Source organism: Lepisma saccharinum, chromosome 2 (genome assembly GCF_977018435.1).
Source record: "Lepisma saccharinum chromosome 2, izLepSacc3.1, whole genome shotgun sequence".
Taxonomy (NCBI): Eukaryota; Metazoa; Arthropoda; class Insecta; order Zygentoma; family Lepismatidae; genus Lepisma; species Lepisma saccharinum.
This window is the reverse complement of record NC_139230.1, coordinates 23,965,570-24,109,748: the sequence shown is the minus strand read 5'-3', so window position 1 is coordinate 24,109,748 and position 144,179 is coordinate 23,965,570. Positions and strand designations below refer to the sequence as shown.

Below are 144,179 nucleotides of genomic sequence, written 5' to 3'. Positions count from 1 at the left end.
CTCTCCTGTCTATACTCGACCAATGGGTGCGTTCCGAAAGTCTTAACGAAACGAACGCATTAAACGAAAATAACTGGGCTCGTGAATCTGGTGAAACCAGTTATTTTACAGACTTATGGGACACTATTCGCGATTAAAATTACCACCTGAGCGCTAGTATCGCTTCCAATATGGCCGCTCTAAGTAGGATAAATCTTTGTTTACATTCATCAGTAGTACAAAGTAGCAGCGTGTTGTCATGACTGGTATGGTAGAAAACGTTTAAATTACGCATTAATTTTAATTATTGCGAATGTGATGTGAATTCCAGGTACTCTAACAAACGTGAAGCTGTACTGAGAACGAAGCATTTAATTATGATAGGCAAAAATAACACGGAAAATGCAGACGAAACTATGTATACGCACTGGTTGTCCAAAGCAGTGCTGTATCATCTGCACGTCATGTTGTAACTGGGGTTCTCGGAAATTATTTGAAAATAAAGGAATTGAAATTAGCCTGTACTTGAAAAGCTGGAACAGGAGAAAATTGCGAACATATCGTTGCAGTTCTTTCTCGAAAGAGAAAGACTGGTTTAATAATAATATTCACGATTTCATGAACAGTCTATACTCACTGAAAAAGGACATCGTACTGAATGAAATAGTAACATTAGCAGGTCCACTTTTCTTTCTGGTTAGGGCCTCCCCGATGGCGCAGTGGTAGCGTCATTGCCTTGTAATCAAGGGGTCCCGGGTTCGATACCCAGTGGAGGCACAAGTGGTTCGGATCCCACTTTAAACTGTAGGTCCAGTCCCGATTAGCCTTACTGTGCATAAAGTGGACTTAAAACACCAAACCAAATTTTCTTTCTGGTTACATTTGACATTAATTCATTCTCAAACTATTTTCATCTTCTCTCTTAATCGACTTGTACCTGTTCCAAATTTCGCACATACGTAATGCCGGTAATACATGGACGCATTGGGTAAGACGCTTCATGATTTTTCGAAACAAAAAGCTTTATTTATAAAGTACAATTTAAAACTTTACTTTCATTTTAATATATATTTATCTCTCGAAAAATAAAGTAAGCAGACTCGTGCATTCTTCGTAATTTCCTTGCTGGATTACAGTGTTATATCCCCCATACCAATCTTCTGTCAATTACGTTTTCGCTGATTTATTAACAAATTTCATTTTCTTGATTCCACGGGGTGGAAACACATGAAAACTTTTAATTTGTTCTGACCCATAAAACGATTTAGAGCAAAAAAAAACCTGAACAGTAGACCTTACTCTCTCGTATATTCCCCATGCTTTAAACGACTTCAACACAATGTATCCTACTTAGAGTACTTCCTGGAAATCCCACCAGATGGCATATCGGTTAATTTTAATCGCGAATAGGCGAAAGCGCAGGCGCAGCGTTTTGTTTAGAGAAAGTTTCCGCATGGCGTCATCGGAAGGAATATCCTTATGGTAAAAATAAGCTCTACTGTGGACACTGTTACTCATTTTAATCACATTCTAAGAACGGTCAAGGCATACTCGTTGCTTCATATCGGTCTCTGTTAAAATTATAATACATTTTCCGAACTAGTGCAGTTTGAATCCATCAGCACGCGCTTTATCTGCAAGGAGCAGACGATTCTCACGGAACAAACCAGCCTCCTGGCCCGTGCGTTTGGTGAATCTCGTTCTTGCACGAAACGCACGGAATGCGACTTTTGGGACAGCATAATGAAACTCACGAAACGCACGGAAGCACTTATGGGACAGCCAGTTACCATAACTCGTTTAACGCGTTAAACTCGTGCGACTTTTGTAAACCAGGCTTTACTTGCAGGTGGCCGTTGATATGAAAGCATAGGCGTAACTAGCGGGCGGTCGGGGACCACCTAACCTACACCCGATCTCCCGGGGGGAAGGCTCGGACCCCCCCCCCCCCGCCCACATTCAAAGGTGGTGTCCGACCAATGATAACAAGTAAAATTCGTCGCTACTTGGAAAGACGAATACAAAGAATTAGGAAGGGCCTCCCCGATGGAGCAGTGGTAGCGTCGTCGCCTTGTAATCAAGGGATCCCGGGTTCGATACCCGGTGGAGGCAAATAGTGGTTCGGATCCCACTTTAAACTGTAGGTCCAGTCCCGATTAGCCTTAATGGGCATAAAGTGGAACACTAACTCAAACATAGAAAGAACAAAGAATTGAATCAGCAGTTTGAAGAAAAGAACAAGCGCCAAAAATTCGAAATTCGTTTTTTTGCTCCAAACGTGTCTTAACATATACCCGCATCTAGGACGTTAGAAAAAGGGACCGAAAACCACACGCTTGATGGTGTAATTGGCCTTGAAAAATATTCGTACGTTTGAAGAAGGGAATGAATCCAGGTTTTGTTCCCTTCTTCAAATTGATTCATCCGTTTCCCACTAGTGGCGCTGAGATCGCACTTGCTAACAGCTGTTACAAGTTGCGATGGTATGCGAGACCTTGTTGAACCTTGTGTATATTATTGTATATTTCTGTTGTGATTACCAAGGTTAACCTGCAATTAGTATCTGAGTTACAATCTGTGATGGTCTAAACGAGTAATCTAAACGATTGTGAAGTGTTTGCAACTTATTGGAATGTCTGCTAGTTCATCTGACAGCAATGTTGTTCTTACGCCTAAAATGAAGAGGTGAAGAATATGTAAGTATTAGAACTGGAAAGACAGTGCCTGCAAAGTCAAATAGAGATGGGGATTGCTCTTGTAAGAAGAAATGTAGTACGAAATTCAGTGTAAATGACAAGGAACACTGTTTGAATACTTTGCGAGGGTTTCAAACGAAAAATGAGCAAGACACATTTTTAATGGGACTCATTGACCGTAAATCACCAGCACGTAGGCGTTCGAAAAGTGCAGTTCCACTTAAACGTGATATAATTTTTGTTTACCACGTAATGAAAGGCACTGAACGTCTACCTGTGTGTAAAAAGGCATTTTCAATTTTCTACGGTATCACAAATAAAGCACTATTTAGGTTAACTTCATTGATTACGTCAGGTAAACTGGCCGTAGATAATAGAGGGAAGCATGGTCACCGAGGAAATTCCATCCCTGATGATGTTCGTGCAATGATCGATGAAACGAAACACGAAACACACTACAGTAACAGAACAATAAAATATTTGAGTGCTGACCTAAATATTACAACCTTGTATGAGCTCTTCTGTAAAAAAAACACCCAACTCTGGCCAAGCTATAGTGACATACGATTTTTACAGAAAATATTATAATGAAAATCATGCTTACAGATTTGGACGTCCCCAAATAGATATGTGTAGCACTTGCGAAGAGCTAACTACAAAAATTAAAAGTCCGCATCTCAATGATAATGCAAAACGTTCATTATGTTCATCTTCGCAGAGCCAACAAGTTGTATAAGAAACAGCAAGAAGTCAAGAATCTATGTGCTAATGACCCTGAGGTTGGAGCGATTGTTTTTGACATTATGCAAAATCTTCCGTTACCGAAAATTAGTGTTGCCCACGGGACGAGACGGGACAGGCTTTTAAAAATTCGAGACGAGACGAGATTCACCATGTGTCATAAGACAAACGAATATTTTCGAGGCGAGACAGCATTTCCACGAAACTCCACGAGACGAGACAGGCCAAAGTCTCGTCTCGTGGGCAACACTACCGAAAATACCGGTACAACAAATGTTTTACCTCCGGAAACTTTGGTTACACGTGTTTTGCATTCATTTCCTGAAAACTAATGCTGCCGATTTCTATGTGTACCCAGAAGGTGAAGCTAAACGCGGTCCCGATGAAGATTGTAGTATGTTATGGTTAAAAATACAAAATATGAGCCCTGTAGTCAAAGAACTTCACGTTTGCAGTGATGCCTGCGGAGGCCAAAACCGTAATAATACATTAGTACGGTTTTTCCTGGCATTGGTTGCCACAGGACGATTTCGTTAGATCTATCAGTACTTCCCTGTGCGGGGTCATTCATTCTTGCAATGTGACAGTAACTTCGGGACTGCCAAGAGAAACATCAGAAAAATTAACAGAATTTATGCACCACAACAGTACATTGAGTTGATTAAAACATCTATGAAGTCAGGTTTTAACGTTACTCAGATATCTGCCGAAAGTGCCATTGACTTTAAGAGCTGGTGGCTGCAGTTCTACAAAAAAACAAAAAAAAACAGCAAAGTCCCTTGACAAGACCACATCATTTATGATATCTAAATACAGGCAAGTGGAATACTCCTTACCGAGAGGTTATTTGACCACATCTGAGTATATCGATGGCCTAGTGAAACACACTTTCCTGCTGCAAAATCCAAACTCAGCAGTACCCCAGATTCCAACTGATCTAGCGTATGATGGACACATCCCCATTAATCACAAGAAGATACAGGATGGAGCCAAGATAGTCACGTACATTCCCGATGAATACAAACCAGTTTATGAAGAGGTGTTGACAAGGCTAACGACTGCGACAATGGAGGATGATGGTCTGAGTGAAGAGGAGCAATAGTTTTTTGTGTACGTTTGGACACTGTATTCAATAGTTCAAGATACCTCAATGTTGAAATCACAACATAATGTATGCTACTTAACATTTCTATGATATTTTGTGACAAATATATTTTTTTTCAATCCAGCATTTATATGCATAACACCTAATGCGCATCTCATCAGTTTGAAGATACTTTTATAATCCTCATATTCCTTTTTATTAAAGTCAAATAAAAAAATACTACGCACTAGGATAGTAGGTATATGTAACGGGTTTCTTATACGATTTTGATTCAGCCATAATGAACAGTAACGACAATAGGCAGTTTTTTTTTAATTTCCCAACAATCAGCTTTTTGGATTTGTTCCCTTCTTCAAACTGCTGATTCAATTAGAAATCTGGATTTGACTTCTTACTTAAATATTTGTGTATGTGAAGTGCATCTGTTTCGTCTCGAAGTAATTCTCCGTTGCAGGACCAAGTATACATTCATTCTCGTTGAGCCAAGACATGAGTCCGCATGTCATCTGTGATATTTCGTGAAGAGAGCAGTTTCCGCTTTGCCAAACCCTACACAATTTATTTCGTCTTTGTGTACTAATCTCTCTTTAGAGACCCCTGGGCGCGAAATCATTGAAGACTGGTGGGGTGGGGGAGAAATATCTTAATCTACAAACCCCTCTCCACACAAACACATGTATAAATTATACGATAAACATATTTATAATGTTATTAAAATAAAAAAATACTAAATTAAAAATATATTATGATTATTAATTATAAATAAAGAAATCAATTGTTAGCTTTATATATATCAGATATCATAAACTGGCAAACTAATTCCTTTACTAACTGGTTAAGGATGTTAATAATTTATGAAATAGTTGAAGTGGTTTTATTATATGTACGTTTTTAATTAGTTTTTGCTTTATGTTAATGCAAATCAATTAGATTTAATAATTATTACTGTCTTGCATTCTTGTTTTACTTTTATTGTGCATATTGATATAGATATTGATTAGATCTCTTGAGAGAGAGAAGGATTGGACACTCACAACCACACTAATTTGTGTGTGTTTTTGATTTTATTCTTAGTAAAGTATATTTGAAATTAAAAGTAATTCCTGATTTTTTGTTGTAACAAGAACTCTCTCCCCCCGGAAATTATTGGTGGGGGGATTTTTGAGGCCAAGATTGTTGGTGGGGCCCCCCCCCCCCAGGATTTCGCACCCTGGAACCCTGTCTCTGCGGACAAAGGTACTGGCCATGTGAAAAGCTGCACGTAGGTCAGACCAAGTTCTTGGATTTTAAAGTGTCTCAGTTAATCTCCACTCCCCTTTGCAAATTTAGACTTGGTCAGGGGACACAATCATTGTCCAGAGTAGAACAAACGAAACCATACAATCGAGTAGGTGTGTTTCGGCAGCAGAAAATGCGAGACAACGTTTGCATATGCATTCATTTTTACTAGAAAACCTTTACCGAAAGTATCATATATATCGAAAGTGAAGTCACTCTGGAAGATCACGCTACTGAAGTCTGTCGCCCTGATTAAAGCCCGCATCACACGGAACTGGATTTCTAGTAGGTATGACCTAAAGTGGTTCCGGCCAAAGAATGGACTTGAAAATTCTATTTTTGTCTTTTCTGTCCAACGCCAGTGAGGGCCACATGAACCGCTGAACCAATCGGCATTTTCCAGTTGTTGTGGTGAGGGGAAATTCTCGTATTATTCTGCGTTGCCAGATTTTTCGTTTCGAATAGTTTTCGAAACAGGTGGCACCCTCAACAAGGTCAAGCACAAAATGGTTGCCGCAACGCAGCGAGCGAATGGGTCTCCGATTCCCTGCCTCTACCTGAAATGCGAGCGAAGGGGGCATGTTGACAGGAAGTAGTGTCGTGTCGTGTACGACTGGACCAAAATTAGACATGTAGCAACCAATAGCAACACCGCGCACCCCCCTGAACTGCAGGCGGACAGTCTGGGTTTCCTAAAGTCCATTCTTTGGCTGGGCGGACTTTAGTTGGCGCTGGACTGGCTACCCATTTGCTACTTTTCACCTCACACGATACTTATCACCGTACTTGACGATAGACTTTTGTTCCCATAAGACATTGCGCAGAGCAGACAATCTGTAAAGATGGATGAGCAATTTGAAGAATGTTGTAGGAGAATTGCTGCTTTGTGCTTTTATTAAAAATTAGGGATGGGTCGATATGAAATTTTGGCCGATACCGATAAAGTACCGATATAAAATTTACCGATACCGATAACCGATATTCTACCGATCCGATATAAAATTAGAAATGGTCCTTGAAGAACCTGAAAGGTTCACTAACCTCTTTATTAAATGTGTGTTTCAAGGTGACTGCAGTGCAAGATAAATTGCATATTTAGACATTTACTTTTTTAGAAAGCAGGGCATGGATATTATCCATAAAAATTACAACAAAATGGTAGAATTTTGCACTAAATTATCAGTTAATAATCGATATATCGGATCGGTAAAATAATCGGTAATTTTACCGATAAACCGATACACCGATATGCCTATATCGGGCGATACCGATAGAGTACCGATTAATCGGTCCCATCCCTATTAAAAATTAAAAAAGAAAAATATGGACTAGAAATTGGCTCGAGAAAAGTATGGTAATCACTGCGTACTCCGAACAAGCTTTTCGATGAACTCTGGTTTGCATATTCAGAAATGAGATTCGCAGGATTCATTCACAAAAAAAGTCAAACGTTTATTAATATTCTTTTATAAAGATTTTAATTTTCAGCTAATCAAGACATTCTTAGTCTCATGTAGCCAACAGTACCACGCGATTATTTGCACTTGAAATTTAGTTTCCTTACAACGGAAAAGGCACATGTAGAGTTCACAACAAATTTCGTGGGACCCCGAATCCGGCTCGCGTCCGTTCAGTACTCGAAATATAAATCTCTCCACAGGGACAAGTGTATTTTCCAAAGTCTTGTTGCGGTAGGTTATAATATTAAATTGCCTTGACAAATGCAATACCAGGGACTTAACTGCTGTGAAAATTACAGATAAAAAATGCAATTTTAAGGCAGTTGGCGGAACCAAATCATCGATGATTGTCTCTCTCGTATTTGCCCCTCTCGGCCCTCCTCAACTATATTTAAAACTCTTAATGTCCAAATATGCAGATCGTCGTGCAGAACGATGCGATTTCCCAACACTTTAGCTTTTGGCACTTACAACGTTTACCACTTTTAGTCCTCAAATGTCTGTGGTTGAAGTTATGCTGGACTTTTGTTTTCCATCGCGGGCACCAAGAACAAAGGGACAGACTGCTTTTGCAGTCCTGCACATGTACAGTGGGATCCATGAGTAATACCGTGCAAATTGTCCATGACTATTTACATTAATTTTCCACTTACATCCTATGTGTTTTTAAGCTATTGATTTTTATGTATGCTGGTGCAGAAGTTGTCAACAGCTTGTTTTGAGTTTCCTTTTAATTCTTGAAGCTCTTATTGGGCCAAATAAAGTGCTCGAACATGGTGATGGACAATTTGCACGGTAATACTCATGGATCCCACTGTACATTGTACGAGTCTTACGTATCCGTTCGTTCGCGACCCGACGAACGTTGAAAAGATTCGTTCAAAAGATTGGTTCGTTCACGAACGACTCATCCGATCCGATCATCGGTCTACCCATGTCTATGGGTCTACCTGACGGAAAGAAGAAAGATAGTGATGCTTGCGTCCCTTTTAACCATTCACTGCTCAATTTTTGTAGTAAGTTATTCCACTGCAGGGTGACTGTAGCAAGATGTGGAATAAGTTAGATAAATTTAGGTTTGAAATATAAGTAAGCTCTAAATATGGTGACATTTTTTCTTGGGTAATGTAAGACATGTGTATTCATTGTTCATCTCCCAAGAACAATCGTGCTGTGGTGCCATTGGGTACATCTATTGAACTGCAAATTTAGCATGAATTATGAATTTGGTACGTCAGGTAAAGCTTCGGTATATCGGAGACACATTAAAATCGGATATTTTGTGTTTCGCATGGTTACGTACCAATTGTGTATTGCGGAACATAGTTCAAGGTGCCATTATGCTTTTTACACGAAAACAAAGAGAATTTTTCACATACAAATTGATTTTTTTATTCCTTTCTTCCCTTCCCTAACACACGTTATGGCGGGCACATTTTGACTCAGGTTGTGGGTATGCAGTGTTTCCAACCTCCTTCACCGAAAAATACCTACTATCGTGTTCGTCACGTGTGAAAATTTTACATTATGCATGGGTAGTTGACTGATAGCCTGGGTAGCTGACAGATAGCCCCATGGACCATTATGCATGGTAGCTGACGGATAGCCCAACGAACCATTCACGGATAGCCCCACAAACCATTTTCCATAAGGTTAGGTTTGTTTCGGTTAGGCAAGCATAGTGAAAAAAAAGGGGTTTGAAACACTTGACAGGGGCTACGTCATCAAACGTATGCAGCATGCAGTTCACGTAGCGAAAGCAATGGCAATTGTGTGTCAGTGAGTTATTTCTCTTGAAAAATACATGATTTCCCGGTCAAATATATTCCACGATGAAAGAAAATACCTCGCCGAATGTTGGAAAGCTTGCACAAACTCATTTCCGTAAGTAGTTTCTTGTGTAAAAATGAAGAAATGTGTCTCCGATATACCGAACTTTTCCATTATTTCTACTCATATTCTAAACACCTAACTCCACACCCCCTATATGCTTTCATGGCGTGGTGCAAAGCACAGGGGAGCATATTCTAAATACTTTGAAACTGGGTCTCACTTTATCCTTATGTTGACTAAACAAAATTTTCTGAATGGAGACCTCCCGGCCCAAGTTCCGATTTTATAATTCCGAATATTCGCGGTACACAAGCATTTCTTATGTGGTTCGATTTATATTTATGCCTGTTAACACACATTTCAGAGTTTTAGTGATTACTTACCGATGCATTTTTTACATGGTTCACTTGCTATTTATATCTGTTACACATACCTCAAATGCTTGGTAATTATGTTTTCTCTAGAATGATTTTTCCTGTCCATGTACTTTTTGTTTACTAGCAGCCATTTGTTTACTGTGTTGGATGCAGACTGTTCCTTCTGCTATGTCACGTGACGTGATGTGAGATGCAGGGGGGTGTTAAATCCCTAAATGCTTGTTAGGTTAGGCAGGTCAGGTTTAGGATTCTCAGCATTAAAATTGTTCCTAAATGCTTCCAACACCTGATCACGTAAAAGTTGGTCTCGAGCACAAAACATCTTTCAAGCTGCAACTAATGTGCCCGTACTCCATGTCTCAGATGACTGTAAACCAAGAATGGCATTGTGTTGCAAAGTGCAGATATTGGTGTAAGCTTTTTTTTTTTTTTTTTTTTCAAATTAAAATTTCTTGATAAATGATATGTAGTGAAGTTTTTAACTGCGCTAATTAAGGTCTCAGAGCTCCACTAACATCGGTAACCTTAGTAGTTACACTACAATAACAAAAAGCTCACCGTGTGATCTGTTTTACCATGGACAACCATAAGTTCCGAGCTGACAAGCACATAAATTAGTCACAGTTCACATGTTGTACAGGGCAATGGGAAATACATTTCGGTAACACTTCTGTATAGTGGAGACACCTAGAAATAATTTATTTCGCACTTTTTTACATTGCTAACGTACAATTCTGCATTGCGGAACATTTCTTTAGGTGTAATAATGAATTTCTAACAGAAATAATGTCTATTTCTTACATTTACGAGTACTTGCTGTTCTTCCTTTTCTCGGTTCTCTAACACACAATATGGCAATAGCGTACTGGTTCATCGCAGGATGTGGCAGTGTTTTGTCGATTTGGAGTGTGAATGCAGTGTTTCAACCTTATTCACCGAAAAATACTTAATTTCGTGGCCAGATTGGAAATTATGCTAATACCTCATTAGCCCCACAAACCATTTCCTGTAAGGTTAGGTTAGGCAAACATACTTAAAAACTTCACGATGCATCCTAGACATGTCATCTTCTTTTTTCGAAAACATGGCGTGGTTTGCAACATTTATTGGGGGTTACGTCATCTAAAATACGTCAACATTGTGTTCAAGTGCAGAAAGCAGCAAATTGCAGCAACAGCAATTCCGGGTTGGAGAGATATATTCCCAGAAGAAAACATGAATTGGCGTTTAAAAGGATAAAAACTACATTCCCGAACCTCAACAATGCTACAGAAAATGATTTCAGTAAGTACTTTCTTCTGTAAAAAGTAAGAAATCCATCTCCACTATACAGAAGTGTTACCTACATTTCAACTACCAGATATGATCGTGGAAGAAAGTCGGACTAATTATGTCCAGAAAAGTAGGTTTTGCAAGTTTCCACACAAATCGTCACTAATCCCTTCTTTTGCATGAAAACATTGCATGTACATGAAGAAGATTGTGGAAATACTATGGTAATTAAAACTAACGATCCTAACCTACTCAATACATGTAAAAAATGGGGGCTGGTAACCGTCCATACACCCCCAAAAATTCCAACTTTTTCAGTCGGCACATTTCGATGTTTTAAGGTGCCTGTAAGTGATTTTAACATGTGAAAACCACAAATAAGCCTTGAAATGTGACCACAGCACATCCAATCCTTCTTATCCCAGACCACTTTCACCACTATTTGCAGAAATTTTCGTCATAAATGTGTAAATCATTGAAAATAACGTCTGATGCACTTCACACATTTCTTATTCTGGACCACTAAACCTTCCGCGTGCAACTCACGAATAAACACGGCAAGCTCGCTACTGAAGAAATCGTAAATTTGAAATATCGTAGAACAACGTCACAACATATTTGGTAGCACACTTTCCACTCACGATGTTCACCTCAAGCATATTTATGATAAGAGATCCAAACCTAGCAGGCCTAACCAAACAATGTAGGCATTCCTCATGCATTACATGATAAATTATACCACATAAAATTGCTAATTATTCACTTATAACACTTCTCTGCACGCTAAAAACCAGAGACATTCATGTGAATTACAATCTTCCCAACCCACTAAAAATTTTCAAGTTTTTGGCGGGTGTAGGGAAGGTCACCATCACGTAAAAAAATGACATAATCAATGGTGACGTGAAGTACAGAATGTTTGGTGTGTGTGATGTAAACTGTGGCTGCAGGCTCGATATAGTAGATTGTGTTCCAGGGAAGGCATTGATATACACATTTCCTTTGTTAACCCTCATCATTGCAGTTAATATGGCAGTATATATCTGCAGTTGTCTTTACTATTATTTTTAGGATATCTATATTTAGTAAAATGCATGTGAATTTTAGGACTAGAGGAATTTTGCCTCTGCCCATTGGAATTTGCAGAAACAGAGTACTTGGCACAGAAACAACATACTTTCACTTCCATGCATAGGCAAATGACAGAAAATGCTGGGAATATAATCTGCTTTGTGTTTACATTTGGTAAATTCTATTCACTACAGATTAAGCACAATGATCAAATATGGAATTGTAGAAATAAGTGATGGTTGCACAACATGGCCAACCAAGAAAAAATACTGCTGATCATAGGAGCATGGGTTATAATGCTGAGAGCACTGAACCTTACTTGCCTAACCTACTCATGTAAGCAAATAGGAGCAGCATTGAAATATCGCTCTGCACAGAAGATGCAGCAAGCAAGCAGGGAGTCTGTTCACTATGTGCTTGTAGGCATGTTGTAAATTCATGTGTATCGTTATGATATCAGAGTTATACAATGAGCAAAACTGAAAATAAATACAATGTAAATATATAAGCATCAGGAAAGTTATTGGCCACTAAATTATGCATCAGACTGGTAGCTACCTGGGCCCAAGTCCCTTTTGTTTTATTGCGATTTCATCATGCTACAAATGCAATTTTTACATGGTTCGATTTCGATTTACGTCTGTTAACACATACTGCAGAGTTTTAGCAATTGCTTAAGATTTTGTTCCCTGGAGAGGAAGAAGGGGTAGGGAGGATGCCTCGATGCCTCTTTTGCCGAGGGGGCTTAATCAATTGGGGTTTCACTGACAAAAGTATCCTCTGTCATTATTTTCCTTGAATCACCTTCTCAAACTGTCTCTTTAAAAATAGAAACCAAATGCAAGTACGGAACACCCCTAACATTAAGCTCTGAAGTCAGATTATGGATGTAGGCAATTGTTAAGGTGGTTAGCAACTCTACTCTCAGTGGAACTCTTGTATTGTCGTGCTGACGGCAGGCTTGTGCACAGCTGAAGGTCAGAGCTCAAGCTAAACCGAATGGCCTGTACTGGTTCTTCTTTCTCACCCTGGTGGGTTTGTGGTTGCACGAGTTGACATGAAGTTTTTTTTTTCCTTCACTTCCTTTGGTGTAGACATGGTAGTTCATTCTTTGGCCACAGATGGTAGCTTTGGGAGTATGCTGGTTTATGCCAGGCTATGTCTTCTCTTTTAATATGGTTTGCCCTTGTACCAATCTTGAGTGCTTCAATCACAATATTGCAACTGGATTTGAGTCCTGGTCTGGGCACAGGTATTCCTATCTGTCCATTTACCAGTTTCATCGGTAATGGTTCTAGATGTTTAATGATGTTTTGGAAGTTTTACACGAGTATTGGGAACTGCTTTAGAGTACTGGAAATGATTGTGGGAATACGTTTGAAGCTTGGAGAAACTAATTAGCACAGTTAGGAGCTTCACTAAGTATTAGTTACCGGATATATTATGATTTGAAGTGTATCTTGCGCAAGCATCCATTCTTGGTTCTGGTTGCCTCGGACAAGAGATTTTGCATTTTTTCCTGCGAGCCTCGAAGCAGATTTGTGCTCAAGAACAGATATTATGTGATCAGGTTTTCAAAGCATTTAAGGATGTTATATTAATGCTCAAAATCCTATACCTGACTCATCTTATCTAACAACAAAATGATTTAGGGGTATTTTATTAATGGTAAGAACTCTCAATCTAAACTGCCTAACCTAACAAGAAAAGCATTTAGCAACACGATACCCTTCAAACCCCATGCATGTAGCAGCAGTCCATATCCAAGACAGTAAATGAATGGCTGCTTGCAAACAAAGAATTAATTATATAAGAATATATGTAAGGGAAAAGTCATTCTTCAGATAACTTGCATTAAGTAATCGCTAAGACTCCGAAGTATGTATTAAGACATATTAGAAATCAAATCATGTATAAATGTCTGTGTACCATGATAAATTCAGAACTAAACAATCAGAACTTGGGCCATCTTATCTAAAATGAGTCTGATTTTTAAACACAGAATACATTACTTGACAAATTATTTTTTAAGTTTGATATCCATTACCATTAAATTCCATATGTTTCTAGAGTTATTTACTTATGTTTTGTCTTTCAGGTGTGTCAGTAGGATGAACAAATGCATCAAAAGGACGAAGGTTGGTGCATTATCTTATTGTGTTCTTTGAGTAGTATGAGTTAGTGCTGTAGTTCGTGCAAGATAGTCCCAAATGCAGATACATTCACCTGCTGACTAGTGTGTGCAGTATGACAGAAGCGCATAGTCTAGGTGTTTTATCTTTGCATCAAGTGACTGTATTAAAAAGGGTATACCTAAAGCCACCTCAAGGGTGACAAATTTTGCTTGTAATCAAGGAATCTTTTTGGACACATTTTTGTTGCTTTTGTGCTTTAAACTGATCATCAAGTCTAGATCAGTCTGTGAGATCATGAAATAGGCTTCAAACTAACTTCATGTTCTGAAACTTATTGTGTGGAGTATGCAAAATCAACGTAATTTAATTTTACAGTGAAATTTAGCAGAAAAATTTTTATGCCCCTCACCGTGGCAGTGCGGTCCAAGGAGTCATGCTTTGGGCTCTGGCTACGGAGTTTTGAGTGTTGGGGGGGGGGGGGGGGGAGGGGCTTAACAACTTTTCTCCTGAGATTTTGGCCTGTGTATGGGACTGGTGGCCACCCACCATCGTGAGGAACTTGGGGAGCTACGAATGAGTAGCATAACCCAGTCATGAAAACCTACAACAATGACTGGGGGTTTGTCATGCTGACCGCATGTCACCCCGTAACTGGTTGAATGATCTCCCACCTAGGGTGAGAGATGAGTAGCATCAGGTGGGAGTGAGAGACAGTCGGTAGGTAGGCCCAAAACCTCAATGGGATGTTACACCATTGGTTATTGTTATCAAATTTTGAAAGTGTTGAAAAGTTGTTTCTTATCAAAATTTAGATTAGTTTTGCAATAAAGCATTCTGTTATATTTTAATTTGCTGAAATTTGAAACTATCAAAACTGCTTTTAAAGTTATAAAAATGTATGTGTGACCAAACAGTTTGCAAAGATGCAATAGCTACAGTCACTATGTTGCATGTATGATATGAGTATGGTTACACATTTAGTTCAAACATGTATAGAGATTAAATGGGACATGTTTGAAACTTATATATTTTATCTTATTTCAGACATGTAATGTGTTTGGTTGAACATGTTTGAATTGTAATAGAACTGGTTTGCAAAAGGTCATGTTGAAAGACACCACAAACTGTGATACTTAATGACCAATATTTGTTTTCAATAGCTTGTCTTTGGAGATTAAATAGATTGGAATTTATTAAAAAAAAGAACTGCAGAAATGATGGAAAGAACATCATTGGAAAGCTCCCCCTTCATTTATTGAGAATTTCATAAAATAAAGTTTGCTACTTTTTTTTTGCAACCTTGGCTTGTATTTGTTACTCATGTAAACATGAGCCATATTACATTTTGGTCTTTATAAATATCTGTTTTTAGATTTGAGGGTGAAGTTCTATTTGTAACCATTTATTGTTGGCTTTGAAATTGCATATTAGGTTATTACAAATTTGGTATGCACTGATTGACAGCTTTTAACCTTTAGCAGATGGTAGCCTCCATGGGAGGTTTCCAGGTGCATGTTTTACAAATGTACAGTTATGTATGAAAAGAATTATAGCAAGAAGGGGAGACCAGTTTTGTGTTTCTTCCCAATGACAAGCCTTTCGAGGGAGGTGTAATTCTTAACTTCCTCCAATCGTGCAAATTCACTTTGAAAATCATTAATAACTTACAAGAGCCACCTCCCACAACTGCACCAAACAACCCAGAACCAATCCTCCAGCTCTGATCACCCAGTACCACCCCAACATTACGAAAATCAGACATACCCTCCACTCCCTCCTCCCCATCCTGCACAGTGATCCTGATACCAGGGACATCTTTCGGGATAAACCTAGGGTCATCTTCCATTGTCCCCCCCCCAACCTCAAGAAAATCTTGGTCCAAAACACTCATCCCCCCCAGCTCACAGGTGCAAAATCTGCCCCATACTCATCACTAGGGAACGGAACTTTATGTGCTAAAAAAACTCAGAAATATTTATTTTTTATGTCATAAATGTTGAAAATATGTGATAACAGGAAAATATGTGACAAAAATAAAAACATTTGGTAACAAAAACAAACTATAACATGCATTTTAAACACCTGAAATTAGTTTCTAAATGATTACCTCTTAGCGAGCTATTTTTTTGGAAGAGTTGCAGTGGATCACCATAGTTTTTTTCCAAATTCTCCATTGTAAATCTGTGACGATTATCTCTAAAAAGCATCTTATATTGTGAGAAAGATCGCTCCACGTCACAAGAAACAATTCTTGCATATTTGAAGCACGAAATGTCACTAACGCTGAAGTTTTCCAAAGCTTCCTCTTCCTCTACTTCACTTTCCAAAACACGTGCAATTTGGCACAAAGTTTGAAAACCTTGGTTTTTCCAAAAAAATTCTGTACATTTAGACATTTAGATCCAGTGAGTTCTTTCAGTTTCGTTTCTATACGGACTTCACCAATGGAAGCTGCCAAATTGTTCGCGGACGATTCAAGCTTTCATATAGAATTAAAGAGAATGGACAGGTTTGTTGAGATGTATGCCAATTCGACTTTTAAGGAGGGCTCCATCAACAGTTCTTGCAGAATTCTTCTTTGTCGAGATCATTTACAACAGATACAATTTTTTCAAAGTTCTGGGCATAACATCTGCATCCAACCTAGTGCCCCATCGCGTAACTACAGGCATAGGGGGAAGGGGAACCTCAGGACATTTTTGTTTAAAAATGTCTATTCTTCTAGGCAACTTGATAAAAACTTTCTTCCCATTTGAAACCAGTTTATCGACATTGAGATAAAGAGCTCTTATATTTTCACATATTCTATGTAACGCATGAGCCACACATGTAACGTGCACCATTTTGGGGTAGCTAACGGCAAGACCTACTTCATGTAAGCTGCAGCATCTGTCAAGAGAAGAACATTGTCAAATTTTATGCCTTCCGGCCACAATAGCTGCATTGCTTCATTAAAAAGCCTTGCTATCGTTACGTGTAGCCAGCCCCAGCTACTTACAGCTATTTTCTCTCAATAGGATCGTAGGCAAGGTGCCAGAAGTCTGCCAGCGAGGGTGTTCAAAGACAAAACAAACCTAGCGCTCTCGATATGAAAGAGGTGCGGAGAATAAACATTTTTCCTTTGAGGTAGATGAAGTGAATGAGCGATTTTAAAAAGTAAAGTGCTCCCCTGTGCATAGCACCACACCATGAAGGCATATAGGGGGTGTGGGGGTGATGTGATCAGCATCACGCCCCTGACCGCCATAAACCCCCCAGGGTTTCCACCAGGTACCCATGTTATTCGATGCTGGGTGGGCACCGGGGCCGCTTCCATCATTAGAAAAGTTCCCGGATTTGAACCGGCCGGGGATCAAACCTGGGACCTTTAGCATGGTAGTCAGATGCATTACCGACTGAGCCACCACGGCCGATTTTATGTATTTAAAATGAAAATTCGCAAAATATGTATTTACATACGGAAAACTGGAAAATGTGTGTTTTTATGTAAAATAAAATTTGCTGTGTTGACATATAAGGCTATGATCAGAATTTTGGCAAAAATGAGGGTCTCTTATCTTATCGCAGAAAAAAACATTTATTTACCTAAAGTTCCTTTCCCTACTCATCACCTCCCCACCCTCCTGATCCCCACAGCAGCAGGGGAGTTCACCCTTCACCCTAAGGGCACCTGCCACTCATCCAACCTGATTTACACCCTCATCTGCCAAATCTGCAGCAACTTCTACCTGGGCGAAGCATAACAACTTTTCTCCTGAGATTTCAACCAGTGTATAGGACCAGTGGCCACCACCTTCATGAGGAAATTGGTGAGCTACAAATGAGTAGCATAACCCGGTCATGGAAACCTACAACAATGACTGGGGGGTTCATCATGCTAACCACATGTCACCCCATAACTGATTGGAATTGTATTGTGTTATCCATATATGTTTGTGATTGTCCCTTCACGCATGTAGGAGTCACATCACCCATCATCGGGATTAGCCAAAATTGGCAGAACAGTAATATGCAATAACCTACAGCAAGCGGCGTGGAACCACCCACTCTGGTAGCAACGCGCTGTTGCCAGATTGACCTACTTCAGGATTTTCGTGAGCCCACAGAAACACATGTAGGATTAAACATCTGGTTAAACAGTCAACAACGGGACACTTCCATTGTTCTCATTCCGACTCTGTTCATATTTGAAGGAACAACATTAATTTCTGTGCGTGAGCGGGCGTTCGTGTGTGTGTTTGTAAGTAAGAGTTGTTTGGATAAATTGTACTTGCAGAAGAAGCGGGACATACGGTGGTTCATCTCCCGCCTTATCATTGTATGTACAATGCAATCGAAAGTATTTGGGCACAGGTCAAAGGGCTGGTAGCACAGACGAACACTTTGCCACCTTTTACACCATCTAAAATTTTGCAACTGACAGAACAGGCTATCGGGGATAGGAAGATTATTTCCGAAGCATGGGAAAAGGAGGGAGTTGAAGAGCAACAAATGGAGGATTTTGTAATTTCACTTGGGCGGGAAGACAGCAGTGACAGTAGTAGCTCAGATGAAGATGTTCCTTTGCCAACCAACAATGAAGATGATCTTGGGATAGCGCCACTGCAATGGTTCCTCAAATATATAATTTAAAAACGTTAACGAAACGAAGTTGTACGTAATTTGTTTATACGTAATTTGCCGTAATTTTCAAGAAATACATTTCATTTGTACGTTCTGAAGCTTCAACAATCGCGGCGTGACAAAGAAGGCAAAGAGAGGCGGCATGAAATCAAAGGAGAATGATTTGCCAGATTGTTGTTCATAACACAAGACGCATTTTCTTTTGTTGGTAATTGTGATACGATACAACATAAGTAAAAAGATGCCGGTAGCTGATGCTTGCAATGTACCATAATGAAAACACAACAAAGGTTCTTTCAGTGAAGGTTTTCGGTTGCTGTGTAGAGCAGGAAGATAAAATGTTTCATGCTTGCCAGAATGTAAAATTACACGGGAAGTTAATGTCAACCTACAAGAAACTTCAGATTCAAACTTCTAGATTCGTTAAATTATCACTTTATGACGGAAATAACATATATTAGCATACTGATACATACGTGCTTAATTTCGCGTGACGCTTTTTTCCCGAGCTTGCCAACAGCTGACTAGCCTGTCCCTGTGTTTGTGCGAACGTGGCAACGTAGAAACCCCCCAGCCACATGGCAGCCAACGAGGAGACAGAATTTGGTCACGTTCTGCCGTTTTGCGTTCTGATTGCACGCCGCTTCTCATCACGTCCGTACTTTAATTTAAAAACATGGCACATGATTGCCTACTACCATTGAAATAACTTCTGGAAATGGTGGAACTTTTCCTCTTTCATTCCACTTCATGAAATACACAGATCAGTGTTAATTTCCAAGCAGGGTTGAATGTTGGATAATATACTTAAAACAATTAAATGCTGACCAAGGCAAAATTTATTGTAGAAAAAGTTATACACTAAAACGTAACAATGAAAAGATTCTCCCGGGCTATTGACCAGGTGAGTTGTGGAAAACATTCCAAGCTTTTGAGAGCTAACATCACTCTCATCTTCAGGGTAGAAGTGCAGTTCTGAGCATCAACCCGGTGTATATACGTTCGTGGAGGGGGATCCCGGTGAAGATGGTGGACCAATCAGGTGGCATGTCTGCTGCATACGTGTTTCTGGTTAACTATCGCTAACCAAGCTGGGTCCAGTTCGAGCACCGTGTCGCAATTAAGATTATCTTTTTCTTTATGACTGGATAATCAAATTTAGAGGGTGGAAATGTTAAGTTTTAGTGTATACTTTTTTCTACAATAAATTTTGCCTTGGTCAGCATTTGATTGTTTTATTAACATGGAAACAAGGCTCTACAGTATTACAATAATATACTTCTGAAAAAAAAATTCTGCCTCGAAGGAGAATAGAACTTATGACCAGCCTAGTCAGAAACAAGCAAGCTGCTCCAAGTAGCTCATATTAAAATTAGCTGCCGGTTTGAAAGACCCACAAGAACCATCTAGTTCGCTGCACTTTTTGACACTGTGCAGTGCAGGTATACCCCAATGTCAGGCTGGTGCCAGGAAATGACGTTCGACCAAGTAGACTAATATCAGTGTTCAAGTTCAGAAGATTCAACAAATGCCTGTCTGCTGCTTTAAACATTAATTTGATTAGTTAGCATACACCACATGCTACACCGCTCCAGTACATAGTGCAAATGGTGCAGACACCAAATCGATGAACTAAACGAGTCTGTGTTGCACCGCATAACCAACTAGACACTTCAGGTCAAAGAGAGTCAAAAAGTGCAGCAAACTAGATGGTGCTATAATGTCATGTCTATAATTTCCTGCTGGCATTTTTTAAGTGTATAGGTACAAATCAAGAAACACTAAGAGGGCAGGATCATGAACATTTCTATTGATGTTTTGTCACATTTTGTAAATGGTGTAAATGGAGTGTTTTAGACAAGCATTTGTTTACTTTCAAACTTTTTTCTAGTTCAAAGTGGGATCTTTAAAGCATCAAGAGGCAGTTGAACCAGGATATTCAACTTCTGAAATATAAAATCTGTATGGAATTAAATTAAAACCAGGAAAAGCTACAAAGTATGAAAATTATTTCATTGAAGAAATATTTCAAGTCATTGCCAAAATGCAAACCTCATTTTCACATAGAAGTGGGTGGATGTGGGATGGTACTATCCCATCACCTATGAAAATTTTTGTAAGGACCTCCTCAACTCATTCCATTGTCGTCATGTTGATCAATACATGCATCCCATCAACTTTGCCCAATGCTTGAACCTAACAATTTCCAGTTCAATGGCCAACACTAATAGACATGTAGAATTTCGCTGGATGGTCAAAGGTTTAAGAACTGCTTCTTGACAATTTTTTTGGCAGGCAAACTGTATTGAACGAAATGCATAGCTACACTCTTACATGCATGCATGCACTTTCCGTTAATCTATGCATTTCTGAAGTTGGGACAAGCTAAGAGTTCCAGAAGACATTTGAATTGCAGTAGACAGATGCCACGTGGGTACTTTCAGATATTGATTGAGCAGAAAATTTGTGGTCATAATTTTTTATTAATATTTTACTTACATTTTTTAAAATCTCAAATGTTTGGTTTTAACTTTTCTTTCCATCCAAGAAATTATTCTATAAATGATTGAGTCTTGAGGTGCAGCCAAGGACAAGATGTCAATCGCATTAAAACATTCTCATGGACTGAATTTTTACTGCAAATTCCACATAAATGTAATATTTGTTGATATTTTAATGCCTGGTTTGTCCATTCTTAAAAGGACTGGGAAATAGCAATATGAGGAAAAAACCAGGACAATTTATTGTGAGATGTGTGTGTTGTACTAGACATTCTACTAGAATAGCAAACTAATTCTGCTATTCAATTTGTTCAGAATCAAGAACTTTACTGAATCCACCAAAAAAAAAGAACATTTCTTTTCCACATGTATTAAGCTGTAGCTTTTCTTTTCTGCTTCATTAATATCTTGAACAAACTTGCTTTAGTTTTACCTAATTTTTTCCTCTTCCCTTTGGTTGCATGTGTATGGAAGAAGTGTGGTTCTCATTAATTTCTCAATTAAATTGCGGACATTGATTGGTTACATCATTGAGGTTAAGCTCCAAATTTTTTTGTTGTATTACAAGGTATCAAGGCTCAAAAATTATTTGCCTTATCATGATGTGAATTGACTGTCATGTTATTTTGATGATAAAAACAAGAACAAATGACAATTTTTTTTCAGATCAACCAGTTGAGGTCTGGGAAGTTTTCTGAGCTTTCTCAAATACCACCATCACACTCCTCTCCAGCAATTGAAATACATTCGAGAAAGTGGATCAATCCAGTGTATGTGTATTCAGGGGAGGGGTTGCTGCATAAAACTTTTAAGAATTTACCTACTGAAGATGATCTTTACATCATCTTGAATTCTTAGGGAGATTTCACACTAAAGTGACGTGTGACACATTGAGTATTTCATCAATCAAATGCAGTCTTGTGTGGCCTGTCATACCTCTATGGTGTGAAATGTTGCTGTTTGCTCATTCCCAAGTTACATGTGTTGCATGTTACTTCCATCTGAAAACTTCCTCAAAGCTTCAACCTTTGTATAGGGTGTTTTTTTTAGAGTGATAGAACTTTGAATTGAAATAAAACACACAAAAAAATAAGTTTGAAGCCAATTGTGTTTTCATTTGAAAGATAACTTTCTGACATTTACTTTTTGAAAATAATTTCCGGCATATGTCCACCACGACTAGCTGTGATGATCCGGATTCGATCAGTCCAATTTTGAACCACTTTTTCAAGTAATTGGGGATGTATGTCGTTAATAACACGAGTTATGTTGGCTTCCAAAGAGTCAATTGTTGCTGGTTTATCAGTATAAACCAGAGACTTTAGATATCCAAAAGAAAATAATCCAGTGGCCTTAGGTCCCATGATCTTGTGAGGCCAATTCACTGACAGCACCAATATATCCGAAGTGCTCTATACGTTTGGCGAACAGAACATTGATTTGGGAAATATATTTCCACAATTTGTAAATGTTGTTGCGGCGTCAGTCTTTCCATGATCATTTGCCAATGCTCACTGATCCCTATCGAAAGTTCTATCACTCTTAAAAAAACACCCTTTACATTGTTTGATTCTTCAAAGGCAAATCCCTAATTATTTCTGTGTTTATATGATAGATGGAATACATTAGAAATTCATTAGTTTATATTATATTATATTTATGGTTGTAACATCAAAGAAAAAATAACTGATTTGAATGGATTGAAAAATTATTCTTATTACTTGAGATAATGTATTTTCATTAATTATTATTATGATTTGAAAGAATCTGATTTTTACCCTTATTTGTATTGACCTGCATATTAAATGGTATCATCATGGGCAGCAGGTGTAAAAATTGGCCTGGCATGAAAAGCAGAACATGCAGTCCTGTGTACAAAGCCATATTTTAACAATTAAAAACTTAATTATTTTTTCAACATTATTTTCAATGACAAGGTTTATAAATACGGAGAAACTAGTACTCACTTTATCCACGAAACTGCTTTTTCTTCTTCATTCTATTAATTTCAGTGGCCACTGCCACCATCCTCGTTGAAACTTGCTGTACTGTTGCTTGTAGTTCTCCGGCTACCACTAGGTGCGCTGTTGTTAACTGTACTGCTACATCCGTGTTGTCTGCTATTTCCCGACGTTACCTGTTGTAGTAGGGGAATTTCCCAATTATGAAGTCAAGGTTTAGTTGTGCCAGAGACCGAAAATGTTTCTAGTGTATTGCAGGATTGTAATTGGAAAGATGTACAATGCATCATAAATGGTAACTATGTTAAAACATTTTGTATAACAAGTGTACTACATTATTATAATAAATAATTTTCATTCTATTTCAGCACAAATGCAACCATGTACTAAAATGATGCTTAGACTGTTGTGCTCGCTCAACAAGAATGCAAGTTCTCACAAGTTCCGAAACGCAACAGTGCCAGAGTAAGAATATGTGCTTTTGCAGATGTCAATTCAACAGCATTGGTCCAGATGATTATACTGATGCCATAATACACATTGCTACGTAATATGTTAGAAGACTGCATTTTGTTTTACAATTTCTTACTTAATGGTGCTAGACGTATGCTTGCCAAATATAATTTAGCCACGATAACCACAAAAGAAATAACAATAAAATGTGCTGTGTTGTTATTTACAATGTTTCTGTTGAGTTACTGTGTACATCCAGGCCGCTTTGCATCTCATTATTCATACATCATGCCAGATGATATAATTTATGAACTTGAACCTTCACCAGATGTTACAGAAAGACAAATAAATGGAAATAAAAAATTATGTTCCATCATGCCTCAAGACTTAGATGACTCCATGCAAAATATAAATACATCAGTATCTTCCGAAGACTTGCTGCTAATGTCTAAGCAATGGAATCTTCAAGAAGGTGGAGCGTGGGAACCACAGGAATGCATTTCCCAGCATCAGGTAGCAATAATCATTCCATTTAGAGATCGTAGTTTACACTTGCAAATTTTCCTGGCATACATGCATCCTTTTTTGCAGAAGCAGCTATTAAACTATAGGATTGTTGTGATCGAACAAATGCCAAAATTACCCTTTAACCGTGCAAAACTTTTCAACATTGGTTTTGCTGAGGCATCAAAAATTTTTCCATTTCATTGCTTTATCTTCCATGATGTGGATTTAATTCCACAAAAGTTGACAAACATGTATGCTTGTACCCATCAACCACGTCACATGTCTTCCAGTGTAAATACATTCCGTTACAACTTGCCGTACAGTGATTTATTTGGAGGAGCTGTTGCTGTATTGGGTGAGCAATTCAAAAATGTTAATGGATTTTCAAATGTGTTTTTTGGTTGGGGTGGTGAAGATGATGATTTCTATAATCGCATACAAGAAAAGGACTACAAAATATGTCGTTTTGCTCCAAATGTTGCAAGGTATTTCATGTTATCTCATGCTAAAGAATTGCCTAGTGAAAATCGCTTTGTCAATTTGAAATCTGGGAAAGAGCGTTTTGAGACAGATGGTTTAACTGATTTACAGTATACGGTAAAGAAAATTGAATTTTTACCTCTGTATACATGGATTGTCGTAGATGTGTAAGAAGTTATTCCCACGTGTTATGTTGGGTAGTTTGTGCAAGTTCATGACTATTCTTTTACTGTATGTTTTAATATTATTTTTATTACCGTAATGACTTGACCATGATTATACTTTTATTGACATGCATTTGCAATACTTTTCCATTATTTATTACAATTGTTGATTTTGAAAGTATTGTCAATTCAAAAATGTTAATGGATTTTCAAATGTGTTTTTTGGTTGGAGTGGTGAAGATGATGATTTCTATAATCGCATACAAGAAAAGGACTACAAAATATGTCGTTTTGCTCCAAATGTTGCAAGGTATTTCATGTTATCTCATGCTAAAGAATTGCCTAGTGAAAATCGCTTTGTCAATTTGAAATCTGGGAAAGAGCGTTTTGAGACAGATGGTTTAACTGATTTACAGTATACGGTAAAGAAAATTGAATTTTTACCTCTGTATACATGGATTGTCGTAGATGTGTAAGAAGTTATTCCCACGTGTTATGTTGGGTAGTTTGTGCAAGTTCATGACTATTCTTTTACTGTATGTTTTAATATTATTTTTATTACCGTAATGACTTGACCATGATTATACTTTTATTGACATGCATTTGCAATACTTTTCCATTATTTATTACAATTGTTGATTTTGAAAGTATTGTCAATTCAAAAATGTTAATGGATTTTCAAATGTGTTTTTTGGTTGGGGTGGTGAAGATGATGATTTCTATAATCGCATACAAGAAAAGGACTACAAAATATGTCGTTTTGCTCCAAATGTTGCAAGGTATTTCATGTTATCTCATGCTAAAGAATTGCCTAGTGAAAATCGCTTTGTCAATTTGAAATCTGGGAAAGAGCGTTTTGAGACAGATGGTTTAACTGATTTACAGTATACGGTAAAGAAAATTGAATTTTTACCTCTGTATACATGGATTGTCGTAGATGTGTAAGAAGTTATTCCCACGTGTTATGTTGGGTAGTTTGTGCAAGTTCATGACTATTCTTTTACTGTATGTTTTAATATTATTTTTATTACCGTAATGACTTGACCATGATTATACTTTTATTGACATGCATTTGCAATACTTTTCCATTATTTATTACAATTGTTGATTTTGAAAGTATTGTCAGAATGTATTAAACTAGTTTATCAATGTATGCGGAGACATTTTACTTAATGTTGTTACAAAAAAGGCTGTTTGGTCACAGTATCAGCTCTGAATGTGATCATTCAGTTTGAAGTTGATAAATAATAGTTTTTAATTCTGTCAGATTGTTGGTTATGTGAATACTCAGATTGTTGGTTGTGTGAGTATGAATAATTCTAGATGGATATAATTGACATGAGTGAGACATGTACTGCCCCTTTAAATGTTGTTAATAGTTCTCCTGAAATGACAACATTGTCGTAATTGTTATATCAGACCGAATGGTCATAAATTGACAGAAGACTGTGCAGTGAAAACAAGAAAATGTCATTGAAACTAAATCCTATAAATTGTACCAAGAGTTAGTATAACAATTTGTGCGAGTTTGTGTTAAATTTTATGTTTGTATTGAAAGTTGAAATTAGTTTTGTCCCCCCATTCATTGAATTGGTTTTTGCCATGAGCAAAAGGACTTCTTATTGTCCACTTACAGCAATGGATCATTATGGGTAGCCAAAAATTCTATTGACATTTGTATATCTACTAATGACAATCATATCAATATATATTTAATTTTTGTCAAACTTTTAAGCATAACACCCATGATAATTATATCACTCACTCTGCATATATGTACTTGAATTGTCAAAATTCCCACTAACATGTAAGTACACCATTGCACAATATAAAGATACCATTACCTGGTAAACACATTTTATTCTTATGACATAGAAAGTTCATGTTGATATTCATAGTCTTTCCATTGAAATGTAATGTTATTTTAGTACCATTTTAACGCACACTGAATCAAACACTTCATTCAAAACTCAACACTTCATAACCTCATGTGCATTGTTATTAACTTTTCTAAACAAATCTTACTCAATGTATATAAATGACTGCATAAATTTTCCCCCCAGGTTGTGTTGAGATACCCCTAGTACTATTTTTTTAAAAGAAATAAAATGCTCATTAGGGAAAAAAAATTAAATCACATTCAACGTGTTCAACTAAAGATCACATTAACAATTAATATTAACTTAATGTGATCCTTCTATCTTCAATATCTTTCATTATAGAAAAGGATTTGTTGTAGAAGCAGATCTTCAGTCCAAAACACACACACTTGAATCAAGACAATTTATTATGTACACCATATGTAATGCCAACTAACAAATAATAGACTTGTTCATGCAATATATGTGCTTCAATACAATTTTTGTAAATGACAAGTTTCTTCAGATTAAATAGTTATTTCATTGTTTTGATATAATAATGCTCCATACTAAAATAAAATATAAAGAGCAATGCCAACTATCGCTTTTGCAAATAAAATTGTCACATCCGTAGAGCCAATCCATTTCAGTACTGTAAAGGTATAAGAGTAGTTTGTATGTGCATCCTTTGTCACATATTAAATTATTTCGCTATTTTCTGGTCATTTATGAATTCAGCACATTAGGTTCCATCCTTTCTCTACGTGACCTATATCTACATTGTATTTCAATGTCTATCTTTGGGATATGTTTCAAAGTTTCTCATGGAGCACCAATTTACAGTGCAGCAGCACACAGTTTGATCTGTTCCATTCACTAGCATCAATCTGCTTGATCCATTAAAGAAACAGTGTGCTGCTAAAGCCATATTTGGCTTAACCCCCATGAAAATACAAAGCACAATATAAATACACTGTACTCATGATGTTCACTGCCCTACAGAAACAGTAATATGCATGTGCCATACATATCTCCATCCAAATTTACTGCATCCTTCGCTGAAACCAAGCATATAATAATATTATCTGGAACATTCTGCACAACTTACATTAGCTCTATTTGTATTTTACTCCTAACGTGTGCACTTTATATTTATTGCCATTCTGTTTTTACCATGTTGTATGTTATGAGTTAGTCTGGTATTGTGTATACATAAGTACAGGTATTGTTGACTCGGATGGGTAAATACAATTATATGTGGTAATCTAGTATTTCTTCCAAAGTTCATTAAATGTTGTTTGTTACTAAATAATTTTTTACATGCAGTGTGAATAATCATTAGTTAACTTGAATCACTGAGGAAATGTTCATCAGATGAAACCTTGAAGGAGAACATTTACCATGTCAGCTTTATTTACATATTAGTATATGTAGCCTGCTTCTTGCTTTATAACGTACAATGTATTTTTACCCTTAAATGCCAGTGTAACACACTGTATGAGGCAAATTTGGAAACATACTACTGCTCAGGTAATGCTTCGAAGATTCATGTTTGCGTTGTTACATTAGCTTAAAGATGTTATGACAAATTTGATGGCTGCTGTGGTGATATGATGTAATATGAGTAGGGCTGAGCTGATGTTGATACCAGTGAAATTCAAACCAGGTGTTGTTTGTTGTTTTACGGAAATTAACCCTCAAATTTAGAACTGGGCCTCCCCGATGGTGCAGTGGTAGCGTCTTCACCTTGTAATCAAGGGGTCTAAACACCAAATCAATCAATCGAATTTAGAACTGAAATTAAGGTTGCAGTGTTCATATTGCTCATGACCACTAAAGATGGCAGTTCCCTTTCTTTTGTGCTGTTACCTAACATAATCAACTGAATCCATTCTCTGAAATTCCTTTTTGTGCAATTTAGCAAAGTTTGGTGGAATGTGACTTTCAATCTTTTTTAAATTCACATTACCCAGCTTTCTCCGAGAGTACTCAGAGTACTCTTACTGATTGATGGCTTTATTTGGTGGAACGTCTTAGCAAAGGCTTACAATTTCCTTTGATTTCAATGGTGTTACAGTGTCATCATTCTCCTTTCAAGTATCTGGTGATGTACTCATATATTTTGTGCTTCAGTTATATCTTCTCCCTGTTCAGACTTTCATCTTGTTTCCGTTTTGTCTCTGTAGGACATAGACTTTGTATGGCTGGCAATACCAGTTCTTCGAGAGCAGCTGATTTTGGGCACAGTGCTTTGCATCAATTAAACAGGTTTTATGGACAAGCATCTCTCAATTTATTGTTTGTATTACTGATTTGGCTGGTATTTGTGTATTCTGCACTGGTAGGTATACTCTTGGCACTGTACACAATACATTTATTGAACTGGTCTCTGGTGATCAACTGTTTTGCTGTTTCGGTGGGGTGGGTGTGGCCAAGAATCCATTTAAAGAATTACCTTGACTTGCTGAAACTTTCACGCCTGCTTTGGTTGGGTTCTCCCGGAACCATATTAGCTCTGGGTGTTTCTTCTACACTCATGTCTGGAGGTTGTGTTTGTAACCAGAGTAGAATGAAGTTGCTGAAGCCTGCACAGGATTTATGTCAATCCTTTACTGGTTCTTGACCTCTCAGTTGCTGTATTCCAAGCACTTCAGCCAATCTCAATGCATCAACTTCCTTCTCTGGGGTGTCATTATGGGGACAAGTGCCCAATCCAGATTCATTCCATGCGGCTTGTGTTCCTTTGGCACTGGTCGGGAATTTCTCATTTTACACAATTCATTTCTTGATTGGCACTTTCTGTGGTGACAGGCATTGTGGAAATTCAGGATTTGATTGGTAATGTGGCTTAGTTACTTGCATGTTTGTTGACAGAGAGTATTATAAAATGGTTTATGCTTGGTGGCAGCTTTGAACGTCCACGGCCATATCATTTGTTCTGTGAATGTGTGGTGAATAATTGCACTCTGGTTCTGATACACTAAGTTAGGCTGCAACATTGACTGATGATGTGTGTCTGCTTGAGGTTTCTGATTTAGCTGTTGTGTTGCAGGATAAGAGGGCAACTGATGGTTTTCATTTGAATACGTGTTGTACAGTAGGGGTGGATAAGGTTCTTGATTGGCCAAGAATCCATTTTCAAAATTACCTTGTTGGTTTGTAGTGTTGCCAACTGACTGACTCTTGTTAAAACTTTCCTACCTGCCCAGCTACTTGCCTTGGTTAGGTTCTGCCTGAAAAACATTAAGTCTGGTAGTTTTTCTCCCACAATTATATCTGGAGGTGGCATTTGATTGTAACCAGAGTAGGAAACAGTTGCTGGATCGTATGTGTACTTGCTGAAGTCTGCCCAGAATTTACTTCAATGCTTTGCACTAAGACATTCCTCATGTTGCATAAAGTACTGACGGATTTTCCACCTCTATCTGGTTCTATTCCAAGCACTTCAACCAATCTGTGTGCCCCAACTTCCTTCTCTGATGTGTCATTGTGGGGATGAATGCACACTTCAATTTTTTTTTCATGTGGCTCATGGCTTCTTGGTTGGATTAAAACAAAAGATTGCTCCATTTAGAGACATATTTATTGTGAATGCAGTAGTTCGTAGGCACAAGATATATATATATATATATATGCGCACACACACAATTTCTGCATGGAAATGTTTGTTAGCAGAACAAAGATTTGGCATCTTGAAGTTTTGTTCCCATTGCACACATCTCTATCATTTAACTTGAACACCACACAATTTCGCTACAATGAATTTACCATGTTGGGGCGAACTGTACATTGTGGGTGCAAACAGTATCATTATTAATTTATTTGAACTGCAAAAATGTCATGACTTTTTGTGCAGGTGAGGGCAAAGTTTATTTATTTTCAAAGAAAAATTATTTTAAAATTTTATTCTATTTGTAATTATTAAAACACATGTGCCCTTGGGCATGATTTGCCATTCTAGTAGTACAAATTTCAAATTGCATTTGGAAAATGCCCTGGCATTAAGGCAAACTCAACTGAAATACCTCTGACATTTAAGGGTTAATGAAAAATAAGGCTTATGCAACATGTACAGTACAAGAAGCAGGTTACTTCATTGTTGAATAAAAGCTATTGCATTTAATTTTGAGAAATGTTTGCTTTAAGTTATTTATTTCTGTGATATTTGTAAATATTTGTTGTAGATATTTCTGCAAGTCTAGTCCAAGTAGCTATGTTAATATTGTTAATTGCTAGCTGTGAAAAGGAAGTCTAAAGTACTGAAGTTCTTCCATTATGTTCTTTCAGTAGTACAAAAAGGGAAAGTATTTTTTAATGTTTACTATTTATTAGCTACCCTCCAAAATGCTTCCACTTTGAAATTTAGTGTCAGATATGCAGTTACTAATTTTATGTTGACCATTAGAGTACTATCACCTTCTCTGTTGAAAGTTGATTATAAACTATAGATTTTTGTCGACATAGACGATGTGTCAAACATGTATCTTGTAAAATTTGTGTAGGGTATAAGATTTAGAAAGTAATATTGTGTTCAAATAGCCTATTGCAGAAATTTAACATTTCCTTTGTTGCAATATTTTGTACTTAATTGCATTTAAGTTTAAAACTGTTTTAATTCTATTATGACGATAATGTTCGGCTTCCAGCATTATTTACATGCCAGTGTACTGTATTGACCTATGTATATTATAGTATTTACTCAAAATCCCCAATTTTAACATGAAAAATAAGAAAGTATTTACATGTGCTTCCCTAAAAAAATGTGTGTAAACAATATTTTCTGTATGCCTGTTATAGGTTTGAGGGATAGGGACAACTCCAGATTATTCTTGAGAGTAAGGGAGAGATAAATAGGTAATATATCCAGGACTGTTTATTATAAAATGAGTGTCAGTTGTCTGAGTTATGATTTGTATCATCAATGATTTATATGCTCTGATCTACTTTGCCTACTGAATTTTTTTAAGTGGATCATCATGCATTATGGCAGATGCCTGAAAAACATGATTAGGATGTATTGTTATAGATAAACACCTTCTTTCAGCAATTAGCATTTTTAGTAGTAATGGTAGGCAGCCACGCCCATTCCTATTGTTAACCATATTTTCTTACGCTTATTGAACAGTCAGCTGTACTTATGGTGTACATAGGTACTCAATTTTTAAATGAAAATATTTCTGGGGTATTGAGTAAATATGGTAATAGCCCATTTTATTTTAGTTAAGTGTCTCAACTTTTTTTTTAATGTTTTTGAACTTACTTAAAGAAAAGTATTATAGTATTAATAGTTTTAGTAAAATGAGAAAACTCCTAATGCTTTAATTTAGATTGTGTCAGTGAAATGCTTTTGCACTTTATCATGCTGATAAAAATTAAATATTATTAAAGTAAAAATACCAAGGAAAAGCAGTCCTACTTTCCATTCAGCATGAAGGCATCTTTTTATTCAATGACAACATTGGCACAATTCAGCTGCTATTCACTCAAATTGATTGTGTGAGATTATTATTCTCAGTGGTGTAACAATTTTGGCATAAATACATAAATTGACATTTGTATGAAATATCTTTGTTATAGATGGTTAATTCACATATCTTTTGTTTATGCAAAAGTCTGACTTGTATTATTGTTTGGTTTGTTTTGTCACTGTGTGGCTTTTATGGCTTGTGTGTATGGTTCAGAACACTAAGCAATAGATTTGGAATCTTTTTGAGTCCAAAAAATCTTGATCAAAGTCAGCCATTGTGTATGTTCTTCCATTTAACCATATTCATCCTCATTTTCTAAAATGGCCAGCAAAGGTAGAAAATTGAAGTTAAATAACAAAAATACAAGTTACTATTTGAGGAACAAGGTCTGGTTGTTACTCTCCAAATGTGAATAACATTTGAGAATAGTCAATACCAGTATGTTGTGTTAGGAATTTCTCAAAATTGTTAGGTAAGACTGTTGTATATGTGAATGGCAGCATTGTAACAAAACTGTTTTTGTTGAGAAAAAAAATGCTATTCTGCTACTTGGCATGTAAGTGTATTGTTTTGCTTGATTTTGTTTTCATTCCAAATAATTACAAAAGTAATTTATACCAGTGTTCCTGAATTAATACAAACTGTTGTATTTTTTCCATCAAAATATGCATATGAAGACTTGTAGGTTTTAATACTGTTTGTTTCCTTGAAATATGAATATTTTGGTAGCTTATGTTTCCTTTTCTTACAAAATAATATTAAAAAATTGTTAGGTAACTATGTTACCATGTCACTGCTTTATAAGCTGGTTGTGAACTGTATTAGACAAATTAGACAATACAATTTTAACATATTCCAACTATAATTTATTATAGAGAGCTTGTAGTGAGAACGCAATGTGACTTAATATACATCAAATGTTCCAATTAATTGTATGTAATGTGATACTTCTTTTTCTTCGATGCAATGTTTAGATGCTCAATTGAATAAATGCAAGGAATGATGCAGAGAGAGAGTTTTTTCCTTCGAATATATTTATAATATAGTTCTCTAATGAAAAAGTTGGATGCTCATAATTTATTTTCAATTAAATAATGTATCATGTAACCCGATGAGTGGTGTGGTGTATCTAGTAATGTATTTTACAAAAAACAAGGCTTGTGAAATATGCCCTTATATTTGTAAGAATAATGAACTGGCAGAATTGTGCACTCAATTATAGATTGTTTATGGATGGATTGGATCGGTAACAATTTTACAGAAATGTCATTGTCAGGGTCAGCTGGTGCCAATATAGTACCTGTTAACTAACTAGTACCTAACCGTTGTGAGAAATCCCAATTTATGCAACAGCAAAATGTTGTTAATGGGCAGATTAATCAGTACTCCTTGGTTTATCAGTAAAATTACCAACCTGATTATATATATAATATATATAATATATTTATTAGGGCTGAGCCAATACCACTTTGAACTAATACCAATGCTTGAAAATATTAATTTATTTGAGTGAGTAATTAAATTCCGATTATAGGAATCAATTTATCATTTTTTTTTACTTTAAAATATTAAAAAAAAATCAGAATATAAAAAAGACCTGTTATGCAATAGCAAATGATTTTTTTTCACATAATATTGGTAAGAATACAATGGAAACTTCAAATTTTGCATAACTTCATGATAACTAGACCCTGTGAAAGTAGTATGTTGGCATTGGTATCAGAAAGTACAAGTTGCATTTCATTTACCGATATTGGCTGATAGAAAATTAACTTACGGGATACGTTTCAAGGGTAGGGATCCCTAAAATTTCAAACACACATTTCTCTGTTACTAATGAAGACAAAGAAGTGATTTTACACTCAATGGAATCAGGTCGACACTCTCTTTCCATTTATACTGATCCTTACACTGGAAGTTAATTTTCCAATGTTTCGACAATTGAAATAGATATAATAGATCTCCAAAGTCTACAACCCTGCACAAATATATATTCAATTTTTGATTGTTAGGATGGTTTCCGTGGTTGTTATTTTTCCGGTGTTGTGGTCTGCAAAAATGCCACGTGCCACTTACAGTGTCTAGTTAAACTAGTCTAGTAAAACTTATAAATTGATGCCCATAATTGGAAAAATGTCTGTATGGTTCCTATTTGGGTGCATACACATTTATTAATATTAATCTATTTTGAGTGATTTGAAAATTGTAACAACAGAATAACTAATATTTACAATTTGCAGTAAATTAAACTATTAAGTATCTTCTCTAAAGTACAGTGCACAGTAGTTGTGTAAGCATTGCATAAAATATCATGTACATTCTAGCTTTGACCTGTTTATATTGGAGTGTGGAGTCACTATTCATTTGTTGAGGACCACCATCTTTGGCTGTCAGATGACAATTGCACATCAGGTAAACAACCGGGTGTCTCCATAAAAAGTTTTTCTTTACTTATATGTGCTTCTAGTGTTCCACAGCTCTTCAGTCTTACAAGACCAAGGACTATAAGTATCTAACATTTATTCTCCTTGGCTGGATTCTGGACCATTTGAGCTAACAACCCTGTCCCTGTATTGCTGAACCAGAATTTTAAACCTAAAAATTTAATAACAAACTCCCTTTTCAACACCCGTAAAGAACACCATGCCCTGCTCAGGACTCGAGCCCACCACACTTTGCTACGGAGCATTGTCCATTCCCTCATGTTGGCTTAATTTAATGTGCGAGTTACAGGTACTTGAAGCATTTTCACATGTTTCAAAGGAGGATTGACAAAGTGAATTAACCTAGAAAATATGCAGAATCATATCAAGTGTAAGAGTTCCATCCAAATGTGTCTTTATTGTTTGTCATACTCTTACAAAAAAGTACAGATGCTGTTCTTCTTCTTTCGATAATCCTTTCTCTGGTTCTTCCACTTCAGGAATATCTCTGGGTGGTTGGGAACGAAAGACAAGCTTCTTTCCCATCTGGAAAAAAGAATTTCATTGTATTTCATGTAAACATTTGTAAGGACAAAGGATATCATCGATCATATTCTATTGACATTAATATAGTGACAAATGACAGTCCCTAATAAAATAAAAGGTCACACTCATTCTCTTATGAAACATTTTTCTTGGTGATAAACTTTACTAATAATATTGAGAAAAAATGTCCTGACTAAATAATGACATCTGGTAGGCTTACTTTAAGTAGTTTGTGTACCAGAGTTCAGGAGCAATTTATTGAAATTACAAAGTCTTGTTCAATGTAATACATTATTATACAGAATGAGCAACATGATACAGATATTTACCATTTTCTTGGGCTTTGCCAAAGCACTTTCTTTATGTTTCTCAAGTCTTTCTTTCCTTCTGGCTTCTTTAGTGTTCTTGATTTCTTGCTGCATTGTGAACCTCTTCACTGCTTGAAGGTCCTAAAGTGAAGAAACAGAAGAGCTTTAAAATTCGATAGTGTGTGCCATGAAGGCATACTTATGGCCCCACACAGACTCGACCTTGGCCATTTTGGAGGTGATGTGATAAGCACCACACTCTGGCCACCTTTACCCACCAGGTACCCATTGATTTGAGGCTGGGTGAGCCCAAGAGCCACTTTATGCAGGGACCTTAGATCATCCTGCCCGGTTGGAGGAGGAAAGAATTGATTGATTTGGTTTATTTTACTTTGCTTTTCTGCCACTTTTGGCTAATCATGAAGATGAGGATGAGGATCAGTGATATGATTAAGTTGATGAAGGGACACTCTCAAAGAAATGCCATGCCCAGGCTGGGATTTGAACCTAGGATCCCTGGAGTTGCACATAAAAATTATGAGAAACAGTATCTATGAAAATATCTGTTGTGCAATGAAAAATATGGCAGTCCTAGTAGAAACAATAAAATCAGGGTTCCACTGTATTTTCATGTCATTGTTTACACTATTAATACAATCATAAATGCAAGACAAGGTACAGCAAAACCTTTTGGCATTTCAAAGTCTAGAATGCAGTTTTCAGTTAAGTGTAATGTAGTGATATTATTTAAATTGTAGTTGGTCATGGTGGAAAGTAAAAGTGGTCAGATATACAAGATTGTTGGAATTCAGCATATAATACAGTTGTCACCTTATAAATTCAATTTTTAAACTTGAACTTTGTATCAAAATTAATTTTGCAGTACACCTGAAGTTTGCCAAGAAAACAATGAAAAGAGAGATTGAGTGTTGTTTGAAAATGTAGTAAGAGCCAAAAATTGTGAATTTAAACAAAAGTAGTGTTGAGAGAGATGTACATAGTGTATAGGTACACAAAAATTGGGTGCTTAGTATTGTAGCATGAGTACACACTGAGGTGTGATTTCCCAGAAGAAGGTGGTGCACATCCCCTTTTTTTCCAGATTTGCCTTCAGGAACTATAGTTCGAGTCATTGTTGCATACCATAAAAAACAACTAACTTTTTTCAAGCTATGAAACATTCCAATTCGATGTTATTGTTTTGAAACAATGGTATTTCAGGCAACATTTTTTAAAAAAAAATTACTTCAGAGCCTGCTTAATTGTAAAGCTAGGAAAATATTATTGTATGTTGTTCTCTCTAATTAAAAGTCTTCACTATCTGGGAATTTTACATACAGTACATACTGCATGTTGCTTGGCCTATCATTGTTAGGTATATTTGGTTCAGTAGAACGTTTTTCATTTGGGGGGTAAAATCCAGCCCCTCCCCCCACTCACTCTCTCTCTCTCTCTCTCTCTCTCTCTCTCTCTCTCTCTCTCTCTCTCTCTCTCTCTCTCTCTCTCTCTCTCTCTCGCTCGCCCACACACACTCACACACTCGCTCACTCACTCTGGAAATATTCCATTTTAGAACACTACACACGAATTTCCTGTTTTTTAATGCAAAATTTGCATAAATAATTTTTATTTCTTTGCTTAGAATTTATGGTTACTTAAAAACAGATTTTAAGACCAGATAACAATTCCAACTCTGGACCTCATTCTGCACTCATTTTGAATTTAACAGAACGGAAAATCAGGAGTTCGAAATGTGAAAATTGCAAACAAAGATATATATATATTCATTTTAAAGCAGTGTGAGATTAAAGGGGGGATTGAGGATTCAAAGTCGAATAAACCAAAATAAATCAATCAAACATTCCCACCTCACTCAAAGACCTTGTGAATCCAATCCAGCTGAATGTGAAAGCACGTTCAACGCCATAAACCTCACCTTAACTGATTTAAGAAATCCTTTAAAACTTTTAAACCTACTTTTCCTTTCCGTAGACCCCCAGTGCATTGCTTTCATGCAGAAAAATTTGCAAGAAATTGGACAGTGCACTTGACAAGCTAACCGGCAAATCATTATGGCTGTTCGTAAACTCCAGCCAACTCAGACCAGGTCTTACGAGTGGATTACACAGACGTCACACGAAACATCATGTCGACGTCACTAGCGAAGCTGTCCCATGCTGCAGTTTACGAACAGTGTGGATTATGGCATGGTGGATCGTCTGCTTGACTCTTGAGCATGTTTAAAAGCAGTTGACTTTCTTTGGAAGTAGTATTATGTGTAAATGGCATTAAATCTCACCTCTATATAAAGCTCGGCTACATTAATATAAATTCATAGAATATTTTGACAAGTTTTAGAAATTGGCACAAAAACTAACCGCAAAAAACGAATCAACTGTATGCCTACACACCAAAAATAATTATTTTGTAGTATTTTATTGGGTGGTAAATTTAGTTTAGTGCACCAACTAATAACGTTGAATTATAGTAAATGAAATGGCTTTAAAAATATTTATTTCATTACAGTTCAGATCAAAAACTACTTTTTCCATTGTTTTATACTTTTTTCTCTTCAGATACCAGTTTTTGTATAATTTCCCCATATATACATCTACGGAAAGAATTATAAGATAATATTAACTACACCTTTTCCTTCAGGTGTCTTCCTGACTTACGAAGGCATCAAATAAATGATTGCCAGCCATTGAAAGCTGCGACGTCGTGCTTTCTGCTAGTTTTCATTGCAGTCAGTCAAATCTTATGAGCCAAGTAAGCCAGATACGTCACCGTGACGTTGCTCAGCCAGAAGTGGGTTGAACTAGCCGTACTTGGACTGAGTTTATGAACAGATGTAGCCGGCTTCATCTGACTTGGCTGGAGTTTACGAACAGCTGTATAGAACCTGCAGTGAGTCTCATTTATCTCGTACATTCATCATGACTAATGTAATTTTTTTAGAGTTTGATTTTAGAGTTCAACTTAAAATGGTGTGTGTTACATTCGATATCAAAACTAGATTTTAAGCAATTAAAGTCCAATTCTAAGTATACCTAATACAAGGTAAAAATAAGTTCTTCCCCTCTGATAATATCACAAATTGCACCCTGTTTTAATGTCTAGGAAACATTTCATTTCACCTAGGAAGATATCGCAATGAGACAAGTCGAGAATTGTCACAGCCTCATCTCGTCTCCTGTATTGCGAGGTCCTTCTTGTTCTTGTTTGTGCTTATTTTTGTTTCGGTTTCCACTCTGAAGTTGTTAAAATTTATTCTAGATTCACTTTATGCTCAGATAGACTAATCGTGACTGGATCTAAAGTTTAAAGAAAACCATTATGCATGGAATCCCTTGATTACAAGGCAAAATATTTAGTATAAGCAACACATACATTGTGTCACCACTCAAATTTTCACAACGTACAATATGTCATGAAAACAAAAACCTTTATTATTAACGTTTTTCTGCTTTACATGTTGTTTCGATGCTGCGAACCGTCGAAATACTGAATTTCATCCAGAATTGATGAAACCAGGCATCACAGGCTCCTAATTGTCACTAATGGATTAACTTTGCAATTACAGTAAACAAAATATAAGACCTATTTGAAAAAATCAATAAAATATACTCTTGGTATGTCTGGATAAGATGCATAGTAATTTAAATTTATTTTTAGCAATTTCTTCAAATACGATACCAGAGTTTTGAACGAGATTGTCTCGGACATCAAGTATTGTCTCACTTGGATTTTGCAGAGTTATTTCAGTCTCGTCTCGAAATTTTAGAGGAAACAGATACTTTTTCTTGTCTCAGTACCATCTCTATTTTCAAAAAATCTCTTAATATATAGGTTTAAGAATAGTTTTCCAAACATCCTCTTACAAAGTTATGAAAATTATGGGTAGGTGAGTTACAGACATACATTGTACCCTCCAAGTTGGTCTATCGTGTCTCGTCTAGTTTGTGTAAGTATTTAGTTTCGAAAAATTCTATTCCATACTCTTCTGATGAAGATTGGTATCTTATCTTCGAATAGACGCGACCACTTCTTTAACCCCTTTACGCAAAAGAGCATTCATCTGGAGCATGATTTTCTGAGAGTAAACGTTACCTGATTCCATCGTTCCACACATTTTAAACATTTTTCATCTCCTTAAAAAGGTTTCCAAGGGGACAGTTCAATGAACTAACTAGTAGTAAGCACAATGCAGTAAAATAAGTTTACAATGGTTTGAATTTCTGTGGTACGAATGATAATGCTTTAAGTTCTAAACAATATAAATATTTTAATTGAAAATAGGTTCTTTTAACAGTAGCACCTTGCGTCTGTCAAATTATCTAAGGGGGGTACAATTGAATTTACGGATTTAGGGGGTACAGTACCCCCTTCAAAAATTTGGGCTTACCCATTCCTGTGCCACTGATCACCAGTCATATTTTATGCATAGCGTATCTTGCAATAATGTTGCAGGTGAAATTACAGTACAATCCTGAAGTATGATTCAACTGAGTTCCTTTTATTTTCTCAACGTAGTTTTCAACAAGAATAAACATGAAACAATCAAGGTATCCATGTAGTTGTTGATTCTGATAAATAATTTAAATGACTCTCAAAGTTTGTACATTTAACAGCAATATTGTTCATTTAACGAGTGCCTTCATAATTTATTAACTGTGTACACTTTTGGATATTCGTGTTTCTCAATCACAACAATTAATAATGTCAACATTAAACAACCCAGTTAATTTTAGTTACCCAACTCTCAAAACTAGATGCTCCATTACAATTTTATTATAGTTATCTCAATTTTGCATTTAGTCAAAAAGTGGAGAAAATGGGAGGCAGCAATTACTTTCAATAGGAGTTTGCCTTTTGTCTCATTAATTTTGTGCAAAACGCATCTTTCAATACAGATCCAGTGTTGCCACATGAAGGGAAATTCGAACCAAATTTTGAACGAAATGGGATGAAAAATACCAAAATTCCATGGAAATTTTAAGACACCAAACTCAAAAATAGTACAGATTATGTATTATTTATTACTATTATTTTTAAAGTGAAGGAAAAACTGAGTGCACAAAGGGAAATTTTGCCCCTTGGAAAGGGAAATTATGCCCTCAGATTGTGGCAACACTGTACAGATCGTGGATCACCATGACAAGTTATTTAGATTTGTCAAGCACATTAAATATTGTAATTTGAGCTTCAAAGGTTCATTACATAAGTTATGAAGTTTTATACACATCACTACACGCACATTTGAAAATCTAATTTTCATTTAAGAACGTTCCAAGAAAATAATGAATGTTCGAACCTGTGGACTTTAATTACCATTCCAGGGAAACAATACAAAAGTTCCCTGTAGTCTTACGCTAAACAAAGGATTAATATCTTGGGCAACCTTCTACAACACTTGTAGAAACTGTGGAAAGTTCTCTTTCATAGCTTCTCCATTTGTACGAGGTAGGAAGACTTGGGCACAAAACATCTCTCTTGGCTTCATGCAGAAAAATCTATCAGTGGTTTCGGCGTAACTACAAATCTTGTCCATGTTCTCACTCACTTGGTCATTCATGTGTAGTATGCAGTAGACGATTCGAAACTATGCCATCATTCGTTGGGCACTCCACGGGGGGGAGGGCGATGCAAGGCTTCAGCCACGAAGCTGCGAGACACTCTTGGGTGCAAGCCATTGGCTCTAACACAATACACTGGGTAGGTGGTGCTGCCATCTGGAGTTTGCTTAGTTAAACTTTCTAACCAACACTTGAAGGTGTATATAAATGTAGCGAACTCGAACAGGGGTGGAACGTCCTGAATTGGGGGATTTGAATGGCAAAATACAAATATAATGTTTTCGACAGGGAAAATTGCCACAATATGCAGGCATGCAAGTAAAACAAAACCAGAAGCCCAACAACTTCAAATCTTCTGGTAATGTCCATATTTTTCATAATCCCTTTTTACCTAAAACTGGACCTAGATTTCCCTACACCAACGGAAATTTCCCTTCATGTAGCAACATTGCTCTACCAAGCACAGCACAGAAAGCAGGAAAGAGCAAGCTGTTTTCTCCTGGTAACACTGTTTGCAGTGGTGGAACTGACCCTGCTGAGCCACATGTTCCTAATAGCCACCTGTCCACTTTTTCTTCAGCTCCCTTGTCCTCCCTGCATATTGTACAACTGGGGAGGAAACTGGGTCATCAGAAGGGTGTTTGACAATGGTTGGTGGCATACATAAACCAGTCTTTTAAGTTCTTTTAATAGTGTTTAAATTCTGGTTTAAAAGCTTGTATAATATATAATAAGCAATTGCCAAAGGAGTGTGAGTACTGTAATCATGGGAGTGTAAATATGGTAATTTATTTAAACCAACTGAATAAAAACTTGCACTGATTTATAATCTTAAGATATGTACTCACATTTTTAGCTTCTTGAATTTTATCTGCAGAGTAAAACTCAATATTCTTCGCCAACTCTAGAAATTTCAATTCAATAGCACTTAACATTTGAATGATATTTTTTCCAGATTTATCTTGAGGTATAAGAGTTTCATAAATTTCTTGAATTCTCTTCTTAGCTTTTCTGTACAAACTATCTTCTTGCAATTTGTCATCTGCTGTGTATATATATAACCTGCAAAATAATACTTAATGAATTCAGTTCTAGTATTACTTCAATCTGTAGTAAATATCCACCCTAAAAGTTTTTTTTTAAATCTCAATCTCTTTATTAACCCATGGTCCAACAGCCCTTGAGGGCCAAAGCCTACCTCCCAACTGCCAGGCTCTCTCCCACATGCCTCAGCAGAGGTGGGCGATCATCCAACTAGTTATGAGGTGATGTGTGGTCAGCATGACAAACCCCCAGTCATTGTTGTAGGTTTTGTTCATTCTTCATTTCATTTCATTCAATTTCCTCACAATGGTGGGTTGCCACCAGTCCCACACACTGGCTGAAATCTCAGGAGAAATGAAGTTACGGACATTTTGTGGACATAGCCAAAATATATTTTGGCATTCAGACAGGTGCATTCTTTGAAAACGGAATCATCAAGGAACTATGCTGCTGCTTTATCAGCTGAGCAGGTTGATTATTTGATGCACAAGCTTATGGTTTCAATTTCATACCAGAACATAGCTATGCATGAATGACTTGACAGAAGTATGGCAAAATCTGTGTATAAGCAAAGAAAGTGGAACCTGTTTTACACTTTAGCATATGTCTACACATGCCAAATAAATTAAAAATATGTTTTTAACTTTTCATAAAATTTACAGAATTTTTCAAGTCCCTATATCATATTCAAACTTTGTCAACTTCCTTCCACACTACAAATTTTCCCCAAGAATGCACAATTGCTAAAACTTGCTCAGTTAATCAGAAATACGTACTATAACAAACATAAGGAGTTGTTGGAACCCTGAATTATTGAACCTGTGTATTAGTAAAATATAAAGTTAATAGTATACACATAGTGTTGCCATACAACAAGAAATTTTCACTGCATGTTTTGATGCTACAAGGCCTAAAAAAAGGGGATTTTTATCCTATATACAGCTCATGGTTACTAATGCCATTTATTACTTTAACCCCCTACAGATAGCACACGTAGTATTTTGATTTAGAGGAAAAATAAATGTGTGTAGATCTCTGAAAAAATTACTGCTGAAAACATAACTACTATTACATTTATAAGTTATCCATTTTTGCAATATACCATACTAAATTATTCCATTGCAGTAATACTGACCTAAATAACTCCTCAAGTTCTTTTGCTCTCAGCTCACTCCAGGCAATTTGATTTTCAACATTCATTATGTCATGCTTTAAGTCCTGCATATCTTCCTCTATGTTGGCCTGAAAGTACATGGGAAGACAATTACATCCATGTTCCTATCTAAATAAAAACAAGAAAATAGCTGGAGATACATATTTACTTACAACCTTTCAAAGACTCAGCCTGAGAAATCAGCAAATTTCAAGGCATCTTGTTTGCCAGGAGGCAGATTTTTGTGAAAAAGTGGTTAATGGTAGTGAAAAGGCATTTTGTGTCCTTGAATTTTGTAAATCGAAGTCCGTTACATCGGCTCGTGCAAAGTATCATGAGGAAGCACCTTCAGACAACTCTACACGATGATGTTATACTCATTATCAGAATCTCCTACCCTGGCCTCCTCGCTCCCCTGACTCTTCACCCTGTGATTTTTACCTGTTGCATAAAGGATGCTGTTTATGTTCCATCCCTACCTCAGTCCATTACAAAACTGCAGGTTCAAATTAAAGAAACCATCCACCACTGGCTACCATTTTGCAAAAACTGCCTCCTGGGGGGCATTAATGCAGCTATACATTAAGAATAAGAGACATGCAAAAACTTGGCCAGTTTCTGACTAGACTGCAGTAGCAACGTTAGCTTTTTTAATAACACAGTATCCAGTAATATTTTCATCAAATCCAGACAATGATTTTGGAAAGCCACAAAGCCGCATATTTGTTGTAAAATTTCATTCTTTCTGAAACACCTTTTCCAACATGTTGTGCATTAACAGTTAACTTTTATTTTTCTATTCTTTGCAAGGCAAGATGAACAAAGAGATATGCAAATTACATTTACTTAAGCATATGACAGATGTTAACTATAACTTTAAATTAATATTAGTGCAAAAAAATTAAGAAAATAAATGACAGTCACATAATTTTATTTCTAAAGGAAAATATGTAAAAAATTTAACTTAGTCTTTATTAAATAATGCTGGCAGTCAAAAGAAACTAACACAGTAACAACAACAACACTTCAGAAAATGTCACTTAATATGAAGTATCCAGATAATTTTTTTGTGGGGGGTAATGAGTGTAATGACTAAAAACATGCTGAAATTGTCAAATATACTACTTCCATAATTCTACTGCTAATGTCTCTTATCTACTTTAGGTTAGTTGTAAAACTTAGCTTATAATAGATGTCCAATGAATAAGTTGATTATGAAACTGTATTAAATAAGCGCAGCATTGCTATATTCTTTCTTTCTCTATTTTGGTTATTTTATGTTGCTTTTGAGTTAGTGATGATGAAGATGAATGATGAACTAATGACCTCTCCCTCCCTTTGACCATACGCCACTGTGGAGGCAGTAAAAATATCGAATAACTTGCTTGAAAATAAATGCAGAGATTCGGAACTTGTTTTACCATGATGGGCACATGGTGCTCTACCAAATTATGCCCAGTTCGCCATAGGTCATCTGGGAATGGTAACGCTCGCCCCTCCAACCATATGCCACTGTGGAGGCAGTAAAAATATTGATAATGAAATGGATGATGGGACAAAGATAATTATATCCATGCCTTACCCAGGGTTCAAACCTGACATCTCTGGCTTCATAGCATATTATGTTGACCACTCTGCCATGAAGGCTTGTGACACTGCTGTATTATATTCTGTTAGCATTCAAAATGGAAGTATTCAAAGAAAGATACAATGGAATAACAATTTATTAAAAAATAAGTGAAAATTAAAATTTTACCTGAAGAATTGTTGTGCATTTTTCCACCTTACTTAACATTATCTCAGATTCCTTGACATGGGCATGCAAAGAAACATTCCACATGTCTACATGGCTAAATATCTGCAATAATTGAATTGGTTCCGTAAAATATAACTCTGGAAAAGAAAAATGCATAAAGAATATTCTTACAGATGTGGCACAGAAAAAATGAAATGTGTGTAATTGCATTAACACAATATATATGGAGCTTGCTATGAACAGAAGAGCTTCACATATATACTCTATGTGATCAGAAGTATCCGGACACCCACCTGAAAATAAAGTACAAGTTTGGGCAACCCTCCATCGGGAACACTGGCAGTCAATACAGTGTTGGCCCACCCATAGCCTTGATGACAGCGTTCACTCTCACAGGCATACTTTCAATCAGGTGCCGGAAGGTTTCGTGAGGAATGGCAGCCCATTCCTCGCAGAGCACCAAAATGAGAAGAAGTATTGATGTGGATCGGTGTGGTTTAGCACGAAGTCGGCATTCCAATACATCCAAGAGATGTTCCATGGGATTCAAATCAGGACTCTGTGCAAGCCAGTCCATTAGTGGATGTTGTTGTCGTCAAACCACTCCCCCACAAGCCCTGCAGTATGGACGGGTGCTCGGTCGTGTTGAAAGACACAATGGTCATCCCCGAACTGGTCTTCGACGGTAGGCAACATGAAAGCTGTTCAAATGTCAACGTAAGCTTGTGCCGTGACATTGCCATGTAAAGCAACAAGGGGGTCAAGCCCCCTCCAGGAGAAACATGACCACACTGTAACCCCGCCACCTCCGAATTTCACTGTCGGCACTGTACAGGCTGTTAAATGTCGTTCACCAGGCCACACCCACACCCTACCATCAGATCGCCACATTGTGTACTGTGATTCATCACACCACACAAAGGTTTTCCACTGTTCTATGGTCCAGTTTCGATGCTCCTTGCACCACACGAGGGGGCATTTGGCATTTTTCTGTGTGATGTTCGACTTATGGGCAGCTTATCGGCCATGGAAACCAAGTTGCCGCACTTTGCGCCAAACAGTAATGAGGCTTGGAGTAGATCCTGATGCAGTTCGAAATTCATGTGTGATGGTGGCGATGGATGATTGACGATAATGCTCTACGACCCACTTCAACACTCGATGGTCTCTGGAGGTCAACATGGGAGGTTGGCCTGCATGCTTTTGGGTTGTACACATCCCTTCACTATAACATCGGAAACAGTGGACAGAGGGATGTTTAGGAGGGTGGAAATCTCACACAGACTTCCTACACAAGTGGCACCCAACCAACTGATCACGTTGAAAGTCATTGAGTTCCTCAGACCATCCCATACTGCTGTCTCACACTGTCTGCAGACTACTGAGTTTGCTGACTATGCATTCCATCCGGTAGATGGCAGCACTGTGTCGCCCTTTATGATAAACACACGTATTGCAGTGTGTCCGGATACTTTTGATCACATAGATTTGATTGATTGATTGATTTGTTGTTTTAAGTCCACTTTATGCACAGTAAGGCTAATCGGGACTGGACCTACAGTTTAAAGTGGGATCCGAACCACTTGTGCCTCCACCGGGCACATATAAATGCATATAAAGTATTTTTTGCCTTGTCTTGCAGGCTGCTGTAAAAGAGAAGAAACTTTGTTGTTAAACAACAATATGTACAGGGAAACTGACATCACTGAACACTCCAAGTCACAGTAGTGTAATGACATGATATAGTGCTGAACTTGGATATGTTTCTTATACCATCAATATTGAACACACAGTAAATGCAGTGACGTGCACTGAGGAGTAGCTAGTCTAGCAGAGATAGATCAATCAATCTCAAATCTCTTAATTATTTTCAAATCACAATATATATTGTTTTCTTGAAGCCACAGTTCATATGCAACACTTTTTTTCACGCGCTTCTTGTCCCTTGGTGCATTCAGCGGCCTAGCTCGCTCTTTCTCCGCCTCACAGTTCCAGGTAGAAACGGGTTTTCGAAGGGAAAGGGAAGATTTCTGCCTCTACCTCTCTTGCCCCTTTGCTCCCGCTCCAATGGTTGAAAGCCCGTGCTTTCAGGTCCTCCAGTCTATCTCCTAAAGGACAGATAGGGGATCGGATTCCCTTCGCTTCCTTTGTAAATCCTCTAAAGAACTAATGATACATTTTTCTGCAGTACTTATGATCTCTGTATTTACACTACATACAATATGTATGTATAATATGGGATGTACTTTTATTATTTATGCAATTGGAAAGTCTTATGTGCAGATAAAAATTTTATGTTTTTTTTTAAATATGGAATATATAATGATTAAATAACAAATATTTGCTCACGCTCTCTCTTGCTCTCATTTTAGTAGTGTTTTATTTAAATATACTCATCTCTTGGCCTCCAATAAAAAAATGGATAAGCTAAACAATCATAAATACGGATGTATTTATTTGGGCAAGTGAACGTGCGTTCTAATTCTTGTTGTTGGTTTGGTTTATTTTACTTCGCTTTTCTGCCACATTTGGTTATCGCGAAAATGAGGATGAGTGATGATATGATGAACGGACCTCACAATCACAAAGAATAATTCAGGCCGGAATTCGTGACGAGCCAGCATTCTTGTCCTTATGTGTTGTACTCTGCCTGCAGTGAATAATGAAAAAATGAGAAATGAAAAATGTATCCCAGAACTCAAAAAGCCAAATGAATATCATTGAAGAAAGTAGAAAAAAGGTTTGTTTAAAGGTGTGTTTTGTTACCCATCGCTTTTTCTAGCTGTATAGATTTAATCGGAATAAGTATCTAAGAGCTTGGAAAGTCGTGAGGGACAATCATAAACAGAGAATTCTAGGCTCCTGATTTCACAGTGCCCTGCAGATGCACTGGGAGGAAATTATTTGTATTTTCTTCTCTATTCCATCGCTTTACCTAATTTCTATCATGACAATGAACATTGAATAAATTAAACGGGTGAAGAGTGGTTGCAAAGAAACACTCACGCAAAGGCCAGGGCTCGAGTCCGGATCCTTCAGTAACGAGATCGTGAGATAGGGAAATTAGGGAAATCAAGCAATGCAAAATTTTTGAAAAAACGTTAATCATATATAAAGATGATATTTCAAAAATTCAATTGAAAATTACTACTCAGGAAAAATGCAGTTTGCTTTACCGATACCCACGTATCCGAATGGTTAGCTCCTTCCTCACATGTTTGTTGTCGGCCGACCTCCGTGGGGGAGTGCAAGTGGTCCCGGATCTGTACCCGATGGAGGCATATAGTGGTTCGGATCCCACATTAAACTGTAGGTCTAGTTCCGATTAGCCTTTCTGTGTATAAAATGGACTTAAAACGTCAAATCAACCAACCGTGGGGGAGTGGTTACCGCAGCACGCTACAACACCAGAAGTTCCGGGTTCGAACCCTTACCTGGACATGGGTGTTCTTTGTGTTTGTCCCTTCATTAATTTTGTCGTATCATCTTTGCGATTAACCAAATGTATCAAAAAAGCGAATCAAATCAAATCATTCATTGATTGATTGTTTGATTTGGTTTATTTTACTTCGCTTTCCACCATATTTGGCTAATCGCGAAGACGATACGATAAAATTGATAAAGGGGCACACACACAAAGATCACCCATTGCCAAGCCGAGATTCAAACCCGGCATCTCTGGCTCAGTAGTCAAATCAAATCGTTTTTGATTTTCGAAAGTGGGTGGAAGTTATGTGTACAATTTTTTGTAGTCATTCCTAACCTTGCAATTTTTCCTGTATTTGACGTTCTTCTTTTAGGAATACTGGGCCCTAAAAGAAGGGGGGATTATGATCCGTTGGGCACGCCACTCATTGCTACCCAAGTGTCGACGTCACTGCACGTCACTGAGTAAATGTGATGTTTTTATGTTCTGGAGAGCTGTAGGTCATACACGACTGGAAGTTAATGTCTAATATATTTCATGAGTAATGCTTTTGTCAGCATCAATAGGCTCAAAGAAGTGTGTTTCTGGCCTCCATGGCAGTGTGATTAGCAGGGAACGGATTTATATGTAGTAAAAATGTGCTAAATATGTAAATACATATTTAGTTACTTTTACCGAAGTATTGAGTTACATATGGACATAAAATTGTAAGAAAATAAAAAAAGTACCTTTTTAATAATACAAGACACTACAGGAGCTACATAAAATACTGTCTTTGCATTGTAACTATTACTGCGGCTGTCTTGAAGAGAAACCAGAAGCGAATTCCATATGTGTGCCACCAAAATTGTTGCTGCTCCTATCAGGTATGCAACTATTAGCAAGGGTGGGGTTAGAAATGGGCTGTTCGACTTGAAACTCTCTTCGAACGTTGACAAAATAACGTTTGTAACAACCAGGAGCCAATACTTGAGCACTCATTCTCTATTGTTGACAACAATTGTAAATAAACAGGAATTTCAAACGTTTTAGAATAGCAAAAGCAAACAGTTGGGAGGTGTACAATTGCGGAGAGAGGGGGGGGGGCATTATTGTTTCAGATGACAGAAAACTTGTAATTAACGCAATTGCAGGGAATTGAAAAGGTTGTAAACTTCTGTTTGTTTAATGTTGCTTCACATTTTGTCAGTTACAGTGGCGTATGCTGGTTTTAATGAGTGGGTAATCTCCGACCCTTGATTCATCCACCCACTCCTGTAGTCTCCCTGCAAATTTACCTCAGCATCCACACAGGATTTATGAATATATGTGTGGAACATTTTACCTTATTGTTGCAACCACTATCGATTAATTGTTGTGATTGCAGTTAATCTACGTTTAGAATTTCAAATAATAAAACAAGAAAGTATAAAAGTATATAAAAAACAACCTGTAACATAGAATATGAAAGGAATGTGCTAGTGAAATAATTCATGCTGTTTGATTGATTGAGTTAGGTTATTTTATGTCGCTTTTTTGCCACTTTTGGCTAATTGCAATGAGTGATGATATGATGAAGTTGATGAAGGGACATTTACAAAGAACACCCATGCCCAGGCAGGTATTCGAACCCTGGACCTCTGACATCATAAGGAGCTGTGCTAAGCACTTTGCCAAGGAAGTTGGTGTAATTTCTTGAATTTTTATTGTAAATTTTAATTTATTTAATTATCTTCATCTTCAATATTTAAGCTTTTTTCCTTTAACTAATTCTGTTCACATAGCAGAGATGAGGAAAACAGAAGCAAATGTAAAATGATAATTAACATGGAATTGGTTTACAAATGTTATTCAGATTTCCCTGTTTCTCGTGCACTTTCAGATGTATTTTCCCTACTTCCCTTTTCAGTACGTAATTTGTGAACCTAGAATTCTCGTTCCTGAGAAATTTCCCTGTCGTAAACACAGCTCCTACAATACAAAGCCATCTGAGAAGAATGGCAGAAGAGGGTGCCAGCTGGGGGAATGACAAAGGCTCTCGGGTGGAGAGTATGATTGGTGGACTCTCTCCAGAAGGAGGTTACCCTGGCCATGGAATCACTGTGTGTGGGAAGCAGTGTTTCCTTCTCCTCTCCCCTCCCTCCCTGCCAAGGGATTTAAAGGGAGTCAGTAGAATCTCACCTTGCCAAGATTCCACCAGCTAGAGAAAGCCTCTCAGACATTCAGTGGCATGGTTGAAAACATTTGCGCACTGGAAGCAAAGAAATGTATGAATCAAAGATTGGTTCAGAAGAATATTGTGAAGAAATAAAAAAATATATATATTTTTTAAAATTATGGCCGGATCATCTCTGATTACCTAGATGACCCAGACTATACACCAGTGGTCAGTTATTCACAAGAAATTCACCCAACTCTTTCGGTCACACGGAGACATGTATTAATGCACGAATATGGAGTATATGTTGAGAAACGTTCTGAAATACAGAAATTATATGTAAAAATAACTAAAATATGTAAAATATGAGCCAAAACCTAATACATGTACAAATATGGAAAATATGAACTGAATATTTCCAGTCTGCATGCCATGATGTGCAAAGATAATACAAAATATAACTGATTTCAGCTTCATACATAAATATGTATTTACATATAAATCCATCCCCTTGTGATTAGCAAAGCATGCTACGGCACCAGCAGTCCTGCATACAACACTCAACCTGGCCATGGGTGTTCTTTGTGAAAGTCCTTTTATCAATTTCATCATATCATCATTTATCCTCATGTTTGTAAATTAGCCAAAAGTGGCATAAAACCAAAGTAAAATAAACCAAATTAATCAAAGTGTGCAACCTTTTCTCCTTCAATAGCTCTAAGAGAGCTAAGCACCAAATCAACATACTATTGTCATCTACTTTCTTAATATCAGTGGTAAGGCAGAGAAATGAATGTTTATGTAACTGTTATTCTTTTGGGAGAAAAGTAGTGCCCTGTCACTAGCTGGAGGTCATTAACATTGTCATTCATACTTCCATCAGCAGCAGCCACCTACATAGTGTGGACTGCATATTTACTAGGTACCAGTGGCAGCTCATGCTACTTATTGTTAGGAGGGCTGCATTGATAAATAAAAAATAATAATAAAAAAATCCAAAACTATTTGAAGATGAAATCCATGTGGCAAACTTTCAGTGAATTATTCATTTTTACTTGTATGATCTACCATTCAGAACACCAGATTATATAACTTACTGCCAGAAAACAAATAACTCTTTGAATCGATTCGAAAACTTAAACAATCACGCACTTACTGACAAGTGAAACGGACTTGTTACATGGCCGGCCACTGTTTCTCTCAGTAATCAAATGTTTATGTGCAGTGTCTGCCATCATAGTGTGAGAGGTTTCAATTTCTACCACTTCGCAGTGCCAATGTACATTGGACTGCACCCACTTTTTAGCATTACAAGGGCATAGCAAGGAGGGAAGTGGAAGCAGTGCTTACATTAGTGTTAACATGAAGATGTACTGGCAGTCCCCGAGGGGGAAGCGGCTTTATATATCAGTTTGCCTCTTGTCGCACGCCAAGTGAATTTGAAACCTCTACACAGTGCAACGGGATTCAGTAAGATAGAGGAAGTATAAATATTTAATTTTTGCACTAATGACAACATCGGCTGCCACTGCTAGGTACATATCACATATACTTGACGGAGAAAGCTCTCTACAGTCTTGTAGAATTCATGGAAGATGACAATGCAACTTAGAAACATGCAGAATAGTTTTGTTTATGTTTAAGTACTCAAAGAGGCAGATAGCAATGTACTAAACAATGTGTTTTTTTTATTTTTGTTTTTGTTTTTATGAGGTAATAATGATATACTAACTATTTTGTATATTCATGTTTTCTATGTCCTGTAATGAAGGTTGTAAAAAAAATCAGTAAATAAACAAATTTTCAATCATCTAAATGCATTTCCTCTTGTGTGTTACAGTATTTAAATTCATAAAATATACTTTGAAATTATTTTTAGCCACTTAGCATTCATGCAAAAATTTTAGACCATGTGTTACAGAATTATCAAACTATGTGTTAAAGATTTGAAAACAAACGGCACAACAATAAAATATAAAAATGAAAACAACATTTCATCAATATCACACCCAAATCTTCAGGTGAGGTGAGATAAAATGAAAGCATATCTTGTCTGCAGTTTTACCTTTAACTTTTACATCCTCTTGCCTCAAACTACGTACATGCATTCTCACCTGAAAATGTCAATACAATGTTCATAAAACATTTTTTCTTGCAGTTTTATTGTAGTTCTATGCATATTTCTTTTCTTTTTTATCTCTGTAAATTTTAACAAATAGGAAAATTATACATTTTAGTGTAACTATTTTATAAATTAAATTTTATATATACGGATAGAAATTTTGGAAAGAAATGTGCTGTACTAACAGCAGGAAGACAATCTTTCATTACTCCGATATTAAGTATGGAAATATAATTTCTTGCACAATAAGATCTTGTATTATAATCACATACCAGGTTGTGGTGTGTCATTTTCATACTTCTTCAGAAAGTCTAAATTGTCCAGCACATCCTTTCGTTGCTCCTCCTCCTGAAGATATGGATCAATAACTGAGGTGTACTCATGATGGATATATCCTGTATCTGTTGCATCTCTATTAATATAGTCATAATTTTTTCTCCATTCCATTGGACTAATCAGAAATAGAAACTTCTGATACAATTTCAGAGTTCTAAACGTGGTCTCAGCTTTGTCTATGGTGTATACCAGGGCTTTAATTGTCCAATTCAATTTCTCAATAGTTTTGCTTTTTTGTGCTGTGATGCATTTTTCATTTTCTGCACTGAAATAAAAAAAAAATTAATACTTGTGCCAAAATATGATATTTATGAATAGTGTTTAATGTACTTATAAATGTGCTCATGTACAAGGTGATTCTAAACAAACAAAAAACAACAGTAATGGTCACTTCTGGCCCAAAACTCCACTTTCATCTAGCTTTCGCCACATCATGTGGCTTCATCAGTAGGCTGGACAAGATTTCAATTTCAAAGGACAAAAAATCAGGTTAAGTTAAAAGTGGGGAAGATTTTTCCCTGTCATGATGTGGTGAAACCTATCGAAAAGTAGAGGCATGTTCCAAAAAATGACCATTAAGAGAGTGAAAATATTGGTATGTTGTGTCAGGTACACTCTGTCAAAACTAGAAACTTTCAGAGTATGTGGAAGACATTGACATTTTTTCACATAGTATCTATTGAGGAGATATGTACAGATGGCACTTAATATTCTGCCACCACAACAATAGTGCATGGAATTTAACCATATCATTACCTTGATGTTCCCTCGATACTGTCACCAGCCACATTCAAATATGTAAGCCATTTCAATCACAATCAGTGTGAGCAATACAATACTTGTTGTGGAAACTCGATGGTATGAATAGAAAAGGCCTACAATTCTATCACTGTTACAGTTTAGTTTTTTGCTTTAAATCCACTTTATGCATGGACAGGCTAATCGGGACTGGATCTACAATTCAAAGTGGGTCCAAACTGCTATTGTATCACTATTGGTCCACTGTGTATCAAACCCAGAATACCTTGATTACAAGGTGAGGACGTTATCATCTGGGAGGCCCTATCATTGTGATAGAAATTGCCACTTGAGTTCAGATTTGATATTACCTATGTATCATTAATAACCCAGGAAGCACAGCTTACAATTATGAATGCAGCCCCCTCCCAGTGGTGCAGGAATGGGGGGTACAGGGGTACATTGTACCCCTCAAATTTTTGAAGGGGAGTACTGTACCCCCTAAATCTGAAAATCCCTTTGTACCCCCTGTACCCCCCTTAGATAATTTAACAGATGCAAGGTGCTACTGTTAAATGAACATATTTTCAATTCGCTCAATAAAAAAGGTTTAGGTATAGTGTTTATAACTTACAAGCATTATCTAATTTATCTTACTTAGCTACCACAGAAATTCAAACCATTGTAAACTTATTCTGCTACATTGTGCTTGCTACTATGTAGTTAGTTCATTGACCTGTGTTCTTGGAAACCTCTTTAAGGGGATGAAAATTGTGTAAAATTTCTGTGAAATGATGGAATCAGATAAAGTTTACTCTCAGAAAATCACGCTCCAGATGAATGCTCCTTTGTGTAAGGGGGGGGGGGGATACACTTTTCTAAATAAGTGGTCGCGTCGATTCATAGATAATATATAAATCTTTATCAGAAGAGTATTTGACTGACCTTTTCTTTTGAATTTTTCAAATGGAATTTTCCGAAACGAAATACTTACACAAATGAGACGAGACACTGGGGGATACAATGTACTCCTGTACTTCATAACTTTGTTAGAAGGAAAACTATACTTAAACCTATATATTAAGAGATTTTTGAACATAGAGATGATACTGAGACAAGAAAAGTCTGTGTTTCCTCTCAAATTTTGAAACGAGACTGAAATAAATCTCTGCAAAATCAAAGCGAGGCGATACTTGATGTCCGAAATGATCTTGTTCGAAACTCTGGTATCATATTTGAAGAAATTGGTAAAAATAAATTTAAATTACTGTGTGTCTTATCAGACATACCAAGCGTTTAAATGTATTGACTTCTTTTTTTCAAAATGTCGTGTATTTTGTTTACTGTAATTGCAAAGTTAATGCATTAGTAATAATTGCAAGCCTGTGCTGCCCGGTTTAATCTATTTATAATATAATTCCGTATTTCGACGGTTCACAGCATCGAAACAAGATATAAAAACAGAAAAACGTTATTAAGAAAAGTTTTGCTTTAATGACATATACATTGTAAAACTTTGAGTGGTGACACAATGTACGTGTTGCTTATACGAAACATTTCGTGGGTCAGGACGAGATATCTTGCCTTGTAATTGAAGGGTCCAATATGCACTGAGCTTTGGATTCCACTTTAAACTGCAGATTCAGTTCCGATTAGCCCATGAAGTGGATATAAAGTACATAGAATAAGTTTTAACAACTTCTGAGTGGACACCGAAACAAAAGAAAAGCACAAACAAGAACGAGAAGGACTTCAGCACACCGGAGGGCCTCCCCGATGGCGCAGTGGTAGCGTCGTCGCCTTGTAATCAAGGGGTCCCAGGTTCGATACCCGGTGGAGGCACGTGGCACAGTGGTTCGGATCCCGATTAGCCTAACTGTGCATAAAGTGGACTTAATACATTAACTCAAACAAACTCAATCTCACCACACAGGAGAGGAGATGAGGCTGTGACAATTCTCGACTCATCTCATCTCGATGTCATTCCTAGGTCCAATGAAAGGTTCCCCTTTCCTAGACATTAGAACAGGGTGCAATTTGTGATTTTATCAGAGGAGGAGAACTTACTTTTACCTAAGTATTAGATATAGTACCTAGAATTGGACATTAATCGCTTAAAATCTAATTTTGATATCGAATGCAACACAAACACAACGCCATTTGAAGTTAAACACTAAAGTCAAAATGGAAGAAAATTTCATTAGTCAAATGAATGCATGGAATAAATGAGGCTCACTGCAGGTCCTGTGGTTTGCCAGTTGGCTTGTCAAGGCCACTGTGTTATCTAGACTAGACTTCATTCAATTTCTTGTAAATTTTTCTGCATGAAAGCAATGCCCTGGGGGTATAAGGAAAGTAAAAGTATGTTTAAAACTTCTAAATTATTTTTCTAATCAGTTGAGGTTAGGTTTATGACATTTCACATTCGGTTGGTAGATATTGGTAGATTTTTGATTGAATTCACAAAGTCTTTGAGTAAGATGGGAATGTTTGATTGAGTGATTTGGTTTATTTTATTTCAAATTTCAGCCACTTCTGGCTAATCGCGAAGATGAGGATGAGTGATGGTATGATTAAATTGATGAAGGGACACTCACAAATAACACCCATGCCCAGGCTGGGATTCGAACCAGGGACCTCTGGCATCGTAGAACGCTATGTTAATCACTCCGCGACGGTGCCTGGTGAGGTGGGAATGTGTTTTGGACTTTCTTTGTAGATGAGAAAATATTTAACTGTGACGCGCACATGCTTTTGCTTACATTCAAGTTCACCTTTTCACGTAAATGAGGAATTGACAAGTCACCTTAAAACAAGCATGTATATGCATTTAATACTACTAAATACGAAAAGAAACCTTGGCCAGCTTTTCATATTATCCACTGAAGATTGAAAAGAGAAATAAAACAACTTTCGAGCGTTTGGCATTTCTTTGCTTGCTCTGAGATCTGAAGGATTTCAGTTTTGTATATATAATGATAGTATTTTCAGTGCTTGAAGAACGTCATTAGGTACAAATAATTATGTTACAAATAAATGCTTTGTCAAATGTTTTACAAACATTCCAAACTTAGACCCCTTACGAGTTGATTGGGAACCATCTAAACTCAATATTTCTTTTAAAAAATACAACACCCTATAGATGTCTGAGGAAATACCGAATACATGGCTTCTAAAAGGCATTGGATGTGGTAGACATCTGCCATAAATTGTTTAAAGATATTTTTATGCTTAGCTATGGGACTTTAAAATTAAAATGAACTGAACTGATGTGGCCTCTGTAAGTATGATATCTTCAATAATGTGGTTTCTATATCCAGTTGGTGAGAGACAATTATTCCTGGTTGGGATAGCTGAAGATAGAGGAGAAAGGGGAATCCTAATCACCCCCTCTAATCTCACCCTGCATTAAAAATCAATAGCTGTATCTTTGTTCGCAATTTTCACATTTCGAACTCCTGATATTCCGTTTCGTTAAATTCAAAATGAGCCCATGAACAAGGTCCACAGCTTTATATTTTTCGGAATTGTTATCTGGTTAAAATCTGTTTTTAAAATGACCATAAATACTAAGGAAAACAAAGAAATAAAAATTATTTATGCCAATTTTTAATAAAAAAACACGAAATTCGTGTGCTGTTCTAAAATGGAATATTTCCGATGCCTTCACATACCTATAGGTACTACTTTTGAAGTAGTATATGTGTAGTGTATATATGTACGTCTCTGTGTGTATATATATATGGGAGGCTGAATTTTGTACCCCCCCAAATGAAAAACGTTCCTGCACCAATGCCCCCCCCCTCAAGTTATCAACTATGCCTCCATCAATATTCTTCAGCATTTTACATTTACAGTCACTTACACACACACTCATGCTTGCTCGCTCACACACTGGTGGGGGGTGTAAGGGGTACCTTCCACGTAGGGGCCCAAAACTCAACCTCACTTCTACATAGTACACCCTGGACTGTAGACTAACAAGGCTCTGGCGACTGGCACTATGGCCAGTATAATTTTGTGTGTGTTGTCCTGTGCTGAGTGCCCGTTTAGAGCCTCAGCTTTTAACAGAAGTCACAAGATTTTAAGATTTTTAGTTATGCAACGTTAGAGTTGTCATTTGTAATGATAAGGGGCTGGCCCCTGTATAATGTGACGGGTGCAAAATAGCCTAAGTGCTGACGCACCCACAATTTTAAATTCAAATTCAAAATTCACACACTGGTGGAGCACATGCTCACTTTTACAACCAGTAGTCCTACATTTTGTTTTCATGTGAATAGTTTTCTAAATGAAGATTTGAAAGAATCCATTAGGTAACTAACAAACAAATGTAAAATATGAAAATAATCTGTTATTATTTATTCTATTTAAAATGACTTCCAACTGTTAAAACTCTTACTTACATGTACACACACATACATAAAGTGAGAGAAAAACAAAGATTACCAAAATAAAATGTGGAAATTTCAAATATTATACCTTTTCAGAGCCTCTGTTGCTAATCTGCTATTTTCCTGGACATGATCGTCAAAAGTTTTCTCATAATGATGAAATTTATCTTCCACGGCTTTGAAATGAGTATATTTCTGGAGAAGGATGGAATCAACCTTTGCTAATTCCCTTTTCTTAAGTTGAACAATGAGCTGAAATGTAAAGTTTCTTCCTGAGAAAGTGCACATTTGTAGGAATCACTTAGTTAACATGCAAATCATTTTTTTAAAAAAAGTGTTTTAAAGTGAACTTCTATATTAAAACCTTCTCTTAGGTACAAGTATTTATAACAAAATAAAAGTAATTCTTTATTTTTTGATTTACCAAACAGCCTTAACTGCAACATGAAAGTTACAAAACAAATATAAAAGAGTAACGATGCTTGGCCAATCCTATGTTTTCATACACCTAAACTTTACAAGGAAGAATCGTTTCTAGTGCATTTACATATTTTTAGTTAATATGCATTGATTGGTTTAAAAAAATAAATTTTTAGGCTACTCTAAGAAGGGCTCTATTTCAAATGAATTTGTCCCACAAATAAAACTCAAATTCTCCCAGGTTTTAAGCATAAAAATTGGATGTGTGTAAAAAATTGGTGAGTTGATAATAATGCAGTACTGCCTGCGTTCAAGAAGCCATTTAATAGATTATTATGAAATAAGCAGGATGGGAAAATGGGTATTCTTTCCTACAGTGACGTGCGGTGATGTCAACACTTGGGGTAGCCATCAAAGGCGGAAAAGATTGCAAATTGAGAAATGACTACTAAAAAAGGTACATGAAACTCCTATTTCAAAAATAAAAAAAAGATTTGATTTGACTACTACGCCAGAAATCCTGGGTTCGAATCCCAGCCTGTCCATGGGTGTTCTTTATGTGTGTCCCTTCATCAATTTTATCATATCATCTTAGTGTTTAGCCAAAAGTGGCAGAAAAGCGAAGTAAAATAAACCCAATCAATCAAGGATTTGATTTGATTTTTGTTACTTAGCATTGCTTTTGCCACATTTGATTAATTACGATGATGATACAATAAAATTGATGAAGGGACACACACAAAGAACACCCATGCCCAGTTTGGGGTTCAAACCTGGAACCCGTACTGTTGTAGCATGCCGTGATAACCACTCCCCCACAGACATCTGCCGACAACAAAGACAATTTGATTTGATTTGATTTATTTTACTTTGCTTTTTGTGCTACTTCTGGCTAATTTGCGAAAATGAGGATGAGTGATGATATGATGAAATTGATGAATAGGCATCACAAGCATCCATGCCCAAGCCAGGATTCGAACCCGGGACTCCTGGCATCACAGCGTGATGTGCTAACAACTCCGCTATGGGGGCCGGTAACAACAAAGACAAGAGAAAAGCACTAACCATTCGGATACGTGGGTATCAGTAAAGCAAACTGCATTTTTCCTCAGTGGTATTTTTCAATTGGATTTTTGAAACACCATCTTTGTATATGATTAATGTTCTTTGAAAAAAAGAAATTGCATTGCTTGATATCCCTAATTCCTCCATCTCACGATGTCATTACTGAAGGATCCAGGTTCGAGCTCTGGACTGTGCATGATTGTTTCTCTTGTATCCACCCTTCACCCGTTTAGTTGAATCGACGTTCATAGTCATGGTAGAAATTAGGTAAAGTGATGGAAGAGCAACGTTAAAAAAAATACAAATAATTTCTTCCCAGGGCACTGCAAAATCAGGAGTCCAGAGTTCTCTGTTCATGATTGTCCCTCATGACTTCCATAAGCTCATTAGTTACTTATCGTGATTAAATCTATACAGCTAGAAAAAAGTGATGGGAGATGGCAAAAATTCAATATATTAAAAGGGGATAAACTGGTAATGAAATACACTTTTTTGTAGTTTCTTCAATAATATTTATTTTGTTTCTTAAGTTCTGGGATACATTTTTCATTCCAAATTATTTCATTATTCACTGCAGAGTACAACACACAGGAATAAGAATTCACGCTTGTCATGGTTTCGAAGCCTGGCCTGGACATGGATGTTCTTTGTGAGGTCCCTTCATCAATTTCATCATATCATCACTCATCCACATCTCCGCGATAACCAAATGTGACAGAAAAGCAAAGTAAAATAAACCAAACCAACAACAATAAGAACGTGCATTCTCTTGCGCAAATAAATACATCTGTATTTATGACTGTTTAGCTAACTCGTTTTCTTTTTATTGGAGGCCAAGAGATTAGTATATTTAAATAAAACACTAATAAGACAAGAGCAAGAGAGAGTGTGAGCAAATATTTGTTATATATTCCATATTTGGAAAAAAAAAAAAAGCATAACATTTCCAAGTATTTTTTTTGGTCTGCATTCCATAAACAATAAAACTATATTTTTACATCCCACATTATACATACATATTATAAAAAGTGTATAAATTTGTGGTGTAAATACAGAGAACATACACTATGTTGCTATTCGTCACCAGACACCCCTCAAAAAAGAGGGATGATAATTGGAGCCCACAGATTTAGGCATTCGACCCACGAGATTTCCAACACATTTCAGATACCCCGGTCAACAGTGAGTGATGTTATCATGAAGTGGAAGCGAGAGAGGGTCATGACATGCCAACCCAGACACAGTAAACCGAAAATATTAACAGATCGTGACCGTCGATGCTTGAAACATGTGGTGAAGTCAAACTGGAAGGTATCGTTACAGATGGTGGAACAGGAGTTTGATCGGCTTCCAGTAGTGCTGCAAGTGATCGTACTGTCCGCTGGGAGATCGTGACACTTGGTTTTGATGGTCGCGCAGCAGTCCACAAGCTGCATATCACAGCCCACAATGTGACCCGTCGGTTACAGTGGTGCAAGGAACACCGCCATTGGACCCTCGAACAATGGAAATCCGTCCTATGGAGTGATGAATCGCGCTACCAGATGTGACGGTCCAATGGACATGTGTGGGTGTGGTGTATGGCCAGTGAATGCTGTTTACAGGACTGTATCGTACCCACAGTGAAATTCGGTGGAGGTGGCATCATGGTGTGGTCCTGCTTTTTGTTTTCGTGGTATGGTCTTGGTCCTCTTGTTTTAGTTCAGAGAAACATGAATGCCGATGCGTACCAAAAAGTTCTGGACAATTCTGCGCTACAGACATTGTGGGATCAATTCGGTATTGGCCCATACCGGTTTCAGCACGACAATGCTCCATGTCATATATCAGACATTATCAACACGTGGTTCGAGGACATATGTGTGCAAAAACTTGATTGGCCAGCCCAAAGTCCAGATATCAACCCCATTGAACACCTTTGGGACAAGTTGGAGTGCCGCTTGAGAGCCAGGCCATACTGCCCAAAAAACATCCCTGAACTGTTTGCCGCTTTGCAGGAGGAATGGGGCAAGATTCCCGTCAACACGCATCGCAAATTGGTGGAAAGTCTTCCTCGAAGGGTTGCGGATGGGTCATTCCACAGAATTTCATCACAAAAAAATAAAAATGGTTGCTCGACCATTTTTGATTTTCTTCATATTTGGTATGTTGAACCCCTTGGAAAAGAGAAGTCAAAAACAGGTTTCAAATTTTTTTATCTGCTATGGTTTTTAAGTTTCAGGGTGTCGAAAATCGCAAAATTGCGCAATTTCATGAAAAATCAGCTTTTGCAAAATATTTAATATCTTCATAATGAATGAAGATATTTTAAAAATTCAAAGTTTATTGGAATCTGCATATCTTGCAGTACTAAAAAAGTTACATGGTTAAGTTTTGTAATAAAAAGCAACCTATGATCAGTGTATCGGAAATATCAGAACAAATTGTGTAAAATTGCTGAGTTTTGGGTTTTTTTATTATGAAAGGGGGACAGATAACATGTTAATTTTATTTTTATGTTGTAGTAGTATGTTAGTTAATTTACCCTAAAAATAAGCAAGTTGTTAACTGCTCCCCTTTCTGAGATACAAGAGCTTAAATATCGGAAAATTAGCAAAAACCAGCTTTCTGACCCCCCTGTAACTCAAAAGGGGGAGCACGTAGGATTACCAAATTTTGAAGTTGCTTCATATGAATGAGCATGTTCAAAATCTCAAAATTTGGTGTTGTTATTCAAACTACTTATGGAGATACAGGCATTTTCCTTTATTACATTTCAACATCAATTCATCATATGCCTCCTGGTATAAGAAACAGGAAAAATTCTAAAAATAATGTTCACACCTTAGAGGATGGATTTTTAAGAAATAATATCACACATTGACTCACATTAACTGCAGCAATAACAAGATAATGCAGTATTGAGAATGAAGACTGTATGCTTCGTGGTTGTCCTAATTGTCCAGGGACTGAGTTGTTCCACCAGTACCTGCGTGAAGCCATAGATGTTGACAATGAACTCCTTGATTCACCTGTTAACTACAAACAGTGGACCACAACTGAACGTTGTGAGCTACTGTCTATGTCGGATAAACAAGTTATGAAACTTAGAATGCATCATTATATTGCTAAGAGGCAGTCACAGTACATAAAAGACAGAAAAAGTAATCTCAAACCACATCAATGCATAGTACAAGGAGACTTCGCTGAGAACTTCACCTTCATCCTTCAGGATGAGATTCAATCTTACCATTGGGTAAATGCTCAGGCTACAGTTCATCCATTTGTTCTGTATTTTAAAAAGGAAAATGATGCCGATATCACAAACGCAAGCTTCTGCAACACCAAAATAAATGTTTACTTTCTGCAGAGATAATATACCAGGGGTAAAATATTCATATGTTACTAAAGAAAAGGTTGAAGAAACAGCTGAATTCCTAGCTGAAAGATTTCATTCATCTATTACAATAAAGCATACTCGAGGTTTCCACAGTTTTGTCCCTGTTAATAAGACCACTATCAGAGTCCGTCAGACATAATTTTCTGCAAACTTCGAAGATATGAGAATTTCTATTGAGGAAGACTGTGGTTGCAATGTATTATTTGAGTCTGTTAAGATAAGCAGCCATGTGGCATGTATTTATGATGGAAAGTGGTGGCTGGGAGTCGTCAAAGATATATGTGAACATGAACAGGACTTCCATGTACACTTTTTTCATCCTTGTGGTCCAAGTACAAGTTTCAAATTATCCAAGGATGACTATGTGTGGGTAAAATCAAAAAACATTTTGAAGGATTTATCACCATTAGAGGTAACAGCACCTACAGGAAGAGTACATAACATCCAACCAGAGATGAGTGAAGCAATTGAGAGTTGCTTAAATGCAAGACCATGAAATAATAGCCCCCTACTTTGTTAATGAGGAAATATACATTGTTTTTACCATTAGTTATGGCTTATCACAATTTTGTACATTTGCACAACTAATCCTACCTACTCATCAATAAAAAAAACACTTATTATACATTTTCTTGTTTGTTTAACAAAATGGTTATTTTATTAAATTGAGATAAGTCCCCAAGTTGTAGAGTATGAGCACTTATTGAACTGGCTGATTAAAAAAACACCTAAAATATTAATGAAATCTGTATTATATGTTTTCTTTGTGTCAGAGCAGAATAAAAAATAAAAATATTTGTACTTCAACAAATTGTTTTCAGTTTTATTTCTCTAGCAATGTAACGAATTGACGTTGAAATGTCATAAAGGAAAATGCCTGTATATCCATAAGTAGTTTGAATAACAACACCAAATTTTGAGATTTTGAACATGCTCACTCATATGAAGCATCTTCAAAATTTGGTAATCCTACCTGCTCCCCCTTTTGAGTTACGGGGGTGTCAAAAAGCTGTTTTTTGCTAATTTACCGATATTTAAGCTCTTGTATCTCAGAAAGGGGAGCAGTTAACAACTTGCTTATTTTTGGGGTAAATTAACTAACATACTACTACAACATAAAAATAAAATTAACATGTTATCTGTCCCCCTTTCATAATAAAAAAAAACTCAGCGATTTTACACAATTTGTTCTGATATTTCCGATACACTGATAATAGGTTGCTTTTTATTACAAAACTGAACCATGTAACTTTTTTAGTACTGCAAGATATGCAGATTCCAATAAACTTTGAATTTTTAAAATATCTTCATTCGTTATGAGTATATTAAATATTTTGCAAAAGCTGATTTTTCTTGAAATTGCGCAATTTTGCGATTTTCGACACCCTGTAACTTAAAAACCACAACAGATAAAAAAAATTAAAAGCTGTTTTTGACTTCTCTTTTCTAAGGGGTTCAACATACCAAATATGAAGAAAATCAAAAATGGTCGAGCAACCACCTTGTGATGACATTCTGTGGAATGACCCGGATGTCATTGTGGCGAAAGGTGGTCCTACACGATAGTGATGTGGTGCTGTGACCGGATTAACGTACTGGTATGGGGTGTCTGGTGACGAATGGCAACATACAAGGTGTGGCTAGAAAAAAACTTGATTGATGATGCTGTCGACAAATGGCAAGCGCGTCAAGGATAAGAGGTGCATGGGTGTATAACGTGATATCTTGCCTACCGGCTGTGTGATTGCCCAGGGTGCATGGCACTCAGTTCTTCTGTAGTTTATGGATGAAGTGAACTGTACATCTGTGCTCCGTCAGAAAAGAAAATAAGTGTGAAAGTGGAACAGCGTATCAATCTGAAATTTCTTATCAAACTTGGAAAATCCATCACAGATACTTATGATTTGTTGAAGTAAGTGTACGGAGATGTGTGTTTATCATGCACTCAAGTATTTAAGTGGTTTCAAAGGTTTAGACAGAGACGAGAAGTGATTGCGAATTACAAGCATCCTGGATGGTCTTGCACATCAAAAACGAAATCAACATTGCAAATGTCGGTGAATTGATTCGAATTGTGTACCCAAAGGTCAAACTGTCAACCAACAATATTTCATTACGATGCTGACGACCCTTCGGGGGTGAGTAAGATGACGACCTGATTTGTGGAAAAGCAAGTCATGGATTCTTCATCAGGACAATGTTTCTGCCCACACGGCATTGTCAGTCAAGGCTTTATTGGCCAAGTATGGGATCCCAGTCTTAGAACATCCACCCTATTTGCCGGATCTTGCTCTGCGTGACTTTTTTTTTATTCCCAAAGGTCAAATCAGCACTGAAAGGAACCAGATTTAAGACCATAGAATGTGTGAAAACAAAAGCGACGGAGGTCATGAACATGGTTTCGGAAAATGATTTCCAACACTGTCTCCAACAATGGAAAATTCGTATGGAGCGGTGTATCGATAGTGCAGGGGAGTACTTTGAAGGGGACAATGTTCATATTGTACAAAATAACCAATAAAAGAATTTGTAGCAACAGTCCTGTTTTTTTCTAGCCACACCTCGTAGTGTAAGTACTGCAGATTTTTTTCTCCTGAGTTCTTCAGAGGATTTATAAAGGAATTGAAGGGAAACCAATCCCCTATCTGTTCCTATAGGAGATAGACCGGGGTACCATAAACCACGACCTTTCAACCATTGCAGCAGGGGGTGAGGAGCCAAGCGAGGTAGAGGCAGAAATCTTCCCTTTCCCTTCTGGTGTCTGTTTCTACCTGGAACTGGTGAGGCAGAGGAAAAGGCAGCTAGAGTATAAAAAAATAGCTTCTTCCAGCCGATCGCACCGAGGGACAAGAAGCGCATGAAAAGAAAAGTGTTGTATGTGAACTGTGGCTTCAACAAGACAATAAATATTGTGATTTGAAAATAATTAGAGATGGGAGATTGATTGATCTATCTCTGCTAGACTAGCTACTCATCAGTGCACGTCACTGCTTTCCTAACATGTATGAAGAGTAAGCTTATTCAAGGTTCAAGACACAAGAAAGGTGATGCACAAAATATGTATCTTATCTTGATTGCTCCAGTATCAAAGTCTGTATGTAAGCTTTAGTACAAAAGCATCATCATCATCATTCTTCACAGTTTTCTGCTTCTGGCTGGGTCGGCATAGAAGTCAAGCCTCTCCATTTTTCTGGTCTTCCACCACTCCTCTCTTTCCATGGTGTTTGAATCTTGTCCTCTTCTCCTAACACTCTCCACTATCTGCTCTTTCCACTGCCATCTTGGTCTCCCCCTTGGCCTTATTCCCACTACTTGTGTATTGTAAGCTCTTACTGGTAGTCTTTCTGCATATCCTCTTCATGTGTTCAAACCATCTCATCTGTGCCTGATCTATTCTGACCTGGAGCTTCACCACCCTCACTGTCTGTCAGATCTCCTCATTCCTTATTCTATCCCTTCTAGTCTTCCCCAATATACTCCTTAAAAATCATCTCCACTGCCTGCATCTTTCTTTTGTCTCTCTCTGTCATTGTCCAAGTCTGTGCTCCATACATAATTATTGGTACATAGTATGTATTATATATTACCTTCTTGCATTTCATAGGTACATCCCTGTTCCATATTAATCTTCGAAGGCTTTGATATAGTCCACCACCCATTTGTCCTCTTCTGTTTACCTCCTCGTCTATTCTTCCACTTCTCTCAATTATGCTTCCTAGATATTTGAAGCTTTCCACTACCCTCAACTCTTCCGTATCCATCTTTATTCTTGGTTGACTTCTGGCTTTGTTTCTTGTTGTTATTAGCACCTCGCTCATTTCTGCACTGAATTTCATTCCTGCTCTTCTGATTTCCTCATTCCAACCATCAAGCTGTCTCTGTACTTCTTCTTCCCTGTTTCTCCATATTACTAAGTCATCAGCGAACAACAGGGCCTTCATTTCTTCCTCTCCTACCTTCTTTCCCACCTCTTCGTTAATTGCATCCATTGTAATTATGAAGAGCAGTGGGGAAAGAGCACTTTCCTGTTTTAGTCCATTACTTATACTGTACCACTCTGTTCTTCCCACTGGTGCCTTCACACAGCTCTGGTTGGCCTTGTATGTGCTCTGCACTTTACACACAAAAACAATTAGTTTGTAAATTTTCAATTTCCTATCCAATGTGGAAGTTGGCTAAGAAATTGATAATGGTACTCTCTTCTATCCTTCAATTGTGAGATTTTGGGAGAGGGAAATCATTATAAAAAGTAAAGATTAATTTATACAATATGCTCGCATTCTATGTGAAAAAAAAAAACCACTACAATTAAGCAAGAAAATTAGGAATATTATTTGTGTTTTGCATTTTTATTATTTAATATCACTTTTCTGCCACTTTTGGCTAATTACAATAATGAGGGCAGTGTTTGGAAAGCTACTTTTAAAGAGGTAACTAGTTACAGTTACTTGCTTAAAAAAGTAACAGTTACAGTTACTTGTTTTAAAAATTAACTCAGTTACAGTTACATGTACTTCAAAAGTAACTGTAAGTTACTTTTACAGTTACTTTCTGCTGAAAATTTTTTTGCAACCAAATTACACAAATCGATCATTAATTGCAATAAAATATTTTGTGAAGACTAACATGTCTTTTACTTATGTTACTGGTACATAATATAAGTCTTTGTATATTTATTACAAAATAAAGTGCTCTCCTGTGCTTTGCGGAATGCCATGATGGCACATAGGGGGTGTGGAGTTAGAGTCTCACACTTCTTTGATCATGGTCGAAGGTGGGGTTGATGTGATCAGCACCACGTCCCTGGCATCCTTACCCCCTCCAGAATTTCCTCAAGATACCCATTTTATACGAAGCTGGATCCGCTTCAACAGGTGGAAAGAAATCTCTATTTTCCCCAACCAAGGATCGACCCCAGGGTCTCTCGCATGGTAGTCAGTCACGTAAACAACTTCTTTCTTCTCTCTCTCTCTATTTTTTTTTTTTGATGCCCTATGCGGTAGTGTCCCCCGTTATTCACATCTCTCAATTTTTATGTATGTCAATTTTCTGTTTTCAGTATTCTCATTGAAACAAACACAAACATCCATGTCCGAAACGAAGTAGAATCCGGGACCCCTGACATATAGTGTGTTGTGCTAACCACTCCACCATGGAGGTTGACCTGAGCTACCGCGACTTAAACATTTGCATTTATTATCATTGTTGTTCTTAAGGAACGTCCATTGAAGTGAGAGGGGGATTCTACAAACTGCATAGAAAGATATATATATCACTAACGTAGAATATATTCTAAGAAGGGAGGTCGGTTTCGCATAAAGGGCGTGTCAGAGAGAAATAAATTTGTTGTATAGTTTCAAGTGTTTATGAACCAGAAAATGATAAAAATTATAATGTAGTAGCCTATAATTGTGCGTTATCAATGAAGGTGAAAATGGCATATTAAACTTACCCCTTCAGTTCTCTCTGAGAGGATTACATAAACAAGCAAGAATGATGGCTAGGGTCTTCCTGATTCGTTAGTTTGCCACTTGAGTGTTGTAATCCACTGTTTTATCATTAGTGAATGGTGAGATCCCTCGTATCTCTTATTTCAAGACAATGGGTTCTCATTTAAATCTTAAATGAATAGCACTTACCAAAACATATTACTTTTTTCAAAATGTCCAGAAATTCTGAATAATCTTAAATGAATTTTAACTGGAAATATTTTCACTTTCATTTTTAAATTATCAGGAACTGAGTTGAATGAAATTACATGGAAACAATTACATTGTTTTCCATTCATGTGCGCAATTGCTAGCTCTCGTCTTCTTCAGTTTCATTCATACTACCAGTATTGTTGAATCCTTTCATGAAAACACTGAAATATTGCAGTATGTCCCTTTTCAGCTTAATCCGATATTATAGCAAAGGAAGAAACTATTGGATGCTGCTTACAGAAGGGGGAAGTTATAAGGTCACTGAGGAACAAACTACAGAAACAAAAGACACTTCACATCACACAACTGACAATGGAAAATTGTGAGCAATAGGAAGGAATTCTCCTCCTAGAGGCTTATCTTCCCGCTTCTGGGAAATCCACCTCTCTTCTGAGGTGTGTATATCGCTTTGGAATTCAGGTCTACCAAATGAAAGATGAAACATCCGATAAAGTTTGAAAACCCTGGCACCTGGCTGGAGCCTACCGACTGACCACCGCCAGGAGACAAATTTAGTACAACAACTTTCTCTTTTCCTCTTCATCTATTGTTTGCAAGAATTAATGTATCAAAGATGGGCTTTTATATGACAGCAGAAACTAAATTCCAGCTCACTTTGAGTACTAAATCATCAATAATTTATGAATAGCAATTTAAGTGTTGCAAAGTAATTGTAAAAGTAACTGTTAAAACGTTACTTCTATCGTAAAAAGTAACTCAGTTACAGTTACAGTTACTCACTTTTAAAAGTAACTACTTACAGTTAAATTTTCTCAAAAAAGTAACTGTTACTTGTAACTAGTTACTTCCAAACACTGAATGAGGGTGAACCTTTATTAGAAGGGGCTTGAACCTGGAACTTTTGGTGAGGAGTCTGTAATATTTCGGCCACTGAGTCGGCTATTACGTGGTATGTCAGTAGATATACAACTAGAATAAAACCACCAGAAAACTTGGTATTCCTTAAGTAAACATACCCTTGTTTTCATAGTCTCTCTAGCCTGATTGATATATTTATCAACCAAGAATTTCTTCCTGTGTGGTCTTCCTTCAACAATTCTGAAGTATGTAGGATTAATATCCAATACAGTTTCAGGTAGTTTCTCATTTAAATCCATTTTTTATATTGACAGTAAAACATTCTGCTTCTGGTCTGTAAGAAAAAGGAAATATCAGGTACTGAAAAATTATGCTTATTTGTATATATATATATAATATATATGCTTAAGATTATGTTTTATGTTCATTTATGTTCCCGTGGAACATTCACAGTTTTATATTGGATCAGTAAGTACCCATAAGCCTTTTCAAATATATATATATATATATATACACATTTGTAATAGTCACACACACCTGTACATGGTTCCTAGACAGTGGCGAAGCATGCTGTCTCTGGAAGAGTAGGCACAGGATGGAGTAGATGTGTATGTTAAAATATAGCCCCTAGAAAATAAACGATAACATATTGCCTGAATCTTGTCTACTGCTGTTCGAAAAAGTCGGGATAGTGGTTGTAAAGGATAATGTAGTGATTGACGCTCTCGCCTTATAATCAAGAAGTAGAAGGTTCGATTCCCCCTGAAGGCATTGGTTCAGATTCTACTTTAATCTAGTCTCGATTAGATATCCGAGAATAAAGGCGCTTCTGTCTGGAAGGTCAGAAAACAGTGACAATGGGACTCGATGTTCTGACCACACGTCACCCAATGAAAAAGCGGTTCTGTCAGGCCCTAGCCCTCTTACATTTCTTATATTAAAGCTGCTCGTAAAAATTATTTTCTACTTCAATAACAGTATTGTAAATGTTTCTTGCATTAAAGAAATGGATCACTTGATCATCACTTAGCGGTTATTTCTTTTTAATGCTGACCTCTGCGGCGGATTGGTTATAACAGCTTGCTATGACAAGGGCCTCAGGTTCGAATCCCCACCTGGGCATAGGTGTTCTTTGTGAGTGTCCCTTCGCCAATGTCATCATATTATCGCTCATTCTCATCTTCCCAATTAGCCAAAAATGGCAGAAAGCCAAGTAAAATAAACTAAATCTATCAATCAATTATTTCTTTTTAACTCTTTTATGCATATAATTCTTCTTCAACACGCGACTTTTTTTAAAAATGATAATATGATTTAGAAAATGATGAAATGCTAAATGGGAACACGGACACCTTTCTGTGTAACACACCTACCAGAAAATTTCAGTAACATGGATTTTATTTATACGTTTGCATTGTATTAATACTTTGCCCCATTTTAAAAGTAGCGCGTTTTCAGTTATGTCACTAATCATGAAAGGAAATTTCGCCTCAATATTTCTTTCCTCAAAGAAATAAAATACTTTCCCTCTCTGAATCGAGATTGGTGTGGGGCACATCCAGCAGCTAACACTTCGCGAAAAGCGGTTCCTCAAAAGAGCTGAAAGCACCAAACTTAACACTGGTAACCAACTTGCATGCATTATTTGCAGTTAGAATTCTAATAATGCCTACTTTGATAGGTTAGGAGGCCAGGCTTAGAGGTGTTAGCAACACATTTTCGCTGCATGTTAGCAGCTGCGTCCACTGCCTGCTTCGTCACGCGCTCGTAAACGATCGGCACTCTTCGGAAGTCAAGGAGAGAGTGTGAGAGAGAGAAAAGAGGCTGGCCTCTCAGTTTACGTTACAGGCGAACGTGCCCCTGAAATTATGTTTTCCCGCACGAATCACATAGGTTGTTATGGGACCAGCTGAGGCACTCTCAAGCGGGCCTCGCTGAATGCGCAGATACGATTCCAGGCAGGGTTGCAAACTTGCGGTAATTATTGGAAGACCTAGAATTTCAGTTTTCTTGTATTAAGGCATCGTTTAATGAAATTATAAGTCATAAAATAATCCTAATAGACAAATATATTAGGGTAGACCCGGCCTCCGGGCCTCTTAGGATGCTTCACCACTGTTCCTAGATCATTATAACCTGCATGTCTCTCATCTCTGACCTAACTAGATATTAATAGTTTTATTTATCCTCTTTATTTATGCCTCCCATATCTCATTAGTTCTTGACCATATTTTATCCTTATTTATATATAGGGGTGCCAGACATCTTGTACTTTACAATGTTTCTATGTCCTGTGAAAGTTTTAATTATATATTATGTTAATAAGATATAATGTGTTTTTTCCTAGCATATATAAAATATATCACTGTTATGTGTTATTTTATTTTATTATTTCTTTATTTGCAATCCCATTCTCCATATGTCCTGTATTGGCAAAAAGAAATATGGAAACCCCATTCATATCTATAATTTTCTAATCTGCAAAAGTGAAAGTAAAGTGTTCCCCTGTGCATAGCACCACCCCATGAAGGCGTATAGGGGGTGTGGGGGTAACGCCCCACTAATCAGCCTTACTGTATATTCACGAAAAACCAAACCAGCTTGGACAAGTGCCAGGTGTCTGGCAGGTTTCACCACATCATTGAATAACTTATCTAGTCTCTTCCCTTTTCCTGCCAGTTCAGTCTTGACTGTCAAGGACTACAAGCTGTATTGTGAACTGTGTTAACCATGCTGTATTAGATTCAACAAAGAGTTGCAATATCAAAGGCCTTTGTTCGAGCAGGTACATTTAAAGAAAAAGACAGATTGCAGTTGGCTGAGGAAAAAACTATTGTCCAAGATACAGTTTACACTTTTACAGAAGACAGATCTTACAAAAGATAAGTTTATACAAAAAGAAACATAAATAGAACCAATACAATTAGCATACATAAAAACATACATAGACCAATAGTACAAGTAATCAGTTATAATCACAAATAATAAACTTAAACAATTGGGATCTTTCACTTATCTTTTACCATACAAGTACAAATTAGTTGTGTAATAATTACATGTATTGAATATATTCATACATAATTGTACAATAAACTAGATGTAAAACAGTTCTACTGAAATGATTACATGTATTCGATATTATACTTCTGATTCAATCAATGTTTTGTAAAGTTTGAAAGGCAATGAGAAATCTAAGTTCTGGTTATTAATCGAAACCTTATTGTACAAATCAGACATTCTACTTAATGGACTGCTCTCATACGAGGCACATGTAAAAAAAAAAGGACCGATAATTTTTTACTTGGGACTGGCAACACTGACGAAGCTGCACATGCATGGAAACATGCTTTAGTATTCTGTGCCTGCAACAGAGGTATATTTCTCAGTGTGGAGGTGCGTTCGTGAGAGTAGCAGGAAGTTGAAATGGCTGCTGTAATAGAAAATCCCGCCAAATACGAGGTAAAGTTGGTGATTAGATTTCTCAATGCAAAAGGACTGACTTGTGAGTGCAGCTGACATTCATTGGGAATTGTGTGCCATTTACGGACCAACATTAATGAGTGAAGGAAAGGTAAGATAAGTGCCTTTCAGGAAGGACATTCAAATGTTCATGATGACGAGTGGAGCAGCAGGCCTAGTGTTCAGACGGACGGACTTGTGCAACGTGTTGATGAGAAAGTACAAACCCATCGCCATTTCACCATTACTGATCTAGGTAAGGAGTTTCCTGAAGTGTCTGATAAAATATTGCACCGAATTGTAACTGACAATCTGGGTTATTGCAAACTGTGTGCAAGGTGGGGGCCAAAAATGTTGATAAACACTCACGAAAATTAAAGAATGAAAACAGCACGTGATTTTTTGGCTCGCTGGGAGAAAGATGGGGATGACTTGTTTTCTCACATAGTGACTGGAGACGAAACCTGGATATCGTATGTCACTGGTGTGTCGAAGCAGCAATCCATGCAATGGTGTCACTCCGGTTCACCAAAACCGAAGAATTTAAGCAAACACCATCACATCGCAAAATCATGGCAACCGTGTTTTGGGACCAAAAAGGTGTAATGCTCGTGGAATTCCTGGAACCGGGACAAACCATCACAGCAGATATGTATTGTCAAACACTGTCTAATCTGCAACGTCCCATCCAAAACTGGTGAAGAGGAATGTTACGGTCTGGAATTCTGCTTATTCATGACAACGCCCGCCCACACACAGCTGACCGTACTGGGCCGGACCCTGTGGCTGAGTGGTTAGCACATCATGGCTGTGCTAAGTCCCATCCTTCAAAAAGCAGATTACAGAGTTTGGTGTAGAAATGGCAAACAACAGGATCAGTGCAGGCAAAATCAGACACGTGTTTGGACACCAGTCATGCTACAAGTTAACTTGTACTGAAATTCCTTCACATGAAGCTATACTGAATAACATTAGTGCATTGTAGATGCCATTTGAACCCACTGCAGTCTCATATTGTGTCAGATGAAAAGGCATGTTAATGCTAGGAACACATGATAATGGTACACAAAATATCCACATTTGCTGCAACAGCAGTCACTTCATGATTCCCAAATCAGCACTGAATTACAGTTATGGGTATGTGGATTGTGCATCCTATATAGACTGGGACAATTTTCGAAAATTCTGACTGTAGGAAGCAATTTTGAGGAAAAGCAGGCAAACAACATTTTCTGAATGTATTTGATGTGCTGATTACGAATATTTTGTTTGCCACTCTCGATTTTGGTGTTATATGCTTCAAATCGCTAAAGAAACAAAATGGCGGCCATACGAAATGGGTTCCTATTAACTTTTGAAGGAGCAGAAACAAAATAGTGATCTTGGTGTCAAACATTATGTTTTTGGGTATGCTGAATCCAAATATTATGTTTTCTAATCTGAAATTTTAAGCTATGTGCTCCAAATCGCTAAAAAACAAAATGGCGGCCATACGAAATGAGTTTCTATTAACGTTTGAAGGAGCAAAAAGAAAGTAGTGATCTTGGTGTCAAACATTATGTTTTTGGGTATGCTGAATCCAAATATTATGTTTTCTAATCTGAAATTTTAAGCTATGTGCTCCAAATCGCTAAAAAACAAAATGGCGGCCATACGAAATGAGTTTCTATTAACGTTTGAAGGAGCAAAAAGAAAATAGTGATCTTGGTGTCAAACATTATGTTTTTGGGTATGCTGAATCCAAATATTATGTTTCTAATCTGAAATTTTAAGCTATTTGTTCCAAATCGCTAAAAAACAAAATGGCGGCTATGTGCATCCATGCAATGTTTCGTATCCATACTTTTGAACTAGGAATAAAACAGTGTAACAGTAGGTTTTTAATACAGAAAAAAGTATAGAACATTGCTAAAGTAAAGATGCAAAATAATAATATTATTCAAAGCATAAAGACCATATTGATATATTAAGAGTACCAGTGTATGATAAATCTGCACGTTATCCTTATTCAACCTTATTTTGCCTACAAAAATAGTATAACATTTTTCTAGTCACGGATATTCATGCACTCCTTAGTGCCAGTATCTGCACATTTGCAAGCTGCAGTACATACAAGCTGGCCTTTCCTGCAGGAACATGTAGCGGATATACAACCACCCAAACATCCAGATGTGACAATGTCGTAGCAGGGTTGTGGAATTGGTGGCAGCTATTGAACTTTTGGAACAAGCTGTCCATCAATCATTTTCCATCCCAAGATAGTAGGTGGTGGTAACACAGGTTTTGGTATGACCGACTGCCTCCACACCATGGCTTGATAGTGGGCCCGTTGTACATGTAACCGTAGAGCATCAGTAGTGTGAGGGGGGGGGGGGGGGCAGTGCTTGTGGTGTTTTTCCTTTGCTGAACAGCTTTACTCTGGCTTCATCACAGCTGCTTGCCTCCGGTACACCATACAACTTGCATATGAACTTCTCTGCCTTGTGTGCTGTTTCTTGTTTCAATTCGTCAACACCAAGATTTAGTAGATCATTATTATTAGTGTTAAATATTTTCCATGCTGTCTTCTTACTGATCCCAGCAATGTAGGATACTGTGTATCATCCTGTTATCGCGTGGAATGGGATGAGAGTTTCAAAGACAGGATCCGTAAATGAAAGTTTCTGCCTGACTTCATGTACTGGAATGTATTTTCTTTTTTTTCTATGTTCCTGCTCGCAACCACAATTTCATACATCTAATCTTGTGAAATAACGCTACCAATTGCACTAATACATTTGCATCACGTACTGAGACAACAATGTTATCAGCACCAGAATGAAGACAGTGAAGTACAATGCGCGTGTCCACCTCTTCGTGGTTTGCCTGCAATCCTTCAATAGACAAATCACGATTGTTTGTTCGTACGTCATCCTCCTTGTGAGATCCACAGGAAACCACAAATATTTTGTCTTCAGGAGCATTGTTGATCAAATGATTAGAAAGAAAACAGGCCAAATCTTTTTTATTCTCAGTTAGCAAGAAAGTCGCTGAATTTGTTGGGGATTGGCATGGATCCATTTTCTATTACTCTCCTTACTAAATGAGCATGTTTCAAGCACCTATCCCTTGTTCCAGCCTTGATTGAAGTTGCGTTATACCAATGAAAGGTGACATCAATCCTCTTAAAGCTTCTTCCCATAGAAACAACAAGGTTAAGAAATGCATCTGCCAGTTGACCAAAGTTGAAAAACTCCTGCAGGCTTTCAAAGTGCAACAACTAATGCTTGACCATCTATTATAAGGCATGACACAGACGGGATTGATATATCAGGTGGACAAATTACATCCTTGGTCATCGCATCAGCTACAATGGCTTTGTTTCCTGTTCTCAGACTTCCGTTTGTGTTGGCAAGGGAGATTGGAATTGGCATTAGTTCATGACACAAAATGTGATTTAGATCCACATTACGACCTGCCTGATAGGCAGTTACGAGATGATGGAGAATATTCCTGTCAGTTTTCAAAATGGTTTCCTTGCCACTTACTACCAATTTAACTTCATAGAGGGACTTAAAGGTCTTTGCATTTGACTTATGTAGAGGATCACTTAACTTGACTTGTGTGTGACTTTTACCAGGGGCCATCATCCTTTCCTTCAGGAAGGTGTCTAGCTTTACCTGGCCCTGTGTTTCAGCTTTGAGGAGAGTATCTTGAATATCTGAAGTAGCTTAATCCTTTGTTTGTGGCAATGTTCTGGAGGAACTGATAAGAAACATCTTAAGATGATGGCTCACAGGTGCAGGTCTTTTCAAATTTATAAGTGGATCCATGGTTCTATGTTTATATTATTCTGAAATAAAGTAAAAAAAGAAAAAAAAATATTATAGGTTTAGTTATTTTTGTGGTTCTTTTGTTTAAAAAAGTGGATAAAACTACAACAATTTTCAAAAATGTCAGATTAGAAAACATAATATTTGGATTCAGCATGCCCAAAAACATAATGTTTGACACCAAGATTAATATTTTGTTTCTGCTCCTTCAAAAGTTATTAGGACCTCATTTTGTATTGCCGTCATTTTGTTTTTTAGCGATTTGGAGCAAATAGCTTAAAATTTCAGATCACAAAACATAATATTTGAATTCAGCATACCCAAAAACATAATGTTTGACACCAAGATCACTATTTTGTTTCTGCTCCTTCAAAAGTTATTTGGAGCTCATTTCGTATGGCCGCCATTTTGTTTTTTAGCGATTTGAAGCACATAACATCAAAATCGAGAGTGACAAACAAAATATTCGGAATCAGCACATCAATTACATTCAGGAAATGTTGTTTGTCCGCTTTTCCTCAAAAATGCTTCCAACACTTTTTACAGCCACATTTCTGAGAAATTTGCACCAGGCTAATACTCTTTGAGTAGTTAACTGATCACAAGTGAGAATACTGTTTCTCTCAGCAGGCAACTTGCTATAGATCATAATCATCACCTCTTTGCTGAGTTCATGAGAAATTGGCAGAAAAATGTAGAGCGAGCAGAGGGAATATGGCTTTGGCAGTCACCAATCATTACATAGTGTGATTTTATCTGTAGTTCCCTCAATTCAGGCCCCTAACCAGGATTTCTTGAGGAGGGGGAGCAGACCTAAAAATGTGTAATGGAGAAAGATCTTCATATATGGATGCAAAATTATTTTCATGAAATACGTATGTATCAATTATTAAATAATATCATTAAATAGGCCAACCGCCAACCGCCAGCTGGCTGACCCCTCCACCTACAAACCCACCACAGTTGACCTATCCGCCGAACACCTCAACAAAATCCAGGACTTCATCCACACCCGCGGCCCCCCTGAAGGCCTTACAGCTCGTACCACCGCCATGTTAATACCCGACAATCCCCGCACCCCCACCTTCTATCTTTTGCCCAAAATCCACAAACCTGGCAACCCCGGTAGACCCATTGTGTCCAGCTATAACTCACCCACAGAAAGAATCTCAGCCTTTGTTGACTCCCATCTCCAGCCTCTTGTGAAAGCTCTGCCCTCCTACCTCCGTGACACCAACCACTTCCTCCAGAAAATCAGCACCCTTTCACCATTGCCCCCAGATACCATCCTTGCCACCATCGATGTTACTTCCCTCTACACCAACATACCTCACTCCCATGGCCTCCGCTCCATAGCCTCAATAGCAGACCCAAACCTCACAACCCCAGCACCAACTTCCTGACCCACCTAGCCCACCTTGTCCTCACTTGTAACAACTTCACCTTTGAAAACCAAAATTTCCTACAGATCCGAGGTACAGCCATGGGTACCAGAATGGCCCCATCCTATGCAAACCTCTTCATGGGCAAACTTGAGCAAGAGTTTTTGGCTACCCAACCCCTCCAACCCCTCCTATGGCTCCGCTTCATCGACGACATCTTCATGCTCTGGACACATGGAGAACCATCCTTGTCAGCTTTCCTGGACGAAATTAACCACTTCCGTTCCCTAAAATTCACCTGGACGCACTCCCCCAACCAGATCACCTTCCTGGATGTGGACGTGCACATCGAGGGAGGACACCTGACTACCTCCATTCACATAAAACCCACCAACCACATGCAGTACCTACACTTCTCCAGCTCCCACCCGTTCCACACCAAAAAAGCCATTCCATTCTCTCTGGCCCTCAGGGGACAGCGCCTGAACACTTCACCCACCTCCCGCCAGAATTATAACCTCCGCCTACACCAGGCCCTGGTTAACCGTGGATATCCCTCCATCCTTGTCACCAAGCAAATATCCCGAGCTGCCTCACACACCACTACCACCAAGAAACCTGCTGCCACCAACCCACCTGCACTCATCACCCAATACCATCCCCACCTCAACAAAATCAGGCACACACTGCACTCTCTTCTCCCAATTCTCCACAGTGATCCTGAAACCAAAAGCATATTTCCCGACAAACCCAGGGTGGTTTTCAAACGCCCCTCCAACCTCCAAAACATCCTGGTCCACAACACTCCTTCACCACACATCCAACACCCCCCTGCCCATAAATGCAACCGCCCCAGGTGCAAGACCTGCCCCATCCTCATCACTTCTCACACCCTCCAGGTGCACACGGCCACTGGCAAATTTACCCTCCATCCCAAAGGGACCTGCCATGCCTCAAACCTTATCTACATCCTCACCTGCAACATCTGTGGTGATTTTTACCTGGGGGAAACATCAACGGCCCTCAACCTCCGCATCAATAACCACCGCTCCTCCACCCACAACCTGGACTTCACTGTCGCCGTCCACACCAATCACCACAACATCAGTTTCAACGACTGCTTCCGGGTAGCGATCATCCATCTCCTACCCAAACCAGCCAACACCTCTGTTCGCAAAAGATGGGAAAGGGCCTATATATCAGCCATGAATGCAACCACTCCACCTGGCCTGAACAAGGCCACCCAGTAATACCCATCCCTCACCCACCTTCCCCCCCAAACCATCCCGTCCCTCCCGCCCTCCCAACTCTTCCTACACACTCACAGTTTACGACGAGCCTGGTGACGAAACAGTGTTTTTTTCGTTCTACGCACCGCTTCTTCTTCGATGGGGACCTGGCAACTCTGCAGTGCCCCAACTTCCGGTTCCGTCTATTTCTTCTCACACCGATGATGCTATAAATTAGCGAAAATTTTGAATCTTTCTACTGTCCGGTGAGTGTTTCCTTTTACCTTCTTTGATTTTACTAAGCCCTTTTGGCCCTCCTTGCTTTTATCCATATATATATATATATATATATATATATATATATATATATATAAGGAATTCATTTACTACACTTATAAACTAGCAAATTTATTCCTTTACCAACTGTTTCAAAATGTCAACAAATTACAAAATTGTTTATTTTTTTATTAAGTGCTAATTTTATAGAATTATTGCTTTCTGTTAACAATGATCAATAAAATGTTCTATTTATATTAGTCTTGCATTCTTATTTTACCTTTATTGTGCATATGTTGCTATTGGTGTAGATCTGCTAATAGTCTCTCAAAAGAAATTACGGGTATTTCCTTATCAGAGCTGCAGCTAGAAATTCCAGCACCCAGAACAACAATAGATATTTGCACCCCCTGCACACAATTTGCACCTCCCCTGCTGCATATATGTAGCTGGCATATTTAAGTATTAAATAAATATTATGTACCTACGTACTTTTTTCCATTGAATCCGACGAAGAGAGAACTTTGCATTCAAGAAATATGGCTAATAAAAGAACAGTTGGTTGTACAGGCCACCTCATCTTCATTCAAGCATGTGTGGTATTGTTCACATCTGCAAATTTGATTCCAAATTGAAGATCTAATATATGTATATTAATGCTGAGAACAATTATGAAAGTAGGTGGGGAGCAAAAAATAAGAGACATTAAGAATATAAATATTTGTATACTTTGTGGTAACCGACCAAAGAAGACGAGAAATGAAGGAGAAATAACATGTCAAGTTAATTCTGCGTTCAAGGAGTTCAGTTTCCTTAAAGATTGGGCACTTTGCTTCAGCGCCTGGGGTGACCACCCTCCCCCTCCCCCCTCCTGCAGCTACAGCTCTGTTCCTTACTAGTCCAATTTGATCATCATCATCCTTCACTGTTTCTTGCCTCTGGCTGGTTCGGCATACTTCAATTTGATAAATTTTAAAATCTATGACTAGTGCTATATTTTTACTCCATGCTGTAGAGAGCATATGATTGGAACAGTGATGGATGGCAGCATTCACATAGAGACAAATATTATTCTTTGTTCTTCGTTCTTTGTGTGTTTTCAATATTGTTCTTAGTCAAGTACATTTGAAGTAAGAAACTCTTCCCATGATAAAATTTTAGAACAAGATCATTGGTGGGAGGAAAATAACCCCACTTCCTTCTGTGATTTTGCAGCCTGGATATGTCCACCAATGGACACATTGTCCCATTGTCAACAATTTTTACCATTACTTTGGACCATAATATTGCAACTTTGCAAGTGCAAACAAATCACCGACAGACCCCTCCCCTGCCCACCTGTCCCAAAAATCAGCAATTCAGTTGCTTACCGACAAATGCTGTCACATGGCATTCACCTTGGTGGTTATTGTTTACATTCAGTTTCCAGAAGTTTTCGAAGAGTACTGAATTCTGCAAATTAACAATCTTTTCAAATTTGACTTAAAAATTATTTTACATAAACAACTCAATGAACAAATGTTTGCGAAAGCTGGGCAATTACTTTTCATTACTAAAAATTTTAAGCGTTAAATTAGTTTTAAAAAAATAATAACTTAGGTTAAAAGCTATTTTTTAATATTGCTAACAAAAAGTAATTCTGTTAAGTTGAAACTGTTTTGTAAGTAAAGTAACACACGTTGATAATAACAAGTAATTTATTTTTTAAACGATGGGTACCTATATGATTACATTATTTTTTCAAAAAATAATTCCTTTTGACTACATTCACCGTATAGGACTTTCTCTTTATCTTACAGACGCAAGATGTCAGAGCCAGAGGAGAAGAAGACGTCAGATCCAGATGAGAAAAATATGTCAGAGCAAGAGGAAAAGAAGAAGGCAGAGCCAGAGGAGAAGACGTCAGAGCCAGATGAGAAAAATATGTCAGAGCAAGCGGAAAAGAAGAAGGAGGCAGAGCCAGAGGAGAAGAAAATATCAGAGCAAGAGGAAAAGAAGAAGAAAAGGTATCAGAGTGGTTCAGAAAAACGTAAAAAACGGCGGGAAAGAGACAGACAGCTGGAGCAGACAATAAAAAGGAACCAAAGTCTATTTCAACTTGGTTTTACATGGAAATCTACTATTAACAAAACTACATCCAAGAATAATGCAAATCAGGATATTGAAATTGAAATGGACGAAGTAACCCCCGGACCTGAAGAACCACCCAACAATATTTCTACTCCGGTTCAAGAAGAATTTGTAACAGAACCAGAATTTCAGTTGTGTGCACAGACATCAATCTTAGATTAGAAATGGGAAGGCAAACTAAAGGGTGAGAGGTCCCAGAGGGGGCCCATTGCTTATCTTGCTTCAGGGCCCCAAAGGTTGTTAATCCGGCACTGGTGCAGTGCGAAAATCCATTCTCGTCCTAGATGCTGAAATCTCTAGCTACAGCTCTGATAAGGAAATATGTCATTTCGAGAGATCATTAACAGATTTACACAAATAGCAACATGGATTAGGCTAATCAAAGTAAACACGAATGCAAGAACTAAATAATATCTAATACTTAATAAAAACAATTTAACTATTTTTAATTTCTTGACATTTTGAACCTGTTGGTAAAGGAACTAATTTGATAGTTTATAAATATATATATAATGTATTTTTATATGTGTGTGTGTGTGTGTTTGAGTTTGTTTTTAAGTCCATTTAATGCACCAAGACTAGACTTACAATTTAAAGTGGGGTCCGAGCCACTACGTGCTTCCATGGAGTATCGAACCCGGGACTTCTTACTTACAAGACGACGACTTTACCACTATGCCACCAGAGACAGAACACATTTTCGGATCTGCCCCCCCCTAAAAAAATCCTGGGTACAGGCGTGTTTGAGGACAATAGTAATAATATTGTGTTACGAAGCTAGTTATTTCTAAAAATTATACACAATAGAATATAAGTGAGACGAGTGTTGCATTACCTAGGATTGGGTGATAAGCATAAAAATTTAGATCGATGACTTCTGTCAAAAAAAAAAATAATAATAATAACTACACTTCCTTTACATCCTTTTTGTTCTGTAACTAGTTATTTCAACGGATTGTCTTCTACTATCATCTTTCTCACAGACACACTACTCCAACGCGTGTTAACGAATTGTGGTGTTGTTGTTGTTTCTAATTCCATTGCCATGGCAACGCCGAAATATACGCAAAGCCAAATTGTCCATTATTTTCAACGAGTTAGAATATATGAATAGAATAGGAGACGGCTGCTCCCGGCTAATGAGAAAAATAATCTTCCGATGTGATTTGAGCTTCATAAAAGGGACAATATGTGCAGGGCGGAACCGTTTTTGGTCAAGCTCAAGACGGAATTGTTTAAAAACTCTCCGTTCAGAACGGGAATAACTACAGTGCTGTAGGAATAACTCACCTTTTCCAATTACTCGGAAAAATGTCCACGGGAATAAACTTTGAAGTATGCTGGTGCAGAGGCTGTCAGCAGCTTGTTTGGCGTTTTGTTTCAGTTTTAAACCAACATAAAGTTCATGAACATGGTAATATTACGGTAGTACTTATGCACCCCACCGTACCTCGGTATCACAGATTATATCTCTAAAAGTAAATAATCTGTGGTTGCAACGCCACGAAAACAACACAGGTTGAAAATCCGCCTGCTGTTTACAAATTGCACTTGTATATTTTTTCGTAACCATAACATGGCAACGGCTAATTTTGATCTCATAAATCAATGTAATTTTTTTCTCAAGAAGAAAAAGCGCTACTGTCGAATGTCCGTTAAGAAAGGTCAGAAGTACTGTGGAGAACACATGTTTTTCCAGGAAGAGGACTCCGAAACCGAGAAAGTATGTCGCGTACTAAGCGCTTTATTTATTTCGTAGTGTTGCTTGAACTCCCTTGCAACTCAAATGACCACTTTTTTTTTTGTGAAGTTACTATCCCTGTTGTATTTAGCCATGAGTAAAAATAAATAATCCAAAAGAGGTAGTTCTTGTGCATGTTGAATTTAGTTTTTATAATGTCTTCCCACTGAAAACAAATTGGATAACTTCACGATAATAATAAGATACTTATATATAAATTTACTAACAAAAAATTGTCGTAAATTACTTCCGTACTATTATAGTATGGGTGAGACACCTATAAATAATATATTTCGCACTTTTTTACATTGCTAACGTACTGTTTTGGAATGCGGAACATTTCCTAAGGTGAAATAATGCTTTTCTAACTAAGATGATGTCTATTCCTTACATTTACGAGTACTTACTGTTACTTGTTATTTCGATTCTGTAACACATTATGGTGGGCGATAGCGTACTGGTTCAGTGCGCGTTGTGCGAGTGTTTTGTCGATGTATGCAGGGTAAATGTCTGTTATATCGGAGACACTTTTCTTCAAATTTACAGGAGAAACTACTTACGGAAATGAGTTTCTGTTGCATTTATCAAACTTCGTGGAGGTATTTTGTCACTATGGAATGCTGCACAACAGAAAATAAGCACTTTTGATGTAATAAAATAGCCTTTTGTGCGAAGCGACAACATTATGCCGTTGTTTCCATTATTAACCTGCAGATGGCGCGAGTGTCGAAAGTCACGCGGTCTCGCGAGAGGAAGAAGTGTTTCCAAACGTGCCTTTTCTTTACCAGAATTTTTTTTTTATTTTTTTAACTATGCTTACCTAACCTAACCCAACCTAACCTTGCCGGAAATGGTTTTTGGGGCTATCGTGAATGGTTTTTGGGGCTAGCGTGAATGGTTTTCGGGGCTATCCGTCAATGGTTTTTGGGGCTATCGGGAATGGTTTTTGGAGCTATCCGTCAATGGTTTGTGATGACATAATGAACACGAAAGTAGGTATTTTTTGGTTAAGAAGGTTGCAACACTGCATGCCCACTCCAAATCGACAAAACACAAGCACGACGCATGATGATCCTCAGCTGTGCGCGAAATATTCTATGTTCCGCAACGGAAGAAAGGGCCCAAAAGAGTTACTCGTAATGTGAAAAATCGAAGTTATTTTCATGTAAAAAGCATAATGGCACCTTCAACTATGTTCCGCAATACACAATTGGTAAGTACGAACCACTTAAAACTGAAAATATTCGATAGAAATGTGTCTCCGATATAACAGACAATTACCGTATGCAGTGTTGCAACCTCGTTCACCGGAAAATACCTACTTTTATGCCCGGATTTGAAATTATGCTAATACCTCGCCAACCATTGACTTTAGCCTCACAAACCATTGACATTACCCCACAAACCATTGACGTTAGCCCCAAAAACCATTGACGTTAGCCCCAAAACCATTCACGTTAACCCCAAAAACCATTTTCCGTAAGGTTAGGTTAGGTGGTAAGAATTTACAATATAGAGAAAGTCTCCAATTTTGTTAATTTTCGGTATACTAACTAATTTTGGCCTCCTAATCATGAATCTGTTGTAAAAAACCAGGGGTCACATCTGGAAATTGTACATTTTGATGAAAAATTGTTTGTTAGCGCCAAAAATCATCCACGGGTAGCCCCACGAACCATTCACATGAGGTTAGGTTAGGCCTCTTAGGTTAGGTTTCATTAGCACTCATTTCACCCCTAAATTCATCGAAAAAATAGGGATCGTACTAGAATTGAACATCATAAATCATTTTCTTGTAAAACAACGGTGTGGTTGGATACAATGACAGGAGATTACATTTTTTTTCGTAAAACTACGCATATACACCTATATATAAAAAAAATTCAATCAGCTTTTTTTTTTCACACGTGACCCCCGTTTTTTATTAACAGATTCGTGATTAGGAGGTCAAAATTAGTTAGTATACCGAAAATGTACAAAATTGGAGACTTTCTCTATATTGGAAATTCGCTCCAGTAAGGTTAGGCAAGCATAGTTAAAAAAATAAAAAATACTCGAAACGTCATGTTCTAGTGAAAACACGCAGAGTTTGAAACACTGACTATGGGGTTACGTCATCTTAACATACGGAACATTGTGCTCTCATGCAGAAAGCAAATGGCGGCAGCAGAAACAGTGTCGGGTACAGATTTTCGCAGAAAACAACATGTATTTGCATTAAAATGGATCAAAACTACATTCACGAAGTTCCACAACGCTACAGAAAATGATTTCCGTAAGTACTTTCTCCTGTAAATTTGAAGAAATCCGTCACCCCTATACTATAATGTTACCCGTACTTTTACTTGTTATTTCAAATTTGTAACACATTATGTCGGGTGAAAGTGTACTGGTTCAGGGCACGTTGTGCGAGTGTTTTGTCGATTTATGCAGTGTTGCAACCTCGTTCACCGGAAAATAACTACTTTCATGCCCGGATTTGAAATTATGCTAATACCTCGCAAAACATTGACGTTAGCCCCAAAAAACATTTTCCCTAAGGTTAGGTTAGGCAAGCATAGTTAAAAAAAAAAATACTTGACACGTCATGTTCTAGTGAAAACACGGCGAGTTTGAAACACTGACTATGGGGTTATGTCATCTTAACACACAGAGCATTGTGCTCTCGTGCAGAAAGCAAATAGCAGCAGCAGAAACAACATGTATTCACATTAAAATGGATCAAAACTACATTCACGAACTTTCACAGCGCTACAGAAAATGATTTCCGTAAGTACTTTCTGCTGTAAATTTGAAGAAATCCGTCTCACCTATACTATAATGTTACCATTACTTCATAAAAACAATCTTTTTTTCAACTTAATTCAGTGATAATAGTGATTCTGTACACCTGCGACAAAGTGGAAAGTTTTGAATTTTTTATGAAGATTGTGCTTAATATAAATATATATTTTTAAAAGCTCTTGGAGATGTATAGTGAAGTAATGGGTGGTATGTGGTACCATTTATCACTTCATGGCATCGTTGTTGGTAGTAATTTTGGGGCTGTTAATCCACTGTAAGATAAAGATCCCCGAGCATATACAATCGTGCCATGAAGACACATTTTTTAAGTGATGTAGGGTAGAGCCCCACATATTCTCTATCTCTGCTATTTGGGAGGTGATGTGATCAGCACCATGCTCCAGCTGCCTTTAGCCCTCAGGTACCCATTGATTTGAGGCTGGGTGAGCCCTGGAGGTGCTTTATTCAGAGGCCAGGTCAGAATAGTTCCGACCTAAAATTACCCACCCTGAGAATTCATCCTGGGATTCCTGTGTGGCAGTCAGACACCCTACCGACTAAACCACCATGGCTCCCCTAACCCACTGTGCCCCCTTGATAATTATGTTAATTTTTTTATTTTTAATCGACAGATTTCGATGTTTTACGTAATAAAATTGATTAAAGCACTTGGAAACCCCAGATAACAAAGATATACTTACCCTGGCCTGAAAATTGCTATAGAGGAAAGAACCTTTTACCAAAATCCTTCGCATACCTTCCCCTTCATCAGTTCAACTCGAGCCATAAGAAAGCATGCTCCACTCAGCTCCTCCCCTCCATGCAGGAAGATGATGCACAGGAGTTGCAGGTATGTGCAAGCTCTTTTGCCTGTGCTTCCTCTGTATCAGCATCAAACCTAACAGTCCTAACCTAATGACATAAAATTCACTTTTTATCAGGGTTGGCATTTTGGTTAAACTTCGATAGCGCCAAACACCTCTCACTCGTTTATTTCGTCATTTTTAACATTTGTACTTACCTATTCTGCATTGCGAAATATTCTTCAAGGTGCTATTTTGCTTTTTTCATGAAAAAAAGTTCAATTTTTGACATAAAGAGTAATTATTAAACCATTGACGTTAGTCCAACAAACCATTGACATTAGCCCAAGAAATTCACAATAGCCCCACGAACCATCACAGGGACGAGGTATGCCTACGTGGTTAGGTTAGGTTCCATTAGCACTCATTTCATTCAATTTAGCATACACGGACAACATCGGTTTTTCTCGATGAAAGAAAATACCAACAAGAACTTCTGAATGCTACAGAAACTCATTTCGGTAAGTAGTTTCTTGTGTAAAAATGAAGAAATCCATTGGGACGCTATGGAAGTTTTACCATATTTTTAACCCTGAACATTCAATTTATATTGTTTTAGTTCACTGAATCAAAAACTATTTAATTTTTTCTGTTAACATAGTTAAGAATTGACTAGGGGTGTGCGGGATCCCGAAAAGTCAGGACCGGGATCGGGAAAAAATTTCCTGTCCTGATCCTGACTTCAGGAAATGACTTCCTGACTTTTTGTGATCCCGAGCAGTTGGGAAGTACCGAATGGTCATTTTAAAAAGTTGTTAATTCTCGACGTTTTCTGCATTTTCAAGTCTCTGGAATGTATCGGAAATTGTTTGTTTTTATTCCAGAAATTCAAAAACAATGACTAAAGTTGAAAATGACGTGTAGAATTCGAGATTTTCAGAGCTTCGGGAAATTTCGAACATTTCCCATCCTGAAAATTTCCCGACTTTTCCAGACCCGAATGTCGGGATTAAAAAAAATTCCCATCCCAACCAAAAAAATTCTGTCCCACACACACACCCCTAGAATTGACAATCAAGGTCTCACACCTTTTAAATGATTAAATTAAAAACATACATAACCCGTACCACAACAAATCATTTAGGACCCAGGCCAACCTACTGACTGCCAATCGCACTCCTACATGATCCTACTCTGAGGTGGGAGATAATCCAACCAGTTACGGGGTGACATGTGGTCAGCACGACAAACCCCCAGTCATAGGATTCCATGACCGGGCTACTCTACTCATTCATAGCTCCCCAATTTAATCATGATGGTGAGTGTTCACCAGTCTCATACACAGGGCCGTAGCTAGAATTGATCTTCAGGGGGGGCTTTGTAAACAAAGTTCATTTTTCAAAAGTTTAACGGTGTTAAATGATTTTACGTTTTTGTTAGGGTTGCATGACTTTTGGAACACACTGTACTTTTCCTACAAATGTGTGTTTACATGGAGTGGCCATTTGTCAACCATGTTGTCGTGACAACTCCATTGTCTTGTAATCAAGGGGTCTCGGGTTCGATATCCAATGGAGGTGCATAGCGGTTTGGATCCCACTTTAAACTGAAGGTCCAGTCTTGATCAGCCTCCTTGTGCATAAAGTGGCACTTTGGAACAAAGTTATTTATTTTGAAATGGGTCATGTATTAATTGTTGAGATATTTCAAATCTACATTTGAAAGTACAACTTGGCACTAGGAACTTGCATCAATGTTGTGCATAGTTTAGAAGTTATACATGTCTAAATGTTGTCACCAACAACAATATAGTGATTGCAGGTTTGTGTAGAACACTGTGATGCTCAAAATATGATACTGCTTACTATGCCACAAAAGCCTATTTCAAGTAAAAATTGTAATTGATACAATTGATAAACATTGCTCCATCCTTCATCCAGCATGCAAATAATGAAAAAGAAAAAAAAAAGAGTCATTTGTGTGGAGCCGTCTTACCCATTGTACCCCCTTGAGAATTAACATTGATTTTTTTTAATCGACAGATTTCGATGTTTTACTTAATATAAAAGTGGTTCCAGCATGCGGAGAACACAAATAACGGAGATATATGAACCCAAAGTATGGCTCGCATAAGTAAAAACCTGACATCTCTTGAGTAATTTCACTGCTTTTATTTAAAACCAGTTGTATTGGGTGGCCACAATCAAAGTTGTCCTATTCAGAGACCTCTTGAGCCTGTTTGAAGCATCGGATTGCAGTGAAACTAGGTAGAGAGGCTATGCTAGCCAAGCAAATGCTGCCGGAAAAACAATAGTTAAAATTTTGATCACCAGGTTGAAATGTGGTGCTGAAAGCTGTGAACAGTAAACAACATTCTGGTAAAAGCTTTGTGAGACCATTGGTAACGCTGACTTACACTCCCAAAGCTTCATTCATGTTGACGGAATGCATACTGAATGCTGCTGTACTGACTTAAACTCAAATTACTGGTTGTTGTTACTGCAGCACCTCAGTGCCACCTTGTGGTGAAAATTTGAACCTTTTTTTTTCATCGGCATTTGCTTCCCCATTGCCTACATAGGCTCTCTACCAAGTTTCACTGCAATCCAATGTTTAAAGCAGGCTCCAGATGGCTCTGAATAGGGCAACTTTAATTGTCGCCACCCAGTATGCACACTCAAAAAACTAAAGGACATGTCCTAAAGATACACCATCAAACTTAGCACTCCTAACTTAACAAAGATTTTGAAAATTGGTATCACCACCAAACCTAACAGTCCTAACCCAACGAGGCCTCCCGATGGTGCAGTGGTTCATTGTCGCCTTGTAATCAAGAGGTCCCAGGTTAGATACCTGGTGGAGGCACATAGTGGTTCGGATCCCACTTTAAACTGTAGGTCCAGCCCAATTAGCCTTACTGTGCATAAAGTGGACTTAAAACACAGACTCAATCAATCATATAGAAAAGCATGTTACCACATATCAGAATAACGTAATCAGAACTTGGGCTCTCCTGCATATCTTGAGAAAATTATCCAGATTTTTTAACACAATATTGTATTTATTTAGATCTAATACATTCATAACCTATTCCCAGGAATTTCATAGATAGGATAGCCTTTTTGAGAAAAGTAATCATTTGTGACTCGAGATTGGCTATCTTCACAAATTGTAGATAAACAGCACATCAAAGTCTGTGTGCTATATAAACTTTTTCATTGTTACAGAATGATTTTGCTGAATCACCACTAAAACGGGTTCCTTGTCCATTTGACAGCACTCAGTAAGTAAACAATGCTTCTTGTTTATTAACATTTAAGAAACAAGTGATAATCCAGGATCTTAATTTTACCAAATAGGAAATTTGAGTGAAATAATTTATATACTTTTCCTCCTCATTAACAAAGTTTTCAATGTTCATGTATTGCACATGCTGATAATGGCATGATATGTTAATAGTTTATAAATTCAGAATGAGGTAGAGTAATGTGTGTTTATATATTTTCAGGAAAATCTCACGAGAAACGAAAGGGTCTGTATTATATAGGAAATAATTTAAATTCTTTGACAGTCTGATTTTATAATGAAAGAAGTCTTAGAAAAATTGTTGCAGGAAATGCATTTATCACAAGGTGAACTTTGTATAGAAATTGTTAGGCAATGTTTTAGAGATTTATCCATTTTATCTGTAAATTTAGCTTTCTCTATTTAGATTACATTATCATCATAGAGATTACGAATGTGGATTGAATTAGTGTGTAAATTATTTTAAATTTATGGGGAAACTATATTTCATTATTTGATTAATACATTGTGTGAATAAAAAAAATATAATGGCATCCATGAAAATAATTAAATTTACAAATCTGATGATAGAATTGTATAGGTTTAGAAAAACTGTAAATATTGCAAATATTGATCTTTTCTCCCTATTTTTTAGCACATGCTATGCAAGATACTTGCACAAGCATGTCAAGAAATGTAACTCAAGGCCCAAAGAGAAACCTTCATTTTATACCTTGGACATTAATCGTGGTGGTGCTGAAGAAGGATCTCAAAAACAAAGATTGGCTGATATAAGTGATGATGAGCTTCTAGGCATAATCAATAAGGTGGAGCAGGTATATCAAGGTATCATTTCTTATATTTTGTATATTTTTTATTGGTTGTTAGTACTGATGCGTACGAATGTGCATGAGGATGATGTGATTAATAATTATGAAGATTATAAATAATAAATTATCTGGTTATGAAGGAAACACTTGTTGACTGACTGGATCATACAGTTGTTAGTATGCAAGCAGTGGAATTGTTCCGAGATTAAAAAGAAAATTAAAAATGTGTAGGTGGCTCAAGTTGCTTCCTGGTCCCTAATGTCCACAGAGAAAAATTACAGGATTTTAATTAAATTTTTCAGCGAGTCTCATCCAGATTAAAGTTTCCTAACAAATGTTGAAAATTGAACTCATTTGTATTATCATAATAGCACTGTAAGATTGTTCCATCTTGTCACAAATTGCTTCAAAATAGGAAAATTTACATACAGAAAGAGGGGTTGGCTATGGGCAACCTGATTTCCGGAATTGTGTCTAACATATTTTTACATTATATAGAGAAAACAGCCATTGAACAAGTGAAAGGGGAAATTAAATATTTTGGGAGATACGTTGATGATGTGCTAGTAATTGGGGAGAAAACAGGGTCATTTGGAGGGCAAGAAGATCGAATGAAGTTCACCAGGGAAGAAATGGATGAAAATTAAATTCATTTCTTAGACCTTAAAATTATAAAGACAAAAGAAGGTCTTAGAACAGGAGTTTTCCACAAGGCCTTGGCAGGAGACCTGTGTATAAATAAAGAATCAGAGCACGCAAAAAGAACAAAAAGTAATGTCTTCCTAAACTTTTACATTAGAGCAAAAAGACTTTGTAATCATAAAGAAAAGTTAACAAAGGAGGAAAAATGGGTTATGAGAATAGGAAAAGGAAACGGGTATGGAGAAAACAAAATGAAGAAGATGCAAAAAAGAGCGTATAAAATTTGTGATAAAGAGGAAAGAAAATAAAAAGGAGGAGGAAAAGAAATAGAGAATGATAAGACTGGGGAAGAAGAAAGGAAATATATGTACGTGGGGATTCCGTATTACAAAGGAGTCTCTGAAAAGATTGAGGAGTATGGCATCAAATGTGGGATGAGAGCCCCCTGAAGTATTGAGAAACATTTCACCGAGTATAACCGGGAAGGTATGAAAAAGAAAAGAGAGGAAGAATTGAAAGGCATTTATAGAATAAAATGTAGTTGCAACAAAGAATACATCGGCCAAACCAGAAGGAATATGGGGATTAGGTGGAAGGAACATGACAAGGATATAAATGAGGGTGTCCCCAGAACAGCTCTTTCAGAACATATATTAGAAAAATCCCATAAAATAAGGAAAAGAGAGGTTATCCCGGAGGGAAAACAAACCAATAAATAGGACTGTTTATTAGGCTGGCTACATTTGTAAGGAAAGACACAAGAAATTCAACAGGGATGATGGGAATGTAGACGAAATCTGGGTTAGAATGTTTAAAAGATTTGATGTACATAAAAGAAAAAACAGAATTGGTTTCCATGTTACGCCCAAGGTTATCCAGGCAGCTCAGGAAACACTGGACGTTGTGGTGGATGTGACGTAAGCTTTGGCAGGGAGGAGGAGGGGAGGTAAGCGGAAGGGAAATATGTCGGCAACTTCCTGCATTCCAAGAAGAACCAGATACCATCATGGGCGACTGTGTGCAGGACATTTTTAACAGTTTTAGGTTTTGATTTTTTAATGTCTTCAGGGATTCTTAACGGGGAGTAATACTGGTTTTGAGAAGCTTTTTACCAAGGCTTGGCATGTTTTTTAAAATATTTCAATTTTCCAAATTTACCTTTTAACCCAATCCTTGTTTTTAAATAAGTGCTAAATAGTTAAATAAAGTAGTGCCAAGTGAAGGCTGAAGAAGGGGGCTGTAGGAACTCCGAAACGTTGCTCAAACAACAAAATACTTGCCAATATGTAGATGTTTTTTAAAAGATTTTTTTAAGGATTTTTTTTAGAAAGCATTATTCAGTTTGTCATTTGTATTACAGCCGGTAAAAGTAACTAAACCCATGAAGAACAATTGTAAATCTGATTTGTAATATTTATTGCACCTCCCAAATAGCACAGTGGCTAACATGGTTAACTTGTAATCAAGGGCTCCTGGGTTCAATTCCAGTGGAGGTACATGTTACCCATGTGTGTGTGATTGTCCTTTCATCAATTCATCTTATCACCATCCTCATCATCGCAATTATCCAAAAGTGGCAGAAAAGTAATAACAATATTTTATCTGATTTGCTTGACATTCTACAGTTGTTTTGCATGAGGCACTATGTTGTTAACTGGTTTATTTAACTAGAAATGAAGTTCAGTTTGTGTAAATAGGCAGCTACCTTTCACCTTTTTTATTATCATTATTAATCTGAAAATTTAAATGTACACTTTTTTTATGACAGATGCTAAACCCAATATAAAAGAGGATATACTGAATCATCCAGCATTATCAGAAGAACTAGCAAATCCTGAATATGGTGTCAAAACATTAAAACATTTAAAGCAGAATTCCTCCCTACTTGGCCACATGTCAAAAGCAGGATGGTTGTTAGATGAAACTTGTTTTATTGAGTTTGGAGCTGGAAGAGGTAAGTACACATTTTATTTAATGTAACCGTGTAATATTTGGAAATTTACAAACTGCTGCGTATATATATATCAACTGATATTTTCTTAAATTTTATTGTAATGTTACAACTTTCCTTCAGTGAATAGAAAGCAAATACAAGCAAATGGAGTCGACATCATTTACATTAGTTTTTGTTTCCGACAATATTTGTTTATACTTCTGCCTGTTTTCTCATTTCTTCAATTGAGCCCTGCAGATATTCTTGAATTTGAGTTTGTTATTTTCATCTTGGCAGTTCCATTCACTCTTGGTGGTGGTAAGAAGTTTAGGGAATTTACACACACACAGCCCTACAATTCAGTGTAATCACATGAAAGGAACATTTAAGTGTAATGAGATGAAGAGAAAAATAAAGGAATTTGTGAAAAATGTCAAAATTGCAGAAAATTTCAAAAAAATCATGGGTCAACAGAAATAATAATGAACATAATTATTGTTTTGTGATTGATGATTTCAATTTTTAAGATAAAGAATAAAATTGAACACATCACTTCAAAAGTCTCAAAATGTGAACTAGGAAGAGTCCTTTCCCTTCCTCCCTATGATGCATTTCTTTTTGTAAAAAATTAACACTACAGTATGGTGAGATAGCCCTGGTCTTCAGCCCAGCATGCACCACTGATGACAATTTACTACATATGTTCTCCACATTTCACTTCATATAATCAGTTTAATTTGTGAAAAGTCAGAACAAATGTAGCCTTCTAATATTTTTTTCCTTTATGTAGGTCAGTTGACATACTGGTTGATTCAGGCTATTGAAAATCCACATACTTGCAAATTCGTTCTTGTAGACCGAGCTAGTCATCGTCATAAATATGAAAACAAATTAAAGATGATGGATTCTGTAGTGAGAATTAGGATGGATATTGCTGATTTGAATTTAAGTGCAATAGAGGAAATTAGAAACTTCCAGCGAGTTGTGGCAATGGGCAAACATTTATGTGGTGTAGCAACAGGTGAGACATTTATGTAGTTTGTTCTTTTTTGTACAACATAAGCATTTATTATTAACTTTTAGTTATATATGTATGTATTTTTTACTTCTGTTATAATTTGGACTGAGCCAGTAATAAACATAGCTTTAATTTTTAATGCAATAAAAGGCAGAATTGTCACAACAGCATTTTCAAAACAGAAAGCTTCATCGTCAATTATATCTAGGAGAGATTCAATCTCAGGGACCATAGGATCTTTCATATAATACAAAGGCTGTTGCAGAGAAGGTGAGACAGATTTTTTCCTGGCTTGGCAACACTACCTATGGTTTCGGCACTAATCGCGCCATATAGGATGACTCATTCTGTTTACGTAGCAAGTTGTCACATGTTGCGAAACCACATTAGTGAGCAGCTGTGTTGATTTACGTGAAACGTGTTTCGTTTACCCCTCCAGGTTTTTGTATATAACATTGCTTTTTGCGATGAGTATTCAAGATGAACAGCGACATGCCATAAAATTTTGTTTGGCGTTTAGGGAAAAGTGTTGCAGAAACATATGCAATGTTTGAACAGGCATATGCCGATGAAGACAGACTGAGTACAGCCACAGTGTATCGATGGCACAAGTTGTTCGAAGATGGGTGCGAATCAGGCGAATCATATTGCACCATGATAACGCACGCCCGCATACCGCGCGGGCTTTTCAGGATTACGCGACGAAGAGAAAAATAGAAATTTTCCTGCATCCAGCATACAGCCTGGACCTTGCACTCTGCAACTTTTGGTTTGGCTATTCCCACTTTTAAAGGCCGCTTTACGTGATCGTCATTTCATGACGAACAAAGAAGTGATCACCCCAGCGCAAATTGTCTTCAGTTCGCTACCTGACTACGAATTTTCAAAGACATTCACAAAGTGGCAGGAGCATATGGATGCTTGCTTAGCTGTCAATGGTGCTTATTTTGAAAAAGATGTACATCTACTCAATATGGCTGATTCTGAATAAAAATGTTGTGGCTTGTAATTTTTTTGATTCATTTTAATGATTCTTGGAGGGGTCCATGTACATGGTTGTCTTTTAACTGCTACGCAGTCACGGCTTTTTGACCTATTGAGCTCATTTTGATCTCAATCGGCAGCTAATGAACCAAATTTTCACCCTAGTACATTTGCTAGCCAATGGAGGTCGCTGTTTTCCTACACAGAAATTAGTCTCACCTTCTCTGCGACAGCCTTTGTACATGTTTTTCCTAGATCTTAGAAAGAATAAAAATAAAATGATTGAGAGAAATATGACCAATTCATGTTATATGTATAGAGGTGTAAGCAAATACCGTGCGTTCATTTCGATCTGCAGCCAAGAGATCGGGAGAAGCGTGGCGGGCGGCGCTGATGGAGAAGCCGACATTTGCGGCCTGTAATGCCCCCTTATTTTTATAGACATATGCAGACATTTATCAGGGTGGCTACAAACAAGCAGAAATGAAATTCCCTGACTTTTCCAGGTTTTCCAGGACAAAATTTACATTTTTCCCTGACAATTACAAACTAAACTAAATCGATGTTTTTGCAAATGAAAATAAAAAACTCATACAGATCCACGTATGGTTGTGTTAAGTACCAATATCATCTTCTATGAAATTGACTTAATTTCTCTATTCTCTATGATTTGAATTCAAACTGCAAAATAGTGAATTTGCAAAATTATTACAATTCACAAGCTAGGGAAGGATTACAGAATTTTGTCATACGCAGTAAGTTTAAAATAAAATATTTGATTATTTTTAAAGTTACGACTAAATGAGATAAGAGTGAAGAGTGATTGATTACGAAATACAATTTGTAATTTATCAGTCTCCTTATACATTCTCGGTATTATATGTTGATATTTCCACTGAGGCTTGGAACCCTCTGCTTGCAAGAACCATGAGTGCGGACTCATTTTTCAATGCATAAAGCTACTTCTCTCTTCTCTGCAAAGCAAACAACTTAACTCTTGCATATAAGTGAAACAATTGAATCGAACAAAATAAAGTGTCATATTTCCTTACATTATCAATGGGATTTCTGCTTCAGTACAATATATACAAGTGAAGTACTGTGAAACTGACAACATGCAGTTATACCATTAATGCTGACAAAAAGGGTACGTAGGTTGCCTATTAGAAATTTAACGCAAGGAATTTATAGAATGGCATTGTATAGGTACATGATTTAGCTAACCATACATTAAAACAGGAACACATTGTTAATAACAGCTTCTGAAAGTTCATATACGAGGGGAGTGCTGAAAAAAGCTCCAATGGTGCCTATACACAGCACTAGTGGTCGGAGAGCGACAAACACACATGCAGGCAGGAAGAAGTGGCATGTAGCTGTAATCTGGTACAGTTGCAATGCAGCCGTTTTAGGATAGTTCTAGGTTAAAGATTGCAGCTCTCATACAGTCTCCCACTGACTGCGATGTAGCCTACATTGCACGCTCAGAATTTGGCACAGAGCCACCAGCAATCGTGTGAGGTGTTCAGACTGGATTGTATGGTCAGACGATGGTGCAGACAATTCACGGAAGGCCAGTCGAATGTGCACAACCCCATACAGCTGAGTACACACGGGCCCTTTGCATCACTTCAGGTGAGAGATCTTGAACCACTCCCTGTACAGCCCTGACCTTGAATGTACAGACTTTCATTTCTTTGTTTAACTGAAGAGGTTTCTGGCAGGGCAAGGATTTGACAGCTACACTGTGGTAGAGATAGTTCCAGTATTTGCCGTTATACACATATGCCATGGGCATACAACATTTAGTGCCATGCTACGACGAATGCTAGAACAACGGTGGTGATTATGCCGAAAATTAGGTTAGGACTCACCGTTACTAATGCAATAACTTACAACTGATATTCTTGTTTTATTTATGCCTAATTGGTAGGGACCTTGATATTTTCTTCTTTTCAAATTGGTGTATTTTCTTATTTTTTATTTTTTACTATACGGTGTTATTTTCTCCAAAATTAACATTTTCTTTTTAGCACATTTTCTGACAAATATCTGAAATTATACCTTCATGGTGTTTTTAAATTACTGTTTCAAATTTTAAGTCACATGGCTTACGCCTCTTCGTGAGAGTTTGATATCTTGAAGGTTATTTTGGGAAAGTTATTTTCCATACCCCATTTTAATTTTAAGGTAAGGATTTTAGATAATGGAATTTTCCCCGTATATACTGAAGGGTGCATAATGACCATAAGTGGCGACGAACCCAAAAAAATTAAAATCAATCAATCTCACGTGACAGATACCGATATATTATGGCACCAAAAATTGGCATTATCTTTTTTTGACTTGTTAGTGTTAAGTTTCCCCAAATTCGCGTTTTTATTTTAGAACATTTATCTGCCAAATATATATGTGCTTTTAAACTATTATTTAAATTGTAGGTCACATGGTCTACGTATTTTCGTGACAGTTTGATATGTTGGAACAGATTTTTGAGGAAGTAAAAGTAAAGTGCTGCCCTGCACTTTTCCATGACGGTGTATAGGGGTGTGGAGTTAGGGCCCCGCACTTTCTTGATCACGGCTGAAGGTGGGGGTGATGTGATCAGCACCACACTCCTGGCTACCTTTATCCCTCCAAGTTTCCTCAAGGTACCAGCTTCATATGATGCTGGGTGGCCGCCGGAGCATCTTGAATAGGTGGAAAACATCCCGGTTCTCCCCCGCAGGGGATCAACCGCGGGTCTCTCGCACAGTAGTCAAACGCCCTAATGACTGAGCTCCATTATTATTCCCTTGACAAATGACGATGGTGCACAATTAGCTTGGTAATTCAAAACATATCTTGTGCGACAAATACAAAGAAGTGGCTCCCGTGTGACGGTAGATACGCGCTCGATCTCCTGTTAGAACCCTGCCACTTTGCTCTGTGATGCAAATGGTTTTGATAAAAGTTGAAAAATCGTGCGAAATACATGATTTAATGTAGATGTCGGAATTATTCCATGTACTCTTGAGTAAAATTTGGAAAACTTGCATGTTCTATGTACACAAACATAGCCTAGAAAAGACAAGAATGTTGGATTTCATGGAATTTTTTCGTTGTTTTAGGACATTTCTTTTAAAAAAAAATCGCTAAAAACGGCAACAATTCGCATTTTATGCCAAATCCGCATTATTTCGATATTTCGAATGGGCGAAAAATGTGTCCAGACATCACTGCACATTCATAAACACAACTTCGCAGCAATTACCATTTTTCACGGTTTTGGCATTTGCGAAAAATCAATGTCCCTACTAATTGGAAATTACTTTCTGGCCACCCCTTGTATAAATCAGTAGATGGAAAGTGAAAATTTAGCAGGGCTGGCAGAGAAAAGTCAATTCTTGAAGAAAGTGATTTGCTTTTATGATTGAATGATTCGAGTAAATACGAGTACGATATTAAAATATTTACGTATTTATTATTAGTATTTTATTTCATAATATTGGACATTAACCTTACTCAGTGAGAGATTAAAGACCATCTCTCACGAGTTTAAAGAGACAGGACAGAGAGTGGCGTTAATTTCATAGCAATACTAGTGTTGCAGTAAATTTGAGGTTGGGAGCATGCACTTGCCAATTTTTATAACGTTCATCAATGCAGATGTATGTTTCACTTCTTCGTGATAGTATTCAATATATATATCCCATTTGGTTGGATTCTTCTTGATATCTAAGAATAGTGCAATGTCATTGTAAACATATGTTAACTTGTTAAAACCCAGTAATACGTCAGGATGATGAAAGAAAACCTTTGTAAGCACTGCTACATTAAATGAGGTGAAGTAAGCCAGAAGAGTAATAAAATTCCAGCAGCATATTTGCAATCTAAAGCTCTTCTTGTTTATGCATGCGATTTTTGTTTGATGTTGCAGTTCATGCAATTTCTGTCGCATGTTGTAGTGAGATACTCTGTCGGGTGGCCATATTCGACAAAAATCGTATGTATCAATGGAACCTATTTGTTTCTATGTTCCTTCAGTTTGCCCAACAAAATGCCTTACTACGACGTCCGACAACTATCGGACGGCGCCACCCGCTCTTATCCCCTCCATCTGTTGACAAGTCCCCTTACTACTCCCATACGGACAAGAAAAAATGATAATTCAATGCATTTTCCACGTAATATTTAGAGGCTTAACCTTTACTCCCCCGATGATACCATGGTGCTGATTACGAAATGAATGTGCTTTTTGGACCTTCATACTCTTATGTTTGGGTGGAAACTCTTGACACAGGTCTGGAGCAAGCCTGGGAAATTCATATTGATGACCAACTACCCCCTCTCCGCAACATATCCATGCCACATTTCCGAACAGAGTTTCACATTTTGGCTCATTATTCAACTTGTATGGCACCCAGGAATATGAAACATGTTTCAATATCTTTGGAAACGTCCATTCTTTGAAGAGAATAATAAGGTTTGCGCCATCTTAAATAGCGGGAGAAGAGCGGGCAAATTCCAGATTATTCCTTTTTTTTTAAATTCGGTGGTCGCGTCCCCAAACCCCCCTTCCTCACTTCGGCGTTCTGAATTGTACACGGTTGCATGCTATGATGTTTTAGCTGAAAAACAAAACTTATCCGAAGTAGATTGCTCTCATAGTGCGCGAGTTATAACAAATTTCCTCCGAAAATGCAAATTACCTATTTTTCGTAAAAAAAGAAACTCACATTTTGGCTTATTATTCAACTTGTATGGCATCCAAGAGCATGAAACATGTTTCATTCTCTTGAAAAATGTCAATTCTTTGAAAAGAATACTAAAGTTCGCGCCATCTTAACAAATAACGGGAGAAGAAGGGGCAAACTACAGATTTTTATGTTTTTTTTTTCATTGAAATTCGGGGGTCGCGCCCGCCAAACCCCCCTTCCTCAGTTCGGCGTTCTAAATTGTATACGGATGTATGCTCTGATGTTTTAGCTGGAAAACAAAACTTATCCGAAGTAGATTGCTCCCATAGTGTCCGAGTTATAAACAATTTTCTGAGCAATATGCAAATTACCTATTTTTCGTAAAAAAACAGTGTTTCACATTTTGGCTTATTATTCAACTTGTATGGCACCCAAGAACATGAAACATGTTTCATTCTCTTTGGAAACGTCCATTCTTTGGAGAGAATACTAAGGTTTGCGCCTTCTTCCCAAAATAGCGGGAGAAGAGTGGGAAAACTCCAGATTTTTGTTTTTTCCATTGAAATTTGGGCTGTCGTGCCCCCAAGCCCCCCTTTCTCCGTCCGGCGTTCTGAATTGTACACGGCTGCATGCTCTGATGTTTTAGCTGCAAAACAAAACTTATCCGAAGTGCATTGCTTGCATAGTGCCCGAGTTATAACAATTTTCCTCCAAAGAGTGTTCGAATTTAAAATTTCCGCCGAGAACCCCGGGCCAGAGAAATTTCTCTCTCTCCCCCCTCCTGCCATCACTGGTTGCCGGCGCCGTGGTTGTGTTGCGCATAAAAGGGGCCTAAAAGTTGAGACCGAAACTTACGAACGAGATTTCCTGTTCGCGTGCAGAGTTCCATAATGATATCTTTCAAAAAAAAAAAAAAAAAAGGAGGATGAAATTCCCTGACATTTCCCTGACTTTTTTTGACTCCTTAAATTCCCTGACTTTTCCCGGTTTTCCAGGTTTTCCAGGTCTGTCGCCACCCTGTTTATATAAATATTGCAAAACGATCACTAACCTGTGTTATAACACGCAAAAGTTCTTCTGTAATTCATCCAAGTTCTGCTCTTATATACACAAATAAATACGCTATAGAAATGATGTTAAGAACCACAGATAAAAAAGCATTTTAATCATGGTTTTGATCAGTAATGTCCTGCTTAAGTTTATATCCTTGAAAGAGTTTTGTGGCGATGGGAATCGTTTGGAGGTTTCGAATGTGCAACACTGTATCAGGATTACACTGCAGACGAAACCGATAAAAGTGAATGGTTTTCGTGAGCTTCCTCGCAATCCGAAATATTCGAGCTCGAGTTTTTTGTTCCTTCGCGACTAGATGATGACAGAGTTGTAAATATAGTGGCAAGCAATGTAAACCAAGAGCATGTTAATTTCATACTGTGCGCAAGAGTGTTATTCTTGGTTACTTGCAGTTACTTGTTTGTGTTATTGTAGTGTGTATGTGTGACATGTCAGTGAGACGATTGGAATGCCAGCCGCAAGATTCACGTTAGAACAAAGATTTTTTTATGTATGACACGTACCTACGTGAAAACAAACTCGTGTAGAGACGTGTGTAGGTAATTTGTACAGAAATTCCCATGCGTTTCAACTCCACACAGAGATACGGTTAGATATCTTGTCCTTAAATTACGAGAAACTGTATCGTTAAATTTTAAAACACCTAAGCAAAAACGACGGATTCTAACCGAAGCAAAACTCGATGATATTGGTGCAGCGTTAGAACGTTCTACAAACAAACCTCTACGCCGTGTTTCACAAGAGGTGGGCTTGTCAAAATCATCGGCACATACAGTCACTAAGCTACTAAAATTAAAACCATACTCTTATAACACAGGTTAGTGCTCGTTTTGCAATATTTATATAAATGTCTGCATATGTTCATAAAAATAAGCAGGCATTTCAGGCCGCAAATGTCGGCATCTCCATCAGTGCCGCCCGCCATGCTTCTCCCGATCTCTCGGCTGCAGATCGAAATGGACGCACGGTATATGACACTTGAAAGCAAAATTCATATATTCGAAAAAATATTAAGAACAGAAAGATGTTTAACTGTGCATGTGTTCATACACACATGTGGAATAATTATAAAAAATTATAATTGCTTTATTGAGTAATTTAATTTTTCAGTTTACATATGTAGCTGGACATGGCCATTTTGAACTCTTCCACAAGTATAAGACTTTTGGTTACCTTCCGATACTGTATTTGGTGCAATACTTATAACTCTCTATAGAAATGCAATCTACACATTGGAATAACATAAGTATTGTATCATGACATGGATATTCTGGCTGCCTTGATTGGTCGACTTACAGTCTCCATATCATAGGTTTTTGGTTTGAGTCCACACTTCGTCTAATCATGTAAATGTTCTAAATTGGTATTTTGTTCAACCTACTAAATACAGTTGATCTATAAATGCTGCTGTGACTTCCAAGATTTTTTATTGTAATTGTATGTCTGAGAGCGCAGTGTTCCCATCTACCTGCAACTTTATTTTTGTATATTTGTCTGCAATAAATTTAGAAAGTCAAAAATTGATATTTAAGTTTGTTTTCTCTTTTGTAGTTACTATAACTTTACCATACTATTATTATTATAACATTCCAGATCTAGCTTTACGATGTTTGGTAAAGAGCAGAGATAAAGAAAGGGATGGATTGAAAGTAACTGGACTTATTTTGTCCTTCTGTTGCCATCACAGGTGTGAATGGGAGAGCTATGTTGGAAAAGAATTCTTACTGGTATGAATTTGCATTCATATTTTGCTGTTAATAATCAATAAGTACAATAATGATATTCCTTTGTGAAAATCTCAATATTATATTAACCCTTTCGAGGTGGAGCGTCCAGATGACAAAAGTAACTGAAAAACGTTTGACGAATATTTCGGCAAACACATATCTTCGTAATAAATGTTCAATAAACGGGAAACAGAATAAAAAAAACATGGAATCTTTTGGCTTTAATCTCCAAGCATCCACCTCACATCTGCCGTCATTGCCGGGTAGACTCTGACGTCATTGTCATGTTGCCAGGCAGATTGTTAAAATACACAACAAAAGCCCACGTGCTTTTCAAGGCTTTATAAGTTAAAGGGCTCCGGCTTTCAAGTTCAAGCATAATTTCTATGCAGTAAATTTGGCTCGGGAAGGAAGAAAGGGATTAGAACTTTGTTTGTCCTGTGTTTCCACTTAGCAACAGGCAGGGAAGTGGGAGGGGGAGGAAGCCTTTCTGTATAGCATTATTCGAGAGTGCTTTTTGCAGCATCTGTGCCACACAGGTGGCTACGGTCTTCGGGGGAGGGGAGAGGCATGGGTGAAATGTAATACGCACTTGCAGACAAGGAGTTTGGCTGCACAAATCATTCTCTTGTTATCGAGCTATGGACATGAGTGCTTTTGAATCCTTGTCGTGAGAAGAAAGTCTTTTGTGATGGCATCTCTTCAGCCAGGAGAAATTCGTGACTTGTTGGAGGAGGGGTTTGACACGGGGGATGAAACAGAAGTTGAAGATATACAGGGTGTGCCACAAGATGATCGAGAAGAACCAAAATAGGAAGGGGGGAGATGATGAAGAATTAGAGCAGAATGAAGATAGTGGTGATGCGAGTGCAGTGGGAAGAAGTGAAGAGGGGGATTGACATCAGGGGGGGAGGCAAATGTTCTTCCTTTCTCTGGACAACCAGGTGTAAGAGTTTGTGCCCTTGCGAACAATCGCACTCCTTTTCAAGCTTTCAGTTCAGTATTTACCAGTGAAATATTTGATAAGTCTTTCTTTTATATATATATATATATATATATATATATATATATATATATATATATATATATATATATATATATATATATTTACTATTTGCACTATCGTTTTGATACTACGTATTCGTCATTATATAATTGATTGATATTATTTTACTTCATGTTTTGTGCCTCTTGGCTAATTTGCGAAGATGGGGATAAGTGATGAAATGATAAAATAGATGAATGGGCATTCACAAACAACCATGCTGTAGCAGGATTTGAACCTGGGACTCCTTGAGTTGCAGCGCTATTTGCTAACCACTCAGCCACAGAGTCCGAATCGCCTTTATTATATAACTTGGGTGCAATCAGCGACTAATGGCGATTTGTCCAGATCGATGGGCAAATTTCTGATGGAGTTTCCGGTCAGTTGTGATAAACATTCTCCTCGACCTTGAGTTTTCTTCTTCTTCTTCTTTTTTTCTAAAAAATATACTTTTTGTATTATCGTTTTGATACTATGTATTCGCCATTACATAACATGGGGCAATCAGCGACAAGTGGTGGTTTGCCCAGATCAATGAGTGCTACCGGATGAGAGCTAGCCAAACTTTGAAAAAAAAAAAAAAAAAAAAAAAAAAAAATCCTCCGTGTGTTGCTTCCAAAAATGGGTACACATTGACATGTTTACCTTACCGAATGAAAGCCTTGGAAATTCTGAATAAAACGAGCCCTCATTGGCATTTATCGTATTATTACAACTTTTTTTTAAATAAAACATTTTCCAACATGTTACATTTTGCTTAAAATGAGCCCCATCCTTGGGGAATTTCCATGCATGACGAATATTTTGACATCCGCCTCAGAAGGGTTAATGTGCTGTTTTCAATGAGAAATTGTGACATTCTAAAAGTATTTGGTGTTAACTGTTTTATCCTGTGTATGCTAACATGGAAGGTTAGCACCATAAATCACAAGGCTGCAGTGCATATTTTGCATGATCATATCAGAAATTTGCTCCATATACAAACAAATTGTATGCTTCATCTGTCCTCAAGATCACAGATAACAGCTGCATGGAGTAGTTGGTTACCTGTTCATTATCGTATTCATAGGTTCAATCTCTATTCTGCTAGGTGTAATGAAGGGGTCCCAAGTGCGATACTTAGTAGAGGCACATTGCACAGTGGTTCGGATTGCACTTTAAACTCTAGGTCAAGTCCTGATTAGCCTATATGTGCATAAAGTGGACTTAAAACAAAAAACTCAAAACACTTCTGTTAGGCTTTTTGCCCTGTCAATCATAGCACAAAGACATTTTTCCACATTGAACAGGGAATGTATTTCAAAATCAGCATACAAAGATTGGGTTTGAATATAATTAGATCTGCTGCAGTAATTGACATATTCATATTTTTTGTCACATACAAAGTGCATCTACTGAGTTTTAGGACTAGTGTTATAAAATGTATTTGCTTGAAAGAAGTGACATTTTTATTGTTTAACCTTTGACATACATCCCTTCTAATTGTACACACTGATTTGCATGGTCATACAGCCTCTGGGTGCCCCTGTATAAGTCTAATTTCCACTTCAAGCACTGTTTGGTCTTAAGCCTGCTAAGCTTCCATATGTAAGCTGTCCAAAGGGAATGATCGAATAATCATGTTTTTTTTTCAGTGTTTTACACATTAAGACAAGAAAAATATTGATTTATTTTCAAACTTGTGAAGACATTGTTAAAACTTGTTCTTACATACAGTATTTGTGCTGCTTATATACCTATTTTTGTACTATAATTACCTTGATAATGTAATTTAAGAAAATTATTGGCCATGATTACAGGAGAGTGGATTCACCTCATCACAGTTTCATGTAATGAAGAACATTGTTAGCTGGGCAACGTGTGGAACAGGAAGAAGTAGACAGCATGGAAGTAATCAAAAGACCAACAACACTCCACTTAAAACTAATTCTGCAAATGACAGTACTGCTCCTAGCATGGAACCAGAAGCTGACAATAAGTATGATAGGTAATGACTGAAAATGTCCATTATTTTGTTCAGATTCTCATTTCATTTTTTTCCTTTCTTCCTTTATTTTTTAGTTTTTTGTAGTGTTTTGTAAGACTTGGCTAAATCATAGCTCTCTTTTAATGGGGAAGGGGGGGATATTCAATTTTTATAATGCATCAGGTGAAAGGTGCACACATGCACCAGATCGCACCATACATATACAGAAAAATGTGTGTGTGTGCGCACTTCATAGTAAATCTAATGATTCTTTGGTTGATAAATGAGATATATATATATGTATGTATCAATTTGCTTCTGTTCTAGACTAAACAGACAAAAGGATGGTCTGATTGGAAAGATGGATATCACATCAAGTTGATAATTCACAGTTCCTTCCATCTTACCAAATTTCATATTTGGGTCATTCCATGTGAAATTAACCAATGAAAAGGCACTTTTCAACCTTGCATTTAGGACCCCTGCATTTTTGGAAATACAAAAGATATGGATCTGCAACTTTGCATATTTCCCTACCTCAGGTGGCCCTTTCAGTACGCCAATTTGAAATGAATCAAAAAATGTAACGTAGCTCAAATTTCAGAGATATCAAGGCATTAAAACATATTGATTGTTGACTTAGTCATTTTATCCCTATAGACAGATGAACTAATCAAAATAATTTACATCTGATTCAACTATCATTTGCTTAAGTTGTAGAAAATTGTGATCTTTACATTTGCTAATTTTCAAGATATTGATGAGAGTCACTTTCAATCAAATGTTGCCTGTAAGGACTGGGCTGATCCAGTTGGTTTTAGGGCTGAATCAAAACCCACACCAATACTCTTACAGATTCCCACTGGCACTGATGATTCAAAGTTGTAACATTTAAAAATTGTTGAAAGTATTGATTACCGTATTTACTCATGTACAATGCGCACTTCTTTCCAAAATTTTTGCCCCCAAAAAGTGTGGTGCGTATTATGCACAGAATAATTTTTTAATGTTAATGGAACCCTATCATGTTAAATATCATTGCAAAGCTTGAATTCTGCAGTTTCTGAATATGGCAACAGTATTTGCAATGCGGTTGAAATAAGTTCATTACAAAATGAAGCAACATTCTGAATTTTATGGTACTTTGTATGAAAAAAAAAAGATATGGAAAAAGAAAATAATTAAAATGTATTACTGACCAAATAATATGACATATATCTTCTTCTTATAAGGCGCTACAGCTCTTTATGGGCTTTGGCCTGCTCAATTACATCCTTCCACTCTTCTCTACTCAACACACATTTCTTCCAGTTCTGTATCTTCAGTTTTCTTATGTCATTTCTGACATCGTCTATCCATCTGGTTTTGGGCCTTCCTTGTGATCCAATTGTAAATTTGTTTCACAATTCTTTCTTCGGACATTCTTTCAATATGACCCAACCAACTCAATCTTTGTGTTTTGATAAATCTTCTTATATTCTTACTCTTTATTAATATTTCAAGCTCTTCGTTTGTTTTTATTCGCCATATATTATTAGATTGTCTCGTTGGGCCATATATTTTCCTTAATATCTTTCTTTCAAATATCATTAGTTTTCGAATTATATCTTCTTTCAGCACCCAGGTTTCACAGCCATATGTAACCACAGGTCTTATTATGGATTTATACAGCTTTAATTTTATTTTTCTGGTAACTAGTTTGGATTGGAATATCCTCTTATTCGCATAAAATGCTCTGTTTCCAGCTGCAATCCTTTCTTTAATTTCTTCTTCAATTTAATTGTTTCCATTTACTATTGAGCCGAGATATTTAAATGACTGTACCTGCTCTATGTGCATTGTATCTATATCCTCTTTTTGTTGTTGGATTTTTCTTCTTGTACACCTCATATATTTTGTCTTTTTTTCGTTCACTATTAATTCATATTTCATTGCCTGTTGCTTTAGTTTCACTAGTGAGTCCACCATTGCTTGCTTAGTTCTTGTAGTAATTACTATGTCGTCTGCATATGACATATATGGAGTGTGTAAATGCCTTATTGAATGAAATCTTGTGCTGCTAACTGCTAGTTTGAGGGTCCTGAATGTGCCTCCTATAAATGTTTCGTTAGTCATAGAAGAAGTATATATTTTGAAGTCTTTTTAGAAAAAGTATAGAGGAAATGAGCAAAACCACTTACAAAAGTTTAAAGGCCATGTGCTACAATTTTTCACTTTGTAATATTATGTTCTCCTCTTGGTCCACATAGCAACAGGTGACTCATTGAATAGGAATGATATCATTCACTGTTGTTCGGCATAGCAACAGCTTTACAACCTACAACTAAGAAAGCCATTTCTTGAACCTGGATTATACTGTGCATTATATACGAGATATAATTGTTTGTCACTTTTCCCTATCAAAAACCAGGGTGTGCATTATACACGTAAATACGGTAATATTAGTGAGTGTGGATTCCACTTCAATTATAAGTATCAATAAACCAGAGTTTTGCTTTAAATTACTCAAAAATTACATTATAATATTGAAATGCCTGTCATGTAATCAGAAAGTACAATATTTTCACATATTATTGGTGCAAAGTCAATGAAAAGTTCAAGTTTTGCATAGCTTCTAGGCTAATTAGACTCTGTAAATGATCAAAACACCGGAAAAGTATCAACCGGTATCGGTAAATAAAATAAAACTGATACTTTCCGATCCTGATATGTTGGCATCGGTACTGGCTCAGCCCTAGTTGATCTATTATTTGATGGTCTATCAGTTCACCAAATTTTGTCATCATAACTTTGGATAGTTTCTAAGATATCAATAGTTGACATAGAGAGATGAACACAACCATCACATAATAGCACTTCTTTCAGCTTATGCTGATAAGTACCTAAAAATGGATACATGAACATTGTAGCAATTTCAAATGATCTAGATAAGTTGAACGATGGACAGCATTCAAACATCAGTTGTAGTTTGACTTCTATTTCCACTTTTGAAAATCAATATTGAGGATCTTTTCATCTTTCTAGGTATGCAAGATTGAATTTGGATCAACAACAAAGAGAACAGATAGGAAGAAAGTGTAAACATATTTTGGATTGGGGAAGATTTCAATATTTGCAGAAACATGGATTTAATGGAAACCTTATTTATTATGTAACATCAGATGTATCTCTGGAAAACTTATGTGTACTTGCTGAATTGCATAATACAGCTAGAAGCTAGTGGTTGTTAGCCAGATATTTATGAAATAATTATTAATCTTAAATTGCAAGCAAAAATTTGTAGACAATTTGTTGGTTTAAGAAGTTTCTCTTCATTTAAAGAAATGAGATAAGAAGAATGATAGCAAACTTTGTAAAGAGCATACTATAAAGATTTTTATGTACATTTTGAAATATTTCATTTATTTTTTGTAATGATATTTCTGATTTTCAATGATGACCATGAAGTTTGGCAAAGTTCAACCTTTGTGGATGGCCACTTCTGATGCTGGCTAGCTTATTGGGGCAGGAGGTTTTCAAGCATACATTTTCAAGCATACACTGTTATGTTTCTACAATCACGTGAAGTCTCATTGAAAATAGTTCAATACTTTTGGGGGAAGCATTAAAAATTAATACTGCACCTATGAAAAAGCATTATACAAATTTTCTGGGGAGATTTGCCAGACCCTGTGGCCGAGTGGTTAGCACATCGCGCTGCGATGCCAAGGGTCCCGGGTTTGAATCCCGGTCGGGCTTGGTTTGTGAATGTCCATTCATCAATTTCATCATTTCATCACTCATCCCCATCTTTGCAAATTAGCCAAGAGGCACAAAACGCGAAGTAAAATAAACTAAATCAATCAATCAATCACTTGAGATTTGCAGCGGATCACCATCAGGGTGCCAGAGAATCCACCTCCTTCGATCTGAAGACTTCTGTTTCTGCACGCTGCCATTCGCTCTCTATTGTGTGACCAATTGTATCATGTTGTGATGCTCTGGCACTGGTTGATTGCTACCCTCATTGGGCCTTCGTCCCAGTGTCTCCTGAATGGGACCCGTTCGAATGAATGCCTCAACTGCCACGATTCATGTGTGAACCAGCCAACATTCCATGGCAAACTAATTGCGAGACTTGCAGCTGCCTAAGCATGGGAAACTTCTGCGCATGTGCACCTGCATCCCGACAGGGTTGCCAACTTCTATTGGTAGATACAATATGCACCACCCTATACTACTACCCAAGTTTTATGTTCTCCACACTGCATATGGTCTAAATGAAAGAATGTCAAAAGTTCCATTAAAATATTTATTACATAAACCATAATTATTCTCTTATACAAAATACTGATAATCTATACATTATGCATTTTGGTGAAAAACTGTTTTGTACATTCAAAAATGATCACAGATACTCACCCTATTACAGCATCAATCACCTTTTAACCCAGAAAATGGCAACTATCAGTCTTTTTTTTTCCCCCTTGGAACATCATTACTGTCAGGAACACATGCAAGCATTGTAATAAAACCTGAAACACAATTAAATTTCATAAATAAAAAGAATATATGTTCCATTCAAAGTTCAACATATTTCACACTTTTGCTATGTATGGTTTAGAGATTCAGTATCTTAGTGTTAGTGAAGAAAGAAGCCTGCAAATATAACACACTGTACCCAGAATTATGAAAATCTATATCCCATAACCCTCACCCCATGAATATTACATGTACTTTGTCTGTTCTTATTTGCTTTATCACTGCTGCTTCCATTTTAGTTTTCCCTTTGTGATACAAAACTACAGATTTCTGTAGCCTTACTTACAGGAAATACAGTAAAACCCTGATTTTACGTTCCCACATTATACGTTTTCCAGCTTAATATGTTCCGTCATCCAGGTCCCAGCAAAAGCCTGTGTTAAATAATAGGACATTCACTTCTATCTTACATTTGCCCTAACTCCCATTTTGTATGTTTACCAACCTGTTTACGACCGGATCAAGAAAGTGTGGGGCGTTACCCCCACACCCCCTATACGCCTTCATGGCGTGGTGCTATGCACAGGGGAACACTTTTTACTTTACCTTTTACCAACCTGTGTCAATGTCATAAAATTTGCCACAAGGACGTGCTCGTGCTGCCTTCTGATAAAGTAAACTGTAATTCTATCTTGCAACTAACGAGAATAAACTTCTTGAACACACTAAGCAGTGCAGGAAGAAAATGTTCAACATACGAACGGAAGCCGGGACAAATGGAAAACACATTATTTACAGGGAACCTATTGGTGGAAAGGGTGTTTGCCCCCCCACAAGACTGATGAATCAAACAATAAATCATCGATTAATGTGAGCGTAAATAACAATCTACCTATTACCTATTAACAATCTACCCTGGGGGGTAAAGGCGGTCAGGGGCGTGATGCTGATCACATCACCCCCACTCACGACCGGATCAAGAAAGTGTGGGGCGTTACCCCCACACCCCCTATACGCCTTCATGGCGTGGTGCTATGCACAGGGGAACACTTTACCTTTTTTTTTTACCTATTATGACAGTCTAAAAATGCGTAAGTTTGACAAAGCTTGTTTTGAGTTCACTTTATGTTGTTGGGCTAATTGGCACTGGATACATATGCTGCTTTAAGTGGAATCCGAACCATTCTACATGTCTACACTGTGAACTCGATCCAGGACACTTTGATTACAGTATATAAAAACGATCGCAGCTTGACGTCCACTATAAGCAATTCCTCCCATTACCTGAGACTTCTAAAAGTAGCAAATAATTACCAGTTTACAGAGTAAACACAATCACATGCATAAATTAAACCTAACAGGTGGCCCTTGGAAGCAGTCATCCACTGCCCCTACCCACAAAAGTGGGTCACATTAATCTGCCACTTATTTTCACAGTGGGTCTTGCTTTTTTCCATTGGAATTCATAATCATACAGGGTGGCTACTCACTGGGAATTCGTGTGGATGTGAAAAACTGCAACTTTTATTAATCAAAATCTCACTGAATTTATACATATTTATAAATGCCCTGAGGTAAGTTTTTCACAGTTTAGCCTTTATTTTTATTGATGAAGGAAAATAAAGCTGTGTCTAAAATAAAACAGAATTCTCTCAACCAGTTTACTTTGTTAGTGTTCTTTGAAGAACAATCTATCTGACAGATGCAAGATTATTGCTAGGTAAGATATGTTGAAGTTGATTACGTAAATTTGAGTTATAGATTAGTAATCCCGTAATATTTGTGACTTGTATTTGTAGATGCATTTCAAGTCTGAATGTGTGAAACTGCAAATGTAAACTCTGTACCTTAAATTAAATATTTTAATATACCGTATAATTAAATTGAATTAGAATGTTTGGATAGGGTTGGAATCTCACACATCCATTATATTGTGAATATATTTGAAGGGCTCGGATGTAAAACATGGTAAGTGACAAAATGCAGGTTTCGAGATATTGAAAGTTGATGTTTCAAAAAAATCTTGGGTTACAAATTAAAATAAATTTCTAAACTGTTTACAGCAAATGTGATTCACTTGTATGTATATCATACAAAGAAATATTTCATCTGAATTATTTTTTTCTGTGGTGCTACATGTGATTTGTTTGAGGGTTGTTCAAGGAATTGTTGTAGTTACAATGATATTATCAAAATGAGTAATCAGATACCGCTTTATTCAAGCTGACTTACGATGTCAGTTCAATAATATTTTGACACTAGACATTTTATAGCAACCATAACAATTTGTAATACAAAAATAATAGCCTTTAATAATAATAATTTTATTAAATAAACAATAACCTGAGCTACTTGCTGTAACAAGTTATTGTTTTCCTATGTCTATGACTCATATGAACATCATTAGAAAAGTATATTTCTTCATTTTATTACGTTAGTATTTTTAAAAAATAAGTTCTGAATGGTTGTGATTAAAAATAACTTCCTTATGTCTATATGGAGATCAATATTCTTAAAAAAATATATTTTTATAGGAACAGTTTTTCAGCTTCACATATCTATCTCTCACACACAGCATGCCAAGCAGAATGTGATTCACTAGCCTCTCTTCATACAAAGTTGTAGACTATGCAAATTGCATACAATGACAACATTAGATTTTTGTGATTCAATAAACAATTTATACACAAGGTTTAAATCTCTATCTTGAAGACAACAATTGCCAGCCTCCATAGTGGAGTGGTTAGCACATCGCGGTACAATGCCAGGAGTCTTGGGTTCGAATCTCCTGGCTTTGAATCCCAGCCTGGGCATGGATGTTTGTGAGTGCTTATTTATCAATTTCATCATAACCACTCATCCCCATCTTTGCAAATTAGCCAAAAGTGGCACAAAAAGTGAAGTAAAATAAAGCAAATCAATCAAGACAACAATTCTGCCCTTGTAGCTTTCTGTTATACGAGGGCTATTTTTTTTCAACCTTCGATGGCGCAGTCAGGTGGGCCATGAAGTGCTAGGAAGCGGGGCATCATGCAGCGTGATTGGTGTCTCCCCTGCCACTACCAAGGCCAACGCTTCAGTTCAAGCTGAACGACGGGCACGTAGAGATGTCTGCTACAATCAACTCTCCCGACAAGTGCGAGGTGTGTTACTGTTTGACTTTATGGAGCCGACGACCACAATCAATGTGGCTGCATACTGCGAGACATTGTGCAAACTACACAGAGCCATCCAGAACAAACTGACAGGCATGCTGTCTTCAGGCATTGTCTTGCTTCATGACAATTCCCAACAACATATTGCTGCATCAACCCAAGATGTTCTTCAACGATTCCATTGGGAAGTGTTTATTCACCCCTGGCACCGAGTGACTTCCACCTTTTCCCGGCAATGAAGAAGTTGTTGGCAGTTGTTGGTGCTTCCACACCAATGAGAAGCTTCGGAACATTGCAGACAGACACTCAACAGACAGGTGGCACCTTTTTTTGCAGAGGGTATTGGAAAGCTGGTGCATTGGTACGATAAATGTCTGAATCCTCTTGGGGTTTACTTGAAAAGTAGATGATACGTGTACGTAACATTTGTCAATAAACCCATTTTGCTATTCACTGTGGTTTTGATTTCATGCTTTATCAGAGGTTGAAAAAAATAGCCCTCGTATTTTTCTTTAACTTGACATATTTGTAAAGAATGATTTCAAATATGCATAGGGCTTAAGTTTTTAATAGTTTTTACTGAAATTTAGCCTTTATGGATTAAAATAGTTATAATTTTGAACCAAGAAGAATGCATATTTGCATATCAACAATAAAATAATTTGCTTTCATCAAAGTCACAAATATCATAAATATGAAAGTTAATTAAATTACAAATAGGTACTTAGGTCCACCATAAAAATGTCAACTTTTAAAATGTGTATTACAGATTTATGAAAGAAATCTTTTGATAAAAGATAAGAACTAAACAGTTCTTAATAATTGATATGATCCAGATCATATCACATATTTCTCAAGTGTAAAGCCTGGTATCTTAAGTAGCCTTAAATGTGCATACCCAATTGAAAATGAAAATAATTTCTGTGTGACTACAATTATTTATATCCAGTAAAAGAAAAGCAGATGCTTCTCTACTATAGTGTGTCTCAACCTTAAAAGTCAGTATGGAAGTAAATGGAGTACTTCCCTCTCTCTCTAATACATGTGTTTTGCCAATAGCTCTGTCCTTCTCTACCACCACTGCATTGCCAGATGTTACAAAATGTAAGTCATAAATTTCAAACAGTGAAATCATTATCCTATAGAGTTTTTTATGCTCTATTTACTGACGATATTATATAACCTCTCACAAATTCATGTGATCTGAAATTCCCACAATTATGCAACTTTGCAAAATGCCTATTTTTTTTTCTAGTAAATACTTCAAAAGCCATAAATATCAAACCACTTGAACAACTTCACCAGTTTTTTTTTCTATGGGATCTATGGTGTTTGTAGATATGGTATTCTTCGCCTTTTATTAATTTGTTTATGAGTTATATATATATATATATATACACACACATTGGATATTTTGTATAAATCATCAGACTGTAACACGAAAAAGTTGGTAAGCGAGAATCTTTTCAGTTTGTCGCGACACATGTGCAGACCAAGCAAGAAAAGTGTTGACCATTCTTTGAAGTTATTTTTAGAATGCATTGTTACTCCACAGCACCGTTACTTATTCCACAATCGTAGTTTGTTTATGCATGCTGTCTCACATATCAAATTCATTGCACGCCACCGAGGTTACAATTCAGTTGCAGGCAGGTGCTCCAGTTCATAGGAAGTGCAGTGTGCTTTATTTTCCGTAATGTTTGTTTTTGTATTTTTTTAGTTCTGTTTATGTAAAGGATACAATATTCAACGAAAGAAGTAACAATAGTTGCTTGTATTACACATATAATGCAAATGTAAAATAGTAAATAGTTATGTCAAAATATAAACATTTACATGCAAATCTTGAGGTAACTAAGTTTTTTTCAAAATGCATCAAATACATAGATTTTGAAGATTTCCTATATGATATTAAGGAAGTAAATTTGTCGCAATCATTAGCGATTAACAGCGACTCGATGTGCTTCTGTTTGTTGATCTGGCAACGCCACGCTCCGTTTAACCAATACTGACTTTTAAGGTTGAGACGCTTTATAGATTGCATTTCACATCCAGATACGAGAGTAAAATTTATTTCGAAACTTCCATCATGAGCACTGCTGCATGTAAACAATGGTATCCACAGTAGATACCATGTTTTACATGAAATAGAATATGCATAGCCATGCACAGTTTTACTCACATCTGCATCGGTAACCTTTTTATTCTCCTCATTCTTTTTTGGTGGTATATATTCTGGGTCTTTATGTGAATCATATACACTTTCTAACTCATTTTCATCTTTGCTGTGACCTAAATACTCGGGGACTTTGAGACACGTTGCAATTCAGCAACCACCATTTTTGCCACCTACCATACTTTACATGAAACAACTGGTAGATACATAACTTCCAACACATCTAGCTCTGTCATCTGTTGACAAAACGAAACACTTCGAGTACGATTAGATTCCATTTACGATGGACTACACAATGCACTTTAACTTCAAAATGTCTCTTACCATGTTTTACACCCGAGCCCTACATTTGTGTGTGTGTGGGAAGGGAGGGGGGGATGAACAGTTGTAATATGTAAGGTTGAAATGAAAAAGAAAAACATCTGCAAGTACACTTGAATTTTTGGAAAGTTTGCCTTGAAAACTGGAAATTATACTTGAATTTTATCATGTTCCTAGAGTGGTCACCGTGTCATACTTCTTCCCCATTGTTAAATTATTTTTGACACATTATGCCCCCTAAAATGATGATATGTAGTCGTTTCTTACTGACACTCGAGTTTCACTCCTCCCTTTTGCTTTCCCACTTTTTATGTTTCCTGCATTTTACGTTTTTATTTACAGGCCCCTGAAAAATGTTAAATTAGGGTTTCACTGAAAATGATTTCATCAGTGCAAGTATGTTGGGCAAAGAGGTCACCACTCCCTGTTGCTAGGTTAAAATTGTGAGAGCTACAGTAGTAAAGCATCAGGCTGCAATGTGGAAGACCTGGGTTTGATTCCTGGCTGGACAGGGGTTGAAAACCTGAAGAAGTTGGAGGAGAAAAAGTTTGTTTTATCTACTACTTTATGCTCCAATAAGCTAATCGGAACTTGACCTATATTTTGTACAGTGGTTCAGATCACACTTTAATGTGTTTCCACTGGGGACCAAACCTGGGACCCCATGATTACAGGATGGAGGTGACAGTTCTACAAAAACTAAGGAGTAGGTATGTATTTTAACTCTGTTTCCTATGATACTACGTAATAAGTATTGAAAATTAAACATATAACATATAAGAAAACTGCATACTCACTTTTTCATATCTACTTTCATTAACAACATATTTTGTTTTTACAACTGAAACCCATATTCCTGAATCCATTTCAGTCCTGTTTTTGTGCCTTTGAGAGGCTTGTACTCCAGGCCAATCCAACCATCATAGTTCAATTCTTGCAGAAGAGCAAATACATAAGGATAATTTATCTCTCCTGGCGTATCAGGTTCATTTCTGTTGGGGACCTGTGCAATCTGGATATGCCCTAGAAGTAATATACAAATGATGATAATTTGTTTTCTGCAAATATAACATATCAATGTATGTATGTATGCTGAATGTTCATTAACATGGAACAGTACTAAAATAATAGCAAAGAGTGGATCCGCAACTAGAAAAGTGGGACACACACGACACAAAGCATTTTAGGCCAAATAACAAAAATTACACTAAATGTAACTCTCCACCAAATTTACATTGATTGTTGATTGATTTAGTTTATTTTACTTTGCTTTGCTTCCACTTTGGACTAATCGTGAAGATAAGGTGGATGAAGCGACAGTCACAAACACATATGGACAACACAAGCCCCACACTGGATTATACTGACTGCGAGTCCAGACACCAGAGCAAATTGCAGTCCAGGGTGTACTACATGGAAGGGAGGTTGATTTGGGGGTCTTTGGGAAAGGATCACCTCTTACACCCCAACAAATTTACATGACTTTTTCATTAGTATCACTGACCCCACCCTCACAAAGCACTTTCTGGAAATGTATTGTGTGCTTTTCTTCTAGTACTCACCAGCATGCTAGTGAGATTGATAAACTACAGTAATTTCAGGATAAATACACATTAAACGTAGAATAATCCCTATGAAAACAATGAAAAATGAATATTTTTTATGTTACAATAACCACACAAATGAGTCTTAAGACTGTCTTCATGTGAACTACTACTACTACATTGGTCATTTATTGTCACTATGTTATTACAATAGTGAGGATAAATGATGAACCTATTGAGAAGATTCTCTAATCTCAACCAAAAGTAATGTTTCATGTCATATATGTGTGAATAAGGGCCAGATTTTCAATGTTCAGTTAAGGTTCATGTTAGCACGTAAATGGAAGTTTGTGAAAATTTCTGTTTTTCAATGTACAGTTAGCTCATAACTGGAACTCTGGTGGCGATTATCTCTACTGCTACTTCTTGCAGTTACCAGCCCAACTGGAAGTTGCGAAGCAACATGGCTGCCTTAAGCAGCTATTGAAGTTCCACACTCGCAACTTCACTGTCAGATTATACAAGATACAATTCATAAAAATGTTAAATTGGTACAGAAGAAGACTTGTTTTGTTTGGCAGAGCTTACCAATGTCCATGCAAATATGGAAATTGAGCAGCGTAGTTGCTAGAATTCGCATGGCAAGGTTGTGTTGGGAGAATCTGTGACCAGGATATCCAGTCTACCAGGCAGACAATCTCCAAACAGTAATTTGGTGCATTGGTTAGTGGCACCACCTTTCGAAGCTTGTTGTGGTTTGTAATACAAGTTCGAGTCCTGGTCACGGATCTTTTTTTTTCCTTGTCAATTATTTATTATCGTGTGTTGCCTTCAATTCATGCTTTATTGTTGAATGATCTTCTCAGAGAAATTTTAAATTTTAAAATTATATTTACTCGTACCTTCATATTTTTAGAACTTGACCTACAAAGCATGCTTACTATTAACATGTTCTTTTTTCACTCAACAATCATGCATAGAGAGGTACAAAGCATGCAGTCAAATGTACAATATTTACATATTAATAGTGTTTATATCAACAGACAGGTATTATTAATGTTTCGAGTTCTTCACGCTTCTTCTACAAGAAAGTATCTGTGCTTGCGCCTCATAACAGCATTTCTCCCACGTGGAATTGACCTTTATTAGAAGAAAGCCAAATCTCTAGTGCTGGCTTTCGTTAATTTATTTCGTAAGCATACAGAATGGATATGCAGCCATTGTTCTAATTGTTTCGGCTGGCCCCCATGGCAGAGTGGTTAGCACATTGCACTACGACGCCAGGGGTCCCGGGTTCGAATCCTGGCCTGGGCATGGATGTTTGTGAGTGCCCATTCATCAATTTCATCACCATCTTTGCAAATTAGCCAAAAGTGGCACAAAAGGCGAAGTAAAATAAATCAAATCAATCAATCAATTCTAATCAATTCCAATGCAATAATGTGCTTTCGAGCGCGGCACGCTTGTAGTTCTACATTTAAACACCAGGCTGTGTGCCAGTCGACGCGGTTTGAAACTATACTAACAGATGGTGTGCAGATCGATTTCCTGTAATTTCCGTGCTTCAGAATTGCCAACACACTGTTTTGGAGAACGAACTGTGGGTTAGTTAACTGGCAGTTACTTTCACATTGAAAAACCCAGTGCTGGTTAAGACTGGCTGTTATCTCCAACTGACAGTTAGTTAACAGAAAGATTAACAGGACATTGAAAAACCGGCCCTCAATCTCCATAGCAGTGTGTGCTGGGATACCACAGGGGTCCGAATCCCAGGCTGGGCATTGGTCTTCTTTGTGAATGTCCGTTCATCAAATTCATCACATCATCATCATCTTTGCAAAAAGTAGCAGAAAATCAAAGTAAAATAAACCAAATCAATCAATGACCTGCACGCATGTGAGACACTGCATGAGCTTGCAATCGACATCTGGATCTTCGACACATGTCACTAATAGTGTTGGTGTGAAATCTCTCCAACACGGATTTCAAACATGCATTTTCTGCATATGGTGATGTGCTATCGAAGGAGCACACCAGAAGTGTGCTAAATAAGCATGATGTATATCGAAGGAGCACACCAGAAGTGTGGTAAATAAGCATGATGATTACATTAAGTTAACAAGAATACAGTGTGGCACATGGGGGAGTACAAAAATTTTTAAGAAAAACAAAACAGAACAAAAAAACCAAAACAGAGTAGTTACCACGTGGACTGAGGATTAGTTGAAGCTTCTCAAACAGCCTACATGCGTGATTTTAGACTAACATAAATACATATTTTAAGAAGTTAGTCAAGCTTTTACTTTATAATAGGAACACAGTCCATCCTTGGATGATTACCAGATTCCTTACTAATCATTATTCTTGGAAAATAAGTCATTTTTGCATCATGTTTTAAACATTCTATTTGTTTAATAAGTGCCTTTTTTTGGTTCTTGTTTAAAACATGGATTCAAACATTTAGAACATGTTTAAAACAAAAAAAATATGTTTGTTTTGTTTCTTTTAAAAAAAACACAAATTTTGCCAACCCTGCTCCTGATATACTAGGAATTATAATTGAAAGTCAGCAGAATCAGTTTCAAATTTAGTCAAATATGTGTGATTTATCTATCAGACTTGTTGTGTATGACACTATTTCTACAATATGTTACAACAATGACTCAAGTAAATCTTACCAACATAAGGAAGATACTGCTTAATGTTGTGTGTCAAATTGCCACTGATGTGTTGTAAATGGAATATATCCAACTGCAATTTCAAATTTGGGCTGTTCACATTCTTCACAACTTCCAGACCTAAGAAACAATAGTATGTCAAATTTTTTAAAAAAATTACATAAACAGTACAATTCAGTACAAGCCAAGCAATTTTAATACTACCCTCTACAGATAGATGTAACTTTAGATAAATTTTACTATACATGACACCAATTAATTGATTCTCTGTCCAAATTGGCCATAAATGGCATTGGTGAAACTGCATTTTTTTCTATTTACCTGATATTCCTATAAACAGGCTTTAATTCTCTCTTTTCCTATTATATGTACCACACTCAATTTATACAGTCTTTGCTCTACAAACAGTGAAGATGTTAAAGACTTCAGTAGGAAAATTAATTAAGAAATTATAGTTAAGAGGCAGGAAAATGGATGCTTATGAGGAACTCACCATTCCACAGGCAAAGGAAAAACTTTCTGCCATCCATTTGGATCACTTGAATTTTATCAATTTTTCATTTTTTCTTCCTTTCATACAAGCCATACATAACATTTTAAGAAATTTAGTACCTATATGGTGTTGGCTATTGCAATGCTTTATCTACTTTTCCATGGAATTTAGGATTAAATTTTGCACTTAGGCTAGAAACATGCATGGTAAATGGTCCTCATAATGACCCCACTCTTCTCTGTCTCATGCCAATTTTCTACTTCTAACTAGGTACTCGTTTTCAATCCCTATACCTCAAATCTTGTAACTGAAAGATATTTGCCAGTTAGAAATAGGCAGCACCAACAGAAAGGAACCAACTATTTTTAATCCATATATGAATCACCAATTCACAATATTGATCATATTTAATGACACAAACTTTATAATACCTTTAATAATGTAAGGTAGATGATACATACCTTTCTCAAAACTATTCATAAAGTAATTTGGAACTGATATATTATTAATGGGCTCTATTACACCCACAATGTCTTCCTTTTCAAAAACTGATGCAGCATGAACAATGTTTTTTTGGTATATTTTGAAATGCTCCTCCCCAGGGCTTTCTACTTTTCCAGCCATCACGTGTATTCTAAAACAAAACAAAAAGAAGAGGGATTAGGACTAAATACTCAAAAGTTTTCAACTGTAAAATGAAATTGACACATCACATAGTGATATGTACTACTGTTGATGTAACTGAATATTTCATGAAGAAAATTTTAATAAAAAGAGAAAATATTCACTAATGAATTAAAACCTCTACATACCAAATTAAGGGGAACACTATTGAATAGGGCCGCCATTAGCAAGCACAAGGCCCTGTGAAACCTATACTCATGAGGCCCTAATATTATGAAAATTAAAAATATGTACACCTTTAATGCCTTGTAAAATTATACACTACAACCAACATAATTATTACCATATTTATTTCTCACCACACATGCATATTTCATACCTTCCTATGGCCTAGTGGTAATTTTGTTACCTCGTGATGAAGGGTTCTGGGAACAATACCAGTAATGATTCGAATCGCATTTTAACTCCTTGATTCATGTGTGGGGTCAATATGACCCCAAACATGTAATTTTGGTTTATTTCTTTGCTGTGGTATTTTAATTTTTGTCCATTCTTATTGTAATCTTTTATTTGCCTTTTTGCTGTAATTCAAAATATTTATTGTTTAATTTTTTTTTCATCATGATAAAAAAACAGCATGTTTTAGTCCTACCCCAGATTTACAGTCATGTTTTTTCTTGTCTGGAATAAATTTGGAACACTGCTGGTATATATGTGTGACTAGGATTCTCTACATTTCAATCTGTGACATTGTTGCCAGTATTATGTAATGTTAGGACCAGTGGCGGTGAGTAGGGGAGCCCCACCACACTTTTTGCCACTTTTGCCCCCTCTAAACTTTATCTACAAAGGGAAGTAAACTGTCCTTGCCTCCCAGTTTTGGCACTCCCCCCCCCCTAGTTTTGGAACCCAAACTATGAAAGCCCACACTGGTGAGGACTTTTACAATTGCATGAAAACATGTAAATGATAATGAAATAGTAGAAACTCTAGAAGAAGAGGGTGATGGCATTTTAGATGTGAGTGAACTATCGGATGAAGCAGATGAACTAAATTTTGATCTACATGTTGACTCATCATCTGGTAGAACATCAAGTAGTGACAGAAGTTTCTAATAATGGACCGGATGTGAATGTGAATGGTACAACTCATATTTTTAAAAAATGGCATTATATCCAAATGAAGAACAACTTGTAAGAGCTTGCTTTCATAGGTTTTTTGCTCTTGAGAGGTAGAAAACGTAGTTGGGCACGTGAACTTTTATTGGGGAAATTTTCGATCCACAATATCATGCTACTTTGTTTGCAAATCACTTTGAGAGATGATGAGTTTTGATGAATCCTGCAGCTTTCCATCACATGTGGACACTTTTCATTCGGAATTGTTACAATTCATATGGTTTTTTTTTACAATATATGAACAACTTGTGGGATTTTGTGGTGGGTGCAAATTTATTCAATATATGCCGACTAAACCATAAAAGTACGTAGTACAGATTTTTTGGTTATGTTATGCAGAGACTAGCTATGCAAAACTTGGCGAGATTTACCTTGGAATGCAGCCAGATGAACCACCACAGAAATATCTTCAAATGCATGTTGTGAAGAGGTTGTGTAGAATTATTGTAAATACTGGTTTCTACATTATGACTGATCAATATTTCACAAATTACAACCTGCTAAACTTATTTTGATGAAAATATTACTATTGTAATTCAGAAATGACAAAAGTATTGATCTTACGCATGAAAAGAAAAAGCCAGAATTTAATGTGTTTTGTAATTATACCAAGTGAGATGTTGATAGAATGGATCAAATAGTATATGCATACAGTAAAAGATGGCCGATAGTGTTAATTTGCAACATTTGAATGTCTGTGTTCTAAATACATATATATTTTACCTAAAGCAACACCAAAACTACCACACTCCAGAAACTCCCAAAAGGCAAATCTTCATTGATGACAGCAACTACCATATCCTCACATGCTAATGAGGGTTGTAACACTAACTCTAAAGAAGCCGATTGTTCAAACTTTGAAATTATGTGGTGTAAGTTGTGTGAGACAAACAAACCCAATCATTGTGAATATTTCCGAGAAAAGAAGAAAGTCTGGCTTTTGTAGTAGGAATGAGGACAGAAATACTTCATTGATATGTATCACATGTTCAATACCAATCTGCAGCATTCACAGTGTATTGTGTATGTCGAAAATTGCTATTGTAAATACTGGTTCTGTGCTTTTCTGATTTTTGCTAATAGACATATGAAAATAATAATATCATAAAATAAGTAGGTGCTTTTGGGCACAATAGAGAAAATTAAAGTGCATGTGTGTGAGACGTAGCTATGCAGTTTGAACATTTTGTTACAAAAAGTAATATATGTTATACACATATGGAGTACATATATTACTATGTAAAACACACATGTATTTAATAAATATATTATAGTATGCCTAAAATGTCTAAGAATGCTTAGTTATGATCAGAGTTAGGATTTTTAGGGAAAAATTTCATTGGGAAAAAGGAAGGGAAAAGGTGCTAAAATAAGACCCAAAAAGGGGCAAAAAAGGTGCTGATTGGGGCAAAAAAATAAAGGTGCTGATAATTATACTACTTATTAAAACTTTCCCTCCTATTTTATTAGTCTAAGCTATTCACTCGAAGCTGTGTACACATCACACACATAGGTTGTGTAACAGTTATTCACCAGAGTCGGGGGAAAACACAAAGCTGTTGTACCTTACAGCATTAAGCATTTCTAAATTTTTAAAAGTGAGTTTGTTTCTTTTCGGAGATAAAATTACTTTATATAAGCTGAAGCTTCTCTCTACATCCACAGAAACAAGTGGGGCAAACTTAGTATTCACTTGGAATGGCAACTCTGTGGAAGTGATAAATTCCACAACATCCGGATTCTTGTCAAGACTAGCCTCAAGTTTGTCTGGCAAAACCATGTAACTGCCCCCTCACAGTAGTAAAGATATTCCATTGTTTTTCCTTTTCGACGCCTTGTTCTTCTAAGCTTTTGATGGCTGTTGACAGGTACTTGTAGGAATGTACACAAAATAGTTATTTTTGCAAATCATCTATCTTGTCGGGAGAAGTTGCTGTGCCTTGGAAATTGCACCTGCATTGGTTGAATCCAGGGAAAGCACAAACTCCTTAATTTTTTCAAAATTTTCACGCAGAAATCCATGATCCCCAGCGAGTAATGATGAGGAAATGTGGCAGGGGCAGGCAGGTAGTTTCTCTGTAGGCAAGAATGAGACTCGGGGCCTTAAGGAGTATTTTCTTCAGATCAAATATGAACTCATTTACAATGTTGTATTCATTCCTAATAGATTCAGAAACCCTATGAAGGGCATGAGCCAAACAGGTTACATGCTTTAACTTGGGAACAACGGCTTCAATTGTTAAATGCCGAAAGCATGTAGGGAGCCTGGTCAGTAACTACAACAATTTTTTGAACTGAATTCCACCAGGCCACAGTTTTTGACAGAAATCCATAAATGACTGCATGACTGTACTGGCATTGGTTTTCTGCAACTCATACATGTTTAGTAACATGGGCTTAACTTCCTCACCTGTCAGAGGAAAAACCAAAATGTTCAAAACATATCGTTGCATTGAGTCTGTCATCGTCTCCTATATCGCAATCTGACACTTTCACCTTAATTTTATGAACAGTTTCTTCATACACAGGTTAAATATAGTTTTTCCTTAACATACTCTCATCGGGCACTGACAACCGTGTGTACTTTTCAATTAACCCTTTCAAGGCCAGATGGTTCACCTTGTTGAGTGAAAGATGCACACAAGTCAACATTAAATTCCTTTAAATTTTGGTTCTTGGAAGAACACTGCTCAAATGTATTGCGTAAGAGAGGCTGCCGACATTTACTTCCTTGCAGATTCTTGTTCTTTTGATGCTTAGAGCTGGAAATATGTTGCTGGATGCGATCTCTCTGGTGTTTTTCATCTAATGTGATTCCCGTATCATAAACCGTGCATCGAATAACAGTTCCATCACTTTCTATGAACTCGTGCTTAAATTCTTGAGCCAGACTGAGAAATCGGGATCTGGGCACTTTCGGCATGGTAAAGTACATGCACTAACAGGATCTAACAAAGTGAAAAAAGCAGGTAAGGAACTTACATCCACAAACAATATCTGTCCACTGCGCACACATGAAATGTGAAACCCACCACTTCAGAAACACATTGTTGCTTCACTGCTTCCAAGACCAAACGGAGTTTCCTTCTTCCATCTTAAAAAAAAATAACTGCGATCTGATGCATATCAGTAGCGGTCTTTCCATTGTTGATTTCAAATAGGCAACAATGAAGCACAGTTTAAATACATTCAATTTCAGTTAACAATGTGAAAACATCTTAAAGAGAGAAGTGTCGCGAAAAAACAAAATAAAAATTCAATAATTTGCTGAGGAAATATATTTAACAACACCAGTAAAAGGATCCAAAAAAGGGAGGAAAAGCGATTAAAAACACGAAAAAGGGGGAAAATAGATAAATGTCCCAGAAAAGGGAGGGAAGGGGAAAGGTTATCAAAAAAGGGAAAAAAGGTGCTGGAAAATTAGCTCCATTCTCACGTTGAGGCAACATTTCACACACTGAGTCCTTCCAGAGAGGTCTCACTTTCACTACGAAAAAAAGGTGCGCACCTGAAAATCCTAACTCTGGTTACGATAAAGAAGGACTTCCCGTGAACCTGGACGAAACTTGGCAGCATGCAGAGGACATCACGACAAACATCTTATCTTAACATTTTGCTAGTTCAAGTCTTGTTCCAGTGCTACCACCCCTCGAGAAACAATAATCAGATCGCCATTCCCAACTGCTAGTTTATTTGAGTTATTATATAATATAATATTTTAGAAAAGACAAATATTCTGTGTAATCACTAAGTTTAGCAGGCTTGAAAATAGTGTTTAAAGTTTGATTTAACCCAGCTTTATGTTCATGATAGGCTAACCGGGAACTGTACCTACAGTTTAAATTTGGATCCAAACTGCTGTGCAATATTACTTAAAAGGAGATCGAACCTGAGACCCCTTGATTCATTGATATGGTTATTTTACGTTGCCTTTCTGCAATTTTTGGCTAATCGCAATGAAGATGATGAGTGATAATCTGATGAAATTGATGATGAAACACTCACAAAGAACACCGATGTCCAGGCTGGGATTCAAACTGGAACCCCTGGCATCGTAGCATGCTGTGCTAACCACTTCTCCGCAGGGTTGACCAGAGATCCCTTGAGATGATAGTTCTTTTCTTTTTTTTTTCTTCTTTTTTTAATCACTTAACGCCTCATATATGATCCTTCAGTTTACTGTGGCAATGGGAGGAATTATGATAACAACATATAACAATTACCATCTATTGCAGCCCGAAACCTAATTTATGCCAAAAAAAAAATAATCTTTAAAGCATGGAAGTGAGCTTAGTTTCTGTTTACAGTGCTAAATATTGTTTACATAAAAAGTGCTAGCGTAGGTTAGAATTGATTCTCAACAAGGTCACGTTCCCGATTGTAGAGAAAACAATCTAGATTACCTCTCATATGTAATTTATCTTGCTCCTTTTGCATAACAAAGTTGTCAATCACATCTCCGCAATACAATTTTTATGTCATAACTATAGTGAGAAGAGTATGGCTTTGGAAAAATTTCCAATGAGAGCAGGGAAATTTCAGTCACTGCTCCTGAAGTATCAGGGTATTTATATAAATTACGTATATAGTCCCACTGAGACAAAAATCAGCAATCAGAGAGGGGATGCGGAAACCAGAGGGGGATTTCCCAACAGCCCTCCCCTTTAAATACTATATGAGGAGCATTTTTACTTAAAAAAAGGACAAATATGTCTGGATAAATTTCAAATGAGAGATGCTTATTTCGGCATTCGGCTATTAGCAGATTTCTAGTTTTTTTTTATCGCAATCTGTGAATATAATACTTGGATACTACTGGTTCAAACCATTATGAATTGAAATTTGTTGGCAAAATCTGCAAAGGTCCCTTCTGTGGGTTTTAAGGAAATAAAAATAAAAAGTATCTCCAGTTTGAACTGGAGCAGCAATATCCCAACAGGGACAAGTGTCTCTGCCACGGTCTACCCCACTCCCTCTCTTCTCACTCTCTCTCTTTCAGGATTCTCATATTGATTTTGAATCCATGATTTAGGAGAAGGATGAGCAATGACTATTTGAAATAGATCATAATCTACAATAAATTGGAGAAAATCAATGATACATCCATACATACTACAGAGGTTGTTCGCTTTATATCCAACCATTTTCGATTCGGTGCTGCCACCTGGCGTATCATGCTGGAACTATGGATCTGCTGGCGGGAGCAGTGTTGTTTCTGACCTTGTAGGTGCATGAGTGTTGGTAGTGAATGTTATCAAATGGCACCGAAAATCAACCAGTATTGGGAGGGTTACGTAATGGCCCTTTTCCATGCTAAGTTTTCATACGTACGCATTGTGAAACAGTGTCGGGAGAATGGGTTAACACTCAGGGTGACTACTGCAAAAGCTATTGCAGCCCGTTACACACAACAGGCTCTCCTTGCGAAACATTCACCCACAAAAACCACCAGGAAAAGGGCTGCAAGCAAAGTGTCACCCGTAGTGCAAAGGGGGATCCGTCGATTAGCGTGCCAAGAAAATCCCCTGACTCAACGTGATATGGCCCACAGATTTCACCTCGCACCGTCAACTGTGAACAAAACAATTCGCAAGTGCCTGAGGTTTAAGTGTGTGCGAAAGGCCCGTGTACACCACCTTCTACCGTGTCACATTGCCGAACATAAGACGAACTGAAGGAAACTGTATGAAAAGTACCTGGCGGGTTCCAAATGGAAGAAAGTTGTCACAATGGATGAATCATATGTCCATCTCACTGCTGGTGGTCACATTCGGGCGATCACAAACCGTGACATTGACGGCAAGGGGTGCAGCAACTTATTTCGTCAGTGCAGGGAAAGTTTCCCTCGTGGCTTTATGGTTGTGACGGGATTCGGATATGAGGGTAAGTTGATGATACGCAAGGTGGACAAAAAAGTGAAAGTGAATGCCAGATACTTCCAAGACTCCATTCTGACACCTATCTATCCCACAATTGTATGGAATGGACACGAACCAGGTGATGATCCATATGGACACGGCTTCGAGTCATACCGCCAGAACATCACTACGTTTTTATCAGCAAATGGCAGAGGAATTAGGAATTCATGTCATTCCGTTTGAAGACATTCCTGTGAAAAGACCAGATGCCAGTTCAATGGATTTTTGCGCATTTGGACTGTTGAAACGACATCTTCAACATCGCCGCCTGCGCACCCTGGATGGTCTATGGAAAGCTTGCAGGGAGGAGTTGGACAGAATTCCCATGCCTGTCCTGTGCCGGAGCTTGCTGCAATGGAAACTGCGATGCCGGGCGATAGTCCACAATGCTGGGGGTCCAATAGAACATGATCGGTGGTGGCGGCACAGTATCTCTTAAGGTGAGTACCCGTCAAAAATGGTTGGATATAAAGCGAACAACCTTCTGTATATATACACAATATGTTGTGAATAATATTGTTGGGATATAACCCCCATCATCCTTCCTCAGAGCACACTGCTACTTCAACTTAAAATATTTTTCTTGTACACAGTAAATAGAATCACAAAAAAGTCAATTTTGCAAGATAAAATCAAATTTTACCTTTTACAGTTAAGGGCTTTGGCATACTTAACAGCCAAATTGATGCTGTCACTGAATTCTTTCTCTCTCCCAGGAATGGCTGCCATTCCAGCATCACCTTGCTTGAGGTTACCTGAAAATAAAATACGGTTAGTAAGTACAGCATATCCCAAAATTAGATGTGTGCATAACTACCTTCTGTGTTCATTAGGTTCTAAGTCTGTTTTATATGCACCCTTATTATTCAGTAACCTTCTTAATGTGATTTCAATAGAGTTGAAAGTGGTAGGAAAAAACCCTGCTTTTTTCACAAAAGTGTCTCAAAGCAATGAAAATATAGGAGTTGGCAGTATTTTTCCTGTTGCATAGTTTTCGTTTGTCTCCCTACTGTAAAATACACTCATTTCTAAATATAAAACACAATTTACACGGAGCAATAAGTGTTGTATTTTGGCTGCTTGTTGCAGTGGTTCTCAACCTTTGTGAGGCCACAGCCCAATAAATTAATCTCTTACAAGTCAGTGCCCTGATCCCAACAATTTCACTCAAAAATACATTTCTGATCTTTAAAGTCTATATGGAAATTAATATGCACCTTCAATTAATATATCAACTATGGCATAATCATAGTTCAATTATGTATAGACTTGCTGTCAAATATAAAATTCAATTTAAATTAAATTAGTCAACTCCTGGGTGCAACGGACCTTTTTTGGTTGAAAAACACTGGCACTAAAACTGAAGAAGCAAATAAGTTTCACCGCAAATGGCAACAACAACAAAAAAAAAAAAAAACTATTAAAGAAATCTGGACTGGACATACAGTTTGAAATGAGATCCGAAGCACTCTGCCTCCACTGAGGATTGAACCTCAGACCCCTTCTTATTACAAGGCAACAGCATTACTTTATTCCACTCCAGATGGCCATTCATGATTATAAAAGGAACCTTCTATCAAAAATATCCAACAATAGTACTTGCAATTTGTTCTCTGTGATTTACAGGCTAAACTAAATCTTATTCTCTGATGAAGTAGCTAACAATCTTGTTAAGTATGGAGAACATTCAGACCGAAGCAACACATGACAGGGGGAGGAGGGGGATCACATTGAAGTGACAAGCGAAATGGGCCCCCTTCAGTCTCTAAGCAAGCATCCACAAACAAGACCGAGGCAACATGATGCGCGCCGTTGAAGGAGCTTTCAGACTGAAGTCACAGATGACAAGTGACACAGTCTCCTTCAGTATAAAGCAAAACATTTACCGTGAATGCAACAACAGACCAAAGTGGCACGATGCATGCCATTGAGAAAACAGTATAGTCTGAGCAACATGTCATTACAGTTTGGTTCAAAAGGTTGAATGGATTACTGATAGTCTTTCATTTACTTCTAAGGGTTGGTTTCCAAGAGCCACATGTTGATTCTGTCTCAAAGCTCCATTAAACAGGGTACATACACACATTCACGTAATATGTATACTTCTGCATGTGTGTTGTGAACAGTAAAGATTTTTAATTGTTCTGAAACATCGAATATTTCAATATTAACATGTTTTATATTTTATGACATCAACATTTAAATTGAGACATAAACATGTAAAAGCTTGTTTTAAGTTCATTTCATGGTCAGATGTGCTCGTCAGGACTACACGTTCAGTTTTAACCCTAGGTTACCCGTGACATATGAGAAACTTACATACTAGGGTAATTCAAGAAACTTACATACAGGGGGGCAGCTCACAGGCCCTCACTATTTATTATCACTAAAATTCAAGAAACCATTTTATTATGGAATCACTGTTTCCTTCGCTGATTATATATGTGCAGTTATTTATTAATTAATTATAGGTATATATATTTTATCATTAACTAAAACTAACAAAATCAGTTATAATTATTTATTAATGCTTTCTTGTTTGTAGAAGTACAGTTGTTTATTAAATATAATAATTACAATAACTACCATCATTACCAACCAATTGTACACTGTCACTGGCATGAGTGTCTCAAATCACACATTCAAACATGGCTCCTAATATGCCCACCAAGTGCATTTTGCCTCCTAATTACATTACATTTATGTTTTTATGAACAAAAGTAATACAGATATATTGGGAACATCTAAGGGAACAATGTAATTTATTTTCAAACAGTTGAAAAATCTAAAATATACAGGTGGTGGACCTGCAAAGGCAAGCTAGGGTTAAAATTGTATCTTAACCACTATGCAATATGTTTCTACTGGGATTGGCCAATATCTGTCTCTTGGCTGCTACATCATGTAATTTTTTTTTTAGCTAGTTGTAAAATATGTCACTACAAACCTGTAAACTCATAACTGTAACTTCAAGTGAAATAGGTTAGCTGTAATTGGTAAAAAGCAAAGATTTCCATTTTTTCCCAAAAAAGCCGGCTTTTTCGCAACTCTAGATTTCAATCTACATAATTTTATTTAATTCGAAGGCAAAATGAAAAATTAATTTGGCTCTATCTTAGTCTTCATAGTCAATGCAGAAGAATGAAGAATGCAATTAGCACTACAAAGCTAGAGATCCTAGGTTAAAATCGTTTATTTGTTATGTTCCTTCATCTGTTTAATCAATTCACCAATCACAGTCCTCAAGATTTGCCTCAACTTCTTGTTACACCATGCTTGAATCTCGAATGATAACCACTCTGCCACAGAGACTGGAAATAATGTATATTTAATGTACAGAATATGAATATAATCAGTGCTCAGAAGTGGAAAATTAGTGGCTGGGAGATGCTTCGTCAAGCTTAGGGATAGGAGGGAGATGCTTCTATGGATCAATATGGAGACAATGCAGTTGTTGGGGATGCTTATGCAAATTATTGTAGCTGGGGGTATGCTTTATGAAAATTTTCTTGACTGAAGGATAGCTCTCCCCTCCCCCCCCCCCCCTGGCCCCCCACTTCATGCACTGGATATAATCTTGACTTTACAACTTGCTTTGGTCTTTCGGTAATAGTATAAGTGAGTCCCCATTCACTTACATTGTGTCATTTTTCTTTTTTTACTGCAAAGTACAGTTGCTTCTTACTTAACAACAGAGGCGTGGCGTGCATGTAGCCGCTGTTACCGCAGGTAACACCAAAATATAAAGAATTGAAGAACCCATCTTAAAATATTATTACGTACATAAACTGGTAATATTGTCGTAAAGTAAACATTGCAGACTGACATTTTTTCTGACACCGGCAAAAGCGAAGAGGAGGACTGATCCGGTACCCTCCTCAGGCAACATGAGGAAAGGGGCCTGAGCCACCGCAAGGAAGACTTCGCGTAGCAGCAAAGACTGTTATGGTGGGAGGAGGAGGCGGGTTATTGCCATGCCTCTTTAGCAGGCACAGTTGCCGGTGATCTTTACCGGATACAGATCAGTGTTGTCATATTCAATTGACAGAAAAGAGCTAAGTCACCTAATCGGATCTATCTTACTCTGAAGGTGTCCAGTCACACTGGGGAATGATGGCGCAGTGGTAGCGTTGCCGCCTTATAATCAAGGGATCCCAGGTTCGATACCCGGTGGAGGCACAAGTGGTTCGGATCCAACTTTAAACTGTGCATGAAGTGGACTTAAATCGCCAAATCAATATTTAAAAAAATCAAATCACACTATGGGAAAAGCAAACTACCAAGTGATATTTTGTATTTACTCTAAATATCAGCGATTACGAAAGTCCTCTTTGTCCTTCTTCGACATCATGGGCGAGAAGGAGAGGAGAGGGATGGGTATGATCAAGGGGTCTGCTGTCCTTCTAAAAATGTCAACCTAAAATTCTATATTTCACACATATATTATTTCGGTTACAGGAATTTGTGATAATTGTTGAAAGGGCCGATTGAGATTAATATACGTTGTCGCAGGAATGCGAAAATTTCAGATTGAAGCAATGTTTTTGAGGTGGTAGAACTGTTTTTGGGTGAAAACATTACTTACAAGCATAATTTCCCGATTGTTATCTTAGCACGCTCTGAAGTGTCAGGTGTCGCAGGTTCGAATCCTCAGCAAAAAATGGTTATTTCAATGTTTGTTGTTATTATTTTACTTACATAATTATAACAATTAATAATTACATACACAAAGAAATAATAATTTTATTTCAATAATTCACCATGCATCCTCATCGTCACGATTATCCTATAAAGCTAAACCCTTAAAGGTAGCAAAGGACGTAAAATATACGAAATAGTAGTGGTGTCGGAAATGAGATTTCTGTGGATTTAGCGAAACGTGGGAGTAGTTAGGAAACAGATGAAGACTACATTGTCTCTACATACGTCATATTTGAAATGAAAAGTTTCGCGATTTTGGCAAATCTGGTTTCAAAAGAACCAAGATGGCAACAGTAGTAGAACTGGACTTCTTGCAGGTTCCAAAGGAAATATTTGGGAAGCGCTGATGCTGAGAGGGGAGGGGGCAAGGAGGGTGCTTCACGTGTTACAAAAGTAAACAATGGTTTGTGGGAGGGACTGTGCAGTGCGAGTTTTGTGAGTGGTGTCTTTCGTCTTTATGTTGTTTTTGGGCATCGTCAATTAATTAATGGAGCTTGCTCCGAGTTCCGAGGTGGCAGGTTCATCCTATCTGAACAGTGTGTATAATTGTGCAATAGAAGATATTTTGAAGCAATCTTTCGGTTCGTTCTTTTGCAGAAAAAACGTGAAATTGTGGCGAAAGGGAGGCCAAAGCCTATTTTGAACAATTTAAAAACCAAGTTGTCTGCTGGATATGACCGACATTTCAATGTTTCGTGGTATAACGACTATCCGTGGTTATGTGGATGTGCGCAGTTGTCGAAACTCTTTTGTTGGCCATGTACTCTATTATCGGGTGAAACAAAAACATGTGGAATTCAGGTGTGGATAACATGGACCATGACCATGACGCACATAAAAATTCAAATTCAAATGAAAAACTTCACTTTATGACAGCATCATAGAACTTTTTTGATTTGATTGATTTTGCTTCGCTTGTGCCACTTTTGGCTAATTTGCGAAGATGGGGATGAGTGATGATATGATGAAATTGATGAATAGACATCACAAACGTCCATGCCCAAGCCAGGATTCGAACCCGGGACCCCAGCATCATATAACTATTTTCAAAGAAGGGTCATCGGATTGATCTGCTCTATAAGTAGCCTTAGATGTTTCTGTAAGTATCAAATTACGTATTATTGTGTAAACAACCAATGTTTGCAATTTCATTTCAGTCCTTATGTCAACATTTTTTTTCCTGATTAATAACTTTACCAAAATCTAGTAATGAATTGCAGACGTACCAGATTAATATTATATGAACTACTTGGAAGACATTGGGGGGGGGGGATGAGGTGGGGAGGTGCCCAAGTCTCCCTTCAATGTCCTACTGATAACCGGTAACACTTTTAAAAATCCCACGCCACGCCACTGCTTAACAATGTCCAAGGAAGAGGTAGAAAGTATTATTTTGAGCCATAACAATATGCTTAAATAACTATATATTTCCAATTTTCTTCAGAAAAGTGACTTGCTAGTTGGTGGTGATGATATTCAAAATTTGTTACAGAATGTTATGATGTAACAAGGTATGAAAGGGGCTGAAATTAGTGTTTGAAACCCTATAAATGGGTGGAAATTAACGATGAGACTACTACAATGAAACTGTCTGTCTTGACCAGGATTTAAACCTGGAAAGATCACAACCTATGGAACAGGTGCCTCTTTCGCACATGCAAATGTATGATGAACATATTAGCATCCCCAATCGAACGTTGAGCAAGATAAATGTATTTTTTTGTCTTTGGATTAGGTAGTTAGGTTTTAAAACAATTTTTACATTTGTCCATCATTTATGGTGTCATATGAGCGATTTTGTTTATGAATCAGTGACATGGGTGAAATAACACAAAAGCTACATTAAATAGTATTCTAAATTATGTAATGTTTCAGAATACATTCAAATGTAGTGCTTGAAGTGGAAAATATTAACTGGAGGGATGTTTCGTAGGGCCTTGGAGTTGGTTGGAGGGATGCTTCTATAGTTGAACATGGTGACAATGAGGCTGCTATCCCCCTCACTTCGAACACTGTTCTAACCTGTCCTGGTCCAAAAAAAAATCTGTAAAAATTTATGAGAAAATGAAAGGGTACTAATCTGATATTCCCTGGACAGATTTCTTCATTTTCACAGAAGATACTACTTACGGTAATAAGTTCCTGTAGCATTGGAAGGTGTTTTGTGTGATGTGAGAATGTTTCATAGCGGAAATTCATGTTCTTTGTTGAAAATTAATTCTCCGACCCATGAACCATTGATGTGTGGTTAGGTTAGTTTCGGTTACATTAGGCAAACATAGTTAAAATTTCATGTTGTGGTAGTATCAGGATCTAGAAATTGCAAAATAATTGCGAACCATTGACACTAGCCCCACGAACCATTGACGTGTGGTTAGGTTAGGCAAACATAGTTAAAATTATGTGAAAAATTGCAATTACTTTGATCAAAAAAACGTGAAGATAGGTAAGTACAAATGTCAAAAATTGACAAAACGGATAAGTTATAGGTGTCCGGGGAATATCAGATTTTTACCAATGAAAGTTTGCCTTCTAAACTTGTATGTATCGGGGGTTAGGTATATTCAATTTTGGCTAGAACTAGAAAAAAATCTCTTTAGAGCTCAGTTGTTGTTTATAAAAAAAATGAATTTTTAGAGGGAAGCATTTGTATAAATTCCAACCCTTGCACGAATATCACCTGGTGGAACGTTGATTAATATCTGCTCCAATCCAGCACTTGTTTTAGCAGCAACTACTGATGCAACAGGTTCATCATATGGCCAAGCACATTCCACTGCACGAAACCCGGCTTCTTTTGCTAATGCATAACGTTCTAAAAGAGATGAGGTCTCTTGGAACATAAAAGAAAGGTTAGCACAAAATCTTAGCGGCATTTTATTAGATACAGTCACTCGACGAGAGAAATTGCTATCACGTGTAGATATTTGCCGTTTTAGATATCGCTTATAACTATCCTTATCGAATTCTTATCAAATAGATAGCCCACGTCATGACCTTCACTTCCTTTATTGTCAATTACATTTAGGTAATTACGAATAGTTTATGGTATATCGTACGAAATGCAGTAAACAATATTTTTTCATATATATATATTAGTTCGAACTTTTGATTTCTAGTCAGGCTCAGGACGTAGTAGCTGTAATTCCCATTCTCCTTTAGTACACTGGGGGGGGGGGGGGTCTCACTTATTGCACAACACTTGAGCAACTTTGAGTTCTGACGTCACGGAAGAAATCTTTTTAATTTTAGGCTAGATGCCTACATTGTCAGATTAGGCTAGCTAGGTTTAGTTCTCTTAGCCTAAATAATAATTTTTCATTGTATTTATGCTAATGGAACTTCATATAACAGGCCTAAACTAACCTCGTATGAATTCCTCTTCTGACGTCATAACACAAGGTAGCAAAACTGCTGTACGGAGAGGAAGACCTGTGGTACAGTGGGCATATATGCCAATCCCACTCAGTTCAGCATAGGCGTTTTCATTCTCCTCCCCGATTGGCTGATTTTGCGGATGTGACGTCACACCAACACAAAAAACAATTGAATGGATAATCCGAATTGATAAACAACGAACATGCGTAAGTGAACCGGGGGAAGCAGACGGCTTTTGCGGTAACTGGGGCGACACTAGAACTGCGGTGGCAGGCGGACGAAACTCGAATTCCAGGATTTGCGAGAATCTCGGAACTTGTGTGAATATCGGGAATTATGAGAATCTCGGAGAGCCTACGCGTTACCGACGCACCGAGTTTTGAATTTAACTGGCAACGTTTGTCGTCTTTACATCGTCGAACCTGCATTGAGTTTTTGTTATATGTGTTTGCCGATTTTCCTCGAGTTTGTTTGTTCTTTGGTGGATTTGTATCTTTCAAACATGTTACGTAATGCAGCTAGAAGTCGAGAGTTCTCAACGTTTAAAATTTCCGAAGATCTGGCGAGGTATGTACGATAAAAGTTTATATATTTTTTTCTATGTAGAACTAGTTTTCAGAAATTTATCTAACTCTGAAAGTTATTTTTACAACTATGCCTGATACCATTGAACGTACAGTAAAAATAATATTTATTTTGCCTAATTTCATGTTCACCTCGTGCTTGGACGTGTGCTAGCTCGATACAGCCTTTCTTTCTAGTAAAATTCGAATCTTGCAACAAAATTGAGGGTGGGTTTATGTTTCCGTTATTGTCTAAAAAGAAAGCTGTGTGTAGTCACGGCACGATGTCATTTTTGAATAAATGCCAAGTGTTTCGTCTGTTTTGTACATAATTGCACCACGTAAAAAAACAAGCAAAAAAAACTGCCTTGTATATTTCCTCTATCATCGAAAGTTTCGTATATTGGCTAATTTTAAATTCTACCATGTATACTTGTGTTTAGTCAAGGCTTGCATGAAATGGTGATAATGAAATTGGTTGTGTGATGCTTTCTGCAAATCGTCTTCACACATCTCTCTCTAATTTTGTGCCCAGCTTGCAATGTTGGCTTATGATGCAAGGAGGAACAACTCCCTCATTTTTCAACAAAAATGGAGAGGAAAGATGTTTCTGGGCAAACATATGTATGGTAATCTGCGGGAATTGTTTTATGTCTTTGTAAATAAATTATACCATAAATTAATTATTATTTGTGCTATGTGCTTGACTTTTTAAACTTCAAAACTAATAAACATTTGTTCTTATTTTCAGATTTGCAACTGGTTAGCAACAATCAAAATGATGGATGCAATATCTGCTTCCCTGCTTTTACTCTGAAGTGGCACTTCACAACTGTTCCCAGTTTAGATGCAGCAGTTCAGTTTGAGCCACAACCAAATATTTCAAGACAAGTGATTTATGTACTAATGACATTCCCCTGACAATGTTTAAAGGAGATCTCAAACTAATGCACATGTGTGATTTCCTGCTTGGCACAATCCAGCACAGCGGTATGTAACCGCAGTGAAAATGTTCCGACATAAATCTTGCAAGATCCCTGTGTACTTACTTGCTTAACAAAGATGAAAGCTTTAAGTGAATAGAAAAAATATGAATGTCAGTATCAACATTATTAACGTTTAGTGAAAATATGTTTTGAAAAAAAAATGTTTTTCAGTGATTTGATCAGTTTATGGTGAGACAGATTCCTTGCAGTGGGAAAAAAAATAGTGTATTCTGTTTCTAGTTTTATGCCATACCCCAGTTTTTGTCTAATGCTGCTAAATAATATGAATGTTGTGGGGGGGGGGGGGGATATGTACTACAGGTAAGTTATGTGAAAACAGTCCAGGCAGATAGTGAAGACATTTTTTTGTCCCCAGTGAAAATAAGTAGTTTTCCCAGATTGTGTAAATGATGTGCTAATGATGTATGATGTTTACCCAGCATTGTGATTACAATCAGTTTCTACTTAAAACCAATAATTTTGAGCATTGGGTTTGAAAGCCAGTTGGTATGCCTTGGTTTTCGAAGGACTGTTTTAGTTTACGGAGTGACTAGTTTCACCAGGTGGTGAAGCTAGCTTTTGAGCAATTTTCAGCAGATTTTAAGCTGCATGTCAGGGTGTCTACCAAAATAACAAATCTATTTTTTCCCCTTTTTCTTAGCATGTATTTAATCACGCCCTACTTAGGTATGGTTGGAAATTAAGAAAAATAGATATTTTTATTCAATGAAAAACTTCTACAACAAGGCTGGTTAAGATGAAAACTGAAGCTGTACTTTAACAAGAGATTTAGACTTGCTTTAATTATTAATGCTTCAGACTTCATCCTGGATGGGGAATGGCCACATTACTTTAAAATATTGTTACAAACCTTTACGCATGTAACAATGCAATTTGGTATAATTTTCAAAGCCGGGAAACTGGTTTCTTCAAATTTACAGGAGAAAGTACTTATGTAATTGAGTTTCTGTAGACTTGTGATAGGTCCTACAAGTGTTCTTTCTCATCGGTAAATTTATTTTACCGTTAATTCATGTTTGTGTGTGAGTGCTAATGGAACCTAACCTAACGGGCGTAACCTAACCTTGTAGCCATACCTCGTCCCCGTGATGGTTCGTGGGGCTATAGTGAATTTTTGCCCTTCCGTAGGTATTTTTCTATGAAAATGAGTGCTAATGGAACCTAACCTAACCTCGTAGGTATACCTCGTCCCCGTGATGGTTCGTGGGGCTATCGTGAATTTTTGAGGCTAACATCAATGGTTTTTGGGGCCAACATCAACCATCCACGGTAGCCCCAAAAATTCACGATAGGCCCACGAACCATCACGGGGACGAGGTATGCCTACGAGGTTAGGTTAGTTTCCATTAGTACTCATTTTCACAGAAAAATACTTCTGTAAATACTTTCCAATGCCTGATCATGTAATTTCTGGTCTTGAGCACTTTAGACTATTCTCTCTACCTGGTGACACACCCATTTTTAATTTAAAATAATTCTTAGGAGCAAGTTCAGCAACACTTCTTTTGTTTTTAGTTGAACAAATTTATTTCTGCCGTCATGGGCAACATGATTGTAAAGAAACAAATATATTTTTTTTCTTCTGAAATCAGACTGAGTATTTATGCTGGCAACATATACATTCAGGCATGTGTTTGTTGCTTAAAAAATGCAAGACACCAATGAAATGACACTGTTAAAGAATATGGTCACCCAATTTTTTGATTGACAATGTTCTATGAACATCACTTACAGTAATTCATGTTGTAAACATCTTTTTAAAAATCAGGGTAACACTTTACTATACCAGAGACGGATTTCTTCAAATTTACATGAGAAAGTACTTACGCAAATCATTTTCTGTAGCATTATTGATGTTCGGGAATGTAGTTTTGATCCATTTTAATGCGAATGCATGTGGTTTTCTACGAAAATCTATTTCCAACACGCTATTGCTGCTCCTAAAAGCCGATGTCCGTATATGCTAAATTGAACGAAAGGAGTGCTAATGGAACCTAACCTAACCTAATAGGTATACCTCGTCCCCGTGATGGTTCGTGGGGCTAACGTCAATGGTTTTTGTGCTACCCGTGGATGGTTTGTGGGAAATAACGAACAACAGTAAGTACTCGTTAATGTAAGAAATATATATTATTTTCGTTAGAAATTCATTATTTCACCTAAAGAAATGTTCCGCAATGCAAGACAGTACGTTAGCAATGTAAAGAATTGTGAAATAAATAATTGATAGGTGTCTCCGGTATAGTAAAGTAGTACCAAAATCAGTATTCCATGGTCAATTTCCATTTTTTAATATTTTTACCTAATCTGTGGTGGTTGATTTATGATTACTGTTATTGGCTTTGTAGGACAGGCAGAATGCCTGGTTAAAGGTTACCGAGGTTCCAGCTTGTGTAGTGGCCTGGACGGTCGGACATATTGATCTCAGTCTAATAAAGAGTCAGCCAAACTGAACAATACATTTTACAGTGTAGTATGTGGACTAGCCTATGGAGATAACTGCTAATTAGTAACAGTAAGTTCTTTTCTGAACTGTGTTGAGTGCTGGTGTTAAAAAAAGCAGTTTTTTTGTTGTTTTTTTGCAACAAAGTGAAATAACAAAATTTGCATGAAATTTGTCACTGGTTCTTATTTTAATTGCTGAAATCCTGTTTTTCATATTTACTTTAATGGTGACATATTAGCAGTAATTATTTCAAGTTGAATGGGATTTTTTAAATTCAAAACTTGTAGCAAAAATTGCAGTACAAGCACCTCCACAAGTTGTAATGTAATATCAAGGGTATATTTTTCACAAGGGATGCTTATAAGGTCCTGTGTTAAGCAGTGTTTTGTGTGAATTATAACAGCTATGTGTTTCCTTATTTTAAAAATAAAATCGAACTGTTACATTAATATGTCTCTTTTTCCCCCCAGAAGAAATAAGTTCTTTATGGATGGATATTGCCGCTCCAATGCCAAAAGCACGAAAGTGCTAAATCTTACTTTTGAGATGAAAGCATTTTAGTCACTATCCCAGATTATTAATAACTTTTGCATTTAATTAAATGTTGTCATTGGGAAAATATGCACCCACTTGTGACTGTTTATTACACCATGTAAATGTATCAACAAATATTGATGAGCAACTGCACTAGGTTAAATAGTCAAAATTTGCACACTCGTGGTTTTGGCATTGAACGACAATATGTGTTGCGTGTTGCAATATGTTCTGCGTGAGGTTAATATATGATATAAGCGATTTGTTGATTTTAAGTTGATATGATTGTAGGATGGAAATAAAAATGTGCAATGCACTTTGCTTCTTATGTTTTGTTCTTTGGCATTGTAATTCACAATTATGGAATTTTGTTTCATATAATTACCCCATAAATAACCACAATTTCTAAAAATCTGATGTAGTGAAAGCAATTTTGGTCAACTGAAGAGAAATTGTTATTCATTTCAAACCAATTGTATAGCATCGAATGTGATAATTGAGAATCAGAGTGGAACCATGATTAATATAATGGCAGAGTAGCTAGATATACATATTTTCTCTTTCTATCCTTCAGCATCAAATATAAAATAATGCATGCAGACGGGGGGGAGTAACTTGGAATTATTTAGGTAGGAATTGCTATTTTTGCTTTGTTGCATTACTGAAGGTCTGTCAGCAAATTAGTTTTCAAAAATTTCTCTTCTTTCAAAAACCTCATTCCAAATTGTGAGAAAATATTTACAATTCCTTCTCGGAAATTCAAGTTCCATCTTTCTGTGGTTTGTTTTCAGTGAAACAGATGAGGGAGAGAAATTTTTGAATAGTACTTTGCTGGCATGTACCAAAGGCCCAGTGCACTTTTTTCACAGCAACATATTTCAAGCGAATCTTAAGGAGCTGCCGTGAGAGAACACCTTAGTGATCAGCATCTATGGTAAAAAAAAATATTTTGCAAATAAATTCAATTCATGCCATAATGTTTGGTGTGAATAAACTGTAGAGGTGAGTAACATGAAATATCTGTATGAATTCTGTTTTGAAACTGCTACCAACTATGATGGCAAGTGCAGTTTCTCATGCCTTGACCTTGCTCATTTTGTGCAAATAAAATTTAACATTTCCAGAAGTACTGCATTGATTTTTGCAAGTGCAGTTGGATGTTCATGTAATTACAGGTATCAGTAGACAAGGGACGTAACTTAGTTTTCAATGAATTAGAGGTTCGAGTTTTTTAAAAAAGGATTGAAACCTAATCTTGCCTAATACTTTACAAAATTTTCATTTCTGCCACATTTAATTTGTGAGTGCTTTCATCAAATGCAGTGATTTTCTGTTATAAGCATGTTTCACCTACGTCACAAACTATTCATTGTCTCTTTGAGAAGCCATTATGGAGGCCAAATCTTGTGAACACACGGAATTCAAGCAAGTGGGCTGGAGATTTGAACCTTATTGATGATGTACTTGGTGCAATATTCACATTCTTGAATCCTGAATTCAATGCACTTTTCTGCCATTATAGTAATTATTATTCATTATATATAATGTTGTTCAAACAAGTTCACTATTTTTTCTTACACATGGTGACTGTGCATCACATGAAACCCACCTGTTGAATCCCGTAATTTTTTCATGATAGATTCTGCTAGTTTTTGCAACTAGTTTGATCAGAAATTGCATTATGTTACTAATGTAATGTAATGGAGTCTCAAATGTTTTATTTTACAGTACAGTTCTGCAAACATACAATTATAGTCTGTACAGTTTGTTGTAGGTTTATTTTTCTACCATGTATTAAGAAGATACACATACTAAAGTTCAAAACTACGAAATCCATACTCTTGGTTAGGGTTGCCAAATATCCTTTATTGTGCAATTTCGTTTTGTTCCTGTAAAAAATTATATATTATTTCAATGTAATATATAATGTGAATTTAAATGTATGAAATATATCACCTGTGTGTTAGTGTAACTGGTTTTTATGTACCCCGTCTGTGTGCAAAAAGAGAAATATGGCAACCCTTACCTTGGTGTATGTGTAAGTATTTTCTTCATCTAGAATATTTCTCGTGCAGAAAAAGGAAATTGAATACATTGTGAACAGAATTTTTCGGAGAAATTTAGCTATTTGTTTTGCCTAAAAATGTCTTTTAGGAACTCATTGAAGACAAAAGATTATTCTTATTACTTTTCACGAAATTCTAATTAGTTAATAAAAATAAATTTATTTGTCTAAAAGATAAAATATTGGCCTATTTCTTCGAACGAAAAAGGCTTTCTTTGCGAAAATGGAAACAGACGATCGGTGGTTCTGAAAACAAGCAGACGAACGGTGGTTCAGGGAATGCTGTGCGTTGCCATGGTAACGGCATGACGGAACCATGTGACGTCACGCTCCCGGCGATACTAGCGCTGCGGCGACAGGCGGAAGAAGCACGCTAGCAGACGACAAATGATTTCCACGGGAGGTATAGGAACATTCCCATCTGTAAAACCTATTTCTAATCTGTGCGTAAGTGTGTGCATTAATAATATATTATAATATTAATGTAACAACGGTGGAAATTGTGTGTAGTGTGTGCAACAGAAAAGGCACTTTCGTACTGTAAACAGGAGATATAATTAACTATAATGCTAGTTGAGTTAAGAGAAATCAAAGGATATCTGTATGTATTTAAAAGAAAATCAACACAAGCGAAATCTTAGACATTTGAAGTGAACCATGATATTCTTTATCACCTGCTAAGTTTTAGTTTCGTACAGCAGAGAAATATTGTAATTTGCAGAAAATAAAAACACGTTGTTAAGTACGAAGCAGTATTCTTGATAACTTTAATTTTATCCTTTAAATATTTCCTTCGTGCTATTTTTACACTAAAATGCGCCCAAGTTTTG

The 144,179-nt window shown here is 37.0% G+C and overlaps 3 protein-coding genes, 1 long non-coding RNA gene and 1 pseudogene across 7 annotated transcripts; 3 read left to right on the top strand and 2 right to left on the bottom strand.

Annotated features, from left to right (window-relative positions):
- Positions 1–8,202: 8,202 nt before the first annotated feature.
- On the top strand, positions 8,203–24,780 carry LOC145984380 (beta1,4-N-acetylgalactosaminyltransferase A pseudogene; annotated as a pseudogene). 3 transcript variants are annotated; one of them, XR_014441303.1, is made up of 3 exons: positions 8,203–8,275; positions 13,911–13,950; positions 23,401–24,780. The product of XR_014441303.1 is annotated as a beta1,4-N-acetylgalactosaminyltransferase A pseudogene, transcript variant X1 (transcript). The 3 variants fall into 3 exon arrangements; XR_014441304.1 differs by lacking the exon at positions 8,203–8,275 and adding an exon at positions 8,294–8,348; XR_014441305.1 differs by lacking the exon at positions 8,203–8,275 and adding an exon at positions 8,300–8,335.
- A 10,020-nt stretch (positions 24,781–34,800) lies between these two features.
- On the bottom strand, positions 34,801–82,593 carry LOC145984379 (cilia- and flagella-associated protein 100-like). The gene is made up of 9 exons (XM_083118040.1): positions 82,432–82,593; positions 69,467–69,642; positions 58,012–58,175; positions 52,728–53,056; positions 44,770–44,906; positions 42,996–43,102; positions 41,665–41,878; positions 35,262–35,381; positions 34,801–34,932 (listed from the first exon to the last, which is right to left on the bottom strand). The coding sequence occupies exons 2-9, from the start codon at positions 69,605–69,607 to the stop codon at positions 34,813–34,815; spliced, it is 1,332 nt and encodes a 443-aa protein (XP_082974166.1). The 5' UTR covers positions 69,608–69,642; positions 82,432–82,593; the 3' UTR covers positions 34,801–34,812.
- Positions 82,594–83,101: 508 nt separating this feature from the next.
- Positions 83,102–109,481, top strand: LOC145984378 (tRNA:m(4)X modification enzyme TRM13 homolog). Its single transcript, XM_083118039.1, has 8 exons — positions 83,102–83,319; positions 90,152–90,207; positions 90,865–91,055; positions 93,450–93,635; positions 94,405–94,635; positions 102,963–103,096; positions 105,941–106,128; positions 109,132–109,481. The coding sequence occupies exons 1-8, from the start codon at positions 83,173–83,175 to the stop codon at positions 109,325–109,327; spliced, it is 1,329 nt and encodes a 442-aa protein (XP_082974165.1). The 5' UTR covers positions 83,102–83,172; the 3' UTR covers positions 109,328–109,481.
- Positions 109,482–110,384: 903 nt separating this feature from the next.
- Gip (hydroxypyruvate isomerase-like protein Gip) lies at positions 110,385–136,504 on the bottom strand. The gene is made up of 6 exons (XM_083118038.1): positions 136,037–136,504; positions 129,299–129,410; positions 121,397–121,569; positions 120,443–120,562; positions 117,018–117,243; positions 110,385–110,621 (listed from the first exon to the last, which is right to left on the bottom strand). Exons 1-5 carry the CDS (start codon positions 136,230–136,232, stop codon positions 117,056–117,058), a joined length of 789 nt encoding a protein of 262 aa, XP_082974164.1. The 5' UTR covers positions 136,233–136,504; the 3' UTR covers positions 110,385–110,621; positions 117,018–117,055.
- Positions 136,505–137,113: 609 nt separating this feature from the next.
- Positions 137,114–141,179, top strand: LOC145984376 (uncharacterized). The gene is made up of 2 exons (XR_014441302.1): positions 137,114–137,301; positions 138,049–141,179. It is a non-coding gene; the product is annotated as an uncharacterized LOC145984376 (long non-coding RNA).
- The last annotated feature ends 3,000 nt before the right edge of the window (positions 141,180–144,179 follow it).

What these genes read in the sequence shown, in the direction of transcription:
- LOC145984379 (XM_083118040.1), bottom strand. Translation starts at nt 69,607, where the DNA reads ATGGATTTAAATGAGAAACTACCTGAAACTGTATTGGATATTAATCCT. An exon ending in AATGCACAACAATTCTTCAG is followed by an intron (nt 43,103 to 44,769) that starts GTAAAATTTTAA and finishes ATGTACTTTCAG; the next exon opens with GCCAACATAGAGGAAGATAT. An exon ending in AAATTCAAGAAGCTAAAAAT is followed by an intron (nt 35,382 to 41,664) that starts GTGAGTACATAT and finishes TCTTCACTTTAG; the next exon opens with GACCTTCAAGCAGTGAAGAG.
- LOC145984378 (XM_083118039.1), top strand. Translation starts at nt 83,173, where the DNA reads ATGGCAACGGCTAATTTTGATCTCATAAATCAATGTAATTTTTTTCTC. An exon ending in AGGACTCCGAAACCGAGAAA is followed by an intron (nt 83,320 to 90,151) that starts GTATGTCGCGTA and finishes TCATTGTTACAG; the next exon opens with AATGATTTTGCTGAATCACC. An exon ending in GCTGACAATAAGTATGATAG is followed by an intron (nt 106,129 to 109,131) that starts GTAATGACTGAA and finishes TCATCTTTCTAG; the next exon opens with GTATGCAAGATTGAATTTGG.
- Gip (XM_083118038.1), bottom strand. Translation starts at nt 136,232, where the DNA reads ATGCCGCTAAGATTTTGTGCTAACCTTTCTTTTATGTTCCAAGAGACC. An exon ending in AAAGCCCTTAACTGTAAAAG is followed by an intron (nt 121,570 to 129,298) that starts GTAAAATTTGAT and finishes GTTTTGTTTTAG; the next exon opens with AATACACGTGATGGCTGGAA. An exon ending in TATGAATAGTTTTGAGAAAG is followed by an intron (nt 120,563 to 121,396) that starts GTATGTATCATC and finishes ATTGTTTCTTAG; the next exon opens with GTCTGGAAGTTGTGAAGAAT.